The sequence below is a fragment of the Xiphophorus hellerii genome, chromosome 19, assembly GCF_003331165.1.
Source record: "Xiphophorus hellerii strain 12219 chromosome 19, Xiphophorus_hellerii-4.1, whole genome shotgun sequence".
In the NCBI taxonomy this organism is placed as follows: domain Eukaryota; kingdom Metazoa; phylum Chordata; class Actinopteri; order Cyprinodontiformes; family Poeciliidae; genus Xiphophorus; species Xiphophorus hellerii.
The window spans coordinates 12,683,637-12,812,208 of record NC_045690.1 but is presented as its reverse complement, the minus strand read 5'-3'; the positions used below and the strand labels follow the sequence as shown (position 1 = coordinate 12,812,208).

Sequence of the window (128,572 nt, the reverse complement as noted above, 5' to 3'; positions counted from 1 at the left end):
TCTTCATCAGCATGCCACATTCATTCAATTGGGAACCACGGTCTCAGACTGAGAGGACGTGTATATTATCCAGAGAGCAAACTGATCTGATGCAGGTCATGATTCTAAGATGCTAAATGAACTGTATTATTTGCAAGACAGCAAAGATGAGACCCTGAGATCCCTCCCATCCATGGCAAGCTTTTTGTGCTGAGGATAGTAACAAATCTTTGGATTTGCAAGGACAATGTCTAGTTCAGCATCAGTGGTACTTCATGTTCCTCAGTAACCCCCTGGTAACATGCCTCATGTATTACTTTCTTAAATGACTTTTTCCAATCACCTCTGTTGTTTACTGCTCCGTCATTGGGATTATTTTCCTCCTGTCATTCACCCGTATTGAAGAACTTTTTAAAGACTACAGGAAATTTTCATTAATGGTAGCCCAGTTGCACATATTAACACATGCATGTATTCTATTAAGAACTGCCTCTTAATGAGTGATCAGTTTAATTATTCTTTTTCTCTTCCACTTGTCCATTTTATATTGATTTCAAATCTTTTGGCTGAGATTTATAACAAGAAGATAGATGAAGAAAGACCTTTGGAAAGATTGTAAATTAAAATAGAAACAAATTAAACAAAATCGACTCACGTTTTACTTAAATCCAGTTAATTAAATTAAATTGGATCAATTTTGCATAATTCATGACAACCACAGAGCTTGATAAATAAAAAATACACAAATTATTTATAGACGACGTTCTTATATAAAAGTTTAAGTTTGTTTTCACTCAGAAGGAGGTCCTCCATGCTTTCTTCAAAGTTAGAGATTATGAAGTTTGTTCACTTTTCTGTGTGCCATGCAAAGTTATTCCTCACCATTTTTAAGCACCTATTATGAATTTTATTCTAAGGTAACCGCCAGAGCAATCTCTTTTCCTCAGCCGGCCACAGGTTTTTGTGCCAGGCTCGGGAAAAGCTCTTCCTGACTGGATCCCCCAGCTTGCATTGCTCCAAATCCAATAACACAAGATGCAGAATTTCAGTGTTTCTCTGATACGCCTCTTTCCAAGTCCTCCCCTCGCTGTGTGAAATCGATTCGTGGCGCGTGGAGAATTTGTGCCCCTCTTGGCTTTGTTGTGCAGAAGTATGCTGGGGTTTATGATGCCCTTGGACGTCAGAGACTCTTCCTCCGCCTGTCTTACTTACAAAACCAATCTCCACCTCGCGTTCTTTTGTTTCAGTTTGTTTTTGTGCTCCAAAGCACTTATCTCAAACATTCAGTTCAGCCACAGCTTTGTGGCTGCGACAATGAAGTGCCAATGCCCAGAAACTTTTCCCCATGCCTTTTGTGAGTTTATAATTGGACACTCTTTTTACAAGTGTGTGTGCAGCTACAGTCCAATAAAAAAAACTAAGTTTTGTTCATTTGTCTAACTTTGTCACAGTCTTGGTTCATACAATGGTTCATACAATGGAAGTCCTGAAAGTTTGGTTTGAGCTCAAAATTTTCTTTGAGCTTCCAAGGCAAGATAAAGAGTTTAGCTCAGAGAGTAAAATGCTCTCAATACAGGCCCACGTCCTCACACTTTCATGGATGAGGTGTTAAAAAACATGTTTTGGCTATTTTACATTTAAAATATGCTGAAGTGTTCACATTTTGTCACATTACAAAGTAACATTTTATGTATTTTAATGGGGTTACTGTATGATTTAGATCAACTAATTCTTGCTCATAATTGTGAAAACACACTTTCCAAACATTTCAAAAATATTGTGTCCCCCTTTACATTAATACCCCTAAATAAAATCCAACGTTCAAGCTAAGAAGAATGGGCAGAAGTGTCACTCTTCAGGTGTGTACAGCTGTTGTAGAAATACACCAAAAACTTGCAGCTGTAATTGAAGTTAAAGGTAGTTCCACAAAGTATTGACCCAGAGGACAGTTTATAGAAATGCACAAAACACTCAGATTTCTAGTTGTAAAATGTTTGGAAAACCTTGTTTTCCTTCCACTTCACAATTATGTTCTACTTGGTGTCGGTCTGTCACAAAAAATCTTATTAAAATACAGTGGATTTATTTGGGTTTAACAAAAGATGTGAAAAATTTTGGGGCTGTTAATACTTGTGCAAAGCATTGCTCAGCAACACAAATTGCTCAGTTGTGTTAATGCTTGATGCTATAACCTTTATTAGGTAAGGAAATGGATCTCTCTCTGAGTCTTCCATAATATTTTCTTATTATCCCATCAGTTAAGTTTTTGTCTACCTTGTAACACGTAATTATACTTCATGTTACATCTTCTTCCTATTTTTTTGTGCAATTTATATCAAAATCTTAATCTGCGCAATTCCCCGAATTTCTCAACCCATTCTTACCTTTGTTCTATCTGTGGTGCAGCCAGGTATTTTCCTCTTGCTCTTCAGCAGAGATAATTCCTTGCAGCATGAAGTGTGCATAGAATCAGGTTTCTATTTTTAGACACCCGATCTAATTTTTGATGCTGAGGGATGTATGCTGAGAATATTTTTGGACATTTATGTAACAGCAGTAGTATTACAGCAACATCCCTCTGACTCTCCTCCTCCTCACTTGTTATATACTTTATTACCCAGCACATTATCTTTTGTCTAAATGGAATAGAAGGACATGCCGAGGGGGAAATGCGTCCTCTGGGAAATCTGCAGACTGAACCCCAATTCAAGTGCCCCCCTCTGTGGCTCATTAAGTCACCTGAGAGAACAGTGACTGACTCTCCAGCCACAGACTGTATAAATATCCAATGTGCACTAAAGATAACCTGACCTGTGCAGTTTAGAGAGAAGGAAGGCTGTTTGGCACAGGGATGCCAAGTGTTTAGAAGGTAAAAAGTTGTGGTTTGCTTTGTGCTTCAGTAGGCAAAGGCCATGTCTGAAAGCTTAGTAAATGTTTAATGAATTAGATGGCCAGGTCTTTGTGATGATATAGGTATTTTAAAAGAAATTTACAAGCTCATAATTTGATTAAATAATCGTATTAGAACATACATATAACTCAAATGATCACTTCTTGGGCAGCGGATGTGAGATAAAGGCAATAAAATTGGATTTTCTCATCAAACTGCAATTCGTTTGAGTAGTTTTCTCTTTTTGCACAATTAAGCTGTGTTACTATAACAACCTTTCAAAAACAACTAAATGATGTTCTTCTTTCATATGGAGATCCAAACCACAATAATAAAAAAGCAAAAGTACTTCTTTATTTTTTAGAATTAAGATTTATTGACACCCTTACAGTACATTTACAACTATATGAAATAAACACAGTTAGGATTTGGTAATCGTAAACAAGAATACATTGTTATACTCACTGATTATTTAATCTGCTGTTCTCTCAGAGCAGCTTCAGAGCACAACATCTATATTTTCCAAATAATTCACTAAAGACAGAAAATGTTTTGTTGAAGCAAATTAACCCAGCTTTAAAAATCTATGCTAAGAATGTGTCACTGCTGCCACCAGCTGTTTTGGAGGGGAACTGCTTGTTCCTGTGGCGTGCTCTACTAGTGAGTTACCTCCCAATGAGAACAATTAATTACTTTGCAGGGGTGACCATAGCCACCATTTTCCACCCCCTGGCTCCTCCCCTGTCTACAGACAAGAAAAAAAAACACCACTATACACAAACAACTGAGCTCCCTTACACAAATTAGTTTTAAAGTGGCAGAATATGAAAACATTTGAGCAAGGTAGTCTACAAATCCAGTTTTACCAGTTCTGTCAGGAATTGAGCATAATTCAACTATTCTGACAAGCTTTTGGAAGAATACCCAAAACATTTGAACCAGTAATACGGTTCAAAATGCAGCTCTAGCTTCTACCAATTTCTAGTGAAATGTATGTAGACTGTATTAACTTAAAATGCATTAAAGATCATTCAGCAAATGAATGTTGATATTCCTAATTGAGCTTAACCTTGAAAAATTCAGTTTGATTTAATGGCAGACAGAGAGGAAATAGACTATATTTTTTATGCAATGTGTGTAAATATCTGGTCTCGACTGTAAATTGTGAGGCAATCAAATAAAATGTTATCGAAGCTTATTAATTACTGTCTATATTACAAAAACCTTAATATCTTCAATATTCCAGTAGGTCAGATTTGAGGAAGAGGGAATAACTTTGGCTAGACCTAAAAGACTGGCAAGATCATACTGAAGTGACCTGGAGAAAAACAGTAAAAGCAGATGAAATGTCAAAACTGAAGTGTCAGCTCCTTTGTTGTTCCTAAAATAATGCAATGACCCATGAAGATTCACATGACTTTTCTTTTATGTTACTGTTATATAAAAACACAGTACCTTGCTTATGATGTCTTACAAAACACTGAATCCTCTCCCTTCTCTTTTGATAGTTTATTTTGCCTGAAGAAAGTGAACAAGTCTCATGCTACAACTAAAGGAAAGCTGTCAACAGATGAATACATTATCCAATGATTAGACTGCATTTTTAAAAATAGAAAAGCTAATCCACTAAAGTGCTACATTTACAGACTACAAACTAGTGACTTCTGTCACTACTATTACATGGTCTCCAGCAGGCAATTTTCCTTCAGTGCTGCATGTGGGTGATGTTCAACCCCAGGCATGTTTGCACATGAAATTTTCATTAGCAAACCTCTGTCCACCACGCTGAAGGTTATTGCTCCATGTCCAGCCAGGCATAGTGAAGCAGACACAGGAGACATTTCCAGACAGGAAACTGTCACAACACAGTATGTCTTTAACATATGGTTTGAGGAGGAGAATACACTTAACTTTTAACCTTGTACTTGAACACAATCATCTCTCTGTAGCATATTTTTACATTAACTGTTGTACCAAATTATTTCAAATAGCAACCATGGATTATATTATGTTAGGTTGCAAACATTTTGGATTTTCCTGAATGATCTTAGGAGGAAATTAACAGTCACCTGAAAGAACATGTTTAATTCCCTCATCTGCATGCATTGTTCTGTCTGTAGTCAGGATGATGAATTAGTTGTTGGCCGTGAGAGGCCTGAAGAACATGGTCTGCATGCAGAGAGGACGCTGCATAGTGACTAATGTTCACAGGTGTTTTATTCCAAGACTTCCTCACTCTCACCTGCTCTGAACTGATTTAATTTCCAGATGTTTTCTTCTAATAATCTAGAGGCTCAAAAGATTGCAGACATTTCATGTTAGCTGCAACAGTAGCATGATCCATAATTCAAATGTTGTCCTCTGCCTTAGAGAAGAAGTGTCCTCTTGTCAAAGTTATAGTTTTATATAAATTCAAGTAAATAACTTATCAATGCTTTATGGGTTTGGCACTATACCACAGCCTTTGAGTGTCTCAAATGAGAAAAATGCTTTCCTTCCAGGTTGTGTCCTCTTGTATATAAATCGTTTCTATATTTGTTAAGTGGTGTTCCTGGTTTGATATATTTTCCAAACAAGCACCAGGCTTGTAAAACCTTAATTATAAAGATTATGATTCAGTAGAGAGGTCTTTAAAAAAATCACCACTACAATCACCCCTTTACTCTCAAGGAGCCACAATTTCTCTTTCTTTTAAATTCACTCTTGCTCTTGAAGGTCTTTCAATTTCATTTTTTTAATTCAAATTTTCCTAGGACTTTGTTTGCCTTATTGTTTACAGTTCTTTGCAAAGTACCATACATAGATTTTTGCAATTTTGGTCAGCAAAAAGTCACAAGTTTCTATATATTTTAAAGGGATTTTAGGTGATAGACTAATGTAAAGTAGTGCATAATTGTTAAGAAAAAAATCATGTGTGATTTAGACATCTTTACAAATAAAAATCTGAAAATTATGACCTACAATAGAATTCAGCCCTCCTGAGTTTAAACACTTTTCAAGCAACTGCAGCTGCAAGCCTTTTGCTCAACTTACTTTGCAGATCTATAGATTAAAAATTTAATGTTTTCAGTTGTAATTCATTAATGCTGCTTAAAAACAGCAACTTTTGAACTTTGAAAATGTCTTGTTTTTAACAGCATCACTTAATCCTGCAGTTTACCAAATAATTGGTTTACCTATTTCACCTCCATAATGTAAATACCAACCTAATGCTTTGCACTCTATGCCTTACTATCACTACTAGAGCGCCCCCGTGTGGTCAACCTGCTAATTTCAGAGCCAGCACTTCTCCCTGAGGCACCAACATCTCAAAGCAAAAAGGAGCATATTTGCACAAAGGTTTTGGGGCATGTTTATGTCTTATTGTGATTTGTTCACACAGATGCAGAAATTTTCAAATATTGCTCAGCAACTTTCATTTTCTCTGACACATGAATACAGTTAATGTTCAACTGACACTAAGTTTTATTCACTGTCTGATATTAAATGAAGCTAAACTTTTTCTGCATCATAGATCATTCACCATAGTGTGCTTCTCTGGAAAGTTGTCTGTTATTTCACCCCAAGCTCACCTGGACAGTGTGAAAATCTTTGTCTCACCCTCATCCAACCAGATGAGTTGCATCACATGGTTACATTTGTAATGGTTGTGTAGAGATGTACTTTCCTGACAGTTCTCCAAACAATCAGCAGGCATGTAGGTAGCTTCCAACTGTTGTTATTCAGACTTGGTGACATATAATGCCATTGTCTGCCGCTGCTCTGTAAATTTAAGTAAGGAAACTTTGTTTTACCACTGTTGCTATTCTCTTTGCTATCTGAGTGGCTAATCCTCTCGGCTTGGCTTCACTGGCTGGAAAATAGAAAAAAAAAATCATAAATGACTCATTTAAAGTTCTTAGTCACTATGATTAACTTAAAATGGAAAGGCATAAACAAGCTACAGGATATTGTATTTTTTTGTAAGTTGTTTATTTGGGGTTTTTTGACGTTATTTTATTTTATCTTTTCAAATGTCTACTAATGAATATAGAAGATAAGGTCAACAGTAATCTGATCAACAGTTATGACTTTTTTTTTTTTCTTTAAGCTTTATTTATAATCTTTATAAGAAATTTTTAGCAGGAAAAAGAGATTCAGGTGTTAAAAGGCACATTTTATTAGGAAACCTGGAAAGTGATGTCGATTTCTGTGATAATATTGATTTTAACCCACCTTTTCGTCACTCTTCTCTTTTTTCTGGTTGCATAATGTCCCCACCTTGTGTTGACATTGAGGCCAATCAAAGTTCAATCAAATGATCCTGTGAATTTGTCACTTGATGAATCACAGCCTATCAAATTTTACATCAGAAAAGTCCTTTTAAATATAGCAAAACTACACTACAGTTTCACCTGGTAAATATTACTGTGAACTATCTATTATTCCCCTAATTTGCTAACATTTTATCTTGCGCATAATCCAAGAAACTCATGGTTTCATTTTTGCTTCTAACTTCTCAGCCAGGTCACAGCAGACTGACCAGAGTCAGCAAAGTATGCCAAGTTATCGCATTGGCACCTCATGGCTTCTGTTATTTACTTGCTGAATGATTCAGATTACTCCAGGATTTCCCAACTGCTTTCTGGGAATCGAGATTAGCTGCAATTTCAGATGTATTGGCGATTGCCAACTCTCCCAGAGTTGAAGTCTGTTCAAACTCCAATTTATATGAAGATAAAATCTCCCTGTAAAGCAGGTCACATGGGTCAGAAGGATCAGAGTGTCACGATCAGTAAGGACTGCAGTAGTATCAAATGGTTTGCAGTAAAATCGTTCTCTGTGTAGTTTGAGACTTTAACAACTAAATTTGAAAGTAGATTGAGGATTTTATCTGTTTTGGCACAATTATTAGATTTCATCACATATTATGACCCTTATGACTCTGTCCAAGTTTGTTTTAGACATAAAATTGTCCTCCTCTCAAATCTAATCTCAAACTAGAAAACTAAACTGTATACAACATCTACTGGTTTTTATGTTGCTTTTAGATGCATTTTAATAGACAGCTCTGAGAAGCATTGCAAATGACAGTTTTATTTTTATTTTAATAGCAGCAGATGTATAATCATTTCTTTAATGGCCTCAAAACAGTTTGCAAGTCCGATAAACAATTTTACTCCTACTTGACTTCACAGCTGCTGAATTTATGAGGCTATTTATGTTAAGAAAAGATTCAGAAATATTTCCTGAAATATCTGTGAAGGTGGAAGCATTTTCTTTAAAAATAAAACTGAAAAATTGCACACTTTTTTTGTTCTTTCCTAATTTTTGAATTGCTGAAGCTCTTGTGTTTTTGCTCACCTCTTCTGTTTTTTTATTATTATAACAGTAAATTTACTGCTTTGTGTATTGTGCAATGTTTCTGGGGGTTTTTTGATCTCACTTTATTCCTCAAAAGAAACATGTTCAGAAGTTTGATTGCAAGTTTAGAAGCAGATCAAAGCATTCATCTAATTGCCTAATATTCTTGCTTCAATCATTTAGTTGTTTTGAACGACCTTTTTGTGTTTTGATCATTTCAGATTTTCCGGTTATTTTATAATTTTCAAAGGGTTCAGTCTTGGCTCTCTTTATCTCCATATTTTAATGCCAAGCCCATCTGTTTGGATAAGGCATTAACTGTGTTGTTTGTGTTGGAGTGTACTTTTATATAGCTCTTCACCCTACAATCACAAACTCACTGCTTTAATTAAAATTTGTGTTACAAACACAAGGTAGTGCCCAATTTAAGTTGAAGGAAATAGATACATCTCAACCAGTTTTGAACATCCAGAGTTATACAAATCAGATTAGATGAAAAGTTTGTGTGAATTTAAATGTTTAGGCCACAGTTGGCCTCTGACCTGGTACATTTGAACACAACAATATGCTTTGGTCTAATACATTTAATTGGACTTCTGGCTTTGTTTTTGAGGCTGTATCCTAAAAATATTGAACCTCTGCCCCAGATTCAAGTTTTCTGCAGAAGGATAGGTTTAGCGTCACAGTGACATCTCCCTGAATATTTGAGGGTGAATTTTTTCCCCTCATGTTTGATACAGTCAAGGCCAAAGTTATTCACGCCCATAGAAGATTTTAGATTAAATTAACCATGTCTTTCCTGACTGGTACCAATATTAACAATTTGGAGTGGCCCACCCAGAGCACCGACTTGAATCAGGGGGAAGCTGAAAATTAGGGTGATGACAAGGTCTTCTTGCTGTAAAGACTTACAGCTCGTCACCAAAGATAAATTCTCAAAATATCAGTGGAATGTAACGTAAAAATGTAAAAAAAAAATAAAAAAAGGTTTGAAATTTTATATTTTTTATTACAATGACATTTTTCACAAAATATTGAAAAAAGAAAATAAATAACTCTCAATACCGCATGTAAACAAGAATTAAACATTTGCTTTTTGTCAAGTTGTACTTTTTGACAAGGTTTTGTTTTGGATGTCTCTTTTCTTTTATTAAAAACACTTTTTGGTTGAAAAAGGTCATTTTAATCAAAAATCTGCCATGGTGTGAATAATTTCTGGATTAAATGTATGTCCCCTTCTAAGAATTTTATAAAATAAAATCTATAGAAGTCTTTAGCAGCAACATAACAAAATGTGAAAATGATTTACTTTTGTAATGGTCTGTATGTTGCAAAGTGGACTGCTTTCTTTGTTGTTTCTTTAGCATCTAGAAAGCACCTGAAGAAAAACAGTTAATTCTAGCGTTGTGTCTTTTCATGTTTCAGGTTAAAGATTATTTCACTACAAAGATCTACAAACATTCTCAATAAAACTTTCTTCGCAGTGGCTCTCCATTCACAAACTGTTTTATTTCACTCTGATTTATACAGTAGACATCAGTCTCACAAACCACTACATGTAAAACTCTGCAGTTTAAACTGAATACTATATTTCATAATCACTTATTCCCCATGCTGTAGGTTTTGATGTCTTGCAGCTGTTCTACAATAGTTTAAGCTTCCTGCCCAGAGTAAAAAACGTCCATGGATGCATAAGCACGTTTTCCAGGCTTGCACGGCTCAGCCTGTTCCTGTCGCTTCCAGGCCATGTCTGTGAGGTCTGTAACCCGATCCTGAACACAGGGGGAGTGCAAAGGTCACGTCTTGTAGCACACATCCACAATGCCACAAGGCATCCTGCCTAATGGTTACAAGACACGCACTGAAGGGATAGAGCCCTTGTTGTCAAAGACACGACATGAGTGTCATTGTGCGGGATCCTCCAGTTAAGCTGGCATTTCCTTTAGTGACTTCTTCACATAGATAAGAAGCCTCCCAGGAGGGACGGGGGTAGGGGGGACACATGTATAATGTCTTGTGAGTCTTGTGAGTGTGTAAACCCACTTCCAAGAACCCACGTCAGATCTTATCTTCGATACAGAGGACAGCATAGATCGGGGACAGTGGTGGGGGGGCTTTCCCTTGAGACGACAAGTCTTCTGTCCCTTAAGTTTCACCTCCCACCCTCTCAGCTCTCAGCAGAGCCATAAAACTGCCGGGTATCTCTGCGGTGAAAGTGGACAATGTCACGACAGACAAGATTAAGATTCTCCCTGGCCACACTGTGGGAATATGTCCCCTCAGGAAGAAGCAGGAGTAATAAGAGGAGGAAAGCTGCAGGGAGGACGTCAGGAGGAAGAAGGGGGTGGGGGACCGCTTGGAACTGCTCCACTGAAAACGACAGATGTGGGATTTCTTGCCACCCCCTCCACTTTAAGAAAAGGAGGAATCCCCCTTTGATTTGGATCCTAGCACTGAAAACCAAGCAGCGGCCAATTCAGCAGCATTTCTTCACGCTAACCCACACATTCACGTCTCCATGTTATGACCACAGTGTCACATAAATCACCAGCTTTCATCAGCCGTCTAAACAATCCCTCCCGCTGCTCTGTGGTGGATGTGCAGGTGCCTCTGGACTGGTGTTTCTTTACAGTCAGGTGGAGTGGAGAGGAAGAGAGAAGAGATCCCCCAGGTTACTGTGAAGTATGATAGCACAGTGGCAAATGTCCTGCCCCAAAATATGTCAATGTGATGGATGAGTGGATAAAGTGTTAACAAGAGACCGTAATTCTTTTTGGATTCCAATAAATGTCTGCCTGCTTTTAGCAGTCATAATCTAACTGTCAGGCTCTTTGATCACATAATGAAACATAAATGTTTTACTAATTATCCAGTTGTTAGAGTTTTATGTGATGAAACCATCTTTCAAGAAATGGAAGTTTTTTTAACTGTTGTCTTACCAGGAAGTCCCTTGAAATAAAATCTTGTTTTCAATGAAGACCTGGCCAAGACGCACCCTGGCCTAGAGTACACAAACCAATAATTAAAAGATGCAGGTGTGTGGGGGAAGGAATGTATCTAGGAACTGAAAGGTAGTGGCTCTAGAAGACTGGACACTTCTGGTTTAGATCAGTGCATTATTCCTTTCCATTGTTGCCACAAGCTTGCCTAAGTGATTTGAGACCTCAAGATGAGACTTGATCTAAATAAACTAAACTGAAATCAATTTTTTGTCGCAAATATTGGTTCTAAAAAAATCTTGATTTGGATAACCTTACTGCTAATACATACCACACATTTCATCAAGAATAGTTTTTCTTCCACTTCACAATCATTCACTACTTTGTGTTTGTCGATGATATAAAACGTCATTAAAATAAATTAAAGTTTGAGGTGGAAACATGACAGAAAGTAAAAATGTTTTAACAGGATTTTAGGATTTTGCAAGGCAATGTGCTATTTTCTGAATGCTAACATAACAGATAGCGATAAATAGAACTTTTTCTGTGCATAACATTTTGCAGAATTTGAAAGTTTTTTTTGTATTTGCTCAAAAATTTGTATAATTAATGACTTGCCTCAGACATGAATACCACTGATACAGATGCTCTCTGCACATCTTGACCAGCGCGGTCCAAACACTGCTGGCTCCAGTTTGACATTTGTGTATGTGTGTATTTATCAGTGTGTGTTCTCGTCTGCCATAAAACCTCCTTTTTAATCCAGGGTCATTCAGGTCTACTTAAACAGTGAAGCACAGAATATAAACACAGCCTTATTAGCCACGCCACACTCCGTAATCCTCCTCAATAACCTTCAACCACAGCCAGATCTTTTATCCTCAGATGAGCTTTGCTCATCATGGCATTCTAAGGCATAATTTGCATCAACAAGTTTCTTTTTCACATGTCCCAGATTCATGCTGTCATCAACTTCTTTTAAAATGGGATTTTCAAAAACAAAAAACGGTCTTGACGCAGTGGTGAGCACCTATTTGAAGTGTATTTACAATATGCAACTGTTACAGTGAGGACTGCAGTGAGTTTTAAAAGCCAGAATTATAGGTTGAAATGTGGATTTCCATGAATCAATACAGGGTCAAACACATACTGGCTCAAAAATGGAATTACAAACCCTCCAATGTTATGTTTAACAATATTGCAAGAAGCAGAAAAAGGTGATGGGGCGATATGCATCCATCAGCTAGCTTCTGGCATAATTCTGGCTGGATATTTGATCATTCTTCTTGGCATAATTAGTAGAGTTTATTTAGATTGATTAGTGTCTTATTAAAAATGCAACTTTTAAGCAAGATCCACACATTTCTATTAGGTCTTGGTGCAGACCTCTGGGGAGGCCGATGCAAAAGCTCAGCATTATCCTGCTATATTTTCCCATAAACGGTTTTGATGTCTGCTTTGGATGATTAGATCCAAATTCCACCCATCTGAATCAAATTGTTACTCTAAGATGAAAGAAAATTGGATAGGAAGTTCATAAACAAACCAGGACCAACAAGACCAGTGTTGCTGTCAAGCTCAGTGGTGTTGTCATTATGCCGAGGGTTTGTTTTGCTAAAATGGATAGAAGAATGAAGGAGGACTGGCTCTAAACTCTGATGTATTTTCTCAAATCAAAAAACTGGGTGGTTTTAATCCAGCAATGATCTCAAAAAATTAGATTAGTATTAACAAAATGCACACTGTGTCACATTTTGTACATTTTGCATGTACAATATATTTTATAAACCTACTTGAATCTTCCTCAGAGACACTAAGTGGCCTCCAAGAGGGGCCCCTGTAAATCTCTGAGATAATACTATAGGAGGAGCTTGATGCTGAAAGGGTGTGCAAAGAACAACAGCTGTTTCTCAGCAGTTTTTCTCTGTTAAAATGTGAAATGTTTAAGGAGTATTATGCACCATTTCTGTGAGCCTGCACAGAAATCAAAATAAGGTGGGATAAATGTTGTGAAGTGCTTTGAACACACGTTGATAACATCTGGCTATTTTCTGTTGTGGCTGTTGCAAGATCTGATTTACAGCCTGAAAGCCGCATTATTTTTTCTTTTGATGTTAACTACTCACAAATGAAAAATATTTGCAGTGCCAGTTTTAAGATCTTGTACTGTGCCTTGCTCAGAAATCAGATGTCTTTAGAGGTTGTTTATAGTTTGCCACAAGCCGTGAAGGGGACACAGCAATACATGTGAAAGAAGGTGATCTGGTCAAATGACACCAACTCTGGACCTTGCTGCAAGGGGACAGTCCTTTCAATTGCACCAATGTCCATCCTATCCTGGAAGAAAACCTAGTAGAGAATCCAAGATCTAAAACTGGAGAAGATGTTCTTTTTCCAGCAGGATAAAAACCCAAAACATAGAGCCAGAGTTACAATGGACTGATTTAACTCAAGACACGATGCTTGCAGATGCTCTACATTCAATCGGACTGGTTCTGAATTATTTCATGAAGAATGAGGGGCAAAAATCTGTCACTAGGTGCACATTTCCAATGAGAGGCTGACATACAAATGCATGCCACAGTTTCAGATTGTTTTTTCTGAAAAAAGAAAAACTGCATTATTTTTCTTCCTCTTAATGTCTGTGTTGGCGTATCACATGAATGCCTAATAAATTATTTGCAGTTTGAGGTTATACTTTGATAAAATGTTCAAAACTTCAGAGACGTAGTATATAGCTTCTCTCCTAAATAATACAAGTTGTGTAAATTTAATTTTGTGTCCGTTTCAGTCGTTCACACACCTCGTGGCTCTGTCGATTTTACATCTGATCGCTGTAAAGTATCTCTGTTACTGGTAAAGCAGCAGTCAGTACCGCTCTAGCTCTACTGCATTACAATTGGAGAGCTAGCCAGGAGGAAGTCACATGGACCGCTCCGGGAGCTTATAAAAAGTAGAGTGCAGCAGTTACAAGGTCACATGGGTTACAAAATGTTTGGATTTTCACATCTAAATTCAAACTGCTTAATTTGCTAATAGTCATAGTTTATTCTGATGGTAATTTTTCATCATTAAATGGCTGCACTTCAGTTAACACAATTTAGTTTAAGAAATGCCACACAAACAGATGCCTAGAAGGACTCCTCTCTGTGAAAAACAACCAGTACATTGTCACGTTTACAAGCTGGTGACTTAAATTTTAGTAGGTCTGTTCAAAGAGGGTATTTGACTATCAGGCAACCCAGATTCATTAAACCTTATCTTACAAGTCACAGCATGGCATTGCAAACATTTAACAGACAGCCATAAGCCTTGTATCTTGTCCTTTTGCCCCTTTTAGGATCATCATTCCTCCTGCTCCTCTTTTTTCCTAAACTGTTTACAGACCACAACCAAACACGCAGTGACCAGCCCTTCAGACCGTCTCTGTCTGTTTACTCTGTGAGCCACAGTATTCACGTCAGAGCTGGGCCTCAGGAGCCAAAGAGTAGGGCTCTGGGGAAGCTGCATTTAGGACCCGCCAGAACTGCAGGTGCATTTTGGCCCAGAGAGAATTTAATGCGAATGTATCAGCGATGAGAAGAGAGGGAGAAGACCGGTCTCTCCCATCTGATGTCCGTGATTCCTCTTCCTGGAAGAAGTCAAGGGTCATCCCCTGGATCAACACTGGGAACAAAATAGTAAATTCAAAGCAACTGCAGTCCGCCCAAAGAAAGCCAGCTTGCCAGCAGGAACCGTCAGTGCATGACGTTTTTATCAAATCTGCTTGTTTGCTTTTTTCCATGAGAAAGTTGGGAGCTCACAGCTCAGTACCTAAAGGCAGTGCCTCCCACAAAAAAAGGGTTCCTTCGTCATTTGTTCAAGGCTCAAGGACAACTAGCCTTCCCATGGTGCTCATGTTCCTCCCCCATTCCTCGGGGGAAGGAGGGCCAGGTTTGACTGTACGATCAAGAGACTCAGAAGCGGAGTCTGTGTGACAGAAAAAAGAAAGACATCTGCTTCTCATCTCTATGGGAAATTTCTTGGAGATTGGGATGGATTCCCCCAGACAGCGCCCACTGCGTCCTCTGCGGCCTTCAGTTTGTAAACAGACTCCCTTAGGCCTTGTTGGTTTCATACATAGTAGTTCATATTAGCAAGTGTGCCTCTCCCTCAATTGTTAAATCTAATCTAGGTGATAATTTGTCCTGCTGGGTCTATAGCATTTTCTTTTTTTCAGTGAGGATGCAGTGAACATTGTAAAGCTCAGGGAAACAAATGTGGAACGTATGCTGGATGATTGCGTCTGATGATGTCTGCGGTTCACCAGCTTGGACTCATTCTTCTTTGGGCTGCGATGCCCGGGGGCACAGCTCTGTTTCTTTTCACCTAATTAAGACTTCAAATTTTTACTCATTCAAGTATGGGGAGGCCATTATGCTTCTGCTCATTCAACGCCGCTTGTTTCAACCACTCACATCTTATCACAACACCTTCTGACTCCCAACAACTCTTTCCAAATCAGTTCTGGCACTCAAAGGGAAGACCAGAACTGTGTTGATTTTACTGCTAATTTTCTAAATGTTTTTTTAAAGATTTGAGTTGGGGAGATTAAAGCCTTTGCTGTCAGCTGAAAATTTTTCGTCAAGTCTGAAAGTAATCAAAATAGATTTTTCTGGAAAGATCTTGGAGACTTGGAGAAATTTCTGTTCTTCATCACACTAAACACTTTTAGGTAAACAGATCCAGTTTAAGTGTTCAATGGGGTACTGAAATCCTAAAAACATACATATAGACATTTGAAGGCTTTAAGCTTTCAGTATTAGTGCAAAATAGGAGTTACTCTAATTTTTTTTTTTTTTTTTACATTTGTCATCTTCGAACATCTATGTGTTATAGCCAAAAATGTGTAAGTCAAGTCAAGTGATATTTATTTGTATGACACATTTCAGTAACAAGTGTTCAAAGTGCTTTACATGATAAACAAAAACCAAACCATTGGATTACAGTATCAGACTAAGGAGAAGTACTAGAATGACTAGAATGTTTGACATTTAATATTAACAGAAGGCAAATGGGTTTTACCTTTGATTTAAAAGAACTCAGGGTTTCAGCTTTCTTTTTTTTTTTGGTTATAATTCTGGGGATGCAGATAGGACTTGAACCAGAAGACCTGAGAGGTCTGGAAGGTTGATATGACAACATTTAATGTATTTTGGTGCTAACTAGCTACTCAGAGATTTATAAACTAACCAAAGTATGTTAAAGTATATTAAAGGGAGCCTGTGTAAGGACTTCAGGTCTTGGGCGATGTCCTTTATCTTCCTGGTTTTAATGACAACACAAGCAGCAGCATATATCAGCTGACGCTGTCTGATTTTTAGACAGACCTGTGAAGATGCTGTTGCAGTAATCTTGTTGGGACATTAGTTCTTTAATGGTGGAGACATTCTTCAAGTGATAGAAGACCGACTTTATAATTGTTTTTATGTGTCTCTGAAGGTTCAGCTTTAAGTCCACCACTATCCGTAGGTTTTGACCCTGATCATTTATCATAGCTGTATCAACTGAACTTTATTGTTCCTGTTGTAAAAGGTAAACAATGAAAAACGTTTATTTCAAATTTATTCAGACCCTTTTTACTCAGGTAGCTTGATATAAAATATCACTTAGAAAGAGGTCATCTAATTAGTAACAACCTTGTGCAACCAACACATGGCTGGCTAGTGAGCTGGTAAATGAGCAGGTTTAAAAATCAGTCAACATCACAACTGTAAGTCTTTAAACTCCACAAATCTGGTATTTATGGAAAAGAGACAAAAAGAAAATGGAATGGTTAAGAGCAGAGAATGTCCCAGTCAAAGTCTTGATCAAATTCCAATAAAGATTTTGTGGTAGGACTTGAAAATCAATATTCACAGATAGGTGTCATTACAATCAGACTGAGAATTACCTATTTTGAAAGAAAGAAAGGGCAGATACTTCAGTCTGGGAATGGATCCTGAGACAACATCAGACACTGGCACATATAAAAACACTAAATTTATATTTAAATATCTGAATTCCTCACTACAAACTGCATGAGAGTAAAGATTTTATCCATGGATGTGTAACGATCTCCAAATGTTTTGTGAATTTCTGCACATTTGCTTCTGGCTTGTTCATTGATTTAAGAGTGAGAAAATTACTTGAAACTTTCTTTCTCACAGCCCTTTTTTACCATCCTGGAATTAGTTTATTTGTTTGCTTATTTTCTTTTGAGGCGTAATGGAAAATACTGTTCAACTGCTGAAAATCTTTCCTCCAGACTTTTCTTTCCATATTCAGCTTTGACTTATGCTAATATGAAGAACATGTTCTGCCTTTAGACTCCTTGCTAAAGTCGGGGTGTTTTTTCACACCACGGTGGTCCTCATTTATCTGTCCCCTGAGGGCATAGCAACATCTGAGATTGGTTGTCTCTGCCATCTTCCTGACAGCAGCACTTCAAGAGGAAGCACAGATATACACCTCATCTTGAGAAATTTAAGCCTCTGTTTTCAAAAAGTTCTGTGGAGCAACATCAACACCAAGGTGAACAACACATTTTCTGATTCAAAATGGATCTTTCGATGATGAAAACGCTCAACTGTGGCCAAATTCCCATCCGTCGGATGTTTTATTTGTTGTTTCAAGTTATTAACTTTCCCTTGCTCTTTGACCTCCACCCACCCTCTCCCTGCTCAGCTCTCATTTCCTTGTTTCTTGTTCTACAAGCTGAAACTATTTTAATAAATGTATTAAATAAATCTCTTTGGACAATTTTGAGTTTGCATGAACACTTACACACACATGAACTTCACCTTCACCTAGTACTTGTTCCCCACTTCTGTATCCTTCCTCTTTTTGTTATAACCCATATTCAACTATGAATGTTTTTTTTTCTAGGTTTATTTATCTTTTAGTCATTTTAATTTTCTAGTTTAATACTGATTTGAATTATGTTTAATAATCCACACACATTCAAGAAGTATGCCCATCCTTTTAAGATTATTTGCTTTATGTTTGTTTTTCTTGAACAGATACATTTTAGCACCTTTGGACAGATCAAGAAGCGTTTGTGTTCTTCTTAAATGCTTCCTGATTATTAAAGATAGTTGGCAACTTCATGCTGCCGTTTATATACACAAAGTCGTTATTTATTGTCTTATCTTATTATAACAAGTCATCTAAGCCTATTTAGCCAAAATGTTGATGTATAAAAATATCCAAAGAGGCAAAAAAGAAAGTCTAAGTGGTGAAAGTTTCTGATCTACAAATCATCTTCTCTTAGCTGTTCTGAATTTTTTTGTTTTGTTTTGTTTTAACAACCATAAACTGCATGCTGTTTGGAAACTTTGAGTGTTACTCTTTTAATTAAAATGGGAGGCAACCTTTGAAAATGTCACAGCAGCAAAGTGATGAAGACCATGTGCACAAGAAGAAATTCGTGAGTTTTCAAAAGCAAAGCTTAGTTTAGAAAGTCTAGATGAGATTAGTGGTGGATTCTGATTTATGAAAGTTTTATAATCTCTGTATTTAAGGTAAATATTATTTCCTATATGTACAGCTGTACTGAAGCTAACATTTGAACTTTTTCAGCTTTTGTCACATTAGTCTCTTTTAATAAGATGATTATTATGTGATACAACAACACAAAGTAATGTATAAAAATTGGGAAAAGGAAAACGGAAAAATTATTTTAAATAAAAGCCTCAAAAGTGTGGCAAGCATTTGTACTTTTACTCCATTTACAGTCTTTTAGGGTGTGTTTCTACCTGCTTTACACCTCAAAAGGACTTACATTTTTGTTAATTCTTCTTTAAAAATAGTTCAAACTCAGTCAGACTGGATGAGAGCATTTATGAACATCAATTTTCAAATCCCTTCACAGATTCTTAGTTGTATTTTAGGGCTGCATTTTGCTTTTTTTCAGGTTGACAGGCAGTGTGAACCTATCTTCTTACCGCACATCATAGTACACAAAGTTCAACGTTAGTCTTATTTGATCAAAGAACTATTCTTTCTGTCTGCTGTGTTCATTGGTCTTCACGAAGCTGCTTGTTCACTAATGTTTAAAAAAAATCTCTGAGGTTTTTCAGAACATTTGTATTTACTCAGAGATTAACACAGTTGACTCCATTTACTAATTAGTTGATACAGTTGTGATGCATTTTATGTAGCTTAAAAGAGTAAAAGTGGCTGAATACAAATGTAGGCCACTTTAATTTATTCACTACTTTGTGTTGCTTGTTACATTAGTTTCCAATAAAACATTGGTTGTAACATGACAAAATGTGGAAATGGTGGGAATACTTTTACAAGGCGTTGTGTTTATGGGGGATCTCCAAATAATCCACAGCTACTGACTGTGGGTTACTTTTTAAATGTAACAGATGTGTTTGTTTTCTGAGGCAGCCTTTTAAATCTTCTGCCTCGACCCTAAGGGGGATAAACTAATTTGAGGTTTTGTAAAAACATCATGTTCTCTAACAAAATAAACCGCTGCACTCAAGTGTGATTTTAGTTCTGTAAATCTCCCCGGCTGATTGAATTTATGTTTACACAAGAGTCTCCGTCTTCTGCGAATGAATGCAATCTCCCTGCTTATCAATCTTGACTGGCTATCAAAATGTATATTCCATTAGCCTCTGCTTTCTTTATCTCTTTTAATAACATGTCAGATTGCCAAAATATTGTGTAAGTTCACAGAAAATCATGTTGGAGCTTTCAGGGGTGCACCTGTTTGAGTTTGAAGCTTTGAACATTGTGTTTACATTCAACCTAAATTTTGGATTCATTATGTAGAGAGGGAATTTTAGCAGGGGAAAGATGTTTAAAACATCTCATTAAGAGCCCAGAGCTCCATCCATGAACTCAGGAACGTGCTCCACATGTGGGACCTCTTAATGGAGTTTAGAGTATCACTGCAGGCCTGAGTTATAACCTGCTTTCTGACTGCAAGACTTCTTGTGCACCGTTTGCACAGCTTGCTCTTCATTTATAAACCCAACAGCTTTTATCACCAGCACAGACAGAAACCATGATAACTCACTCTGCATTGTTTTCCCCCTCTTTTCTATATTGCCACAGACTTTTTTCTCTCTCCTGCTACTTCTGAAGGTGATGAAATTTTATCTTAGACAAACACCCTGTTTCCTTTCAGAACTGACCGCCGGCTGCTGCTGCTGTTTTTTGTCCACTTAGCACGGATAATAAGCTAGGTTCTCTTTTCTGAGCAGAGAAAATAAACTCATTTTAAAAGGGTTCATACAACTTGAGCATTTTCACATTTGTTCACATTACATCTACAAGCTTCAGTTTAGACACCATTTTCTGTGACACACCAACACAAACGTGTACATAATTGTGAACTGAAAAAAAAAAACGAAAACATGACCTTCAAAGCTTTTGGCTAATTAAAATCTGAAAAGCGTGCTATGCTTTTCTGTTTAGCCACCCTGAGTCATTACTTTGTAGAACCACCTTTCATTGCTATTACAGCTGCACCCTTTCTGAGTAAGTCTCAACAAGCTTTGCACATCTGGAAACTCTCATTTTTGCCCATTCTTATTCAGAAAGTGGCACATATTAGTCAGATGGAAGAGAAGACAAAATTTCAAGTGTTGCTACAGTTTCTCAAATAGATTTAGACATAATCTTTGAATAGGACATGATAAAAAATGGATATGCTTTGATCGAAACCATTCCCTTGTAGTTCTGTCTGTATGTTTATGATTGTGGGTGTGATGCGAGTTAACCTTCACCCGAGTATCAAGTATTTTGCTAACTTTAATAGGTTTTCTTTAAGGATTCTCCTATTATTTTCAGGCAAGTAGGTACTTTGTATAAATTTAACAAGCTGTTACTAATTCTGTGTTTTCTAAAAACAGGATATCCTTTGTAATTCAAGCCAAAGATACTGAAAAAATGATGCATACTTTTCAGTTTTTATTTCTGTAACATTTGAAAATCTTTTATGTCTGCAGTCTCATGTTTTCAGTCAGGAGGGGTTTCTGAATTGATTTGCAAAATATTTATTTCCATGAAATAATTTAAAACTCTTCATAAAAACTCTAACTTAAGAGTGTAAATGCTATTTTTTATAACCTTTTAAATTATTTCATGAAGTCTTAATTCCATATTCTGGTGTTGATAGCTTATATTTTGTGTGTTTTTAAGTATGATATTTTAATTGTCCTTACCTTTAAATGATTATTTTGTATACTGAACACCTGTGGGCTTCATGGTCAGGTGTCTATTGAAAAGGAGATTTTATTCTAAGGGACTTCCTGGGAAAATAATGTTTAAATAAAAAGATAAAAAATGTTCTTCTTCCATATAGCAATTATGCACTATGTGTTAGTGTGCCACATAGAGTCTGAATAAAATACCTTGAAGACAAAACAGTGCTAATAATTTGAATACTTTTGCAAAGCACAATAAATTTCATTAAGACTTTTTAAATAAGAATATTTAAGGCATTTAGCACCACAATGCTAAACTTCTTTCCTCCATCTGCTTCATGTGGAGTCTTCTCAAAGCATTAACCAAATCTCTGAATGTAATTAAATGCTACATTAGTAGCTCCTATTATATTGGAGGTTTTCCCACTGGAAGCTGTTGCTCATGGTTCCCTGAATACGTCAGTCTGTGCTATAATTGTCCCTCAAATAGTCATATTTTCTTTTCTTTCTTTTTCTCAGCCTGTGGTTAACATTGTCCAATACACAGCTGCATAAAAACAGTGTCTGGAAATGACTGATTTATGACACGTTCAGCCTGAAATAACTTCCATTTGCCTGTTAACATATTGACTGACTTCCTTAGAAGTATGAAACAATGCCAACATGAAAGAAAACAGGATGACACCTGACAGCCTTGGAACAAAAGTGTGTCTGAGATAAAAATACAGAATAAACAGGATTCCACCTGTCTGTAATGCAACACAATGTTCCGATATAATACTAATCACCTTATAAGGTAAGCAGCTTTCTGCTTAAAGCACAAGTAGTTCCTATTTGTCAGGTCTTCTGTATTAGCTTTAGATGTTTGAGGCTCTTGTGGGACGTCAGCGCTAATTAATGACAGGAAGGCAGCGTTTAGGTGTCAAATACTGCCTTATCCTGTTTGGGCTGTCCAGGTGGTCCATCCTGATTTGTATCATATTATATAATTTCCCTGAGTCTTCCTGGCCTTGGCCATTAGAATCAACATGAGCTGATTCATACAATTTGTTTGTGACATCGTGACTGAACACTTGAGCTGTTAATGACATCCTTCAAAGTCTCCGCGCTCCCCTTAAAGATCTCACTGGGAAGAAACCAAAGTTGCCCAGGCAGTGATGAATGAACATCATTAATGTTGTTCATCTGTTTACCTTTACACTGCAGTCCTGAAAGATTAGGGGTCAACAGCAAAAGGGAAATGTTGCTTACAATTGGACTCCAATTTCTGAGAGCCTCCCTAGACTTGGAGACTCTGCGCACTCTGGTCTGCCTTATTTGTTCATCCTGCTGGTCTTTCCTTAAAACATTTTGTTGTTGTTCTTTAAATCTTTAATCAATCAATCAATCAATCAAATTTTATTTGTATAGCACATTTCAGCAGCAAGGCATTTCAAAGTGCTTTACATCATTACAAACACAGAAACACAATGCAACATAGAATCAACAACCAAAACACAGCATTAAGTCAAGTTCCATCAATAAATTTGTAATTGATCACGTTTCAAATACAATTCTAAACAGGTGGGTTTTTAGTCAAGATTTAAAAGAAGTCAGTGTTTCAGCTGTTTTACAGTTTTATGGAAGTTTGTTCCAAATTTGTGGTGCATAGATGCTGAAAGCTGCCTCTCCTCGTTTGGTTCTGATTCTGGGGATGCAGAGCAGACCAGAACCGGAAGACCTGAGAGGTCTGGAAGGTTGATACAACAACAGCAGATCTTTAATGTATTGTGGTGCTAAGCCGTTCAGTGATTTGTAAACTAACAACAGTATTTTAAAGTCTATTCTTTGAGCTACAGGGAGCCAGTGGAGGGACTTTAAAACTGGTGTTATGTGCTCTATCTTCCTGGTTTTAGTGAGAACGCGAGCAGCAGCATTCTGGATCAGCTGCAGCTGTTTAATTGATTTGTTGGACAGACCTGTGAAGACGCTGTTGCAATAATCAATACGACTGAAGATGAACGCATGGATGAGTTTCTCTAGATCTGGCTGAGACATTAGTCCTTTAATCCTGGAAATGTTCTTCAGGTGATAAAAGGCCGACTTTGTAACTGTCTTTATGTGGCTCTGTAGGTTCAGGTCAGAGTCCATTACTACTCCCAGGTTTCGGGCCTGATCGCTGGTTTTTAGTTGTAATAACTGAAGCTGTGCATTGACTCTAGATCGTTCCTCTTTAGGTCCAAAAATAATAACTTCAGTTTTGTTTCTGTTCAGCTGAGGGTGCATAATAAATTTCATAAGGAATTTCAGTTTTTCTTCCCTTCTGACACCAAACAAGGAGTCATGTGACCAATACCGTCAAGCTTCCTGATCTTAGGTACTTCATTGGTCTAATGAAGTTCCTCTAAATTGTCTCGCAATCTGACAACATGGAGATCCATTTATTCTCCTCCCCCACCAACGTAGGATGAGCCCACATTATTGCTAGGCCCATGTTTGTTTGTCTTATCTGCATGTATTTATAGAGCAAACAGTTTGGGTGATCTTATTAGACCCTATCAGCTGGAGCAGCTTTAAAAACACAGATAGATCGTGGTGCAGATGGTGAGTCTGTCTTTGTGCTGTGGGCAAACAGCATGTGTGTTTCCTGCAGGAGGGAGAATTCACAGCTTTTTGCTGTATTATTTCAAATATCTTTAAAATAACTTAATTCATTACAGACACATCTAAATTATTCCAGTAATTTAATAGAAAAGATGACACATAGATATAGATTTTAATGATTAGCTCACAACTGATGTGAATCAAAAGTTTTGTATTATACAAAATCAAGAGAGAAAATTTGCTTAAGTTGGTTATTCAGGCAGCTCTATCCCACCATGTTAATGGAAGGTTGAGTGGAAAGAAAAAGTTTGATAGACAAAGGTTGCACAAGTAACAACAATAACTGGAGCTTTGACCGGACTGTGAAGCAAAGCTCTTTCAAGAATCTGGGCATATTCACATAGTCTTGGACTGCAGTTGAAGTCAGAGCCTCCACATACAAACACATCCAAAACAAGAGATTCAACTGTCTCTCTCCCTGTGGTAAGCCACTTCTGAACCAGAAAGGTGCCCAAAACATCAGGAGCATCTTACCTGGGCTAAAGTGAACCAAAGTTCACTTTAGTGACTAGTGAACCAAAGTTCTCTAATCACATAAACTTACATTTTGTATTAATTAAAAAGTCAAGATCACAGAGTCCGGGGTGAGTGGAGAGACACAGAATCAAAGTTGCATAAGATCCAGTGTGAAATCAGAGAAGGTTTAGGGAGCCATGTTGTCTTCTGCCTTTGGTTCACTGTGATTTATCAAGTTCATAGTCAGGGCAGCAGTCTTCTAGGAACTATTAGAGCACTTTGTGCTTCCTTCTGCTGATAAGCTTTATAGAGACACTAATTTCATTTTCCAACAGAACTTGGCACCTAGTCATCCTGCCAAAAGTATGAATACCTTCACTAATAACCATGAAATTGCTGTGTTTTTCTTTGGTCAACAAACTCATCTAACCTAATGGAGAATATTGCCAAAAGATGAGAAACTCCAAACCCAACAATGCAGGTGCAATAAAAGCAACCTGAGCTTCTTTAGCATCTCAGCAGAGCCACAGGCCAATCATCTCCATAACGCACTGCATTTACGCAAATAAGAATGATAAAAACAAGGGCGTGCCGTGGTGGCGTAGCGGATAGCTCGACCCGTATTTGGAGGCCTTGAGTCCTCGACGCAGCCGTCGTGGGTTCGACTCCCGGACCCGACGACATTTGTCGCATGTCTTCCCCCCTCTCCTTCCCCGTTTCCTGTCAGCCTACTATCATATAAGGGACACTAGAGCCCACAAAAAGACCCCCTGGAGGGGTAAAAAAAAGAATGATAAAAACAACTCACAGTTTAGAAATAAACATTTCTAATGGGAAAGAAATATGTGACCACCCTTATTTTCTATAAAAGTCACAGTTCAATTCAATTCAACACAATTCTGTTTATTTATACAGTGCCATTTGACAAAGTGGAGAAACTCTCCTTTAACAACAAGAAACATCCAGTAGAAACTGTCCTGACCAACTGGAGCTCTGGGAAAACAGAGCAGATACACAAAAAGAAACAGAAGAACTGATACAGTTAAAATGTAAAGTGAAAGTAAAAAGTTAATAGCAGGAGGACATACTGGGCAGCAGTATCTCAGCCGATGCCCTCCTCCAGGGAGGCGCCACCGCTACACAGAACGCCAGATCATAAAGTTAACAGTGGAAAGAACAGCAAACAATGAAAGTTGGAGAGTAGTAGAAGAAGAAAGTGAGGAAAAGAGTCACTTTGTCCTTCAGCAGCCTAAGCCTATAGCAGCATTACATAGATAGCACAGGATAAACCAAAACCCTTACAATGAGACATGAAGGAAGCAACTCGTTCATTCATGGAGTCTGTTGGTTGCACCTGCAGAACTGTTGTAGCAATTACACAGACAAAAGACTGTTTGGAAACTTTCTTTAGTGACACACACCGAGGAATGCACAGCAGGGAAAATCTTAAATGAGATAGTCACACTTTCTTCAATAATCAGTTTTTTCTGCTCCTTGAATTGTGTGGCCAGTAGAGATACAATTTAGACAGATTGAACTGTGAAATCACAGCATACCTGAAATCTCTTAGATGATCTTTAACTCCCAGTAAGGACTAAAGCTCTGGCAAAACTGAGAAAGGAGTGGGGGTGTTCCAGTGTCTGAGATGTTTAGAAACGGCACGCTCCTGACTGTGGTCTGTTCAATAGCAAAGGGCCGTGCAGCTATTCGGAGCTGCTGAAGGAATGTGTGGAAGCCCACAAGGAATCCTCTGCTTGCAGGGTTTCTGCAAACACAGAAAGTCTCAAACAGAAGAGCAACGGGATGTGTGAACAGTATGAAATCTACCCCTTTTTCTTAGCTAACCTGACTAAACACTATAGCCACAGAGGGAAGTCTCCTTTCACCCTGGAGCTCAATGAGTATACCACACTTGTTAGCAGTGGACAAAGATCTCTGAATGTTTACCCTCCCTTAATAGCTCTTACAGAACATCTAAAGGACTCAAAGGTTGGCTCTCAAACAGACTAAGTGTGCACTAAAAAAAACTGCACTTATGTCTTTTACCCAACTTGTGGGTTTATGCTGTTGCACCATGAATTGAACGTTTTTAGCCAAACATTGTGACCGAGAAGAGACTATAAGGAATGCCATCATTGTTCACAGACCACCATTTTGAACAATAGTCTTTCTGATTCTGGATTAATGCACAACCAAATTTATTAAAGTGATCTGCTGATATTTTGGCTGCACAGTGGCACAGTAGGTAGCACTGTTGCCTTGCAGCAAGAAGATCCTGAGTTTGATTCCTGGCCCAGGATCTTTCTGCAAGGAGTTTGTATGTTCTCCCTGTGCATGGGTGGGTTCTCTCCGGGTTCTCCGCCATCCTCCCACAGTCCAAAAATATGACTGTTAGCTAAATTAGTTTCTCAAAATTCAGAGAGAGACTAGGTGTGCATGGTTGTTTGTCCTGTCTGTCTCTGTGTTGTCCTGTGACAGACTGGTGACCTGTCCAGGGTGTACCACACCTCTCGCCCAGAACGTTAGCTGGAGATAGGCACCAGCATCCCTCCCAACCCCAGTAGGGACAAGGATGTTAGAAGATGGATGGATGGATGGATGGATGGATGGATGGATGGATGGATGGATGGATGGATGGATGGATGGATGGATGGATGGATGGATGGATGGATGGATGGATGGATGGATGGATGGATGGATGGATGGATGGATGGATGGATGGATGGATGGATGGATGGATGGATGGATGGATGGATGCTGATATTTTGGAGAAACTTTTTAAGATGTTTTTGGTTAAAAATTTTTTTTTTAAAAACTCAGCCAGAGACCTTCCAATACAAAGACAGTTTGTAGAAAAAAGAGGCGTGTTATGAAAAAATAACAACTGTCTAAAAAAACTGCTGATTCTAATGATGATCCAGACCTTCTCTTGGGCATTTGATACACAGATATAAAAAAAAATTTCACACAAACTCTGTTACACCCCAGAAGATTTGAAAATATCTTGTTGAAGACTTGGAACACTGACAATTTTCAAATAAATATATAAATTTGAACTGCACAGCACAAAAGTCTGTTTTTGCCTTTGGATAAGAGCTTTGATTATATGAGAAGCTCACATACAGAGAAGCAAGATTCAAGAGCCCACTATCCTGCATGAATTTGATGTAGCCTGACTTCAGCACACAGATTTCAAGGTGACTGAAATGGTTCTTGGCTCCAATATGGCCACTCTCTGATTATGAAACCTGAAAACTGCACAAGGATCTGATCAGATGGTGGTGCAGTTGTAAGCAAGAAGGCGATCGATTGAATTTCTCCAGGTATTCCTGCTTCTTCCATACTCCAAAAACCAAACTTTTATGTTATAGTTGACCACTCTAAAGTCAACTATATATGGCTCCATGAATGAGTGAAGTGGATAGAAAAATGTATCAAAATGTTAATTTTTAAGTAACCTTTTTCATAATCAAAGTAATGAGATGTTTGTTTCAACACTTTTTTGAAAGCTATAATCACTTTAGCCCATTTTTTGTGGTTGAAAACATAATCAAATATGTTGAATCAAATTCATAATTCAGCCCTATTGTGTTCAATCAACCCAACTAACTCGTCAAGATATTTGAGACAGGTTAGCAAAAATAACCCAGACTACGCAGTTATTGGTGAGCAGTCTGTACAATAAATCCCATGCGCATCACTACACGTTAAAAAATGCTGCACTGATGGTATAAATGAGCAGGCTGTGGCTGAAAGATGCTGTGAAGTCTCAGTTGATTCTCAGGAGGACACAGAGGGCGGACAGGGAAGGGGAGGAGATTTAAATGTCCAATAAAAAGGTGGTGCGGGGAAATTAGACTGAAGTGTTTCTTTTAGCCGGCTGGAGCTCAGGGCGAGACCATAAACTGAAACTTTCAGTCTACAACTTACTATTTGCTACTGGAGCGGCTCTTCTTTTAAAAAGACGTTGGACTGAACCATATTATTTTTTCCACTTTGCTCGGGGATTTTTTGCCTGTTTTATCGTCAGGCAATTTTGACTCGCAGCTTGAACCACTTTATAGATATGTTTTATTTCTTTAAGCTCTGGCTTTAAGTGCAGATCCTAAGGGATTGGATCGCTTTTAACTCTAGCACTTTCTCCGGGTCCCTGGGGCCTTTTTCATTAGTGAGCGCAAACTTCATCAGGTTACACGCCGGCAGAAGCGGAGCTACGTGACTTCTCTCACTCTCACCGCTCGGACTGGGAGCAGATGACTCGGGAAATCCCGTTCAGCATCGTTTTTCTAACCTGACTGCCCACTCCTTTATATTAATATTATTCCGTTCAGTTTATTAATTTCTAAAACTGAGTGAAAGTTAGCGCCTGGGCACGTCAATCTCTCTCTGTGCGCAAACACCGCGAAATGACACCGAGTTTTGTTCTTGGGTGTGTGGTGGCGCTTTACCTGCTCCTCTCACCTGTACAGGTATGCTGTTTCACACTTCACACACAGACATTTTTTTTTTTTGCCTTTTAAGTGCAAAATTTGTGAAACATATGTTTTCTTTTGCTCGTAATTTGTGAATTGACTCTGCTTTCACATTCATATAAACAAAAACAGGAAATTATTCATATTTCTTTTATATTTTGTAGAATATTATAGTCATTGTTTGATATTTTAGTCTAGTTTCGCTTAAAATATGAATATGAAATGATTAAGTTAGTGATGACCAGAGCCGGTCCAAGGTTTTATGAGGCCCTTAGCAGAACATTTTGGTGTCCACTTTAAATTAAGCATACCAGCACATCACTGACCTTCTTTTTTTATTAGATCTGCTACTATTCTGCTTGATTTTTCAGTTGTTGATTATATCGCCTAATTGGTAATTACAGTCAGGGCTGAGCCATCCCCTCTCACGTTGTTTTTTTTATCTTTCCTTGCTATCACTGGCTACAGTTTAGAAAATTTGCAATAAGGTAAAGTAAACCTACCAAGGAGAGCCATTTTTTTCATTCCTGTTACCAAAAGCCTGGGGCTTATTGTTGAAATTTTGTTCTGAGAATACCATGTTTAAATTACAGTGGCACCAGAAAGCATTCATAATCCTTAATTATTCCCATATTATATTATATTATATTATATTATATTATATTATATTATATTATATTATATTATATTATATTATATTATATTATATCTACACAAAACTGCCAATATGACACTTAGCATAGCATCCTGGATTCTGCAACTTGATTTTAACTTGCTTGTGGTGAGCTAAATTCACTGACTATTGTTTTGGAATCAAACTCTGTAGAGTTTCACAGTTGATACCAACCAGTAAAGTCGAAACAATTGTCTGTAGGCCTCTGTCAAAATAGAAATCTGGAAGAGGAGACAAAAAACTTCTGACAGTGTTGAACATCCTTACAAACACTCTGATTTCTGTTATTTGGAAATAGAAAAGGCTTAATAGCACCAAGAGCCTCCTGAGATCTGTCTTCCCAATCAAACTGAGCAATCAGGGAAAAGGGGCTTTTGTCAGAAGGACGACCAATAATATATTGGTTAATAAGGTGAAGCTCCAATGTTCCCTTGTGGAGATGGAAGAACTGCTTAGAAGGTCAACAATTGCTATCCCTTCGACCAATCAGGCCTTTATGGTAGCCACCTTAGAGATTGCCAGATCAGGAGAAATAAAATTGTCTGGCAAACCCCACCCTCACTGTGAAGCATGGTGGTAGCAGCAACATGCTGCGGGGACTGGCAGCCAGATATAGAGATATTCTTAAAGAAAAGATCTTATACTTGGGTGCTATAAACCTCAGATGAAGGTGACCACTTATCTTCCAACACGACAAAAACTCAAATCACACAATCATGACAACAAAGAGTTGCCTTTAGAGAATGCTGCCAGAACTAAAACTCAAATCCAACTGAACATATCTGGAAAGGCCTAAAAAATGCTTTGCTCCACATCAAACCTGACTCAACTTGAGAGGATTTGTAGAGAAGAATGACTCTTCAATCACTTCAATGGCAGACTTTTAACTGCCATTGCTGCCAAAGATGCTACAATAAAGTATTAGCCCAATATTGTGATTACTTAATCTTGAAACAGGCATTTTTTTCCTAAAAACCTGTTTTTGTGTAGATTATTGAAAAGAAAATCTATTAAATCCTAAATCTAGTTTAGAATATTGTCTGTAACATAAAATAAGAAAAAATGAAGAAGTACAATGTCACCAGATGAATACCATCTGGTGACATTGTACCTGAAGATGAGAAGATTGTTTTAAGTTAGGCAAATGTTATGTTCTATGTCTATTTTCCAACTCCTTACCTGAAATGATATGTTAGCACATGTTCTATAGGATTTTTAGGCTACATAAAAAGATTATTTCAGGTTACTTTACTGACCTTGTAGCTCTTATTTTGACACCATACACATAATCAAGGTTCACATTAAATGCGCGTTTGTAACTTGTTTGCAAACATACCTACTTTTATGCTGTGTTATTTATGTTATCCTTTTGTGCCTGTTTAATCACTTTGTTGTTTGCTTTATTGCATTCTGTCTTGATCTGATTTGGGTGAGTTGGGGAGGATGGGCGATGAATACCTCCCCTATAAAATTGCTGCCCCTCACCCACCATCACTCTTTTTGGGCTTGTGGTTTTGGTGTGCCACCCCAGGAGTATCAATGACCTCCATCTGGCTGCCCTCCCTTTAAAAACATTTTGGAGGCGCCCTTTGGAAGAAGGCAGGGAAGTTCGATGTTGGGTTCAAAAGCAACCATGGAAAAAAGTTGGTTGCTGATTTTTGTGCAATTTCCTAACTCAGATAGAAGCAGTTTTCATTCTTTAACTACTTGAAATTGTGTCTGTTAACATGACTTTTAAATTTAGAAAGGCTTTTCTTACAAATGGACCATTCAGATTGTTTAATAGTCTACGCTAATTTCCAGTTTTATAAGACAAATGATCTGAGGATCATTAAAAGGAGGATCAGATAAAACAGGAAATTGCTCCAAATTCTTTAGTAAAAATGGCAGTCCTGAATCAAACAGTAATGAAGGAATATGAAGATGATCCCCATTTATGCACCAAAGCTTAAAACAAGTCCATTCAACATGCTGTTGATTGATGCATTTACAATAAGGAGTTTTTGGAAGCTTTCAATGAATGGAAGAAAAAAAAAATCTGCTCTGATAAATCAATGTTGTCATTCCTGATGACAAGGTACAGTAACTTGTGGTTTGAGTAACTTTTAAATGAGTGTCATTCAGCTCATTCATTCACAATGTAAAACATGACAAACTACATAATCATTCATCTGCAGCAGCACATGATGCAAAGTGACTCACTGTTACGTGTACATTTGGGAAAGCTCTAAGCTCATAATTACAGACGCTTTCTTCAAACACTAGTTTCACTGACATGGATTGTTCTCATTCTGTGTGATTTATTTTAGTGTGGAGAGATATTGGTTTCTATTTCTTTTGGAATGCATTTTAATGGTATGTTCTATTGTAGTTGGATAATACGAGATCCTGCTGAGCTGTCTCAAAGTGTGAGGCACTTCACTGCCCATGTTCATGTTTCTGTAGATTTTAATAGTAAAAGATAGTATTAAGTACAGCATCTAGATGAGAAGTGTTTGAGGTATTTCTGTCAGGCAGTACAAAGCTTATCTGTCTTCTGTTTCCTGGCATTGCCTGGTGGTCTCTTAATGAAAATCTGCCTGAGCAGAGCGAACCCGACACTAGAGTGGGCACTCTTTAACAAGCCTGCGTTGTGTCACAGATACTTGAGAGACGACGTGTCATTGGACAGTGGGACTTGTGCCACATAGAGCTCCAGCTCTTGAACCTTTTCAGTCTCTGATTTCCATCCAGCGTGGCAGCTGTCTCTGATGCGTCTCATGTTTAATGCAAATCCAGGTCCTTTTCTCATCCATTTACTCCCACTGTCACACTTCACACACCGCTGAAGCCTGTTGAATCAGCAGACTTTACCACTCTGCAGTCTGCATTCTGAAGTATTGACTCAGAGAGGCCTTAAAGGTCTGTGAAAGATTCATGTCCTAACAGTTTTCCAGACTGGACACTTTGCAGCTGTTGTTAAGTTGAAACTTGGTAGAAAACATGTGGTATTCCTGCATTTCCTCTAATCCGTATAATCAGCTCATGGCTTGCTTAGTCAAAACACGAATGACAAAGCACAGGGGCCCCACTGTGAAGCAGGTTAAATGCCCCCTGCTGCCTACAAGACTGATGGCAAGTGTAAACAATGCAATCTCTGAGATTCAACATCCAATCTGTCAGATCACACAGAGCCAGTCCTAAATCTGGATACTCCTTTAACCCTACAGATGTGTTTTACTGCTCATTAGTGAAAGAGCATTTCCTCACTTCTCTTCCTTTGCTGCAAACAACTTCTATAAAACCCTAAAAAGTTAGAAATTCAACATCTTTCATGAATTTCCCACGCTTAAAAATGCGTCACTAATAAATAATATCCTTTTATTTTCATGACATTCACAGCTGGAGTGTCTATCAGCAGCCCTGCGAATAAAGAGATCACTTGTTTCCGCTCTGAAACACAGAGTGGCCAAAAGAGGGTGGGGTTTTTGCTGTTTCATAATTCTTTAGTCCAACGGATTAATTGCTTACATATTTCAGTGTTTCTGAATGTGTGTTCTTGCTTTTCTATTCTGAACCTTGGGACTCATTTTTACTTTATGGAGCTTTTTTAGAGATCAGATTTTTTACTACAACCAAATGAATTTTTTAAATTCTTTTTACAAAATCAGATTATCAGGGATTACGTCCTGGAAGGGATGTGGTTTTTACTAGGTGTAACTCTTAATTTTTTGTGTGCAGTTTTATTGTGCAGGCACTAAACATTTTCTTCTGGTTACTCTGATTGTAATTCAGCTTTTCTCAGTTATCTTTTGCATTTACTTTAATAGATCTTTTTGTTTTTATTTTTGTATGTTTTTGATGTTTTATGAAGTTGGTTATTTTAAGAGAAATAACCAAAGAAAAGGAGGGCAGTTGTGATTTAGGCATCTGGTTGTGATGCCTGCTTATTTCTTTCCCATTGATGTGTTTCATGCTGTAATGAGGTAATGGATGGATGGATGTACTGAGGCATCCATCCGTCCATTTTCTGTACACCTTTGTCCCTACTGGGGTCGGGAGGGGTGCTGGTGCCTATCTCCAGCGAATGTTCCGGGCGAGAGGCGGGGTTCACCCTGGACAGGTCGCCAGTCTGGGCAGGGCAACACAGAGACAGACAGGACAAACAACCATGCACACACACACTCACACCTAGGGAGAATTTAGAGACACCAATTAACCTAACAGTCATGTTTTTGGACTGTGGGAGGAAGCCGGAGTACCCGGAGAGAACCCACACATGCACAGGGAGAACATGCAAACTCCATATAGAAAGAGCTTCCCGGGACAAGAATCAAACCCAGGACCTTCTTGCTTCAAGGCAACAGTGCTACCTACTCTGCTGCTGTGCAGTCTGCTGTACTGAGCTTATATACAAAATAGACTGAGAATTGTTTTTGGATCCTCTAGGAAAGCTTTTGCCAGAAAGGGTTTACCAAACCCTCCCTTCAGTGAAGTTCTTTTTTTTTCAGTTCAATTTACTTACATTCAATCCAACTCAAATTCATTTATATGGATTCAAATCACAATAGATCCCATTAATATTCAGTCATATAGGCCTTGTTTCAATTCATATCAAGCCAGTAATACAATCCATCCATATAAAAAATACTCAGAAAGTGCATAGAATCTGATATAATCTGATATTAGATAGTCATTGTACCATCAGGGTCAGTTTATAAAATTAATTAATTTATTTAATTATTATTTTTATTGGATTTCCATTGTGATGAAATATCTACTTTTGGAGTGAGACCTGGCCAAGAGGCACACTGGTGTATAGATACCAGTGACTAAAAATTTGTCAATCTAAGCATGCTTTGGTCATTGAGTTCACAGCAATAAACATGAAAGCACTAGTCCAAAATTAAGCATCAATACAATACATGTAGCTCTTAAATCTAGGTCAGATTTTCATTGATAGCTACACTCTGTGAACACGCTTGCTGATTTATTATGGTATTACTACCTCAGACTGAGGGTGGAGGCACCTGGGTTTCCTATCTGAACAATAGTAACCTCTTGCTCACCCTTTTACATGAGCTGTCCAAAGAATTAGTGTGTATTTGTGCATTCTAACTGCTTGTTTTATTCCTGATTCCTTGGCTGTGTAAACCACATGCTGTATGAACACCTGTATATGTGCTAAATCGCAGGTGTATAGATAGAAGATACAGACCAGATCATGTCTCTATTGCAAATTGAATACAGGAGAGTTTTTTTAAAAATCTTCAGTGTCTGTTGCTTCTGATGAATTTTCATTAGTTTGCAGTTAATCTACAGTATAGTGTTTGGTGTAAGCTACCTCCTTCATTTTATGGTTGTGTGCAAGAGGGCTAAGAAAATGCTGCATCAGCAGTTCCAAACCTGACTTCCTTTAGCCCATTGGGTTTGGCACTGATGATAACCTGCTTTGGTGTGATAGGAATTTTAGCTGAGGATAGAGCTTGTAAGCATCTCTGGTATGTATTTCTGCCACTCCTACATGACAAAACCACAAGTACCAAAAGCTATTTGGTTTTGCCTAACCATTAGATTAACCTCATTATAAAGAAAGCTTGTTCTAAATGTCTCTGACCAAAAATGGGGGCAATTATTTTTTTCTATGATAAAACCATACAAACCAGATAACATTAGATTGTTTCTGAGCACTACATTCATCATTGCACCCACAACGCCTGTTCCATATCTAACCAACAGATAGGAGGGATAGGCTTAAAAGGATGGTTTAAATGTTTTTTGCAGTGGGAGTTGAAAGGTTATGACTACCCGGTATCTTTTCAGAAGTAGATACCTGTCTGGTGTATTCACTTTGTTGAAACAGAGATTAGTTTTCTAGCTAATGGCTAATCAGAGTGGTGCCAAGACAAAGTGGGCTAGACCAACTCCATTCTCAAGTGTTTTAACATGTTTCATGCATTATTTCTCCATCTATAGGAATAAACTCCTATTTTAAATTTTAACAAGTCCAGCAGGATAGCTACTTGACATACATGTTCTACATCAGAAGTTTCAATTCAATAATTGTGAGTTACCAGGCAAAAGCCTTTATAGGAATTGTAAGATTGATGTTGATTTAGACAGACAAAAATGCACATTTTGGGCTCCAACATTTGTCTGAAATGTCTTCTTGTTGTCTAGGTGGAATTTTTAAAAGAACTAAGACGGCATTAAGAGGTTGTAGTCAACCCTCAATTGTTATGCCTCTGAGCTGACATGCTAGGTAGGGAGACATCTGAAAGGAAAGTTAGTTTCATGTCTGCATGTCAAGTCATTCCACAACGACTTCACAACACCTTCTTTGATTCCACAAAGATGCTAGAGCCAACCATGTCTGCTGCAGATAAGATACTGACTGGCCATAACCTCTGAGGGGAATAGTTCAGATTTTTTGAAGTTTTGTGAAGCTATTATCAGTACTAGTTCCCTTATCTGTAGTAGAGAGATGTCATTACTTTATTAAAAAGTGGTGATCAGTTAATTGACCACAAAACCTGCAAAAGTACAAGAATGTACCATCTTCAATGCCTCTGTCAAATTAGACAGGTTGAAAACCTTTAGAAAAACCTTTAGAAATCCAAAGGTTTTTTCTCTTGGAGAGACGTAGTTGCCTCTGATCAGACACCTAATTATTATATCAGTTAATAAAACATTTTACACTGGTTTATATGTGGAAAAAGCAATTCCAGAAATAACATTTTGTTGAAAAACCAAACACGAAAATAGTTTTGTAAAAGACTGTCCTCATGTGGACAAGGCCTGACAAGTTTGATGTTGACGTTAACCTAACTTTCAGTGTGTATGGCACCAAAATTGTCTCTAGGCCAGAGATCCACAAACTCTTGATTTCGGCCCTGGATGAGGGAACCATTACTGATAAGGTGTGGCTTTTGTGTCTGCAAGTACATGATGTTACACAGGTGTTTCCTTGACAATAGAAGAAAATCAATACTGGACACTAATCTTTTATATTGCACAAGTACAATTGTTACCATTCATATTTTTTCCACATATGTTCATGTTTATCCTGTCTGTTGTAGCTCTGGATGTTATAAAAATCAAAATTTCAGGTGTGTCTATGACGACTTTGAACAGATTAAAATACTTAAACCTTTTTTTCTGCCTGTCAAACATTTAAAATTTATGAACTCCTTGTGTTTTTTCCTCTTTCCCATCTTTCTCAGTCAAAGTGTGCTCACAAAGTTGTAGTGACTCGCTGACTGACGGTGCTTTTATTTGCGTTGTTGGGGTATTTCTCTCCAGTTGTAATTTCCCGGCCCAGGGGAGAGTTGCAATTGCAATCAGGAAATATGGATTTCTCCTTCCTTCTGCTTTGGAGGAGGAAGAGGAGTGGTGATGCTCGGGGCAGCCGTCTACTCAGCAAGCTTTAATCTCCCATCTGGATGTAATTTACTGTGGTTTACAGAAAAGCGTTTTACTGTAATAGGGACCACAATTACCACCGGTCAGTCTTATCTTAGGACCTGTGTAGTGCGTGAGTGTGTGTGTGTCTGTGTATGAGTGCATCATTTACACAGTGGTTGTGTCTGTTTGTGTCTATGTCTTTGGCGAGACATCTGTGCATTCATTAATGAACTTACACTAAGGAAGCTGTATTTATCTAAATCAACATCTATATGGACCTTTACCTCCTCCATGTCTGTTGACCCTACTTGCAGCGCAGCGTGTGTTATTTTGAAAAGCAGAAAAGCAGAGAAAGCATACCTGCCCTTATAGTGAGAAAACTCCCTGTTGAAGATAAAATTATTTTTAAAGAGTGTAGGAAACTCTCTTAGATAATCAGTCTTCAATCAATTAGGCTACCTTGCAAAGGTACCCATACTCCTCCAATTTTTTTACTAAGTCATTGTGATTTTGTGTTTTAGATCAACACAAAGTAATTAATATTTCAAAATCAAATTTCAAAATACTAAGTTAAATAAATTTGTGAATTAAAATCTACAAAGTGTGGCATGCATGGATATTTACTCTGTTAGCCATAAATAAAATCTCAAATCACATAACTAGAAAATAAGTTCGTAAGCTGACAGGCCCATAATAATCATAGAGGAGCTACAGAAATCCAGAGCATAGCGGGAAAGTCTTACCCAGTACAACTGTTGCCACTGTCCTCCATTTTTTGGAGAAGTTGCAGGAAGAATTTCAACTACAGGATTGCCATTGTCCAAATAGAGGAAGCATGTGGAAGAAGATTTTCTGGTCAGAAGAGACCAAAATTGAACTTTATGGCCTGTGGGCCCAAAAAGAACTAACCCTGCACTAACCCTGAACACACTGTTCCCACTTTAAAAAACTAGCCTGTGAGAGTTAATGAGAAGATGGATGGGGCTAAATACAGATAAATCTTGGAAGAGGATCTGTTGAAAGTCTTGAAGTCTTGAGACTGGGGTAGAGATTCTACACATTGATTTACGTAATGCAAGGTTTTTCATTTAAGTTCAATTTAGTGTATTTTTATTGTGCATAACAAATATTCCCCTAAGCCCCTTTTAAAATTAGTTACTATACATTTCAATTTGATCATTTTAAAATAATACAGTCAAGTTATATTTGTTATTCAAATTGGTTGGAAGTTTTCTTCCTAAGAAAATCCAACTGAATGCATTAAGTCACTGACTTGCCGCAAACACTCCTCCTGATGCATTATGTGGATCTCCAAATTACTGCTTTAGGATTTGGGAATCTGCCTCATAACACATCAATGTGCCTTTTTTATAGCGTGTGAAACAAGTCCAGATTCAGTAATGCTCTCCTCACCATGATTTCTGGGGTGATTGTTGTAAACGTTCACCATGTGTTCTGGTATGAAGTTTGTTGGTAATTTGAAAGTGGCCCCCGATCATGAGCTCTGACCTGACCACTTTGCAGACCCGACTGGGTAATGTCACTCCTGATGTTTTAGGTTCACCTGCCTCGTGTATACAAAACAGTGCCTGTTTTTCCTTAGTAGGGGTGGAAAATATGTTTTGTTTTCTTCAAGCTGCATGTGAGGTCTGAGAAATGCTGCTGTGGATTTTGTTGTTGATGTAATGAACCTGGATCGCGGTGGCAGATGGAAGAGTAGCATTAGAGTGGTGTTGCATCCACTGTTTTAGTTTCTCTGTGGTTTTACGGGTTAAGTTTCATCGTATTATGAAACTAAGAACATGTTCCTGTGTGCCACATTTATTCTTTTTAAGAATAATTAATTAAAATGACAGAGATTTCTGAACAACGAGCCACTTTGTCTGAGTCAGTGATGGTCCTTGATATGAATGATTTGTCAATGTGCTAGCCAGGGCAATAGTTGCAAGAAGGAACCAATAATCAATTTGCAAAAATAACTTCAGGACGCTGCTTTGTAGCACAAAAATAAATTCCTTAAATCTATTTGTCTGTGATTAATCAACCGCTAACTATATATCAATATTACAAATAAAATTTTATATTCAAAAAATCTTTCTGCTGCTAAATTATTGAATAAACAGACATATGAGATCAACTACAAACATATTTATTGTCTATAATCTGTTATTTAGGTAATTTAACTATCAGACTGGTGCAACGTGCTGTTATTCCAATTCAACTTTCAGATGTTTCAGGAATCCCTCATCATTCATGATACTTCGTTAAAAAAATTCTTTGGAAATCTGCAAACTGACATTAACGTTGGGGACACTTGTGCTACTGCAACATGTCTGGCATTGAGAAGTTATTTTAGCCTTGAATAGTTAACTGATAGGCCAACACAGCCAGGGCTCAAGGGTAGGAGCTTTGTCGTCCATTGCTCTTGTTGCGGATGTCTCTTGTGCGTAAGAGTATGGGTGTACCAAAACAATTTGCAAATCCAGAAGTTCTGAAACCTTTATTTTTAAAAAAAATTGATTAACTGCGATAAAATTGTAATAAAAGCTCTGTAATTAAATAATTTAAATTAACATGCTGAAGTTCTATATGTATGGTACATATATTTCTCTCTCTCTCTCCCTGTGTGTGTGTGTATATACTGTATATATATACAGAAATATATATGCATACAGAAATACACACATAGAAATGCAGAATCTATTATTTACTTGAGTCATTATTAGCCCAAGTCTTGAGAACTGAGGAGGGGATTTTCCCAAATCTCTGCCAGTCTGCTTTTCCTCATTATTAAAGTAAACAGTTCTGCTGACGTGAACCTTGTTTTGGTTTAACTCTGATAAAAAGTATACTGCAAAGCCCACTCAGCCTGGTGACCTGACATCTCTGAAGTAATTTATTTAAAAGTCAGAGCAATCAAATAATAAGGCAGGAGCTTGGGCCACTGTAGTTGTTGTACTACAAGAACATGTATGGTGCGTTTTGTAGCTAAAAGTCGGAATATGTAAGGGTTTGTGGCTTGACCATATCGCATTTACACTGTAAAACCCATAAAAACTGAACCCTTATTATGGCAGCACTGTTAAATCAGTAGGATTCAACCACACTGATAATGAAAACCGAGTTCTTGCAGAATGATTTGTGTTGATAATTGTAAGATGCTGTTGGCTTCTCTGTGGAGAAACTCTCATATTTTGTCAACCACCAAATAAGTGTGTTGAGAGGAATTGTCCTTAGTTTCAAGTTGGTGTCCTTATGATACCTTTTAACTTTTTGAGGGAATACCAGCAATATTCAGTATTTTCAATGATTTTCTTTCTTGTTGGTAGTTTTTACTTTCAATATGTAATAGGTTAGATATTTGAACTATGTATACAAGTGAAATAAAAAGTATCTAACACTCCACTTGTTGTCAACTTGTTATTAAACAAAACATCCCTCATGCTTACAGTCACTGTTTTGTAATCCAGTGGAAAGAACAGAAAGACCTGTAATATTGGCGTATTGCACTATGTTCTTCATTCTTTGCTATCTTAAAAAATGCGATGCTAATTATTTTAGCTTGGACCCAGATCTTGTTCAGCAAATTGCCATTGTACCTGCTGTTGAATTGACTTCCTCTGCTTGACCCTCTAAACTGGTATATCCTTGAAGCATTAAGCAGAATCTCTGTCATGTTAAGTTGTGCTCCCTACGCACGCTGCCCTCTCCCTGACAGATGGAGTAAGCAAGGAGGTTAAAGATGACGCAGTTCAGCTGTGTGGGACTAGAGAGTGATGATGTTCTGGGCCTCTGTGGCCTGATGGCAGGAGCTCAGGGACTAAGTGAGTCCTCTAGTAACACATGAGTACAGCAGAAACAGTTTGGGGAACTCCTTTAGCTGCTGTACAATTTAACAGCCAATTTATTACATTTTCTGTTGTAATTTCTCCTTTCATTGAACTTTTTCTATTTTTTTTCTTGTGAGAACCATAAACTTGGGATTTTTTTATAAGTCAGATAAACAAAAAGTAGTGCATACTTGTTTTACAAATATATCTAGGCCTTCCAAGTCAAAACTTTGCAGAAACATTTTTGCAGTTGCGCTTATGAAGCCCATGTCTCATCTTCCCTTTACTGAACAAGTATGTGTTACTATATTTTGTTCTTTTGTAATAATTGAAATTTGTGGTGTAGTTTAATAAAATATGGAAATATTCAATGGGCGTAATTACTTTTTCAAGATATTGTAAGTGAACATATTGTGGAATGTGAATAGAAGATTTCTAATGTTAAAAATAAACAACTATCCATTTGTATGATTATACTGTGGATTAGGGATAGCGTTAAGCCTAATTTTAATTTGTTTTGTTCCGTTGATTTTATTTTATCTGCTTGTTTACCTGCTTCTGAACAAGAAACCTTTCCTTGGATTTTATGGTATTTTTTGTAGAAAATGTACAAGAAATGTATGTTGTACAAAGTATTTAGTGTCTTCAGCATAATTGTGTTTTCCAGTCGTTTGTTCCGTTGCAGATTCTGTTGCAATGAGCCAAAGTTTTACACATGCTCATAAATAGCAAGACAAACCTAGACAACATAATCTGCCAGGTTTAATATTTGTTTAGTTGTGTAGCCTTTACTTCATCAAACAATTCCTGAAAATGACACAAGACCATGTTAAACCTAATTAATTAGAAGTGAATCTCCTTGAAAAAAAGCCTAATTAGGGGAATGAGGTGAACGAGATACTAAAGTGAAGTCAGAAATTGATCTAGCTTGTGGGATTTGTTTGTCGAGATCATTCATAATTTACTGATATAAAACCCTGCTTTTTCCACAAGAGCTAAACTACCTCTAGTCACCATTGATCGCAAAGTTAATACTGCTAAGTGCAGGAGGTGAAGGAAGTAGCTACCTGAGATGTCTCAGGCAACTTTTTTTTTACATCATAGCAGCAGCTTCTCTCATACTTCTCTATTCTCAAACCCAACAGGCACCAGTGATATTTTCTTGTTATGACAAGGTTTAACCCTTGACTTCTTGAAGAGCAAGTGAGTCAAAGCCAAGAAGCTTTTGTAATGTGTAGCAAGCTCATAAAACGGAAAAGAGACAGAAAAAGTGAAAAGATCTTAGGACGGCTGGTGGTGGAGAGAGTTTTGTTTTATTCTGATGTTGCTATAGAGAGTGGGAAATAATCAGTGCTTGACTGAGTGAAAGTGACATTGAACAATAGCTTAAACTGCAGTATGACGTTCCCATGCTGAGCATTAAAATATATTCACAGACCAGAGCTCGTGTCCTGCTGTGTTTTTGTGCAGCAGCAGACACAGTTCGTTGGGCGCTGCTCCATGGAACAACTCTGCTGTCAGAGGAACAGCTGTACATGTTGGCCAGATGATGAGCTGCTCTGAGAAAAAGAGCGAGAAGCTTCATCTGTTCCCAAAATGCAGAGAGGAGAAATCCTGAGTGACTGTGGGGAATCCTCCTGCAGGAGGTGCATATTCTACTCATCTCACTAAAAGTTTAAAATGTGTCCCTTGAATATTTGTGCGAAGTGAAATTCATCATCGTCAAATCAGGACATTCCTCCTAAATCACGTTGCTGACTGTGGCGGTGTGCTGACAGATACCATCCTCATCCACAAGCTAATTTTGGTTCAAAACAGGAAGAGGATGCATTTTATGCTGTGAACAGATGGTGTGAAAACAACTGTCTGATGTTGCATAACACTTTTCCACGTATCAGAGTCTGCAGTGACTGTTGCGTTTTATCAGGTCTGTGTTGAAGAGAAAAGAAAATGAAATTCAATTTTATTACGAAGGATTGCGGAAGCAGGTTGTCTGCCGCCTGTCCTGCACTTCTGCCGGAGGGTGTTTTATCAAACCTAGATTTCCCTTCCTGAGATGGAGTCAAGCAGAGGTTTTGTGTTTTCCCAGGCGAATGAGAAATTCACTCTGTTTATCAGGGGATGATGGGAAAAAATCAAGACGGAGGGGGAAGCCATCAATGGGAAAATAAATAGAGAACTGAATCTTACACCACAGGAAGCAGGTTTTTGAACCTAAACAGTTGGGCACACTGTGGAACATGTCAGCAAGGATGTGCTGCTTGTCAAAAAGATTCAACCAATCCAGAGTAGGAAAAGAAGATCCACTGTCAACCCATTTTAGGCCCGTGTAGTACCAGCTGTCACCACTGGAGGACAAAATCTTTTAACCTTTTCAATACTTAGCTACATAATTATGCTGTGTTAATTAAAATTGAAGAATTTGATAATCTTAGGTGAATTTGTGCTACTTTTATCATTTTTGGCTCACCTTCCAAGTAGAAGTTTCAAAAGTTAATGATTTTATTGCCACGGCTGGTGGCCTCCCCTGCAGGGTACCACAGGACTCCATGATTAGATCTTTTCATTTTTCTCTGTCTTCTGCCAGTTATTACAGTTTTTTTTCTCATAAATATAATTATTTTTCTTTCATTTTATACAGATAGCTGATTTGTTTATTGTCCACTTTAAAGTTTTGCTGACTGCTTTCTACAGCCTATCCTTGGCTACATTCACAGCAGATCTTGATACTACAGTCTAAATTTTGACTGAAATCTCATTTTTTATCTTTTTAGTGTGGTCATTCATACTACTAATTAAATGCGACCACAGTCAGGTATCTGTGTGAACAGTTTATGACCCCAAAGTGACCCGCATGTGGAGAAGAACGTAGCAAGTAGTCAAACATTATAACGGATGCCAGTGTATATAGATCAATAAAGCTGTTGAGAAATGGGAGCCAACAGCATTGTTACAAGATTATAACAAGATAAAGAAAGCTGTTGATATAGAAAGCATAACTAATATCAATAGCCTTTTGTGGACCATTAACCAAAACCTGTGTAGAGAAGTCTTTTTGGACACATAGTTAAAAGACAAATGTCATATAAAATGTGACGTGTAACACTGTTAAATCGTTGCCTTTTCCAGTTGATTTGACCACTGCAACACACTTTATTTTGCTTATTAACATTTTCCATTTCTATCTAGAAATCTGCACTGCTTCATTTGTCAGTAGACTCTTAATAGCTATGTTTCATTTTACCAGTCTGAACTGCTGCCCCCCCTTTATATACTGCCTCACTTCCTCAGGTCAGTAGACCAGATGCTTTTAAAGTGCTCCATAGACACGACGCAAATGTAGAGATGTTTTTTTGGGGGGGAGGGAGGGTTTGCAGCATCTCTAAAACTGTGGTGGGCTCTTTCATTACTGTTTTTAAAACAAACTTCATATTCTCACATTTGGTTGAATATGACTTTTTTATCAATTCTCAGTAACACTGGTTTTATTTGTTGTTATCTCGATTGTAAAGGTTTTTGTCCAATCTTGTTTTTTATGATATGGTAAATATACTGTATGTTTTCTGAGAGGTTCCTACTATTACATTCTTTTAGATGTATTTTTCTCTTTTCAGAATTTACCCACGGCAGAGACAAATAGCACCGTGGAAGGTAAGTATTTGTTGTTGTTTTATTTAAAAATGTATCAAAGTGCTGGAAATTAATCATGTTAATTGCATGAGCTTTAATTAAAAAATTAAAACTAATCAGTGTAGTTGAAAACAGTGTATTGGCAAAATAAATATTTTCTAAATTATTGAATAAATTGTTATATTTACACACACCCACACACACACACATTCACAAAGGATTATTTTATCCATATTTTGTTTATTCACAGCAGAGGTTAGAGGTCAGAGAATGAAACTGATTTCAAACTCAGTTGTATTTTCCATACATTATTGGGATGTGAAATTAATGACAAAGCTCAGGAATGTTGGCTACCAGTCAGCAAGCTTGAACTGAATCTACACAATAACAGGGCTTGTCTCAGCCAAAAGGGATTACCCAACTTTTGACCTTCTCTCCTCACATCCTTTCCCTCCCTCACATCACTATAAATTAATGCTGCCAAAGGAGAAATAAACTACAACTTAAAGGCTTGCACAGCTCCCAGGCCGGGATCTGGAATACATGCAGCAGAGGAAAGTTTAGAAAAGTGGAAGACATACAGTTGAGTTTAGCCATAGTAAGTGGCCAGCAAAATGTCCCTTAATGTTGTATTACAACATTACAGTTCACGGCCTCATCTCCTGATCATGGATGCTTCCCCAACCATCTCCTCCCAGCCCGTCTGCGTTTATAAACAGCTGTTGTGGTGTCAGGCTCCAGTTGGTGACCTCTGGGGGTCAGTGCAGTCCCAGAGGTGCCTGCGGGGCAACTCAGCTCCAGTTCCAGCAGGGTTCTGTTCATGGCCATGTTCCCAGTGTTTGTTTTCTCTTCCTTCTGTGTTTGGCTATAGTCGTCCCTGTTCTTCTCTTCCCCCCGCAGCAAGTAGGACACTTTCACACATGTACTCCCACAGGAAAGTGTACTGCACATTGTACAAATGTCTCTTTCTGTTATAAGAAAACAGGATACACTGTATATCACATCTGGCTTTACGTCTCTGTATACATCACATGAGCATGTCATTATTATCCTGTTTAACTAATTAATCATACTATTTGTGAACAAATAAATAGAAACTAATAGTATAGTTTGTTTACAATCCATGTAGTGATTTTCTCTCTCATTAGAGAGCTTGGGAATTTGCTCTGAGTGGTCAGACTTTGCATCTTTATGAGAACCAAAGGTTTTTCCAAAGTCAAGAAAACTGGCATAGGGTGTGAGATCTTTCCGGGTGCATGCAGAAAAGGTGCATAGAGGCCTGAGAGAGAATACGTAATCTTGTAGTTGATTAAAAGTTAATTAAGTTGAATATGAATGAATATAATTAGTATCATACTATTTGTGAACAAATAAATAGAAACTAATAGTATAGTTTGTTTACAATCCATGTAGTGATTTTCTCTCTCATTAGAGAGCTTGGGAATTTGCTCTGAGTGGTCAGACTTTGCATCTTTATGAGAACCAAAGGTTTTTCCAAAGTCAAGAAAACTGGCATAGGGTGTGAGATCTTTCCGGGTGCATGCAGAAAAGGTGCATAGAGGCCTGAGAGAGAATACGTAATCTTGTAGTTGATTAAAAGTTAATTAAGTTGAATATGAATGAATATAATTAGTAAAATGACTACCAATAATCACATAATAACCTTCTGAAATGTGCTTTTTCTGAAATATGATCTGTAATGATTTCTGTAATGATTTAACTTGATTTCTGTAATGATTTAACTATGAAACGATTATGGTTGATGAATTATAATAAGTGAGAGGATCAAACTTGTGATAATTTGAAGTCAATGTTCAAATGGGTTTAATGCAGGTTAAATGTGTTTAATGATTGTAACAGATGGAAAAGTGAGTTAGAGAAAGAAGAGGAATGTATGGGTGAGGTCCTGATAACAGGAAATGTCGCAAGCAGTTCTGAACAGATGGCCAGAGCGCACAGGATGGGCAGGGCGGTGAGTTTGGCTGAGGCAACGGAAAAAAGGGGAAGTACGGGAACTTCCACTCCGGTCAGCAAAAACAGGTTGGGAAATGTAGGGACTTTTTCATGAGAGACAGCAGATGTGAAGAACGTCACGTAGACCAAACCCTCCCATACACACACAGGGTGGGGAAATGCATAAAAACGGGGCGAAAAGAGGAACCAGTTGTTCCCAGTCCGGCGGCGCAGAAGGAGAAACAACTCACAGAGGAGCAGATTGAGCCACGGACCGCACTTCAGAACCACGGGGAAGCTCGGACTTCACACCGCTACGAAAAGGACTGGGTCCCATCGCCCCATCTCTGGTTCTTCATTCGACCGTCGGTCTCGTCTCAACCCAGCAATTTCAAACTCTGCAACAAGACTTGGAGGAAGGACAAAGGTCCCTCAGGGATGAAGAACTGGGTTTTGCAAAAGGATTCAGACCCTTTCTGCTTTGTTTCCTTTCTGAGGAGGGTTTTTCCACACCAGGCAAAGACCTCAACCAAGGACGCAAGAAATTCCTGTTGCCAAAAGATCCACCATCAACGGGGTATGAGTTGAATCTGCTCATTGAAATTCCATTTCAGAACGTGCGACTTAAATTAGGGAACGGAGATAGCGTAGAATGATTGTACATGTAAATCTTATTACCCTGTCTTTGAATTATATACGATTGATTATTGATTTGTATGTCGCATATCCCTGCTTAAGCTTGCTTAATAAATTTATATTATAAAATTCTAATGAGGTTGGTGGACATTGGAATTAATAGAGTCATTTAATCTTTGTCCAGTTCTTTTAATTGAGGTAAAACTAATGTACATGATTCCAGTAAATAGGAGGCTTCATAATTTCCTTTGGTGAGAGTAAATAATGACCCTGGGACTTACATCTAAGTCACTAAACATAATCTAGCCGGTTCCAAGTGCAAGTTATGATTTAGAAAGTGGGCTACCGTTAACAGAAGTGGTTATTGGAATTATGCAGCTGCGAGGGCTACTCAGCTGATTGTTTCTTAACTGTAAAGGGTCATAACTTCTGGATTGGAGGTAGTTAGAGCTAGACGAATCACTTTCGCCACCAGTTTAAATAGATTATCTCTTATAGAGTACTCTTAGGGTAATACCCAGGACTCAGAGATTTTCCGGACCTGTTAGACGGAGAACTGGTCAGTAGGCAGCCCTGGGGAGTAGTGAGGAGTGGGCGGGGCTGACTATTGCAGGATAACTAGCATGGCGCCCAACGTGGGGCGGCGCACAACTGAGTAGGCGGGCCCCAAAGACACCAAGTTAGTAAAAACAGATGCGAGACTCTGAATAGCTCACTTGGGTTACTAACTCTTAGGGAAGAGAGTTAGTAGTGACTGATAAGGCCATCAGTCACAACCCTCGCAGTAACTGTATAGCATACAGGTGAGGGAAAGCTTCTACTGAGGATAGGATGACCAGATCCAGACAGTGAAGCCAGTAGCCAACACAGCCTGGACCCATCCCTACTCGAAAGCGCAAAGAGAGGCTTTGGGGGATAGGCGACTCGAAGACAAAGACAACTATGAGTGAGGAAGAAGAAGGAGGGGAACTGAATCCCCTGCAAAAGCCGGCAATGGGGAAAGAGGCAGGCAACATCAGCCGAGACGAGGGGAGTCATCGACCTAGTCTTTCCCAATCCACGATATCGCAAATTCCTGCGAAGCTGATATTGCTCGGTGATGGATTGGATTCCTGGACTGAGATAAACAAGAAAGCTTTCTATGAATCCCACTACACCCTCGACAAGGAGGTGGCCCAGAGAATGATGAAGCACTTAGTGCAAACTCGGATATACTTTTGCACCCAGCTTCAACACGGTCACCGTCTGGGGGTCGTCAAATGCCCGGTGAAGGTTGCTAAGAAGACGGAGGTTAAAGAATGGCTGGAATGGTTCGCTAAGCTCCTTGAAGAGTGGGAAGCTGGTGAGCTGCGGACTGTCTACAGTCCCTCCGAAAAGTATGACAGCGTAGTAAAAACCGCTACATTGGCAGCGGGCATTGACGGGATTCTAGTAGACCATCTTGCCAAGGGAGTGCGCAAGTTTCAAGAATATAACGAAGCCCTGCAGAGACTTAAGTTATACAAGGAGATTAAGGAAAAAGAGCGAGCCTTCGAAGAGGCAGGGTCGGAGGTGGCCGAGGCTCCGTCCCGACTGCCCAGCAGAGCCACGACACCGACTCACCAGCGGGAGCAACCTTCGAGGGTTCTGATAGACCTGACGGGCGGCAGCGACGACAACGACGGCGGTGACAGCAGCGACAGCGGCAGCGACGACAACGATGAGGGTCCCTCAGCTCCACCGGGTCCATCGCGGAACGAGGACATCCCACCTGCACCGGCCAATGAGGACGACCCCGAGGGAGCGCTCGTCGGCGGTCTCACAGAGGAGCAGTGGAAGGATGCAGTCACGGAATGGTCCCCTCAACGGGACCCGGAGCTCGGTTTTCATCCCCGAGTCCACAGCACGGAGAGGAGGCCTCCACTGCCATCTACGGAGACTCCGGCGGATAACAGCTCCAACGAAGACGAAGAGGAATCGGACGAGGAGCTGCGGGAGCCCGACCGCCCCAAGAAGAAGACTCAGAAATCGGACACCTGGAGGATGGCCCGAGAATTAGCCAAAATACCGCCGGGGGCCAGCAACTTTGGACTGCAGACCGGACTCCGGATTTATCAGGTTATTGGAAGAATATGGGATCTTGAAGGTGACGGACTGATTGTGTTCGCCAGTGACCGATACAAGATCCACAATCGAAAATTCAGACACAGCCTCGCGGACCAAGCAGGGCAATGTTACAAAACAGATTTAAGATTGCTGGAAGCTAGTTGTAGCCCAAAAACAAGGGGGGAAGTAGTCTTGATGAACGGCTATAGTCTCCCTTATGGTGCTGTAATCCTGGTCCCGATTGACATCTACCGAAAAGGAGAGAGTTTAGATGAGTACCGGAAGAAAATGTGGCACGGACTCGAGCGGGGCCTGACGGCAGCCAGCAACGAATGCATGAGAAGAGTGGTAGTGAGTGTGCAGGGACTGAGATCACCGGATCTGCCAAGGGACACCGCCAGATCGATTGCGGAGAACGGGGTGGTGAATATAGCTAAGAACAACAGCCATTTCTTTGTGTTCAAAGAAGTGGTGGTGGTGGTTGACCCCCGTCTGCATCGACTCCGCACTGAGCAAGGGGTGAAAATGGCAGCTGAGATGGAGGAGCAATGCCGCATTAGCCATCCATCACAAGAAGTCAAGAAATATCCCTTAAAAATTCCCCAGAGAGAGGTTTCAAACACCACCCAGAAAGGTAAAGCCAAGGCCGTGCAGCCACCCAGGATAAAGATAAAGGAGGCACCTGTTGAACCAGGGCCCTCCGCAGCAAGGTACGTTAAGGAGTTCTCGTTTGAAGAGAGCCGCAGTGAACTGAAAAAACCCAATGTGGGAAGAGTCAAGAATGAGCAACCGACGGTCCCGAAAGAAGAAGGGCCGATGAAACCAGCTAAGATTCGACCGCTGAACTCCCCTGGGAGAGAACCCCTTCGACAACAGCAGTATGAGGACATCAGCGACTCGGAGGACGGAGAAGAGCAACCGGGGATCGAACAGCCCAGCGAAGAGGAAGAGGAAAGTGATCACGGCAGCGTCTTCTCCGACCCGAAGCAACCACCGACAGAGCACAAGACACTCCGAATAGGACAGCACCGGGGTAAGAAGAAAGAAATGGAAACCTTTGACATCGAGAAATCTTCGGAAAGACTGGCGAGAGACGTGACCTGGGGTCCAGTGCAGGCTAAGGACGGACGGCGTACGTATGTACCCGAGGTCGGCCAAACTGAGTACCAGATCCCGGCAGGATGGGCCAGCAGATTGGGAGACCGGGTGCAGCTCGAGGTGGAAGCGACAATCGGAGAATGGGCCAACATCCTGATGACACCATCCTGCTCCACCCTTACAGCACACTATTCCCTGACTACCAACTTCAGGAACGCATACATTGGAATTATGTATGATGTGATGCTGCGACGACTGAAGAAAGCCGCCTACAAGTACTCCAGGGAAACTCAACAGCAGCTGGACGAAGTGTCGGCTGATGAAGAGGAACCTCAGGCGACGTCTTCGGAGCCAGGACCGCGAATCCCGGTGAGACAACCAGAGGTGTCAGCTCAGCCACCGGCCGCTAATACAGGACAAGATGCTTACGCCGAGTTGAAGAATCTAAGGCTGGTGATTAGGAGTAAAAACGCAGACGAAAACAATGAGGAGTATCTGAAAGATGTTTGGCCAACTGTGCTGTCTACCACCAACCACGAGGGAGCCAAAAAGTTGTGGCTGACCAGCGTGACCTCGGACCCGATGGTTGGAACAGATTCAGCGCAGAGCAACTATGAAAGGCTGGTGTTGGAGGACATGGATGATGAAGAGTCCCAGGTGAAGAGAGCCAGAGGACGGCTGGACAAGGGAAGCCGGTTGGAACCGCTGTGGCACACACTTAAGCAGACCGTTTCCCCTGCGAGATATGTGAAGGTACTGCGTGAGGTGACAAAAGGACGCAGAGGAGAGATCGTGTTCGTCAAGTTGCCAGTGAAAAGCACAACAATCGCTCAGATGGATGTAGCAGTGCAAGGATTCGACCTGGAACAGCAGTACTACGAGGACAAAAGGAAGAAGGAGGCTAGCCAACCGGCAAAGCCACCGGGAAGGGGTAACATCAGACAACCATCTAACTTCCAGGGTAGACCGTTCCAGCAAGGAGCACCGCCATCCAACTTCCAGAGCAGACCGTTTCAACAAGGAGCACCGCCATCCAACTTCCGGAACCGGCCGTTCCAGCAGAAACCACCAGGACCACAAGGGAAACCGACCAACCCGCCGGCTTCATCAAACCAGCCGGGAAAAGGTCAGTTCTTGACAGATGAGGAGTATAGGAAATTGAGCCCAGAAGAGAGGACGGCCCTCCGTGAGTCCCGTAAAGCCGGGGCCGGAGGGTCATCAAAGTAATGGCGTCCAGGTCGCGGGTCATTCTAGAAAATGCCTACTGGGAGGGGGACGAAATCTACGCTAGAGTGGAGGGAGTACCCTACCTGGTAGACACAGGAGCGGAGGTGTCTATGACCCGCAAAGACCTAAAAACAGCAGGACACCTGAAGGTTCAGTTTGCTAATGGAAAAATAGAAGAAATGCCGTATGGGACCTGGAAAGGAGTAGTGTGGGTGAAAGGTCCCTACAATCTCCTCACAGTTAAAGACTTAGACGAACTCAGTAAAAAGAAAGGCACACATCGCCGACTGGAGCGAAGACTAACAAGCTTGAAAGCAAGATTGGTGAAAGTCGGCCCGACCCAAACAGGATCAGAGAAGCAAGACTGGTACAAACCGGTCGACATACCAACGGTGACAGAACAGAAACTTGAAGAGAGTGACTTCTCCCCGGCTGGGAAAGAGAAGCTGCGTGAGATCATCGTTACGGCGCAGGTGGCACGGTTCAAGAACGATTGTGGAGATTTGGGCCCAAAGTTCGTTCATCACATCGAAGGTGGGGTTCATCCACCTGTTCGGCAGTACCCGTTGAACCCAGGAGCAGTCGAGGAGATGGACAAGATCGTGAAGGAACTGGGTGCCCTAGAGATCATCAGAGAGGAACTCAACCCGATCACCAACAGCCCCATCCAGGCGGTGAAGAAACCTGAATCGGCTGGAGGGGGTTGGAGGCCAGTTATCAACTTCAAGGCCCTGAATCGGAGAACAATAGCAAACCGAGCCAGTCTAATCAATCCACAAGGAGCGCTGAAAACTCTTCGAGTCAAGAAGTTCAAGTCTTGCATCGACCTAGCTAATGGATTTTTCTCCCTACGCCTCGCCAGACAATCGCAAGGTAAAACTGCATTCACCCACAAAGGCAAAAGCTATGTGTGGCAAAGGTTACCCCAGGGCTACAAGAACTCCCCAAATGTGTTCCAGTCAGCAGTAATGGAAGTACTGGGGGACGTAGGAGCAACTGTGTACATTGATGATGTTTTCATTGCTGATGACACAGAAGAAGAACACTTAGAAAGGCTACAAAAAGTAGTTGAAAACCTCACCAAGGCAGGGTTAAAGTTAAACCTCAAAAAATGTCAATTTGGACAGTTCCAAGTGAATTATCTGGGTTTCCAAGTCACGTCGGACTTGGGACTCTCTGATGGGTACAGAGAAAAACTGACGAACATTCAACCACCTCAGTCAGAAAATGACTTACAGAAAATATTGGGACTGTGCAACTATGTCAGAGACCATGTGCCCAACTATCAGAAATATGCCAAACCCTTGTACCACTGCCTGAGGAAAAGTGAGGACGATGAGAAAGACGGAAAAAGACCCTGGGTTTGGACAGCAGCCAATCAACAGAACCTAGAAGAACTGAGAAGGGCCATTCAAGCAGCTGTGAGACTAGAGCCAAGGAGTTTGTCAGAAAGACTAGTGGCAGAAATCAGCTGCGAGAATGACGATGCCATGATCAAAGTGAGTAACGAAAATGGAGGCTTGGTTACCCTATGGAGTTACACCCTAACTTCTGTTGAAAAGAAATACCCGCAGGAGGAGAAGGAGCTAGCGGTGTTAGCTCGATATTGGGGCGTGCTGAAGGATTTAGCACAAGGACAACCAGTTAAAGTCATCACACAAAGTCAAGTTCACAAGTACCTAAGAAAAGGGACTGTGGAAAGTACTAAAGCAACCAATACTCGGTGGGGAAGATGGGAGGACATCTTGCTGGACCCGGAGCTTGAAATTGGGCCGGCACAACCCACCAGTAAGAAAAAACCACAAGAAACACCTGAGAAGCCAGGACAACCGGAATGGACAATCTACACCGATGGATCCAGAAAGGGGTCCGACCAGTCAGCATACTGGGGATTTATTCTGAAGCAGGATGGCAAAGAGAAATGCCGTCAGAAAGGAAAGGCCCCCGGTAGTGCTCAGGCCGGAGAAGTGACGGCAGTACTGGAAGGATTGCTGGAGCTGGTGAAAAGGAAAATCAAAAGTGCCAGGTTAGTAACCGACAGTTACTACTGTGCTCAGGCCCTTAGAGAGGACTTGGCCATTTGGGAAGAAAATGGTTTCGAGACAGCAAAGGGCAAGCCAGTGGCACACAAAGACTTGTGGAAAAAGATTGCTGAGCTAAAACTACAGTTGGAAATAGATGTTGAGCATCAAAGAGCACACACGCATGAGGGAGCTCATTGGCGTGGGAATGATGAAGTGGACTGTTATGTCCAACAAAGAAAGATCGTCTTTGTCGGTACCGAGAAGTGGGACAGTACTCCCAGAGGACGGGAGGTCCCAGAAGAATACGTGGTCGAGGTCGTGCGGAGCGTGCATGAGGCCCTTGGACATGCAGGCGTGCGACCTACCCGTAAGGAACTGGAGGAGCAAGACCTTTGGATCCCAGTAAAACAAGTCCAACGCGTGCTAAGGGACTGTGAAGTGTGTGGTCAATACAACGCAGGTCGCCGAGGGCAGCGGATGGATGGGTTGTCCATCAAAAGCACGGTCCCCTGGGGCTCAGTCTGCATGGATGTTGCAGGTCCCATGGGGATAACAGGAAGGAGAGGTGAGAAGTACCTCTTAGTGCTGGTGGATTCTATGTCGGGGTTTGTAACTACAAAAGCAGCCAGGAAAGCAAACGGCAATAGCGTTGTCGGCATGCTGGAACAAGTATGCAGTGCCCTGGGAATCCCGAAAGAGCTGCGCACGGACAATGGGACTCATTTCCGTAATTCACAGGTTGACCAGTGGTGTCAGAAGTATGGAGTGATGCGAGTTTACTCGCCACCCTACACCCCACAAGCCAACGGAGTGGTGGAACGAGCCATTGGGTTAGTAAAAAGCTGGATAGCTAAAAATGCTAACACCAACAGTTGGAGCACCCAAGCGGTGGAAATAGGGCAGGCCCTGAACGACAGAAGCAGAGCCGAAAGACCCGCCCCTGCGATGGAACTCAACCAACGGCCGTTCACCACGAAGGAAGTGGGGCGGGGCTCCAGCGACAAAAAGGAGAAGCTGACGCCCAGAGTGCCATTCCGAGAGGGACAGCGCGTATGGGTCAAAGCAAGAGAGCAACCTGTACATGCAGCAGTAAAACCCAAGTTTGAGACAACTGACATCGTCAAGCAAGTACTGGACAGGAACACAGTATTGCTGGAAAGAAAAGGGATCCAAGGAGTTGAGCAGCTCAAGCCAGTTCCTGACTAAAGCGAAACAGAAGCCGGTGAAATGGCCAGTGAATCATGTACCATTCCACCCTATCTCGGACTGGCCACCGTGAAAGGGGTGGTTGTAATTAGAAGAACACCTTCAGGGATTTGGGCAGGACGAGCCCTGAAGAAATTGGATTGGGCTAAAAATGGAGTCCTGTCGGAGGAGAGAGAAATGCTGATTTGGGGAAAAGCTAAGGGTCGCTGTCCAGTTTGTTTGGCAGGCAACCAACTCCCCATCATCTGGGAAGGACCGGGCCGTGAAAAACCCGTGCGACAAGGAGCTACTGCGGAGGCACTACAACATCTTCGTGTCTCCCCGGTCACGATTTTGAGCAACCTGATCTGCGGGAAGTGCCGTGTGGGTTACCTACCCCGGATTAAGTTGGAGACCCACTGGACCTGGCAGGAGGACGAACCAAGTGGTTGTTTTTGCATGTGGGATGGAGACGATCTAAGCCACTGTTCTGTATGCCGGGACCAGCTGCGAGGGGGAGAAGTTACCCTAACAGGTGAAGCTGAAGGATGGCAGGTGGCACGATTTTATAGCTCACTGCGATACTACAGAACGTATGGACAAGTACAGCCAAACTATGGGAGCCCCATACCCATAGGATTACTAGGGCCTTCAGCTCCCCCGAACACCCCAGAGGAAGCAGACCAATGGGTATGGAGAAGGGACGAGGGGCCCCATGATATCCTGTGGGAATCTATCAACGCCGCCTGGCCGTACGATCCCGCTAGAGCGTCCCTGTCATTCCCACCACTGAACACCATCCATTACCCCATGGTCTTCCGTGTCTTACGCCAGCAGGAGTACCAACCGTCGGCTGGGGGGCTTAATGCACTTCCAGATGACACAAAAGAACAAGCCATTGAGGGAGGTTGGACAGGCCCCTGGGAGCTGACTACGTGGGCACATCTGATCCTGGAGGTCATCAATGACTGCACCATTCCTGTGACGGATCTACCGGACGTACCGAGAGAAAGTGGAGTACGCAGCTCGGATCTGTATTATTGCACCACTGAAATAGACGGGTGGGGCAGTAGTACGGTGAGACCGAAGGAGAAGTCCCGCCTATACAGAGTGACGGCGGAGTCCCGGTTTCGGGATGGGATTTTGCAACACCCAGGAGGCGTGGCCCAGAGAGTGGGAACGCCCTCTGATCCCAGCACCACCTGTCAAGTTCAGCTGTCAGTGCGCATGGTCACCGTCCCCTATAAAGGGATCTACTCGGTCGGAGCAACCATTACAACGGTGCCGGACGACCAAACTTTTGCCACCGCGTCCTGCACGGAACCAGAGCCTCCTAAGAAGAAACCAAAGACGCACGCCTGGCAAAAACTCACTTCAGCATTTCCATGGAGGAAGACAAACCAAGACTAACGGACAAACCGGACGGAGGAAAACGAGTCGTCAAGACTAGAGGTCAGCAAAAGCCCAAAAAAGGCAGCGGAAAACTGTTTTTCATGACTAAATTGTTCAAGGTGGGAACAGGAGTCTTATCGGGACTGTCCGACAAAGGCCCTTTTCTGAAACTACCTACTACTTCCATCCTACTAGATAAGCCAAGAGAAGATTTCACGGTCCCCTATCCGCTTACCGAGGCCTACTTTCTCCAATACTTCATATACCTCCGACCCACTGATTTTCAAAAAACAAAGGAGGTGAGGGAAAGTGAAGAGTCCACATCACCCCCTGTACATAAGCCATTTTTGTTCGTTCCCTCATTGCCGGCCACGTGGCAAGGACGAGGATCCCCTAACACGGTTAATTATGCATCGATTTCACCGATGTGTCCGAGACCCCTGCCATGGACTTTTAACACAGTGTACCTGAGAATACGGGGAATCGAAGTGCGGATCAGATGGGGTCCCCATTACCTTGAACCATTGCAAGGACTGTATTGTGAAATTTCGATTAACGGTATGATCATCTGGACTACCTCACCAGGTATGGCGAAAGCTATAGTAAAGAAAGAAATGCACCCAGAAGGTTATGTATTTAACAATACCAGACTTCCATTGTTGTTGCAAATAGATAGGGTTTACCCCAATCCACCACACCAGAGGATTTTTACTCCGTCAACCTGGGGGTACCGCACCAGACTGACTTTGGATGGGCAATCATTGTACACCTACATCACAGTACCCGCCCCGATTGGGTACAACCACGACCTCTGGAACGATCCAGCATTGAAAAACGGCACCGCCCAAGGCCCGTTTCCTCGGCCAGACTATTGGAGAGTCTTCCTCTGGAAGTGGGTGTGGAGGGGGTTGGAGCCTGATTTACCCTACCCCTCTCCAATATATAAGACATTGCTGCAGGGACGAGCCACCAGACGGGTTGCGAAGAACCCTACCACACAAAGCCGCCTCAAGGTTTTGGAAAGAATTTGTGCAACACCTGATGCAGCTGATCCCAGAGAATCACTGATCTGGCCCTTGTACTAACCAGGATGGAAGAAATCTACCTGCGGCGCAAGCCTGCAGACCCGAGTTTGCTGGATGTCACCTCGGATTCGGACAGCTCTACTGACACTGACGACGACTCGGAAACCTCTAACGAACCTTTGCTACGGAAAACGACTACGATAACCGGAAAATCCCTATGCCTGAAAGGGCTGCTAACGCTCCTTGCCCTGCTGTTTGCTGCTGCTGTTCTTGCTACTATCTTCTACTTCATCGGAGTTGGACCGTGGTATCTCACGCATACAAGAGTCACCTACGGACATTCCAAGTACGCCAACTTCAATTGTTGGAACACAAACACCACAGCTATTTTTGTACCATGGGACAACCAAACTTCTGTCCAGAATCGAACCGGACTGTTCGCCAAAGACAACGGTAAAAAGTACGTGGAACGCCGAGCTTTCGGATTGAACGACTCCACTCTGGACGACCTTCTGAATCGCACCTGGGAGATCTACAACTATGACTTCCTCGACACCGGAGTGCTCTGCTGGATACGGGTTCTGCAAAACAAAGAACGACGGACCGTCAGATGCAACTGGATTCACCCGGACCGAGGTATGCCAGAATGGCATTGCAACATGGCCTGTAGGTCGCTGCTACTGTTGCCGAATCAAGGGTACTGGGATACAGAAGTAGTATACCCAGCCCCACACAGGTCCTCAGGCTGTCGAGCCTGGCTTCCCCGAGAGGAGTTTTGGGGAGATTATCACCTGAACTGCAGGGTGGATGACGCCATCCCAACCGCACCGCCGGGGAACTGGACCTTTCGAAATGCCTCCCGAGGTACTGTTCCAGTCAACACAATGACGCCGCCTACACCTGATACTTTGACTAACATGACGGCTTTTCTGATCAGGCAAGGACCTAGACGGTTTATGTATGACAACGATCAAAAACACTGCTATAAACACCACTTTAGTTGGTTAAATCCTTGCCTCTGGAATAAGTTTGTGAAATGTGTAGGACAGAATTATATAGTATCAGCCATAGAAGAGTATTGGGCTGATTTTTGGCACTCTACACGTCCACACCGTACGGAAATTGAACCCTGGCTGAACAACACGTTCCCGTGGACATACATAGCCAAAGACCAAACGTTCTTTATGGGAGACTTCCCAGAGGGGACAGTTCGTTCTCACACTGGATTAACGGATCTATACATTGCCAACTTGCGTACGCAGCGCCTTCCGACTCCTGATGACCTTCTCACCGTTCCTAAAACGGACTTTGCAAAAATAGACAAGTGTGTCGCAAAAAGAATTTTTGAGAGCCTAAATGACACCTGCTGGAAGAAAACCCTCTCATCGCCACGGTGCGACCTCTGGCAGGTCGGCAACGCTTTGCACTCTACCTGGAGGTATAACTGCCCTGATCCTGATAAAGCTCCTACGGCTAAGTGGGCCCTACGAGCCTGGTACGAGGATTACTATCGAAAATGGGACTATGAATGGTGGGGACTCCAACAACATGAGTTTGAAGCCTGGGTAACACCATGCCTTACAGAATCAACAAACTACTGGGTAAAGTACCAGTACATTGCTACGGTCTACTCTAAGGAACGCATGATTTGGCCTACGATTTTTTGGAGACCGGACAGTTACGTCAGCCCAAGACCTTGGCGCATGACTTGTAAAAACAACACCAGAAATATCCTTGAATGTGTAATAGGTTTGGCCAGACGACCCTGCGGAGAGCTCCGAGGTTGGGAAAGTTACTGCAAGGACCACTATGCAGATGAGTATGACACTCACTCTTCTGAGGTCACTTGGCGAAAGTTCAATGGAACATGGCGAAGGGCGATAGTGAGCGGACGGACCTGCACCGATGCAATTCTAGGATATCATCTCCAGAAGCGCAAGAGTATACTTGGTCTTCCTGTTCCGTTCATCCCAGACTCCCTTATAGCCATCGCAGAAGGACATGCTTTCCGTAAAAGTCTGTGTGATGGCAACATAGATTCAGGGTTTGACTGGGTAGGACCTAACCTTTTGTATTCCAATCTCACCTGCTCAACCACTACAGAGAACTGGCAAAAATGTGGCGAAGGCCCTGATCAACATGATTGTTACTGGTACGAGACTATGGGGGCAACATTGGTGGCCGCTATTTCTGAAGTTGCGGAAGAAGTTGCTCATGTGGTGGAAGAAGGCCTCAACATTGTTGAACAATGGTTGATGAGTGCTTTGAGTCTGCTGTGGCCATACCTCTTGGCCCTCCTGGGCGTAGCCGTGGCGTTAATCATCGGCAAAATTGTCCTGGAGGCGTGGCTGAAAGCACTGTGTCGTTGCAAAAGGAGGGACTACCAGCCCCTGCCCCCGAAGGAGGAGCCTACTTCTGCATAAGAGAGAACTGCCGTGTGCCTGCGAGCCATTCAACCTTCACCGCAGCTGCCGAGAAGACCTGATCCAGAGCGACTATCATCTCACATCATGGAATCCAACTCTTCAACTAACTCTTCAACCAACTCGTCGAATCCCAACTCACTTTTTGCACCGATTCAAGTGAGTACCCTTGAGCATCTAGGGATTACCCTGGCCTGGGTAGTCTTCTGCCACACCGGTCCTTGGCCCAGGGGACATCCTATGAGGATCTTCGTAGCGCTACAAGGATATGCCAAGCTTATCCTCCGTCCCATCGTACTCCACAAATGGGGGTTGGCTTCATCCCTCTTCGCTTGTTACCTGATGGGCCGTACCCGTGTCAATTGGCGCAGGGGTGTTGTGGTCTGCCTGTGGCTCATCACCGATACCGCAGCCCTGATATTGGAATTGGTCCTTGGGGGCGCACAAGCCGCACGAACCGCCCCATTTAAGATCCTCACAGCTATTCTAGAAGGGCTTTTCGCAGTATCCCTCCTCATCTACTTAGCGCGCCAGGCCTTGTCTATCAAGGGTCGGGGACGGCGAATCTGGATGCAAAAGTGGATAATTCTGGCTCTTTGGGCAACGGTTTGGGGGATCCTGGTGGTCCTCTACTGGCTCCATGAGACCTCGGACCTGGCCATTGTTGTATGGCTGATGACCTACGCGGCAATATTCCATGATTCAGCTCACGTCTATGATCGAGGCGAACCAGCTCCAGATCATGACATTCCGGCTCCTGTGATTAACTCACCTTGGCTCGCAAAACAAGCCGGCACACGGGCTTAGACCAGCCTATTCTCTCAGCTTTCGCTTTTGCATTTTCGTCGTTGTAAGTAAATGTAGTTAATCAATAACCACTGATCATGAAGTTACCTGGGTTGCTGTTTCTCCTCAGGCATCAACCTGCTGTGTGGGGTGTGGAATAGCTGCAGAATCTTATGGATTCATTTGGGTTGCATCGTCTTCCCGCTGGTGTCACAACTGCGTGAGCAGTCATTTCACCGATGTAACGGCAATTCTCTGCGCCACTGGGCGAGAGGATTTGCCCTACATTGCGGCTTCCACATCTAGATCCCTGGAACGGGTGCACAAAATCGTGTGGACCTCTGCGTTTGGCCAAGAAGACGAAGAGCTTACAACATCTCCGCTGTACAGGGGACTACAGCTGCCCATAATTCAGAAGTTATGGGAACACCAGCTTACTCGGCAATGCCTCCCAACTTTACATCTTCTGGATGGACGAGTTGTGGCAGTGGGCAACTACCTGCCGCCTACATGTCCCATGTCTCCGGATTTGTTTATTGACGTCGGATGCCAAGCCTGCAGTGCAACTAACGTGAAAAGTACCCAAACTGAGACCCTCAGTTCATCTCACCAAGCCTGCCAGACTGAGGACACCCTTTCCCCATCGTCTCCATCACCAAGTGATATGGATTTCCAGGAGCTGCTGGCAGAGTTGGACAGCTACTGCAACAACCCATCAACGACGCCAGACTTCGGGATGGAACTGCCCTCGCCTCTGCAGCCCCCGCCGGAACGAACCACCCTTTCCGTCTCAGGTGGATCTACACTTGACAACGGTTTGGGCGCAGAAATCTGGCTTTCTCCGCCGTCCAATCTGACGGAGTATGAGGTTGTGGATTCCTGGACACCTTCATCATCTCCGGTTACCTGCTACGAGCGGGACATCCTGACTGCCGACTGTGGTGATGGGCTTGACCTCTTTTGACTTTGGACTGTGCGGTTTCTGCGAAGCACCGTCCGATCTCAAGGAGGGGGTGTCAAGAAAACTGGCATAGGGTGTGAGATCTTTCCGGGTGCATGCAGAAAAGGTGCATAGAGGCCTGAGAGAGAATACGTAATCTTGTAGTTGATTAAAAGTTAATTAAGTTGAATATGAATGAATATAATTAGTAAAATGACTACCAATAATCACATAATAACCTTCTGAAATGTGCTTTTTCTGAAATATGATCTGTAATGATTTCTGTAATGATTTAACTTGATTTCTGTAATGATTTAACTATGAAACGATTATGGTTGATGAATTATAATAAGTGAGAGGATCAAACTTGTGATAATTTGAAGTCAATGTTCAAATGGGTTTAATGCAGGTTAAATGTGTTTAATGATTGTAACAGATGGAAAAGTGAGTTAGAGAAAGAAGAGGAATGTATGGGTGAGGTCCTGATAACAGGAAATGTCGCAAGCAGTTCTGAACAGATGGCCAGAGCGCACAGGATGGGCAGGGCGGTGAGTTTGGCTGAGGCAACGGAAAAAAGGGGAAGTACGGGAACTTCCACTCCGGTCAGCAAAAACAGGTTGGGAAATGTAGGGACTTTTTCATGAGAGACAGCAGATGTGAAGAACGTCACGTAGACCAAACCCTCCCATACACACACAGGGTGGGGAAATGCATAAAAACGGGGCGAAAAGAGGAACCAGTTGTTCCCAGTCCGGCGGCGCAGAAGGAGAAACAACTCACAGAGGAGCAGATTGAGCCACGGACCGCACTTCAGAACCACGGGGAAGCTCGGACTTCACACCGCTACGAAAAGGACTGGGTCCCATCGCCCCATCTCTGGTTCTTCATTCGACCGTCGGTCTCGTCTCAACCCAGCAATTTCAAACTCTGCAACAAGACTTGGAGGAAGGACAAAGGTCCCTCAGGGATGAAGAACTGGGTTTTGCAAAAGGATTCAGACCCTTTCTGCTTTGTTTCCTTTCTGAGGAGGGTTTTTCCACACCAGGCAAAGACCTCAACCAAGGACGCAAGAAATTCCTGTTGCCAAAAGATCCACCATCAACGGGGTATGAGTTGAATCTGCTCATTGAAATTCCATTTCAGAACGTGCGACTTAAATTAGGGAACGGAGATAGCGTAGAATGATTGTACATGTAAATCTTATTACCCTGTCTTTGAATTATATACGATTGATTATTGATTTGTATGTCGCATATCCCTGCTTAAGCTTGCTTAATAAATTTATATTATAAAATTCTAATGAGGTTGGTGGACATTGGAATTAATAGAGTCATTTAATCTTTGTCCAGTTCTTTTAATTGAGGTAAAACTAATGTACATGATTCCAGTAAATAGGAGGCTTCATAATTTCCTTTGGTGAGAGTAAATAATGACCCTGGGACTTACATCTAAGTCACTAAACATAATCTAGCCGGTTCCAAGTGCAAGTTATGATTTAGAAAGTGGGCTACCGTTAACAGAAGTGGTTATTGGAATTATGCAGCTGCGAGGGCTACTCAGCTGATTGTTTCTTAACTGTAAAGGGTCATAACTTCTGGATTGGAGGTAGTTAGAGCTAGACGAATCACTTTCGCCACCAGTTTAAATAGATTATCTCTTATAGAGTACTCTTAGGGTAATACCCAGGACTCAGAGATTTTCCGGACCTGTTAGACGGAGAACTGGTCAGTAGGCAGCCCTGGGGAGTAGTGAGGAGTGGGCGGGGCTGACTATTGCAGGATAACTAGCAATACATCACATGAGCATGTCATTATTATCCTGTTTAACTAATTAATCATACTATTTGTGAACAAATAAATAGAAACTAATAGTATAGTTTGTTTACAATCCATGTAGTGATTTTCTCTCTCATTAGAGAGCTTGGGAATTTGCTCTGAGTGGTCAGACTTTGCATCTTTATGAGAACCAAAGGTTTTTCCAAAGTGGCTCATCCTCCTATTCTTCCTAACAGTGCTGATGTTTCAAGAGGTGTGGGGTCGCAGCTTCTGTCGGACCATGGAGAAACTGGTAGAGGTTGTCCAGGAATACCCAACGGAGGTGGAACACATCTACAGCCCCTCTTGTGTGCCACTGGTGAGATGTGCCGGCTGCTGTGGAGATGAGAATTTAGAGTGTCATCCCACTGAAACTTCAAATGTCACAATGCAGGTAAGAAAACAGCATTAATGTTAATACTCCTGGATTTTTTTTTTACACAATTTTACACAACTTCTTATGTTCAATGTATTTTAGGGGATTTAGGTTGTAGATCAACACAAAGTTGAGAATTACTTTTGCAGGGTAATGAAATGATGCATGGTTTTCAATTTTTTTGTTTTGCCAATAAAAATGTGATAAATGTAATAATCAAATCCTGTTAAACCAGAAAGCACATTATTAGTAAACAGAGTCCAAATGAGTGTAATTTAATCATAGTTTAAATTCAGCTGTCCTGTGAAGACCTCAGAGGTTTGAACATTAGTGAATATCCAGCATCAGGAAGACATAAAAACACACACAAGTACATAGTTGTAGAGAAATTTAAATAATATCCCAAGGTTCATAGAGCTCACATAGATGAATCCATGAACAGAAAATGTAAAGAACATTCCCAGACTGCAGTCTTACTAATACATGTCCTTCCTCATAAACTCACAGGCCAGAGCATTAATCAGAGAAGCAATCCAAAGGCCTATGGTAGCTCCCGGGTGGATGAACCTTCAAATAGGACAACCACTAGTTGTTCACCTTGCAGATTTTGTCTTTCTTGAGGAATGTATAGAGGAGCGCCATTGTTAAATGAAAGCTAGGATTAGAAAGTTCACCAGACTTAACCTGTTTAAAATATATGATATGTCATGCTGGGGACACAGAAGCATGTCGATGAAGGAACTCTGGTAAAATGAAACCAAATCTGAACCTTTGGGTTGATATTCAAAACTTCTACACCTTAAAACATAAAGGTGGCTCCATCATGCTGTGGTCAGAGCTGATGGGAAAATGAATAGAGCTAAAAACAGGGCAAAGTTAAAAACTGTTAAAGGCTACAATGACATGATAATGGGGTTGATGGTCACCTTAGAGCATGGCAACAACTGCAACCAAACAGCCAGAGCTAAAATGTATTGATTTACGTTGCAGCATAGTTATGTGCTGGAAGGGCCTATTCAAAGTCCACACCAAAATCCAACTGAATTCAGTGCTGAGTCATGTTGAAAACCATGTATTATTTTTCAATTACATTCATTTCATTTCATTGATGTTTCTCCTTGTAGCATAATAAAATATTTCAAAGTTTAAGGACTTTTGAAAGGTACTATCCCATTATAACCCTGTCTTCTGACTGTGCTAAACAGCTGTTGAAAATCCGGCCATCTGAACCAGGTGAAGAATATGTTGAGATGACCTTTGTGGAGCATAAGACATGTGAATGTAGGTAAGAGAACAGAAAAATATGTTTCCCTAATTTATGACGTAAAACACAGATGTACAAAAATAAAAACTTTCTCCTATTATTTACTTGTATTTAGTTAAAACTGCAGTTATCAATGATGTTTCCATACAGGCCTCAAACAAAGAATCGAGCCCTATTATCTTTCACATTTGAACTAACAATATTGGTATCTAATTGAAAACAAGGCATAATAATAGTGTAAAACTCAACGTATCTATCTAAAGTGAAGTACTTAAAGATGCCGAAGTGATTATTATGTATATCACTGCTAAAAAATACCCTCTCAAACTCTAGCTTTACAGATTCACAAAATGAAATAGTGCCACGCTGTGAGCAGATAAACAAAGTAACAGAGCAAGAACAAACCCAAGAAGAGGCTCTTATTGTAGCTTAACCACAGATTATAGGGAACAAACCTACATTGCCACGTTGTACACAATGTAGCCATGTTCTAATTGCAACTTGCAAAACTACTGTGGTCGTTGATCAGGCTAACTGCTTCTACCTATACAAGCTTTTAACACTCAATTCCTCTGAGTGTGAAACTTGAATGATTTTCTGGTATGTTTGGAGTTTTTAGGTGTAGTTCTACAATTTTTACTAATGTTGAGTTTCCAGGCCGTTCCAGAAACTTAATGTTACCTTGCATATACATTTAAAACCCAGTTTACAGTAGATGTCTGTTTAAGATTTATTGTCCTGTTGGAGCACCTGTTTAAGTTTCCTCAATCTAGCTGATGATTTGAGGTGAAGTGAAAGAATTTTGAAATTGTCTTGCTTATTTATTTTTCTACCTATCATTTGTAATGTTTTGGGTTAGGATTGGGTTAGATTATTCTGCAGTCAGTATCTTCTCAGCACTTGGCAATGTTGAACTTGCTCGACTTTGTACAGTGACACTCATGTTATAGCAGTTTCCAGTTTATGATAAGCTTGAGTCTTGAAGAGACACTTTGTGTCAAAAATTTGTGGCAAAATTTGAGCTAAAACATAGCTCTTATGGGATAAGAGAACACTTGCAATAAATTTTTACTTGTGCACCCAAACCTTGTTTGTAACAATAATTTAAGTTGTAAGCATTATTGTACAACTCTTGGAAAATGAATAGATCAGAAGTATCACTGAGAACTCAAATCAATATGACATTCAGTCTGATGGTAAGAGAAGGTAAACCAAGGTTCCAGAGCCAGGTTCCCTGTGAAATATATGTAATAACGCTGCAAATATAAATTTTAAGGGACCAGTTTGGTGATTACATTCACTACATATGTATTTAACTAAAATCGCACTTTGATTTGTTCTCCAGTAATTTATTGAAACTTTCTTCTCAGAGTGCGGAAATCTTTGATGAAAGTTGGAAGGTAAGAATTTTATTCTTTATTCTAAATTTTTGCAATTAATAGTAAAAATTTTCAAAGAATCTGGAAAACTTGGATAATTTTTTCTTTATTGTGTAGGAGAAGGCAACGAGGAAGAGGAAGGAGGAGAAAGGAGAGACAAAAAACAAAAGACTGTGACAGGTAATGATGCACTTTTTTGCTGAGGAAAAAGGTAAAGTACCAGCTAGTTGTCGAAATCATGTTAATAAAGGTGCAATATTTTACTCTCGTTAACCTGCAGGTGCCAGATTCCTCGCAGGTAACTTAGCAGCAACCCAACTACTGTTGCAGCGTGGCTGACTATTTATCTCCAGCCTGGTGACAGCATGAAGAGTCTCCTCCACTCATCTATCAAAACCTGTGTGTCCGCTGCCAGAGACTCCAACAGCTGGGTTGGTTTGCTGACACGTTGTCCTGATGACGGACAGGGTGTCTGCAATAACGAGATTCAACAGGACGTGCATATTGATTGGTGGAAACACTCTCTGTTACACACCTGACACAATGGACATCCATGGGAGCCAGTGCAATGAAGAAAAGAACAGACTCAACTTTTAAACTTCCACTTGATATTATTGTGTCAGTTATTTTAAGTTGTCAGGTTTTTTTCTGTATTTAAAGGTGGTAATACGTGTTAAATCTCTATATTTATTACTAAAATAGTTGGACCAGCAATCTTTAAAAAGTTTGTTATCCTTTGTCGAAACATTATTATAAACACTTTGACTTGTATTGGTGGTTTTATTTTGACTGATTGTACAGCTGCTGCTTTGTACATGCAACAATGATAGGTCTCCCTCTAGTGTTTAAAATGTAATAATGCTCAATATTAAAATATTTTATTTGACAACGTTGTTGTTAATCTTAGACATGAAACTGTGTGGTTAGTTACAGATCTACCCTATCGTCACAGTTTCTTAATCTATTGCTAAAGGTTTGTAAGATATATTAACTCCATTGTGACATGTTATGATCCGATTCTTTACATTCAATTCTCTACAGGACTGTTTCAGCACCCTCCATTAATTATTTCTTTTTTTAAGAGGCATGCTGAAAAAGACACTGGAAAAGCAAATCCACCACATGTGATCAAATTAAATACGGGACCCAAACTCTGGAGGAGGCCTGGAAAAACTGGTCAGCCAGAAAAATTTATTCTTTTTTATAGTTTTTTCTGTATCGCATTCATTGTCATGTGGTATTCATGCACCTTTATCAAAATCACAAGGTTGAAAAGTGTCTCCTTCATGCATTTTCCCCCTCTGGTTACACAACACTCACTTAATCTTGCTCCACAGGTGACTTCCTGAGTCTGTTCTCAGAAGCAGAGTCTTATTGGAATGATCAGTCAAGTTAATTATGTAAGACCTTTTTCTTTCTCATATATCAAAGAAAATCTATGAGAATGCAGAAATATTTCACCCATTCTAATATTTTTATTTCATTTAAATATTTATTTTGTAATAAAATTCTTATGACTGTCAGACAATATCTTGTGTGAGTTGTGTTCATTTGCTGATATATACTTAATTATGCAACTTCCAACAATGTGTGTTTGTGATAGATGGGTAGAATGCAAATTCATGTATAAGTATGTATATTTGTGTGTGTGTGTATATATATATATAGGTAGGATTTATTTATTTATTTATCTATTTATTTATTTATTTTCCTGGATTTATATATATATATATATAGATAGACCATCACGAACCACACTCCATACCAGTAAGTGGCGGTAATGCTACTAAGTTTGTTGCCAACCTCCAGTAAATCCAACAAGAAGAAGAAGAAGCAGCAGCAGCAGCTGAAGTAGCAACTTGAATGTCACTATCAAATATCAGTTTTAAAGAAAACGAATAATTGGTAAGTTTTTCTTAAAATGCTATTAGTCGAATAGATAGTTGTTTTTTCGTAAAGACGTCGTAGTTAGCTTAAATTCAACCTGGTTAGCATTGCCCAGCTATTCGTGCTAACAGCAACGGAAAGCACACTGTAAACACGGAGACGTGTTGTCGCTATTCGGTCAACACAAACAGCAGCCAATGTTTTTTGTTTGTTTGTTTATTTTTGTTTTTTGTTTTTGCTTCTGTTGAACCGTTGTTGCATTAAGATGAAGTTAACCATTGTAAAGCTAGTGGCAGTTGATTAAAAAAATGTACGTTGCTCGTCTAAACAACGGTACTTGACAAGCTACGCGTTTTATGCACACTAAAAATTATTTATTTAATTTGCTTCATGCTTCATTGTGAAGAAGTGAAACTATAACTCATCCTACTAAGTAGTACTTTAACAGTACAGGCTGCGGGACCGTGGCAGGCCATTGAGCCGAACGCTGAATTCAGTAACAGGGCCAAATTTGTAATGTTTCACCTAATCAAGTCCTGGATAGTAAACAATTTACCTCAAAAATATATGTTCAAAGCATAACATGACGTCAAATTAGTGGATTAAAAATGTAAAAGATTAATAAAAAGCGTTAGGCAAGATAAGATGCATTTACACTTGGTAAATAATACATTGGAATTGTATTATTCGTACGTATAATTTGTGTGTACAGCTAGATGGGTAGGTGATTGGAAAAATAAGATAAAAATATCAAATAAGTGAAAAACAGACCCAGAAACTTCAAAATTTTGCGCTTCAAAAATGAAAAAAAGAGAATAACAAATTCTGTAAATCATAAGGAAGATGCATTTCATCTGAGGTCAATTCACTTATGTCTGAAGAGTTTGAAGTAAACTAATCTCAGAAATCGACCAGACTTATTGACGTGATGACAATTGTAACAGTGATTATACTGCTTGGTTCCTAGAGATGAGTAGGTATCACAGAAAGGGGTCAGGCGACCCCTTGTGGTGATACCTACTTATCTCTAGGAACCAAGCAGCATAATGCACCGTCACACAATGTACGTGAGAAAAGTCAGGAAAGTGACTAAATTCTGCAAATGTTTTGTATGACTTAAATAAGCTGCCTGGGCTGTCTCAGTGAAATTAGAGTTTATTAATTAATAGCCAAAGTTTAAACAGCCGTGTTTCATATTATATGGATTTAATGTCAGTTGAAATCTGTTTTTAATTTTTATTAGATACCACTATTTTTGTATGAAATGTCACTATTCTTTGCAAATGCATCATTAAGCCATTGCTTAAATGGTTCAGTACTGTTAAAAATGACAAACCAATGCAAAATAATATGTAAAATATATATTTTAATAAATGTGGCTCTAATATTTGTTGTTGAAATAGCATTCATACATATTCTATTGTATTTTATTGTTTTAAGGATGTATTTTTGAAGTACATCCAGATTTTATTATATCTGTCTACCTTCAGATAAAGTTTGTAGATGGACCTATTACTTAATTTTTCAAGACAATTAATCTGTAGAGGACCTTGATGTTATGGACCTTACCACAGGGGCCGCTTTTTATTGGCTGATGCCAATTCTACGTGGTCACGTGCGTGGCCGTCTCACAAACACACTTAGCTTCCCGTTAGCTAAGTACAGCATAATGGCAGTACTGATACAACTTCTACACCTTGTAGCCTGTCTGCTACATAGTCTTACGTTAGCTAAACAGCAATGTGTACTGTATCTGACATACACTAAAGATTTTATTTTAGCAGAAAAGGCTTTGGACTAAACTGTTACTTGTGTTAGCCACTCTAGCACCAAGTACAGCTAGTCAATCAACCATCGCTGTGTTCAGGGGGAGCGCTGGTTAATAATCGAGAAATAAGTATCAAGCCTGGAAACTTGATATCGCAACGGACTGAATGTTATGTTTTTAACGTAATCTTTGCTCGTCTTGCGGGGAGCTTGCAGTTGCCACTGTAACAGGTAACAGGTGTGCTTAAACTACAAGGAGAGAGAGAGTAAAAAGGTACGAGTGGTTTTGAGTTGATCACCTGTTCGGGTTATTTTACCTTTGTTTACCTTTGCTGTGGCGCATTACAGCCGCTGTAGTTTCTAAACGTTGGACTAATTACCTCGTTCGTTTGTGAGTATACATCATTCACAACAAACATCAAATAGAACAAATATATTTCATAAAATTTTAACAAACAAATGGCTTCTATCGTGGTAATTATGTGAAATTAAATTAATTATATCCCAGCTTGAGAAGATTTGCCTTTACCTTTACAGAGCTCTTTGGTTCCTCCTGTCAGTCTGTAGCTTCTCATATTGACGTCATCACACCAAATTTCAGATCTACCATAACTGACTGACACCTGCTGGCCTCAGGTTTACAACCAGCTTGTGACTGAAAAACCAGTAACCTCCTCCCAGATGATGACATGAACTTGTTAGTTCTTCTGTCCATTGTAGTAGCTGATATATTGTGAAAATCCAGTAGAAATGATGCGCTAATCGAGTCATGTTCACATAGAAACAACGGCCGTGAGGCTTTGTTTGTGAGACTTGCGGTCACGTGGGTCGGTTGTGGGCGGAGCTTGGTAAGGTCCATTAACTAGTCAGATTTTAATGCCTCTCTGATGAGCTACAATGTGCATTTAAATATGTTTAAGGGTACTGTTACAAAGAAGCATCAAAATAACGAATTACATGTTAAAATGAGCTCCATGTCTTAATTTAATTATTTACTAAATTTGTCATTTGAAATATGTAATTAATTCATTCATATTTACTGTTTAATTTAGTGATACTTATTTTTGCAAAGAATAATATTTGTCACTGTGATACTTTACACCCTCTAAAGCTTATTATTTAGTGTTTTTGCTATCTTTATACTACTCACATATAACCATATTTAAGGCATGCCTTGACTAGCCCAAGACACTTAACTACTTGGAGTAGGTTAGGAATAAACGTTCCTTATGTTTTGTGAGTCAAATTAAAGCCCTCCGGTTTTGTCTTTAATCTTTCAAACCCTAAATTCAAGATATAACTTGCAACACCTTTCCTGATTGAGGGGGAAAATATTGGTACTATTTAACTTCCCATTGTGTTTCTTTCCAGTGGATTCCAAAATGAGCAGTTTTAACAAACTAAACACCCAAAGACTGCCACCATTTACAACGACAGCACAGATGAGAATGTCCAAACAAGACCTGGAAAGAGATTCAGGCTTCTCAGGTTTGTCTGGATTACATGATCTGATGTTATTGCCTCTGTCCACACTGAAGTATCCAAAAGAAATTTGCAACACCTGTGAAATATCACTTGGATTAAAAATGGTTCAGAGCTGCATTGCTTTTTAGGTATACACTTAGTTTGCTACTGTGTCTCTTTTAGATTCCTGCATTGTAAATACTCAACAAATTTATCAGTAAATAATCATGATCAATTATTATCAAATGACTTGTTGCTGAGTTTTCAAAAACTAGATGTCAGTCTTGGTAACAAAGGGTATTTAAATATTTGTAATAAACTGTTCAAGTTTGTGAGTCTGTGTTTTCATTTAAGATTTTTTATTATTTTAGTTTAGTTTACACAAGAGCAAAAATCCTCTTGTAAAATGTAAGAAATATTTTTAAGAATTAGATACTTTAATTCAGAATACCTACTTATGTTGCTAAAGCCAGTAATCCATTTTATTGACTTGTGTCAATAAAAGGGAGAAAAGTAGTCAACCCAAATCAAATGTGGAGATCTAGCTCACACTCGGAATGTGCACTGAGCTCTGCAGGCGATGACCTTTATTTATATGATCAAGGCTGACCTGAATTTGATTCAGCCTCCATCATTAGGTTCGTTCTGTCCTGTTCTTCATGGTGAAGAGATACTTATATGTGTCTGAGTTGTTTATAGTTCTAATGATCTGCCTGTCTGAACACAGCACAAATCTCAAACCTGTTGACTTTAGAACATGATCAGACCCATATGCCAGCCTTCTCATTGTCAGATGCCAGCTCAGAGTACCTCAGTGCAGTGGAGGTCACAGACTCGGAAGATACTGGAAGGATTGGGTCAATAATCGGGCAGGAACCAGCTGGTCAGCAGGTGGCCTTGGTAGGAGGTTCATATCCTGGACTGTCTCCAATGATCATTATGAACAACTTTGTCCTAAAGCAGGTAAAATAGAACAACATGCACCATATCTCACTGTACAATCCAATGTTTGTAACTCCTTTACTGACAGTTTTATGTATGTAAGCATCGCAGCTTATTTTTTTAATAAATTCTTAATTTTATAAATAAATTCTAGAGTAGTAATCTTTATGAAGTTTTGTTTGAGTAGTGTATGTTGGCTTTGTCCAAAATTTCAGTTGCACAACAGTCAGATTTAATAGCATTTGTTGGTTTTTGTATAAAACAAAATAATTGCAACAGAAGAATTTTTCTTGCAATTTTGAATCTTTATCCTGCCAATCATAATTATGTTTTGCAGCAAGGCTTTTATTTATTTATTAGGCATTGAAACAATGGAGCTAGTGGAGGAACTGCTTCCCCACATCTCATTTTGGCAAAAAATCTAAACACTTCTTGTAAAGAGATTCTATTAGTCAGTTTTAGTCCTCTTCTCATTCACCTCTGATTTTGTTCCGTCCAACTCATGTACCATTGTCTGTCTGGTAAATAAATGTCATTTGACTTCAGCATAATCTGTCCGACTGAAAGTCATTGGAGGGAAAAAAGTGAATTTAAATCCTCTTTTTAAGTGTCATTTATTTCTGACACACACAACAAATTGTGTAAAATACAGCTTGGTCTTGTACTATTCAAATGGCAGATGTTCAGACCTGCCAGCATGCTGCAGCTACATGTAAACACGCACAGTTGTCCTGGAGTCTGTTGCTCCTGTTATCTCCTAACTGTAAACTCTTAAGATCAGGCTTATTAAATCAGCTTATATGGCAGAAACAATGAAAAAATTATCTTCTGCTGGGGATCAAATTCAGGATCTCCCACAAGGATAGTGTTACACACTATGCTAATAGACCAATTGACCAGACAGGGATTTGTGTTGATTGTTCAAATTGGCAGCATTTTCGTGTGTCTTAGGTTTTACATCTGGTTAGTTCAATCTTTCCTCCACTTCATTTTATAATATCACCAAGGAACCTTGAGAAGAAGCCATTTAAATTGTGCCGTAGCAGCAAGAGTGTTGTTGTTAGCAACTTTTTAGCATTTAGGTAATACTGATTGGTGAAAAGCAAAAAAAAAAAATCAAATGATTGCAATCATCAAAATGTAGTAAAATGTGATTTCTGTTGTATCATTATGACAACCAAGGAAGTTAAGTCATAGAACGTTTTTGTATTGTTGACCATTTCTGAATGATTAAACAGTTTTTTTATGTTTATTACCTACTAAACTGGTGTTACAAAGTAAATTTAAAGTGATTTTTATTTTCTGTCTCCAGCCATCACCAATGGCTCCACCAGAGAAACAGTGGGGCTTTCCTTCATCAATGGAAGTGATGCCCCAATCTCAGGTGGTTCTTCTTCAGCCGATGGTATCGAATGGCACAAACTTCTCTCCGAAAGCTGGCTCTGACGGTATGCGACAATCAAAAAGTTACACTCCTATCCTCAAGTCATACCCCAGAATTGCCCCCTACCCAGTGGATTCGCCCTCTAAGACAGTGGAAACATCAAGGCTGATTGCAAGCGGAACGGCGGGATATGAGCAGCAACAGAGAAGACACCATGACCCCCCGAGACCTGATATCTCCCCCAGCCCACTGTCAGATCTGCAGATGCAAGCTCAAGCTGTCTGCAGCTTTGAAGCATCAAGCAACAAATCCCACGCTGAGAGTCAGGAGCAAGATTCTGACAAATCTCTGACCGCAGAAACAGAAACCTGCTCATTAGCCAACTTCACATATGAGGAGCTGAGGAGTATATCTGATGATGGCAGCATGCCTGCAGAGAAATATCAGGATCCCATCTCCACGGACAGCAACAAACTGAAGCGTTTCAGCAATACATACAACATCCTGAACAAGTCTGGCCTGCTAGGGATTACGCTGCGCACAAAGCAACTGATCAGAGAAAACAAGCGCACGCAGGGCCAGCTGCACCTGCTTCAGGAGCAAACAGCTCTGCTGCTCGAAGCGCTGAGCAGCAGGGATCCGCAGCTCTGGACTAAACTCCAGGCGTCTTTGCAGGACACAGAAAAGGAGCAGTCCCAGGTTAAAGCTCAGAGTGTCCTAGCGTAACTTGTTTGTGGACATAACCAGCAGTTCTGAATCTGGTTTCAGGAGGATTAATAAAGAGGTCATCAGATGCTGAATGTGTCACATTGTTATGACAAACACAGCTCAGCTTTCACCATTTTATCAGGTGGCTGTAGGTGGACAATGCCTTGCAGAAGTTCACAGTTGTCTGCAGAAGGAATAAAATGATTGCTCTTTAAAAATTACAACAAATTTTCTGTTGTAAATATTTATCAAAAAAAATGTCTCTCTTTTTCAAAAGGTCAGTTAATATTTGTGGCCCTAAACCTTTTTATTATGCTGGAATGAGAGCAAAATAAAGTGCTAGGCTAACATAAACACACAATTATAAAATATCTGAAGAGTGTGGTGTGGATATGTATTCATTAACCTCTATGAGTAAATTTTTGAACCAGCTTTTGCTGCAATTACAGCTTTGGGGAATGTTTGAAACAGCTTTGCCTGAAATGTTTCCCCATTCCTCTTTGAAAGCAGCTCAGGCTCTGTTAAATTAGGAAAACACCTGTGAACATTAGGTGTAAGACCTTTGCACAGATTCCCATTTGCATTTAGAACTGAACATCGCCACATCATGATGTTGCTCTGACCACTGCACCTTTGTTCACTAGCTTATGATGAATCGCAACGATGAATATACGTTAGCAGTCTTATTTTATCCCTTTTAATCCTGACCTGCCACTGAGTTTTACGTATGGATATAAAGCTAAAAGGTTTGAATTCATATGCACACCACACATATCTCAGAATTGTCTATTGTTGTTGCCATCCACAGTTATTTGCCACAAATGACAAAATGTTAGAAAGTTGAGGGGAAATGAATACTTGTGCAGAGCACAATGTAGAAACCAGGAATCCTGAAACATTTAGCACTGCTGGTTTGACATGAATACGAAGCACAGCCTCTGTAATCAACAGGAGTTTGGAAGCATGCTTACGTTTCAAACCCTTGCCTTTAACAAAAAATCTGCCTCTGATGATGCGAAATGGGTGAAAGTGATACTGGCAGCGGGGATTTCTGGCTGTCGTCAAATGCCTAAAAAAAACGCATGCCTTATAGCAGACTAGCCAGACGGATGTCTGATGTCTGTCATACATCTCTAACAAACAGGTCAACATGCTTTTTTGTTTCTACTATGACCTTTGCATTCTTGTTAAATGCATGAGCAAATGCCTTATGTATTAAAGTGTGAATAGTCATAGCAGTTGAATTACACTGGGAGAAAAGAGCTGAGTGAACTGGGTCACTACAAGCTAAAAAGACAGCACATCAAGTGCTGAAACCAGCTAAATGTAATTGTTTTTTGATAAATGTGTACATTTTCTAAAAACGCTTGGCTTCGTCTTGAAGCCATGCGCTTCAAAACGAGGACAGGCAAACAGATTGTGACTTATCTAGATCAGATTGGAGCTTTTCATCTCTTCACCCTGTCTGAAACAATCTGCAGAGTATTGTATTGCATTGGTGGATGCAGTAACAGACAGAGGTCACTAATGTTTTTCATCAAGGTTTCTGCGTCAATGCAGTCATTTTCAGGGATGATCTGGATGTTTTCTTTTTGTCCCTGATAACAGCAAGTCGGTACAATGCCTTGTACGTGGTGGAAGCCTTGGCAACTTCAATTGAGGGAAAATAACATGTAATCAGTATTATATGGGCTACAATAATATTGATTGTCTCCTGTTTAAGTTGCTGTGAAATAACTTGAGGTACACAGCTGTTTTACTTGACAGCAACAGATACTTTGTCCTAAAAATAGCTTAAGTAGGAAAACCTCAAATGGAGTCAATATGACTCCAGTTGCTCATATATTTTAGTTATTCAAATAACTAAAATTTTAATAACTTGTGATATTGTTTTTCAAGCTGTGCACTTTAAATAGACTGTGATTAAAAATAAAAAAAGGTACATAAAAACCACGTTTGGATGGCGGACTTGAAATCTGACAAGGTTATGAAGTGGTGGAAAATTCTCAAACTTTTCATGTGAATTTAAGCGATAACCTAATTTAAAAACTTGACAGTTTTCTGTCACATCATATCCAAATAGCATAGCATAAACATTTGGTTTTACCATTAACAGATAACAAATCCAATAAATTTTATAATTGCATAGCTTTACATTCTCAAGCAAAATATCTCATCAGGTTTCAATTGCTTTCATGGAACAATTATTTCATTAAACATCAAGCACATTTTTAAAAGCCTGCCCCTGCCTTTAAACGAGGTGAAATGACACCATACTCCAAAAATAATAAATATTATTATTGAGCATGGTATCCTTTTACTAATTGAAAGCATGGACAATAAAAATCTCCTTGCTCAGATTTTTCAGGCTGCATTTAGTCAGGCTCTGTCCTCTTCCTGGGCCGCCTCAAAATCTTCAATGAGAAATGTCAGCCGTCCAGGTTGTAGAATTCATTTGTGCATGTGATGGAGGAATGCAAAATGCATGTAGAGGGTGTGGTCGTTTTACCCTTTAATAAGCAGAGTATGTGACTGGAATAGCTTTGATATGTGTATATCTACTTGTATGAAATCTGTTTTTTTATTATTTTCCAAGCTACATCTGGAATCCATGAGCAGCACCAACTTTAAATATTTGAAATTGCTCGTTTCTTTTCATTTACTCCCAGGGAAAATTCCCCAACTTTAAAAATTCCTGGAATTTTGTTACTTTAAGCACATAACAATTTTATCCTTAAATATTGGAGGCTGAGTATAGTGAGGGATTCTGATGGTGATTGGTTACCAAGAGATTTTCCCTCAGCAGCTCATTGAAAACCAAAATTAAAGTTTCTTTATTCTTGGAAACCTTTGTAAGTTTGAACATGGTGACGCTGATCACCTTTGTTACAAAAACTATTCAGTCACTAATAATTTTAATTAGTGACTGCATTTATTTTTCTGATACTAAACTGGTTCATCAAGTTTCATCTTTATTAAGCATTAGATAACTTCATCGGGTTATTTCTGCCACTATTTTGGGTCTTTTCCCATTATGGTTTATTTACCAAGAAAACATCACTGGATTTTAGTAAAATGTTTTTTTTATTTTTTTATCATGTTTTAAATATATTATTTCCTGTTGGTATTATTTATTCCTCATAACTGTGTGACCAAAAATTTTAACGAAGAGGTGTGAATAATCTTAAGAAGTGACATGGAGATGTTTGCCAGTTTCCTGGTGAAATTTACTCCATCTTTTCTTTTTTGTTTGTTTGTTTTAAAAGAACTCTGTTAATACGGAACAGAAATGTAGCAATGAGAGTGTTGTAGCCATATGATTGTTTAGATTCTAGATCTTTTGTTGCTATCTCTATTCTTTCTGTAAATGTTTGATTTATAAATCTTGGTATAAAAGGTTTTCTGTCAAAAACATGACAGCTTTTAGACTTGCACTTTGGTCCCAGATTTATTCACTTGAGCATTGTGTATCGAAGAAATAATGTGAATCTAAATATTTATCTTAATGCCTGTGCCTTTTTAAGTCCATTCATGTTTGTGCTTCATATTCCTGTGCTTAGATTTTCAGCTTAGTTTTGTAATTCTTTTTTTCATGTGGAGGGAAGTTGAATGTACTCAAAGGACTCCAAAGATTTTTTTTTTTTTTTTTTTTGCTAATTTGGATGATCTACTGAGACGTTACTTTCTGAGTTGCTTTATATTGTAAAAACCTTCTGATCTACTGAGATGTTACTTTTTGAGTTGCTTTATATTGTAAAAACCTTCATATTTGAAATTTACTGTCTTTAAAATCCTTAGTTGTACTTCTGTTTAAATCTTTAATTAATCATTGGTTTTTGGCAAGATATTGATCATATTTAAAGTTAAGAGGATGGGATTTTCTTTTTTTTCAACTCTGCTGTTATTTGGTTTTGTGACTTGTGCATTCTGTCTTGTCTTTGTCAAGTCTTAAACTGTTTGAGATAATTTCCTCTTGTTATTTTTCTAACTAAGGATGTGTCATTAGTAAAAGTGAAAAAAGTAGCCGCTTGTTGTGGTTTTAAATCAGTTAAACCTTTATTGCAATACACAAATAGGTAACATATTCTCCAAAAGTATGCTTGAATACCAAAATGCCCACAACTTTTGACTAAGCAGCTGTAGATGCATCAGAAACGGGGAATAAAATCCTGTTCTAATGCTGCTTATCCTGTCATTAGCAGAGGAAGAAGATACCAAATCTTCGCCTATAAGCATGGCACATTGTGAATAATACCCTGGATATTATAATTTCCATTTCCGTTGTCAATTTTCATTCAGAAAAACAGTGTGAGTAGAAAATGTCCCCAAGTTCAACTCAAGCAGTCTGGCTGTTTATGCTGCCAATTCTTTCTTCATCTGTTAGCCCTTAATTTAACAGTGAAAACTGTCCCTGGTTTCCTGAATGTCAAACTGTAGAATCAAATTAGGGTTAGCAAAGATAATCTCAGAACACTGCATGGTACTGGCGGTTATATAACACAAAGCTTTAAAGGCAAACATATAATATTGCTAGGAAACTTGCTTGTTGTAAAACACAGCACCCACCTCGCTTATTTTAATGCCAAAAAGAGATGTGTAAAAGTGAGGCCTTGAGTCACAGCACATTGAAAATTTAGCAAAATGATTATTTGAAAGGAGATCATGTATCTAGAATGAATAAAATTACAGATGTGCTACTTTTCCCCTTTTTGGGAAAAATGTTTACGTACTATCACTTCTCTCATCTATTCAGAATAGGAAAGACAAAAAATATGCCATTCATGTAAGGCAGACGTGCTGATCTTCAGTCAGGAAGTGGCTACTTGAAAACTGTAAACAACACAAATACACTTGAAAAGTTTAACACGGAAATTTGCGATGTAATCTAGGAATTCACTTTTTCTGTTTTTACAGAAAAGGATCCACGTCCTTAAGATGGAGTCTTTTGTAACAAGCATGGGTTTGAAACAAAGTATATGTGGACAAGTGTCTGTTCCTCTGATTGTGCTGTAGGTTTGTATTTCTTCCAAAGACCCTGCTACCCTGTTAAGGTGAATGGCTTCATAGGAAAAGTTGCATAATCACTAACTGGACACAAAATCAATCTTATGGAGAGGAGCATTTTTCTTAAATATTCAATATAGGATTAAGCTATTGCAATAAAAGCTGTATTTATTTTAAGGCCTTTTTACACATCTTTACTAAGGCTATGGATATGTTGGGAGGATTCCATAAAGTCAGACTACTGATTGGATGAAAACCGATGATCTGTTTTCCAGACTCTGGAGGAAGGTACAGCATAACTTATTTTTCCTAATATTGCCTTTAGAAATGCCTTTTTAAGAATAAACATTTATACTAAGCACTTATTTCACATTGCTTATATGGTTCCTACCTGTAAGAGGATGAAACTATCAGCTATCTTGTAAATTTCAAACATCGTAAAGTATCCATACAGATTAAAAATTAATTTCCACCTACAGTAAATGCTGAAAACTATTTTTTTGCTAAATGAATCACTTGGTTGACCTAAGAGTGACTCTTACTGAGACAAATGAACAACTGTCAGTCTTGCTTGAGTCCATCTGTGTCTTCAGAGTACATCTCCACTGTTTGCACAGGCAGAATAAGACCAAGGATCCAGCGGGCGCCAAAAACATCCTTGAGGTTTGCTTTCCAGGGGCAGCGGTTATCCACCAGCTCCCCTCTCTGCATCTGACACCAGGTCTGCCCCCGGGCCACCAGCAGCACCTGCTGGCAACAGAAACCTGCACACACCAAGCCAATGCCCAGCCATACATAGAGCATCAGCACTAGGAACAGCTGCAAGCCAGAGATTGTGCCTACGAGAGAAAGGATACATAAATTCAGAATCAAAAAACAGCAAAAGTGGTTACTCAGCGTATTAAACTAGAAAACAAACCCATGAAGAAGTAGGCAGTGGAGAGAGGGAGAAGGGTCAGGAAGGTCAACGGGTTCTCAAAAGAGATGGAGTACTCGACTGTCAGGAAGGCCACGCCAAGGACCAAAGAATACATACATACGCATGATGTGTAGATGCAGAACATGATGAAGTAACGCATGTTCTTGTTGCCGATGCAGTTTCCAGTGAAAAAACAGTGGTGATCCCTCCTGAAAATGACCTTCCTGCACAGTTTGCAGAAATGACGGCCATTAAGTAGGTAGTGGGAATCCACTTTGTCCGAGCAACTTGGCGAACACACAGGAATCGCAATCTCGTTGTCACTCTCGGCCGGATATTTGATTGTCATTATGTAATTCCCCAAAGCGTTAAACATCAGGAAAAGGAAAACAGTTGTGTGAAAGGCTGTGGAGCTCTTCAGCGATGTGTCCGGGTTGGGGAAGATTGTCGGGATGAAGAGGCAAAAGTGTAAAATAAATGTGACTGTTGTAGCTACAAAGAAGTACGCAGGTGCTACGGCATTAAGCAGTCTCAGCTTTAACATCCGGGTGAACATATCTGTGTGAGAGCAAAGGAGACCATGTACAAATGAAATCAGAATAATATATCTAGTTAATAACAGAACAACTTAGTGAATAACTCAACTGGAAGAAAATATACACCTTTTAAAAAACAGAAAATTTTGATGCAAGTTGTTCTTAGTTGCTCCTTATACCACTAAATATAATCAAATGCTGCCAATTGCCAAGCAGGTCAAGGAGAGAAAGATGCTCTGCAGAGATGAAACCAAAATTGTACTTAGTTTTAATGCAAAAATGCCATGAAACACAGCCTCTACCATGAAACCTGGTAGACTAATGAAGCTAAATACAGAGCAAGCCTGAAAGAAAACTTGTTAGCAACTGCAGGACTGGAAACCAGTGTGGAAAATGGTCCAGTCAAAGTCCACACCTCCATTCACTTAAGAATCTGTGTCAAGACGTGAGAATTGGTGTTCAAAGCCACTTCCATCTAACTGGACTAAACCCATTTGGAAAAGAACTGGAGAACATATTTATGTCCGTAGACGTGCATAGCAGGTACATTCAAACTCCTAAAGACTTGCAGCTGGATGTGCACTGAAAGGAGGTTATATAAATACACTCATTCATAGGGCTGAATATTTTATCAGTGCAAAAATGCATATTTTAGTAAAGAAACAAGTTTTTAACATTATTGAGTGTATTCATTTTCCAGACAATAGTTCTATTTGGGTTAAAATGCTTGAGTTGAAATTACAGAGTTTACGTTTAAATGACACAGTTTTTTTTTTTTTTTTTTTCTTACAAAGATTGAGTGAAAAAAAACACAACTCTGCGGACGACAGGAACTAATTTCTGAGCAAATGAGGATCTAGGGACTATGAGGTGCCACTGAGAATACTAAGAATATCTCATCCTTGTTTCAGAGGTCTACTGACCTACAGCAGGAGCAAACTTTGGATATAAAAACCTTCAGACTAAAATTATAACACTTTAAACCTAAATCTGTCTTATACCTAAAGAGCGTGATATGATGATGTCAAACGCACATTTACGCCTCATCTATGTTTTCTAATTCCCTACAGAATGATGTGTAATGTTGCCGGTGATGACGACGATCACTTTACTTTGTCTAATTTATCTCCATGGCGACAGATGAGCCTACCTGCAGCTGTGAGAAAGCGGGGGAGCTGTCTTTTCAGCACCACGGAGCCTCGGCTCGGTGCTCTGCTGCCTCTTTCAAGCGCAGACAAGAAGATGTCTTTATTCAGCCACGTTAAGGACCGTCATCACTGATGTGTTTGCTTGTTTGTCTACCGCCCCCTGCTGGTTTGGGTACGTTTGTTATCCTAATATTTTCTTTATGAACTTGACTTGCTTTTTTACTTTTAAGAGGATCTAAATGAAAGATTACCAACATTTCCTGTTTCTGACAAACCAAATTTTGACTGCATGAAGTGCACAAAGCATATTTAAGACTTTTTAATAATGGTTTGATTACAATACAAACAATCTGAACAAGCTTCATGCTATCTCATGCTATCTCCTTATTAAAAATAACAAAAGTTTAAAAAAAAATTCTGAGAAATATGCTCTTAGCAGCGTTTATAAAAATTCTTTGAAAATCATTTAAACCTCTAATTTGGTGTTTTCAGACCCACAGAGGAATCTGGATCCCAAAGTTAAAAGATGAAATAAATGAAGTGTAATAATTTAGAAAAAATATAAAAAATATGTATTAATAGCAATATGTCATTGCTACCACTACTACTACTAATACTAATACTGTTAAGAATGATAATATTATTATCAAAATGCAAATAATAATGATAACCAATATTATCATGATTATTATTAATAAGAATATTGATTATAACATTACATAACTATTATATTAATATTATTAGAATATAATTATTTTATTTTTTCATTTGTTTCACATTCAACTTGCATGTTTCAAACTCTAAATATTATATATTATTATAATTAGGTGACATCTGGAAGTAAGTATTTGCTCTTCTTTTCACTTTGGAGGTGTCTGGGGGATCAGTAAGTAGAGTAATGGAATTGTAATCCAAAATTTAAGCATTCCAATTAAGCATTTTATTTAAGAGTAGGAGTATAGAGGTGGAGGGGATAAATATTAATGCACACACCACAAGTTCAAGGTTTTGAAAATCATGTTTCCACTTCACAACTAAGCTACTGAATGTTTGTGTAGCTCATCAAAGGTTATGAAGATGTTTGAAGGGTTTTAATATATCTACAAAGGGAAAGCACTGATTTAACTGATGCAGTGATAACAGTGCGACATGGTGGATGTTTGGATTATATCTGAAAGGTCTGGATACAAAAACACTCCAGTAGGTGGCAATCCAGCCTCAGTTATGTAGCCTCTTCACTGGAGCCGTCAGTTTAAAGGGGCCCTAAAAATGGAATATACAGTAGCGTCACCATCAAAACAAGATGATATCACCTTGGATACAAGACTGCTCTCTATTCTTACACACAAGAAACAAGTTCACACACCAGCTTTCTGTGAGTCTGGAGACTCACAGAAAGTGTATGCACAACATACATTAGTTCTTCACAGATAAGTGATTAAGACATGAACCGCCTCTACTTCCTGCTTTTTACGAACTATATTCTAAATAAATGAAATGTTATTTGTACAAACTCATATTTTATTGATATATGAATCACTAATCTACTACAATTTTCAAATAACTGAACAAATTTTAAAATATTAGGGAGGAAAGACTTATTATTTTGGCATTTCATATATGTACACATATTTTGGCTTCATCAGCAGTCATGTTCAGTCAAGACCTTTACTCTGTGTATGATTTTCTAACCTCACTGTTCTGTGGTAACAGCTCTGCTCTGACCCACCTGCCATTCTTCACCAGTGTTGTCCAACTGTGCATATATTACTCCACCATCCTCTGCATTCAGAAAAGGTTTACAGCAGAAATGGTGACTAGTGGGATATAAAATGTTAACAATGATTCTACACCAAGAATGGTTTGTGTATTAAAGGTATTTTGGGATGCAACCCGATAAAATCCATGATGCACCTATCGTTGCGTGTTGCAAGGTAATCTTTATTCTCACCGCTTTATTGATGAGTAAGCTCATTTGCAGATTATGTCCATCCAGTAGCACAACACCTGCAAAGCAGTGACAAATACAGTTAAACAGAATTAAACATAAACTGACTCAATAAGGGATTGTTTGCACTGATCCCACAAGCTTTTTACTCTGTGTTCTTGGGATGAGAGCTATTTTTCCAAAAGAGACATTCCCTCATGGAGTTAGCTGTAATGGTGAAGAAAGCTGCTTCACATGAAACAAAATCTTCTGCTCGTGTTGAGCACTGACATCTCACCCATTTCCGTCCTGATGGGATGCAACAGTTCACTATCTGGATCAATATGGATAAAAATGCTTCATCATAGGATTAAGAAGATCTCTTAGATCAACAATATATTGATTCACACTTGCCTCTCAGTTTACTGGCTGAGAAAGGTATAACCACGCTAATGGGCCCAGCTTAAAATGATGAGTTCTGGGACTGTCATGATTTGTTCCAGTCCACTTGTAAAACATGTAGAACGCTTATTGCAAAGTGTTCATATTCTTTGAACTTTTCTCATCCGTTTTACAACCACAAACTAAAATGCATCTCATTAGGATATAAAATGATGTCCCAACACAAATACATGCATGTTTAAACCATCAAAAAACTTACATTTTTGTCTTTTTGACTTTGAAAAGTGGCTCAAGCTCAATCAAGTTGGAGAATTTTCTAGAAACAGCAGTTTTCAAGTTTTGCCAGACTTTTCAGTTAGATGTAGGTCTGGACTTTGACTGGGAAAACTAAGATTTCAACTTTTCTTCGTAGGTCTGACTGGATTCAGTTTTAGGTCGATGTTCTGTTGGAGGGTGAACCTTTGTCACAGGTGAATGATATAAGAGAAAATATTCCAAAGTCAATCAATCAATCAAAAAAAAAAAAAAAGACAAAAAGCCTCCTATTTATTTTTGGTGAATCCCCAAACGCATTTGTATAAATAATTAATCATTATGATAACCAGCTTCTTTTCATTGTAAATTTCAATAACCAGCATCTATGATGCCTTTAAATTAGCCAATACACAGCACAGCATTTTTGTTTGTTTGTTTGTTTGTTTTTTTATGTGTTTAAGCGTTTTATGTTTCTGAGCATTTGGGTTGAATTATCCTTTGCTTACTTCCAGATTCATTTTTTGAACTGACACACACGCTGATACAACTACTGAAAATATACTCCCAATTTCTTAAAAGTAATCTGTATTAGGTTTATGTTTATGTCATGGCAAAACAGAATTAAACGGGTAGTGATTATTTACAGACGCTCCCTTTGCTGTAGGAATAATTGTCAGACGGTTCCTGAGTGGGTGGGAGTTTCTCTTCTTTCTTGGAGAAAAAAATCAGCATCCTTATCAGCAGCACCAAACGCCAGCGATCAGGAAGCTCCAAGAGGTGAGCAATGTGAAATTTAAACTATCCGTTCAGCGACTTAAATGCACACTGAAAGGGTTTAATGCGCTGTTTTTGGCGCAATCGTCTTTATTAACTCGCACAACAGGGAGAGGTGGGTGCGCTGGCAGATTGGTGTGCTGCAGCAAGCAGGGGGAACAGTGAGTCGCCGAAAAATGTTTGCTTGGTAAAGAAAACCTCGTTGTTTCCTAAATATAAAGAAGGCGTGACAATGAGGTGAACATGGAAAAGTTTATTGCGCGGGTTGATGTTGCCTCTGCCGTGGATGATGATGCTCCTGGCAACGTGTCAGATAGTGTTACACCCAAAGCAGGTGCATCGTTTCTTCTTCCCACTCGAACACCTATTGTTCCTCCTGTAGAGTCAGCTGGGTGGTAAACTCAGCGTTCAATGTTGTTCACGTTTATGATTTTAGGAAATTATACTTTGATTTGTGAGGCAGTTCATTCATTCATTCCCTGCATTCATTCATTCATTCTGCATTCCCCCTGCTGCTTGTCTGTCTGGACTCTGCTGGAATCACAGACACAAAGCCTTTCTTGGTCAGCTGAGCAGGCATGTTGACCTGTTGATTTATTTTATTAAGCTGCATACACTGCGTTTTGCAAAATTGTTCATATCCTTTCAACTTGTTCTCTCATTTTGCCACATTATAACTGCAAACTTAAATGTAATTTAGTGGGGGTTATGCGGTAGACCAACAGAAGGCAATGATTTATGGGTTTTACAACTTTTTGCAAATGGAAATCTGAAAACTGTGGTTGGCATTTGCATTCAGCCTCCCTGGGTGAAGACTCATTAGAGTCACCTTTTGCTGCAATTAAAACAAAGCTGGATTACATCTGCAGCTTTGCGGTTGTCAGACCGGATGGATAACATCTGTGAACATCACCTTTCAGTCCTTGCTGCAGATTGTCAGTCAGATTTGGGTCTGAATTCTAATTTTTCACACACTATGTCATTGAAGCTCTATATGGTTTCATGTTAACTTCTTCAAGTCTCAAGTCTTTGCTGCCTTATATCTTCTCAGATCACTCCGTGTTTAGGTACAGCCCCATCCCATCACCTTTAAAACTGTCTAATCTGAGTATTGTATCATCTGACCAGAGAAGCTTGTTTCAGATGTTTGCTGCTTTCCCTACGTGAGTAGAGTCAATCTGCAATTGAGGCTTTTTACTTCAACACTGTCTCTTTAGACCCGATTTGTCTTTGTAGTTCCTCCAAAGTTACGGTGGACCTTCTGGATTATTCTCTGATTATTGCTCTTTATTCAAAGCCTGTATGCTTAAGTGGACACCCATGTTTGTACTTGATTTGATCCCCTGGGATGGGAGCTGAATACAAATACATACCTCACTTTTTCTTCCAATAAGCCATTATGTATTACTTCATGTTGGTCTATCTCATGAATTTTCAATGAAACACATTGCTAATTGTCTGCTATTTCTAAAAGAAATAAATGCTGATGCCATTTTTACCCAATGGAGAAGGGAGATGACCTTAAGAAATGCCAGATTCACATTCACTTTTGACATTTTAACAGGTCAGAAAAATATGTCACACCATTATTGGGAGCTTTGAAAACCAATCTTTTAATGTTGCCAGATGTGTATTAGAAAGCTCACCACATCTGATAACGTCGGGTAAATGACCGTGATGATGGTAATTAGTGTTGTTCATTAGAGGAGAGGAAGTGGATCTTGTTTCCAGGCACCCATTTGTGCATCATTCTAAAATAAAAATATTTCTTCATGTTATTCAGAACCTTAGATTTATGAAAATAGACTGTTTCCTTGGAGCTTGTCAAACCTCGCTGCCTCTGAAAAACCATTAATCCAGTATCACTGGAGATGCTCTCAATGAAGGGGGAGAAGCCTAACATTTCCAAACTAACAAGGTAAAGGTTTGATTATTCCTGGCTGTGCATTCTTTAATGCACTGAGTTGGAATGAAGGCCATTCCAACTCAGTGCATGTCCATGTTTACTATGGACATGCAAGTGCAGACCATAGTAAACATATTCACACCACTTGAACTTCTCATTTTGTTATGTTGCAATCTTTACATAAAGTGGTGGATTATTCTGAAGTGTGTTGTTGTGCAACACCTCCCCCCCTTCTCTCTACTCTCCCACTCTCTACTTCCTCTTCTGAGAGGGGAGATGTGCTACCAGCTCTCTGTCTATCGGGTGAATTGAGTTTCCTAAATCTGCTGGGATTTACCCTGTCCAGAACTGAAGTAAACTCTGTTTAAGCTGACATCGAGAAAAGATTTGCCTGGTTTCTGACTGCCTACGTCTAGGTGTCCCACCCTTCTTCACCTGTGAATTAGCCAGACTGAGCAGCCTGCAGCCAACTAGTTTCACAGAGCACACCTGTTAACGGCCGCTCCTTCTCTATATTACAACGTGCACTTGGTACTGAACCAGGTTGGTTTTAGTGACTCGGGCGAGTCCCAAGGATGATATTTTACCTATGGGCTACCAGCAACCTATAAAACATTTTCCACCTCTTCCTCTCCAGAATCAAACATCATAGCTATTTTACAACCATCAAAGAACTTTAAGGTGACTCATTAATTGAATGTCCACAAAATCTTTTAGATTTTCTTTATGCTAAATATTTTATTAGTAAGGCAATTTTGCAAGGGTCAGTACAGCTTAATTCAGTAGCAGAAATAATCAAATAAGTAAAATCAATCATCTAGTCTATCTTTCCCTACTGCTGACACTGAGAACTAAAAAAGGAACCTTTGAGAGAGACGGACAGAGTTTGGCGTTTCGAACCCCAGACCTGGCCTGATGATGAAGAAGGTGTTGCAGCAGGAGGAGGAGGATTGACGAAGGCTGGGATCTCTGTAGATCTGATGAGCTTTCTTCGCCGCATGGATGGTGAGGTCACATAGGACTTGGGTGCTGGCATGGAAGGAAGGCACCAGTTCGTCTTTTTTGCCTTTGTTCTTTGTCTTTGCCTTTGTATTGGTCTTCATCTTTGTCTTTATCTTTATCTTTGTCTTTGGGGTCTGAACCCAGCTGATGAGAGAAGTGCGATTTGAAGCCACATGTTGCGGGGCTGACGGGTTGGTCCCCATGCGCAGGACAGTCTTCGCCTCTGTGGCCCGGCTCTTCTTCAGCTTCAGAGTTCTTTGTCCATCTCGATCTTGGCTCGAAGCTGCCTGGGGGATCCAACCAAAGATTCCTCTTTTGCACCCACCTTTTATAGGGTTTATCCACCTTTTTGGTGCGTTTACATTGACTAGCACAGTTGCTGTGCTTGTTTCATTGGCTGTCTGCTCAGACAGATGATCTCATATCCATCACTATCTTACAGACATTATGTCTTGATGTCTGTGCTAATGTCTCAGGATTGCCCAATGGTCCTCCTATGACCATGGCCTGCACAACTTTTTCTTTGAAACGTTTAAGTTGTTCAACAATCTGTTTCCAAATAAGGCGCTGATTATCTCTGCTCTCCTGTTAGTTCCTCTTTCTCCCTTAACCTTTCACCTTTCACCTACCATCTACCTTCAACATATCAGTGATGTTTAATTGCAGTTACACCTTTTTACACCATTTCAAGTTCAATGTCAAAATCACATATCTTCTTTAGCTTCTCTGATTTAGCATTCATTTATAATTTTATAACCATAACTTATTAATTACTCTTATTATAATCTTAATGTGAGTTATTACAGATGTTTTCTGAAAAGAAACCAAGAATAATGCATGATTCTAATTATTTGATACCAAAGTTACAGTTACATGTTTTTCTTGTAAGTGTACCCACAAGTGTAAGTATTATTATAAGTAAACCAATATTAATATAAGTATTTTACTTTGAATCTTATCCAATTACTCAAAATGTTTAGATTTCATTCTTTAAAATTTTCATGCTTTGAAATAAGGAATAGTCTCATCTATTCTTATACATCTGCAGGCTGGAAACCTTCTTCCTCTTTTTCAGGAAACCTGCTCTTCCTGTCTCATGACTCTCTCTGTCTGACTATGATTTCTTATGATTAGATAGAAAAAAGAAGTAGAATAAAAGCAAAGTTTGCAGGAGACAAAAACAACACACACACAACCAGATTTATTTTATTGATGTTTAAGTCTACTGTTGGGCCTAGATGTCACTTGTGTGATTAATTTTAAAGATAACTTTATTTATTATTACTGTTAAACTTAAATCTCCATGGGGAAGTGGGATGATCTCGGGTTTTCTTGACACCCCCTCCTCGAGGTCAGACCTTTAGCTTCTGACCTCGAGAAGCTAGAGGTGCTGGGAGTCCATCACCCTCCTGCAGCTCTGCGTCCTCATCCCCTGGAATGAGAACAGGTTCGTCTGGGTTGTGAAGATGCAGATTCTTCACCCTCAGTTGTCACAAAGGGCTCGGTGTAATCATCAAGACTCCACTTCTCTTGACAAGTGAAAGAAATCCTAAAAGTTTGGGATCCTCACAGAACAGCTGAAAAATTACCGCTCATAGTGGCACAATACTTCTCAATGTTTTTCCATCCATTATGCCAGACAGAAATTTAACCCTTCCAGTCTGAACATTTTGGAAACAGCCAAATCTGCAGTACTGTAATTCATCCACACTTTGCGCTATCTGAAAGATTCAAACCGTTTCTGAAAGGGGAGACATTTCGCTTCCCAGCCAATATTGGGTTATTATGGTAATTTCACTCCCATCGTAGCAAAGAGTGAAATTAATCTGAGATCTTTTAATAGACAGTAAATTGTGAAAATAGCCGCAAAATATTGAAGGTTCCGGTTGTTATGGATAATTGGGCAATATATATTTTCTCACAGGACATTTAAAGAACTTCGTACAATTATAATAAGCAAAAATATCCAGGCAGAGATTTGAAATGTAGGACTCAAAGGGTTAGAGAAGAGAAGCAAAAGCAAATGAGGTGGATTAGCAGTTTCTGCCAACCACTGATGGTGTCATCCAGGACTTGTTGCTGTGGAATATTATCTCTGCTGTCTAGAAATTAAACTCTTGACCTGTCATGGCAGGATCTCAGTCAGAGGCCTTTTCAGATTTATTATAAGACTGACTGCTACTGGAGATCCTTTGTGCCACAGCATTAACATCCACAAGCACTCTCTTCCCTTTGAGATAAATAAATATAGTATTTTTGAATTTAATTAAAAAGGGACTGGTGTACATTTGTAGTTTTTGTCACACAACAATTTTACATCTACTTTAAACTGGATCTCTACTTTGAAGACATCTATCAATAAAGTCTCAAAAAAAACAAACCCATGTTTGTGACTACAATAATACAAAATTTTATCTAAGTTCAATGTGTGTAAATATCTTTACAAAGAACTGACACAAGCACATGCACTATAGTAACCAATTGGTATTCTTGTAGTCATTCATGTGCTTGAATTTGTTTTTCCTCTGAGATTTTAATAATGCGATAATTTTGCAGCGTACTTTTGCTTTCAAAATTTGATCCCATACAGGAGATGGAAAAGTGCACTCTGAGGCCCCTAAGGGGGGACAAATGAATGCCGGTCATCTTCAAGTATCACACAGACATTAATAATTCAGGAGGTTTTAAGCGGAGATTCATAAAAGAATCTGGCAAACACAGAAAGACACACTGCCTTCAGAGTCATGATGAAATATATTTGGTTAAAGTTAAAGCTGATATCAGTATTTTTTTTTAAAATAACTTTTACTTCTGAGTTCTGTTCTAGTTTCTAGCTTGCACCAGTTAAATTAATTTAGGGTTAGGGTTGTAAAAATTGTAAAAAAAAATTGTAAAAGAATGTAATTAGTCAAGACAGAAAAAGGCAAGGAAACAACATCTGAGAACACAGCCGAAAGTTTAAGTAATTACAGAACAAAATGTCCACCCTAATCAAAGGTAATGATTGTAAAGTCTGCAGTTCAAATTTGAGTTTGTAAGGTGGGGGAAGTTGGTTGAAATCTGGCCCAGAAAGCAGGAACTTGAAGATGTAACAAACTGGCACTCTGGAATAATTTAAAAGCACTCTTTTGCCAATGACTCTTGTGACAAAAATTGTATTTTGAAACATTTTTGCAGGTTTCAAATATGTTGTAATTTCAAGTCTGGTTCAGATAAAAATGTTGTTACTGTGATATCTCCAGGATTGCATAAAACTCTGTGTCACCTGAAGAGCCAGCTTTATTTTAGCAAACACTGCAGTGGTTGTATCAGTTTTCTCTACTTTCACTCAGTGTTTTACTGCCAAGAGTCGTACTGTAATATTGTAATTTAGCTTTTAATACATTATGCTAACATATTGTGTCAAGCCACTCAAACTTTAAGTCCTTCTGCAGTTTATCCACAACTGCATGTGGCAAATGGAAGGGAAGTTACAATACTGACATAAAATCACACTCATTCATTTAGCTCACATACAGAGAAAACAACAGTGACAGCTGACTGTATTTATCTGGTAGAGAGTGAATTTCATCTGCTCTGTGAACATTAGTAGAAAATTTGTTCTGTTTGGGAATACATAAATGCTAAAGGCATTCTTTTACATGATAAACTTCATGCTCAATAGCTGCAGGCTTATTAGTGGTCTGGCTGTTGACTCCCTAATAATCAAGTTTCATTATTCTGGGGCGAAAATGTTTCCAACACCAAAACAGTTTTTATTCCCTATTCTTATTCATTTCAGCATAGTTCCTCATCTTTCCTGGGCAAACAATTTTGCAGTAGAATTGTTTAATCTATCCATTTTCCACTTTTCCATTAACCAGCTCTACATCTACTGAATGTATTTCTTTTGAAAAGCCATAGAGAATGACATGCTATATACTGTCCTGTTAGAAATGCAATGCTAGTATCCATATGTGGTATCATATTCCTGTTTTACTAGTCCAGATGAAACAGGCCCTTTACACAAAATGAAATTATTCTTTATTTTAATTTATTTATGTTTCATATTTTCAGTATTTTTAGTTTTTCCGGTGTTTTAGTCCATATTTGCTCTCTAAGCCTTTGTAAGAATAATTTAATATTTTTACTTAGTTCTGTTGGCTTGTTGCATCATGTTGAACAGGAAAGGGGCTCAGGCAAAGTGATCAAACCTTACAAATAGTGAAGCTGATGCAGAAAGATCCCTTTTTATAAGTCAGATGCATGCCATGCATATTGAGAGGGACTTCTTTGGTGAGAGAGGAATAAGGAGACCAGTGTGTTTGCAATAATTAAAACTGGAGCAAATGAGAGATGTAGAGGAATAGAAAGGTTTCACACTTTAGCAGAGACTCCATTCACGCCGCCAAACGGTTATCTTATAGACTTCCCTACGTGTTCCCTGTGGAGGTGATGATTGCAGTGCTGGCTATTATTGGGAGTGAGATGTGTAGTGCTGCACGTATTCAGGTCCTCTCTGTGTGAATATAAGGACAATTTGTCCCCAACATAATTAATGAGTGTGCCAGGATGATTGCATCATTTGTGAGTTGTATTCATGTGAGTCATCTCCCCAGCCGCATGTCTCAGGCTGTTGGGTATAAATGAAACAGTCAGATAGCACTTTGGTAAAACCCCCTTTTGACAGAAAATCGAACACAAACAGAGGCTTGATGATGCCACGGATAGCTGTGAAACCTCCATTTGTATTCCATCTGTCATTTAAGCGCAGCCGCTCTGCTCTTCAGGCTCTGCTTTGTTCTTTTTACGTCTCGTGGCGGAGTGTGGGCTCCCTGCTATTTAGGATTCAAGCTGTGAGTTTTCCTGTTCCACAGGGGTCCGTCGGATTGATGCCGATGCACGCAGCATCATCACTGATGTATACGGACTAACAAAGAGCTCTCAGTAATCTATCATCTATACATGGCATCAAATATTCATGGGTTTGTGCAGACATCATCATCTATTCTCATTTGTCACTTTTCACTCGCTCCTTTTTTTTACAAACTGTTTGTTTTCTTTCTTCTTAAATATGCAACCACCTGGCAGAAAGTGAGATTGAACTTTTCAGGATTAGTGTAAGAAATGAGTGTGTCTACAGCACTTTGAATTAAATGCACTCTAAAAGTCATTTGTAAGTTAAATCAGAAAGACAAGACGCAGCTGAGCAGGAAGATATGATGAGGCACTTTTTATGCAATGCATATTTTCAGCCTTGTAAAAGTATTCATACCCTGCATAGTGTCACATTTCAAACTCAGAAAAGATTCACTGTGATTTATATCATAAACAAAGACAGAGAAATAAATGATTCACTGTTTTAAATCTGAACAGTGTGATTTGTTCACATTTAGCCTAAAGGTGCTTTTAGGAAGCATTTGGCTGCACAAGAATTGAATTTAGGGATATTAGAGTTAAGGGGACTGATTCAGATTTTTATCTATAAAAAATTGACTTAATCTATTCAACTTTGATTTCATGTAATACACCAACCCAAACAAAACAATCAATTATGCTGAAGGGTCTTGTTGTGATCTGACAAAAGGCTAAATACTATTGAAAGTCTCTAACTCAGGTAGTTAGATGGCTACTAAGAGCATTTGTGGCACTAAGTAAACAGTCTTTTGTTAGGTTGTTTGCTCTTTCAAGTGATGTGTTCATTTGCAAATTGAAAAGCTATGCGTGGAATAATCCAGAATATCTAGACATGCAGAATGTGATTGTTGAACTGGTCAATTTCACATTCATCCTGCTGCATGTAGCTCCACAGAGCCCAGATGGGACCTAATGAGGAGCGGTTCAGTCTATGTAGCAACAGCTGGACAGCCCTCAAGGGGGAGGCTTATGTGAATCCAGACAGGAAGCAGGTGTTAAGTTGGATGAACACCGCCCCCTTTTGCAGCCATCGTTCCAGCCATGATATGGATAGTCCAGCTCCCTGAAACATCCTGCATAAAGGGGTTGCCAGACTGAGCAGTGTAGCAAACACAACTCACTGGTCTGTGTTTGGGAGAGTGAGCTGTGAGAGAGGCAAAGCCCCTTCCCTTCTCCTCTGCTGAGCAGGTGGTGAGCAGATTGTGTTAACGTCTCCGCCCATTTTCCCCCTTCAGACTGAACCTGATGAGGCTTGGCCATCCACTCCTCCAGGACCCCCAGCTCCAGTGTAACATCATCAAAACACACACCAGCTACTTCTGTGAAGTTCAGAAAAACATCCACTCACACCATAAATCTGCTTAGAAACTATGCTATAGGTCGGCAACTAAGGTTTATGCTTAATCAATTAATCAAATGAAAAAATTGCCAACCACTTAAGCCTTTTATAGAAATGCGTTATTTCAATAATTGATTCATCACAATTAATCCAATGAATCGTTTCTACCCTAATGTTATATTGATAGCTAACACTTATCAGATGCTTGATATTCTTTTGCTGATATCAAAAGATATCTGCAAAAGTGTAATTTGTAAATTCTGATGGAAATGTCCCTATTACTTTGTCAGTCATTAGACCAAATAACAGTTTCCTGTGTCCTAAATTTGGACACAGCTATGGACACATTTATGTATTGGAAACCCTGATTTAAATGGTTAAATAGCCATTTTTCATTGTATTTGCATAATCTGACAGAAAAAAAACTACTAAAAATACAGCCATTAAGTTGAGTAGATTTACAGAGTTGGGTAAGAAAGATATCATCTTAAGAACTAATTGTTTTAGCAAAATCACTGTGGCACAGTCCTTGGCACCCCTAACATCCCATTTAAATTTTTGTATCTGCTTGCTTTAATCCCATGAGACAAGGGCTGAGATTTCCGGCAACACACTTCCCATACCGCTCTGCAGTGGTCTGTGGAAAAGAGCCTCATGCTCAAAGTTAAGTATAGTGGAAGGTATGTGATGCTTTCTAAGTTACTTGGAGATGACATTTGGACCACAACGAGGAGGCATTGGAGCTTGATTTTTTTTCCATAGATTATTTGTCTCATGTTATAGTGTCAGGACATAGAGTTTTAACAAATATGTAAAAACAACCAATATGAAGTTCTCCTGTTTTCCCTGACATCCTAATGTGGAGTAAAAAAAACGTACTATGTTAACATATTCTATGCATGGCTCATTTAAAAATAACAGTAAGTCAGAGGCAGAGCACGTTTTGGAAAAAATAACACACACATTGCAGGAATTGAGGCAAAAATCAAGTGAAACTTTAACCATATAGCAGAGTCACGCTGAGTGAGCCGTTTTCTACTTCCAAAAGCAAAAAGCACCATAAGAGAAAACAGCCTTTTTAACAAGGCTGCAGTCAGTGCAGTTAAGAGGGAAAGTGCATCCCTGCAACCGTGTTTCTCATTTTCACTGAGACGGTGAAGCATCCTTGAGGTTGGCCTTTTTCTCTCACAGAGACGACCAGTTGATTAGTTGCCGAGGTTCATATGTCAACAGAGGCAAACGTTTATTTATGGCCCATTCCTCTGAGACTGCGGATCCGTCGCTCTCTCATTCCCCTCAAGCAGGCAATGTTTCTTTATCCAATTGAAAATTTGACAAAGGCATGAAAGCTTTATAGGTGCTGTCAGCCATTGCTGTGTGATAGTTATCAGACTGTCATACAGCTGGGAGCTTCAACTCAAACCGATTTTAAAATGGTAAATGTGAAATTGGATTACCAATCAGTTTCCAATTATAGCATGGCAAAAACAACTGTTATGAGATTTACAGTAGATGGACAGTTTCAGGTAGCTAGTAAATGTCTTAAGTTTCAGTCTTTAACTCAAGGCATTCCCTTAACCTTTGCAAAGTTCTTAAACTAGTATCTCTTGAGGACTGGACATTGGCACCCCTGACCTAAGTGTTTGATTTGGGTTTGCTGAAGCAGTGACACATTCAAAAGTTTACAAGACACCGACTGCCAATGACTGGAGTTTGACATCCCTATTCTATCTAATCTGACTAGATGGAGTATTTTGGAAGAAAATAATATTAATGCAAACTCAGAACCATAAACAAAATGAATTGTTCTCTTTAAGTAAAATTGTCCTTCAAAAAATACTAATCATCAGAATGGAAGTTATCAAGCTCATTTTATTTGATCATGAGATAAACTGCTTATTGTGACAGGTTTAGTCCCTTTTTTGCACAAGCTGCAGATTTACGGCTAAATAACTGTTCAGTTTGTCACTATGAGCTTGTTTCATTGCTAAAATTAAATTGTTCATTTGTATTTCTAATTATTTCTTCCTTGAACTCAAATATGCAGCTGGTAAAATAATGAAAAGTAAGCTTATTTAAAACAGCCTATTGTGAATGTAACTAAAGTGTTGCTGGGGAGGCTGATATATCTGGTTTCAATTAGTTTATTGCAACTTATTGATCCTCTGGCTGGCAGTCTATTTATTTTGCCTGAAACCGCCTGTGGCATGATATCTTCACTCTAACTCAAAGACAGAAACCTGACTTCTCCATAAATTCTCATCCTTCATTTAATGGAGACTGGATAAAGAGGACATGTCCCCATTAAGTGACTAAATAAACACGTTTAGATCTTCACAGTGTGAGTAGTGCCAACCCACGCACACACACACACACGTACACAGACGAGCCTCAGCTGTTTTCTTCTGCTGCAGTAAACAGATTAGCTGACATGAGTTTGCTTTTCTTACTGCTTGCCTCTTTTTTTCTAAATCAAACTCAGGTGTCTTTTCTAACCAGCTGTCAGCTCCCCTACTGACTTCAGCATCTGTGGTTATTAATTGTCTGAACTGGGTGTGGATGAGGGATTTCACTCCTCCTCCAAGAACTGGCCACAATCCTGCTTCACCAGCCAAATATCAGTTTGTAAATCTGCTGCGCTGGCCCTATTCAGAGGAGGAGGGCGACGAGCAGAGAGGAAGGATTAGAAAGACAACCACATTTGCAGAGTTGGGTAAGCTGGAAGAGAAATGGATCAGCATGAGCTTGTTGGAGTGTTCATACTGTACATGAGGGGATGAGATGGGGAGCAGTATCTTTGCATGGAAGTGCTGAGTCATGCTGTGGCATTTACACAGATGCTGTGTGAAGCGTGTATTGAGCTGGCTTGTATCGCTCAGCAGCCTGTCTATCTCTAAAGGAGGGGGATGAAGGAGTCCTCTGTTCTCATCACAGACAGCAGAAAGCAAAGCAAATATCAGCAGGAGCAGAAAACGTTCTGGATGACTCTGTTAAGGCTCAGCATGTTTCCAGGTTACAGCTACATAATTATGTTTATCCTCCTCAATAAGGCGCGATTTCTGTTTGATTTAGCTGCTGTCACTTCACGTTACTGTTCACACAGCTGCTCTGGGTTTTGTTTGCGCCCTTCTGGTTAACAGGAACATTGATAATATGAGAATAATTCTGTCTGAACCTGATATTTATAAAGATAAGACTCAATAAAATATATAAAATTAGGTTTAGCACTGTAAATAAAAGACTTGTTTTATAATTTCCTCAATCCTTTCTAATGCTTTGTGTCTGTTTTGCTGCATTGAGAAGCATTTTCAGATTCAATACTGTCATACATAAGATGCTACATAGTGAGATTTACGTTACTTACTATTTAACCCTTCAGTGTTTTGAAATCAAGGTTTTTGATCACCACCAACTCAAAGTGTTCATGGCCAAGCTCACCATAACATTAGCTGGTCAATAGGTGGCGCTGTTTACAAGCCTAAAAATTAACATTCAGTGAAAGTGTCAGAAAATCTAACAAAGTGGGGGGAGGGGGGGTTGCCAAGGAATGGTGGGGACTACAATCCAGAGTGGTCGACTTCCTGAAACGTTTTAAGTACATGACATTAGTGTAAAAATTATATAAAGTATGTCACTTTCTGTTTGTGGGTGGAGCTAAAGTGTTATAAAATTAGATGGTAAATTTTATTAACCTCAGTAAAAAATCTTCTAAGAGTTGCCGTGAATAGATTTTGACATAATTTAGCATGTTATGGGGGGCTATATTGAATGCCAATATAACTCAAAGAAATATTTATGTTTGTCTTGGAGGATTCTATACGTTTACCAATTTTTAAATCTCGTCTTGAAAGTGGTGGAAAGTTAAAATAAACACTTTTCCAACAGGCATTTGCACAGGCTTCAGTGATCAAGTTAAATTTATTAATGTATATGTGTAAACACTTGGAATTTCATATTTAGGTTAATTTAAAGTGTTTCTATGGAAACGACTCTATAGACTAGTTTGTTATAGATTTGCCTTCAGATGTGCCCACTGGGAATCTCCTTCCTGTCATCTCCACAGGGAGATTCAGTATCTGAATATTGACTGTTTGCAATCCCATTTCTCAATAGGAGATGCGAAGGAGCTCACAGTGGAGCAGAAGGAGCCTCTTATTCTCTACTGTGTTGTATTTTTGTTCTTCTCTCCTTGATAAGCTCTCCTCCTACATTGTTTCTTCTGCTGGGGCTTCAGTTGCACAACAAATGCCAAGTTATAGTTCATTCTCAAAAGTATGGCAAACGCCCTTAGGAAGCGACGTCATTGTTTTAGTGATGAAACACGCCAACAGTTTGTTCAATAATAGGAGGCAGGCTTGAAGACCTTGAGTCACAATGTGCTAACTTGCAGGATTGAGATAGTTTTAGCTGACATTTACTGCTCCAGGGTGACCTGCGAATTTACTATGAAGAGCAATCTATATTTTCATTGTGAAATCTGATCTGATCTAACTGATGTCATAACAGTCAAGTGAATTTGCTGTATTGATGCAGAGCTTTGTCTGAACTGTGCTGCTGCTCCATTGCCTCTGTTTATTCACTGAGGAAGGTACACAAGCCGGGCAGCTGTGGGTCGGTAATGTATTGATTGAAAGTGAGATTAGCATGTGCTGCTGGAGGACAGATGGTTCAGACCTCAGCTCTGTGGTCACGGCACTGACCAATGCATGTTCTGCAGGCTCTGACAACAATCTGTTAATACACTGAATATGTTTTCAGGCTTTCATAGCCTGAAATAGCTGACATAACGAGCTAATGAGGACACAGTGTTTCTAGATTTTTCACCCTTGAGAATAAATTTTACTTTTCACAATGGCTGATTCACTTTTAAGAAATCACTGATCTTAAATTTGGGACTTTTACTGGGATCTCTTTTGATAGACCAGCACATTATTTGTAAAGCATGTGGTTTGCAAAGTTTTTGACAAATGGGAATCTGCGAAATTGTGAAGGAGTCACAATGTAATTAGGATTACAGCTATAAGTTTATTAGGGTGTATCACACATATCTTTCTTTTACACTAGAAGCTCAATCAGACTGGATGGAGAAGCACTGTGAACTTGGACTTTATTTATGTCTGGACTTTGACTTGGCTGTTTTTGGATCTTTGAAGTACACCATTCCATTGTAACTCTGGCTGTTTGTTGAAGTCGATGTGCATTATTACTTCAGACCTCCTACATCCACAGCTCTGCATGTCCCCTACCCTGCTTTGAACCTCTAAATGCCTTACTCTCTAACCTGTCTGATGTGTCACATAGATTCAGATCAAATTGACTGAGGTTCCTTAAGTTTATTGTTACAAAATGTGGATAAACAGATTCTAACACCTGCTTGAGGTTAATAATCTGTTTTCTACTTTTAAATAACATCCTCTGTCTGTAACATGGGCTGCACAGTGGCGCAGTTGGTAGCACTGTTGCCTTGCAGCAAGAAGGTCCTGGGTTCGATTCCCGGCCGGGGTCTTTCTGCATGGGGTTTGCATGTTCTCCCTGTGCATGCGTGGGTTCTCTCCGGGTACTCCGGCTTCCTCCCACAGTCCAAAAACATGACTGTTAGGTTAATTGGTCTATCTAAATTCTCCCTGTGTGTGTGTGTGAATGGTTGTTTGTCCTGTATGTCTTTGTGTTGCCCTGCGACAGACTGGCGACCTGTCCAGGGTGTACCCCGCCTCCCGCCTGGAACGTAGCTGGAGATAGGCACCAGCAACCCTCCCGACCCCATTAGGGACAAGGGTGAACAGAAAATGGATGGATGATGGATGGATGGATGGATGTCTGTAACATTGTAACTGCTATATTTTTAGTAAGTGGTGCTTATTGGAGCATCTAGGTTTTACAATAGCCATCGTTGTATAAGTCAGCATTTTATGTACTTGAAGGAGCTCTAGTTTAATTTGTTAAATAAAACACCCAGCACAGCTCAATTGCTGCTAACGGACCATGACGCTTAATGCTCTGTTACTAACTCCACTTACATAAAGTGCCACTTGCTAATTAAAAAAATCATTCACACTTTCACCACTTGTTACTAAACATCCCTTTTCGCTGTGACTAATCTTTTGCATAAAAATGTCTATTGTGCAGTTTGGTGAATATGTCTTTTGTGAATGATGGATTTTAATACATTTTTGAGTAAAGAATTTATGCTTTATTTATTTTTGTTATGAAATATTCTCCTGCAATATAAATGCATATTCATAAACGTCTTCTTGTCATTGCCTCACCTAAGTTAACACAAAAAGAAGAATGTGCATTTATGTCTACCTGTTGTCTGTCTCCTCTGTCAGATATGATCCAGTCCTGATGGAGTCGTCAGAGCTGTTGGAGACCAGGGCGCCCCCTGTGGCGCTGCGGCATGTTGAGCTGGATGTCTTGAGATTCCTGCAACCGTCGGCGGAGGAAAACAGCACAGCAGAGCAATGCTTCCGCTCTCACTCTCGCAACAGCGTCCTTCAGGGCCTGCCATTTGGTGGGGTGCCCACGGTCCTCTTCATAAATGCGGTGCTTTGGATGGTACAGACTCTCACACACTCTCACCAAGAAGTCTGTTCTCTCATCTGTCCAATAGCAGCATTTCCTACTTTTCTGAAAACTGGTGCTTTATGTAATATAACAAGTGGAAAACACTAAGTTAATTCTACAGATGACTATTATGCTTCCGTAAACAGGTTAGGATAGATCTGTGTGATATTTGAAATATGCTCATTAAATTTTTTGAACCAAATCATTGTTAGATAAGAGATTTTGGTCTGCTCAGTTCTGCCCATTTTGAGCATCTTTCAGAATGAGCTGTTTTAGGGTCCCTTGTCACTTTAAATCTAAATAAACTGCTGCTGGCCACGCTCCCACCTCAACAGCTTGCATTTCACGTGAAAATGGCTTCATAATTATACAACAGCACATCTTCGAAAAGCAGAAGTAGAGCCACCTGCACAACCAACGAGAATGCATCAAGTGGTTTCTGAATAGTGAGTCAACAAAACACTTGTCTTTTCCAGCAGCCATTGTACAGCGCATACAGCGGTTAGATTAGCTGACCAAATGTGTTGGAGCTCTGCTTGGGTTGCTAGGTAACGGATCAGTGTCTGTCGAATGTGGCTTAACAGTTGTAAGGTCTTTGAAATGGCTCCTTTTCCAGACATCAAAAGTTATTAACTTATTGCCAAGAAACACAAGGGGGATTTTTTAGATGTTTGTGTTGTTTTTAGAAGCAGCTGAGACCCAAATGCAAGTGGAAAAATCTACATTTTCCATAATAGATCCCCTTTGATATATGCAGTGGTGATAAAAATGGACAGACTGATAATACAACAAACAACTTCATATGTATTTGGTTTGAATGCATTGTTTACAGTCTACCTAGTGTCAAAATTATACTTGTAGGGTCACATATATTCATACACCCCTACTAATATTTGGATAACTGACACTTATCAGGTTGCAGAGAGACAACTTAATTTTTGAAGAAATCAAAAAGCTTCTTGCATGAAGCTGGTTGGATATTTGACCAGTTACTCTATCAGAAATGGTGGAGCATTTTCAAATTGGATGGTCTCCTGGTATGGCTCACACTTTTAAGTATAATCCGTAGATTTTTAATAGGATCGAAGTTTGGGCATTTTCAGAAGTGCCTAAGTTTTAACCTTCCAGCCGTTGTCTTGGGGTACTTATTGAATTTGGAAGTACTTTTTGGTCTTAATTATACTACATGGAACTTGGTTGTCATCTTACTGTCACTGCCTTGTTCAAGAGTTGATACATAATTCTTTGATTTGGAAGCCTCGTCTTGACCCCTTCAAACATTTTTTATGTCAGTGTGACCAAATAACCCAATCTTTGCCTATTCTTACCATAAAACATTGCTCTTGATATTCTGGGAAGATATAAATTTTACAGGTTTTCTTTGTTGGCCTGTAACTCTGCTGAAAATTTATGGACTACCAACAAATAGTGTGCAGTCTCTTTGTTGTTTACTGAAGGCCCTTCATCCAAAGACTGATGTTTCCTGCTTGTAGATTTCCATTTGATGGACTTTGGGATGTTTGTATGTGAAAGGTGCTGGATAAATAAAATTGACCTACTCACTTTACTTTATAATCTTGAAATATTCATATTGGTTAGTAAAAAATTGCCATCAGGCTCTGATCTTAGAGCTACCTGAATTCCTAGGAAGTTTAGTTAGAGATCAGAAGCTACAGAACTGGTTATGGTGGCGTTAGAGTTAACAAACTGAGTTGAACAACATGAGGTTCCATCACAGCAGTGACCAAGTCAGTCTGCTGGGAGACTTGGGAGACAGATTTGAGTTTCTGGCCTTTTCGAGGACTTGTCAAATGACTTGAAGAGTTAACAGAAATCACAGTTTCTGTTAACTGAAAATTATTTTATTTTTTAAAACATGATCAGAAGTAGAATTAATCTCTTTAAAACTCTTTAAATAATTTTGCCTTTGTCCACCGCTGCACCTTAGACAGATTTGCTTTATAGCAATGTTTCTAAATATGTCTGAAGCTGCCATCACCTTGTTCAGATATCACAAACAGACCGATGCAAGCAAACAAGAAGAGTGTGATGGATGAGCATAGTTTTGTTTTTGAGAAACCGATTTAGACTTTCTAATAGAGATCATGTGTCATTCCTCTGAGAGCTTCGCTTCTCGTCATTACGGTGCTGCTATCACCACTCTCTGTGACCTTTAGCAACTTGGACGAAATCATGTCTGCATCGACTGCAGTGAGGCTCCACCCAACACATTTGGAATATAATAGAAAACAAATATTGCATTTCCTAACGGTCCCTTGCAGTTTTAATATTGTGCATATTTGCAATATAATTTATGTCTCTAGTTTCAAATACAGAAATACGATTTATGTCCCAGGGTAACAGTGATTCGAAAAGTATTCACACCCCCAGAACTTCAACATTTGATCATGTTACAATTAAAAGGTCAATATATATTTTATGTGACTGCAAAAAAGTAAAGTGGAAGGAAAGGTTTTCAACAGTTATTACAAATATGACTCTGAAAAGTGTGGCATGTTGTTTGTATTCAGCCCCTTTTACTCTGGTACCCCTAAATCAAATCTAATGCGATCTCCAACTAATTAATAAATGGAATCCATCTACGTGTAACGTGTATTTAGACTGTTTAGAGAACATGGTGAAAAAACAGAATCATTAAGACCAAGGAACACAAGTCAAAGGTAGAGCTTGGGAGGGAGATTCACAGCTTAGGTGAAAGAATCTGTTGACAGGGGAGATGTAAACTTTGCACTCTATAATTCTGACCATAATAGAAGAACAAGAACAAATGCTCTATTAAAAAATAATGTAAAAAGGTCTTGTTTGAAGTTTGCCAGAAAATATGGTGACATAGCAAACATGTGGGAAATTATTCTGCAAAAAGATTAGTGCAGAATTGATGCTCTTCTTTAGCAGAAACAGTGAAGTTAGTCAATTCTAAAGCTGGATGGATCTAAATGCAGGACAATCCAGGAAGAAAGAGCTTCATAGACTGCAAAAGAGATTGTAGCAGAAATTTATCTTCCAGCACAGCAGGATAACAACCTTAAATATACAGCTAGAGCTACAACAGAGTGGCTTTAAGTATGTTCACATGCTAGAATGGCCCAATCAAAGTCCAGTTGAGGATTGTGGCAAAACTATATGTCCAGACTCAACTACTTTGCAAAGACGAATGGGTCTCACATTTTTGTTTGAGTCTCTAGATATCCAAAACTGCAGAAACAAACCCCAAAAGATTAATTGTAATTGTATGAAAAAAGCTTTTTCTATAAAGTATTGATTCAGAGGGACTGAATGTAAATGCATGCCTCATATATGAGAAGCATGCATTTACATTCTGTAATCATGCACCCACTAGCCTTCCACCTTACAAATATGTCCTACTTTTTTGTTGGAATTTTGCATAAATCCCCCAAAATACACTTTAATATAACATCATGTGAGAAAGTTTAGGTTTATGACAAAAGAGTTTCTAATTTTAACCCAGCTCCACTCAATTTGATCTGAGATTTTGGTCCCCATAATCATGTCCATAAACAGAAATGCAAATACATCACATTCTTGTCACACATGTCAAGTTAAATATACTTTTGGGAATCGAGTTTGTGCATTATTTACAAACACGGGTGTGCTGTTTCTGTTGCAGCTTTCCAGATAATAATAGACTTCCACTTGGAGCTGTCAGCCGGCTCAGTTCCACTGTCAGGCCTCGTCAGTCTTGATCTCCGCTCTCGATCAGCAGCCTCCATCTTTTAATTGGCTCATTTTATGACTGCTGGGTTGTCAAGCCAACAGAGAGGGTTCGAACGCCGTCTCCTAATGACTGGCATGAGTCAAAGTGTGTTTCCCTCCAGGTGACATCAGGACGCCTCGGCATTAATCCCATCATCACACTGAATAAAATATGTGCGGGAGTTATAGAGGAGAACCACACTTCGAAACAGGAAAATGTTTAATGACGAGGGAGGAGAAAAGTACTAGGAGGATAAACGTTAGCCCATCATTCATCCAGGGGCCTCTGCCGTGCTTTCATTGCTTAAAGATTGAATCATTCAACATTTATGGGCGCTTTTCTCCATTAACACAGCTGTCTAAATAGGCTCAGAAGAGGAGATGATTTAATGCTGCCATTAAAATCAAAAGCTCATCAGCACGTTTACTCAATTTGCATTCATCATCGTTCATCCATGACCTTTCAGTTATGTCCGTGGATACCACTTAACTCCACTTTTCAACTGTACTGAGTGAATAGGTTTTGTTTTTTAAAAACTGCTTGAGACAAACTGTTTGACATCCATTTGAGGTTATCCAGGTTTATTTTTTGCAGCTGACCACTCTGATCTGACATAGCTGCATTGCATGTGTTCATGCGTTCACGCTGACCCGGTTCTGATAGTTTCCAAGACAACCATGCACGAGAAAGTACAGGGAAAAGGAGGATGGCTCTTTGTTGCTGCAACATGTCAAATGTTTGAATTTCCTGAATGCAAGACGGAGATTTTGGAGGCAGCGCCTTGGTAACACATTATGGAGACACTTGAGCCGGAGCTTATATGAACAAAGTGTTTGACTGAGGATATCTGATTTCCCAGAAGCTCTGAAATCATTTCCGTTTTTTGTGTTGCAGTTGTTATTGCTCATCTTTTCTTGTCTGAGGAAGGCTGCGTGGGACTACGGTCGTTTGGCTCTGGTTATGGAGAATGACAGGTAAATCCCTCATTCGCCGCCCTAATCAGAAAAATCTGATATACTCTACAGCCTGAGGCTCGTCCAAATGTTCAAGATGGGAGAAATTGTGCTCAGTGGAACGGCTCCCTCTGCTGCCAGACAAAGATGGCACATGCAGTCCTTTACTATACTGTATAATTTTAGAATAAGGTGCTTTGGAGTTTTCCAAATATGGGGGTACTGAAGTAGTATCTTTTAGCTGTATATTCATCTTTTGTGTTTCTTCACTGTAAGTGAAAATTAAATGCGTTTTTATATTTTATTTATTCTCTTTTAATTGGTAATATTAAACATGCCCAGGATTATTTTTACCAGAATGAGGTGATCGACATATGCAGTGTTCCCACTGTTCAGTCAGTATTTGGAGGATGATTTAAAGTTGTGGAGTGAGTCTGCTCTGTGGGTTTTCTTGCTCATTCAGCACCCTACATCGTGCTGAATGCACGTGCAGGATTAATCGTGGGTTTGATTAATCCTGCCTGACCTGTGGACGCTTCACAGTTCGAGCAGGCAGGCAGCATCTGTGCATTTTGCCAAGCGGCCCTTCTTTAATGTAATTGAATTGTGCTGCCTAATTTGACATTCAGCTGAATAGTCAGTGGTGAAGCCTAAGGATTGATATCCACTTACTTTGTCACATGCTTGTTTTTGATGTCCTCCAGACTCCAAAGCCCATGGCAATTAATGTTTGTTTATTTGGGGCAATGATAGGTCATAAGTGACAGTTAAACATGTTGTTTTGTTCCCTCTTGTCCCCCTTAGTCTTACATCCCTGTTTTATGGAGAACCGAGTGAAAAAGAAAAATCTCCCTCAGAGTCCAGCCCCTCCGACTCTGAGACAAAGGACATGGTAAGTTTTAGAACCATTGACCGTGATGAAGCTAAAACCAAATGGCCCATTTTATTTGAGAAAACATAACCTCAGAAGTCACTTAATTTATTAAAGATTATCGAAAAGCTTTTTCATGGTAACAAGAGAGGCCATAATTACCATCTAAAAAGTTATTGCTGGGTGGCTAAATGAAGGCTTTATTTTGTTTGTTTTACACTTTTCTTTGTTATAACAGGAACAATATAAAAACAGATTTAGTTCAGCAGCGCAACAAAAAGTGTGCGTGTGTATGTTTAAAGGTTTAAAGGGTTTCTATTTTAAATTATTTTTATGGCAAAAACCCTAAACTTAAATGTTTTTATGTGGATTTTATGAGAGACACCAACAATAAGAAGTGCATCATTTTGAAGCAATAAAAACTTTAATATTTTCCAAAGTGTGTTGCTTGTTAAAATAAGAAAAACTCCATAATCACACATTCCAGGATAATTAGGGATGCGGGTCACATGGAACCTGTCTCCATCAGCTTTTCACATCTAGATTTCTTTCAACATCAACTTTTACGTCTTCCCAAAAATTCTCAAATAACATTTTCTCTAAACCTTTTCCATCCTAACACATGAATGTGCTTTGATCTCATCGGTACATTATAGCTCTGACTGCATAGTTTAGGCTGTTGTCCAGCTGGATTTTAACTCCAGCACATTCCTGCATTTAGCACCATTTATCTTACAAATCAACCCCTATCGCCTTCCCTGTCACTGTTGAAGAAAAGTATCCACACAGCGGTATGGTACCTCCACCATGTTTAACAGTGGGGATGATATTCTAAGGCTGATTTTTATTGTTAGTTTTCACATACAGCATTTTGCATGTAGGTAAAAAGTTTAAGTTTGATCTTATCTAACAGGAAGTGGTTCCACATTTATGCCGGGTGCTGAAATGTATAAATCCTGGGATAACATTTTTAACCCAACCCGGCTTTAAACTTCTCCACAACTTTCTTCCTGTTCTGTCTGTTCCTTGATGTTTATGATTCTTTTTGTTCACTAATGAACAAAAACAACTGGTGTAATCTGGATTTAAAAAGCTTCCCTTAAACAGGAAGAAACTCCAGCAGAACCAGAACCTGGCTCAGTATGCGCAGCCATCTGCTACAACAAACTGGGAAGTCAAGAAAAAAAAGTTATTTTTTATAAATATAAGTTCTAGAGGTTTTTAATTGCTCAAATAAGCTTCTAATTGCTTTTTACCCAGCATGCATAGTGTTTTAAAACATGGAACCACAATTCTGGACAGTTTCCATCTTTGAATCACTGCACATTTGACCATCTATTTAGTGTTTTAAAATTTGAATTGTACAAATGCAGGTTAAAAATATATATGTTCTCACTCTTCCATGAACTTGTGTTAGTTGGCAGAAGGTCATGGACACCATCCAATGACAAATTGAACCCTATCAGACCATCACGAGTGTGAAAGTATAGCAGCAAGTTGATGCTTATAAGGTAGTAAAGGCCTGTTTTCCTACTGCACCACTATCTTTGAGTCAGTAAAACTATAATTAGGGTAAACAAATGTGATAGAATGAGGGGGAGACTAGTGGAGTCCAGCCATCATCACCCTGCACAATATTTTTAAGAAATACTATCATTACCAATACCAAAGATACTGCACAGACAACCAGTCTCACACAGGTTTATTTACAGTAAACCAATGTGTCACTGTTAATTTGCTGAATCTATTTTCAAGCCTAAAAACTGCTGCATGCTGAGTTTTTCATAATGAGGCCCGGTTTGCCCAAGATGGCGTGGCCCCAACTGTTTGGATCATGACTCAGCCGAACTGTCTATGACTCCCCATGACACCTGTGTGACAGACTGAAGTCACTCCCTGCCTGTTTATAACACTGTAAGTCGAAGAATCAGACAGGAGTCAGAGGCCTGTGCCCACACAGAGCCGAGGCGGCAGTAAACTGATTACAGCGCCAGCCTAGACCCATTAAATCTCCGTGTCACCCTGCAGTCCTCATGCAGAGTCCCCGCATGTTGCCACATGTAGCGTGTTGTTTATCATCTGTTTTGTTATTCTCTTCTCATTCCAGGGCTTCTGCTCGTGGCTTTCATCTCTTTACCATATGAAGTAAGTTAAGACACAGAAGTTTGTTCTGAAATTATTTTCATACCCTTCTAATCTCAGCTGATGTCACCATCCAACGTAAAGTCTAGGTTACAGCTCTTTTAGCAGCTCAGTAACCCTAGCTGGGTTTATGTGGCTTTCTGCTGGATGTTTGCATTAACTCAAGGCTGACTGCACATGGCTGTTTTAGCCTGTAAAATGGTTCTTTTAATGGTATCCATGGTTTCCATAGTATTGTGGTGGCGTTTGGGTGCTGCTGTTTTTAGCTCACATGTCAACGGCTCACCCAGGGATCTCCAGGGCAAAGCAAACCCACCCTGAAAGCTCACAATGTGTGGGCTGCATTCAAACCAGAACACACTGCTTACCTCTTCTTCCTGAACTTCCTGCCCAGGAATCTCTATGTTTTAGCTTTAATATTACAACCAATGTTTTACTCATATTGACTTTGAAGCTGCAGAGTTCAAGCACTAAACTTAGATTAAACTGTTGTTGTTTTTGTCCTGAGGGCCAAAACAGTCAAATAAAAAGCACTTGCAGGCTCTTTTTGTCTTATTAAATGCAAAACATTGTGTGACATTTATCGTATCTGCTCAAATAATAAGACTACAACATTCAAGATTTTATTGAAGCAAACAAAATAGCTGGATTTTTTTTTAAATGCAAACCATAAAACGGGTTTTTTTCTTGATTATTTTTATTTTTATGTTTTTAATGCGGGTTGATTGTTTTCTCAGCCCAAGTCTGAGTAAGAGTTGTTGGATGTTTGTGGTCTTATAATACCAAATTACGACAAATGCAAATACCTGGACGATGACAAAGAAACTTTTTTATTTTATTTGTCTGTGAAATTTGTCAATCTTAAAGAAATAAAAGAAATATTCTTCACCTGTGTTTATAGATCATATTTGCCTGTCAGACCAAAACCTTAGATTGAGCTGAAAAGCAATCCTTTACTCATTTGTCAAACCTGGACTGTAAACTAATTGTATTTTTTTTTTATCCTTAAAACATGAATTTGGCCATGTGAGAACTTCATCTTTGTTAACTCAGAAACAGTTTCAAGAACTTGCTTTCAGTTCTGAGGAGTGTATATTTTGGATAGGCGTTTCATCCATATATTTTATGTGTGCAGGGATGAGGAGATCCGCAGTAAATGCGGCATCGACGCAGTCACGTACCTGTCCTTCCAGCGCCACATAATGCTGCTCATGACGGTGGTTTCCCTGCTCTCCTTGGCTGTAATCCTGCCGGTCAACTTCTCCGGGAACCTCCAGGGTACGATGGGTTTTTAGGCAATTATGCAAGGAACGCTGTACATCACCCAAACGCACCATTCCCACCATAAAACATTGACGTAGCAGCTGTGGAAAATTCTTCAGCAGCTGGTCAGAATTAATGGGAAGGTGGATGAAGTTAAATGCAGGGCAACCCTAGAGGAAAACCTGATGGAGGATGAAAAAAGATTTGAGACTAAGGGTGGAGGGGTTTCTTTTTAACTGCAAAAGTACTCTAAACTAGAGTAGCAAAGGGCAGATTCTGATTAAAGCATATCCATGAATTAGAATGAGTCAAAAGCTCAAACCTAAATTCAACTTTCTTTGACAAAATTGTTGCTGAAAGGTTCTCTCTCCATCAAATTTCACTGAATGTTATCATTTTATTAGCATAAATTCCAGTTTCTACATGTGACTCACCCCTAAAACATAATTGCAGTGACATGGCTGACTCAGAAGACTGAAGGAAAATGCAAATCACCCTTCTCAGATTTTTATTTGTAAAATTTGATAACCATGTATCTACTTCCTTCGTCTTCAGAATTGGGGGGCTATTTTGTGTCTTATCACATAAAATCCCAGTAAAATACACGTAAGCTTGTGGTTGTAACAGGACAAAATGTGGAAAAGTTAAAGTGAGGATTAAAACTTAAAATAAAGATCCTGCTCTATATATATAATCTGAGGCTTTTGACATACTGGTGAGAAGGCAACCCAGGCTAGAATAGAAACGGCTTCATTTCCTATTGGTCCACACAGGCAGGTGTTAGGAGCAGGCTGAAGCGCATAACCAGCTGCTAAATAGCAACAGAAATCCTTTCTGGCAGCTGTGTGTTTATTTTGTAGGAAGCACAACAGGATGAAGGCAGGGACCTTTTATGGGTTCTGTGGGGAACTGAGCTGGTTTCTACTAGCTGTCGTCTTATGGACTGATGTGTCACCCTCTGTTAAATAAACTAACGCAGGCTGCCATAGCAATGGCAAACAAAGGTTGGCCCAAATTAAACCAGACATGGCTGACGTGAGGACATTGTGTAAAATTCATATAGCTGAACATGAGTTTGCTTTAATTGCATCTCTCCCTCTAGACAAGAGTGGTGGGATTTTCCTTTTAAGCTATGACAAAATTGAAATGTATGTCATGTGGCATTATTTCTACAGGAAACAGTCCTGAGGACTTTGGAAGAACAACACTTGCTAATGTTAGCGCAAAGTAAGTGAGAAACAACATGGATGACATCACACCTCATGAAACAAACCAGAGGTATTAAAAAAAGTATCTGTAACTGTTTTGTTATTTGTGTGCTTCAAAGGGACAGCTTTCTTTGGCTGCACAGCGTCTTTGCTCTGGTGTACTTTATCATCACTGTGCTGTCCATGGCTCACCACTCTGCAAGGCTGGAACACAGAGATGATGAAAAGGTCTGTCAGCATCACATCACATCAATCCCTACAAGAAAACCACTTCCCCTCTGTGCCTTCATTTGTATTTTACACTTACCTAAATGGAAGACATAGCCTTAGCTTGCTTTCAATGTAATCTGAGATATTAACTTATGTTATGTACCAGCAACCTTCATAAAACATTTAGTTTTATATTGCTTTAAAATTAGCCTAAAGTAGTTATTATGTATATTTCTCAGGATATATTTGGAATCGACATAAAATGTGCACTCAAATTAGAGATTACAAGAACAATCAATGTCAAGAAAAAACAAAATCAAGAATTAAAGTTATTTTTTACTTCAAATTTTCTTTTCTTACTTTCCCCATCATTCACTAATTAGTGGGCCATCTTGCCCTTTATCTAATGATGGCATGCAAACAGCTGTTGGTGTAATCACAAAAAGGCGGTCACTGCTTCTTGCAGGGTGACATTTTTTGTCTGAAGTTTACATGTTGCAGGTAGAGACATCTAGCTGTACATGTGTTATTGTGCATCTGTTTGCAGCCATTTTCATGTGCAAGTGTAGACATTGACTTTGCGGTCATGGCCAGCAACATCTTATTTGGGTGTAAAGGGACAAGAAGGCCCTAAACAGTTCATTGTGAAATGAGATCAAAATCAGCAGAACTGACCAGACTAAAATTTGATTATCTAGGAATGATTTTGTCCAAACCTGTTCAATATAGCAGAATAGGTCACCTTTAAGCTCTGAGAAAACTACAGAGGGGGTCAGATCTAGCTCTGGCCTGCTTCATGTTGGCCTATGAAGCAGGCCAACATAGGCCTGCTTCATAGATTTCTAAACCCTTTCAGAGTCTGATTTTACCAAGCACCTCCTGTTTATTTTTTTTATGTTACTCCATGGCGGGGAGTTCTTGTTGGTGACCAGGAAGGAGTGCGTATTGTGCTTGTCTACTCTTTTTAAGAAGATGTTTCTGTCTATTCCTTTTGATAGGAAGGTTACATTTGTGTTCCTGCTGAGTATTGATGATTGCTCCGTTTTTGTTCAGAGGCAGCTTTTGTTTGGTTTAATGGTTTCATTTACGTTCTATGAATATTGTTGAAACTGATTTTACTCTAGTTTGAGGAGTAAGGGTGTTGCTTGTTTCTCATTTCAAGAAGCTCAAGTCATTATTTTTATTACTAAACTCTTATTTTTGCTACATTCCTTCTGCCTTTTTATTCTTCCCAAAGCATTTTATTGTTACATTCCCTCATCTGCTGGACAGCATCTGGAGATGTAACAAGTGGGGGCTCGTCCGGGATCTTTTGAATGAAAAGTGTTTTAGAACCATTCATGTGGTGGGATGAGTAATCCAGTTTGCTTTGTGTCCTTTTTTGTTTTCTGAGTGATAGGTATTTTCTCAACCTATATAAAAAGAACCACAGACAACGTTATTTAGTTTTCAACTAAATTCTTTCAAGAATTGAGAAGGCACCTACAAGCTCCTACAAGCTGATCTCCTTGCGTTCTGCCATTCTGCTGCAGAACTTGTCTTTTTATTAGCAGAGAAAGAGAGTGATCTTAACAAAAAGGGTGGCTACCCTGATAACAAGGAAGGAAAACAGAAACTAAATTCTACACACAGACAATTAGAAGCAACTAAGGAGTATCTCAGGAAGTTCTCCTAAAGAAGCACCTGCAAAAACATGCTTGAGGTCAAGGAAAGGTTAGTTATGTCTTACACACAATCTAACAAGTTCTTCCTCTCTGGGGTGAGAACACTAAACCTTAAAATAAAAAACAACTAGTAATATAAAACTACTAATGTAAGAAAGATAACAAAACATAATAATTCTGTAAAACACTGAGGTAAGGTGGTTATTGATGTGGTAGGATAGAGGGGGCTCACTGGATCCAACAGTCCTATGTTCGGATTGGTCCATGTGGTTTCCTTTCTTTTTTTAATTTTGGCTGGCACATCATAATGAGCGTTAGTTATTGTGGCTCTGTAACACCATTGTTTTCTGGTTCAAGTAAACAAGGTATCATTTGACCTGAATGAGTTTGTGGCAAGCTGGATGAATGCATGAAAACAGATTTGAGCGTGAACTATTGTTGCTGAACATTTATTGTCACAAGGTGGTCTTTATTTACCCTGATGTTGATGAAAGATCTTGGGTTAATGCAGAGGATGGAGATCCATCTGTGCCTGCCTCGGAAAGGGCACATGAACCTGTGGTTGAGAGTAAAACTCCTGCCAGGAGTGTGAATGAGGAGGGTTAACCGGTCACTCTGTCACGTTACGATCTGTTCTCTGTGGAGTCATCAGTGGGTTCCCGTTTAAAGGCACAGTTAAAGCTAAGGTTGGCCCGATTTCACTTGGAGAAAGAAGAAAGAGAATGAGAGTTCCAGTTTTGAAGAAAGTTGGAGTTGACGCGGCTTGAAGCTAAAACAACTATTGAACTTTGTGAACCAGAACTAAGAAAATCCTCAGTTCCTCTTCCTTTAATGAAGGTTTGGCAACCTTAGAGGGAATGTTTGACATCAGTAAACACATCTCATTAGTTCCAGTGTTCCGTGAGATAGAAGTTGAAAGTTATTTTGAAGTTTTGAATGAATTGGACTTAAACTAGCCACAGGATGTGAGGGCTATACTTGAATCTAAACAAGTGTTGTCTCATTCATTTTCATTTCCACACCAGGATCACGGATGTCCTTAAATGCATTCTGCCAGTTGTGTGGATAAAACTACTTTGCAAATTGTTAAAATATTTTGGCTTTCTCTGCAATTAAATGAGTACAACCTAAAATGAAAGAATTACAATATTTTCACATCCATTTGATTAGTATGCAAATAAAAACTCTTTTGATTTTATGTAAAATAATATTTAAGCACGTACCTGCTGTCTTGAAGTTCTATTTATGTGGCCAGATTTACCCATGGGCCTGGAGTTTGACACATGATCTAAACCAACAGGCTCAATAAACTTGTGCTGCATTATTTGCTAAGGATAGTTTGTTATACAGCAAAATGAAAGTTGCCATTTTGAGAGCGTATGAATTAGTGCCAGAGGCTGTCAAGAAGCGTTTTCATCAAAGTTTTTCTACCGATGGTTGTCCTGTCAAGTGAAAGTTGTTGATTCTCTCCAGGAGTTAATGTTCAGATAGACTGATCGAATAGTGGTTCATCTAAATGAGCAAAAAGTAACCACTTTAAAAGAAGCAGTGATTCTTGCAGGTGAGTTTTTCTTGACTCATCAAATCGCCCTTAGTAGCTTTGATTTCATCCAGATAAAGCCAGAAGTGTGATGGTTTCTAATGGCATTGTTTTTTCTATTTTCCCTTTGACAAAGTCTGAGAATAAATGTTTCTTCTGTCTGAAACCACATAATCTCACAGCTGATTGTGATGCATATAAATGTAAACAACTAAGGTCCTGCTGTGAAGCATGGAACAGGAAGCAGGATCTGACCAGCTCACTATCACATACTTCACCTTGATCTCTACACGGTATCAGAGAGTGCTTGAGGAAAACTCAAGATCATCTCTAAACAACGAAATCAGCATGAAGTAGAACAGGACCATGCAAAATGACAATGACCCAAAATCCACCCACAACTGATTGAAATAATAATCATCAGTCAAAGCCCAGATACACCCACTGAGACGGGGAGCGACTTGAACTTGGCAAGAAATCTCTCAAGTTCAAGTTTATTTGTACAGAACATTTCTGCAACAAGAAATTTAAAAGTTCTATACACCATAAAAACATAATATAGTCACCAATGGGGAAACAAGCAATAAACACTACATTTTATCAAAATCATCAATACACATAAAATATGTTCATAAATTTTCCACCTACTCTAAACAGGTGGGGTTTTAGCCTTGATTTAAAGAAACTCAGTGTTTCTGCAGTTTTGCAGTTTTCTGGCAGTTTGTTCCAGATTTGTGGTGCATATAAGCTGAATGTTTAGTTCTGGTTCTGGGCATGCAGAGCAGAATAGAACCAAAAGACCGGAGAGGCCTGGAAGGTTGATACGACGACAACGTCTTGAATGTATTTTGGTGCTATGTTGTTCAGTAATTTATAAACTAACAAAAGTATTTTAAAGTCTATTCTCTGAGCTACAGGGAAGCAGTGTAAGAACTTTAGAACCTCAGACATCTCACATCTTAAACGGTCTTGATTTGGTAGCTGAGAGAGCAACTTTTCCTCAGATGCAATTCTTTTCAAAGACCTTCATAAACTAAACAGTTAAAGAAGTAAGGTAATAAAAATGTTTGAATTTCAATTAGAAAAGAATATATAAGTTTATGAATGCTATTTGGCAGTACAGCTCTATTTTTATAGTTTTCTTTAAATCTAAAAATGTACACTCTTAGAAGAATTTATGTATGGCAGCATTTTACTTCTCTGTACCAAATATAATTTTTATGGTACATGTTCACCAAAATAGCTAAACTGGGTGTGTGTTTCATGTTGCAGGGTTCCAGGACGCTGATGATCACCTCGATTCCCAGAGAGATCTCAGACCCAGGACTCATCACCAAGCACTTCCAGTACTCATTTTTCTTCTCTAGTTTCTTGTTAGGTCAATGTAAATCCTTTATTATGTTTATCAGTTAGCTCTCCAGGAGGAATAATCAATTTTAAACCTTCACCCACCAGCGAGGCCTACCCCAGCTGCACAGTCACCGACATCCGCTTCTGCTTTGATGTTCACAAACTGATGAAGCTGGACTTAGAGAGGTACAGTCAACTTTCCTCGACTCAGATGGCGTCTCTTGAAAGTGGAGTAACACGTTCTGTGTGTCCTGCAGGCGAAAAGCAATGAAAGGCAGGCTGTATTTTGCAACAAAGGCCCAAAAAGATGGGAAGGTCATGATCACAACCCATCCTTGTGCTCAGATATTCTGTTGCGACATATGTGGTTTTGAAAAGGTAGGTTGGATGAACATTAACTGTACTGTCTCCATTGCATAGGAAGAGTTTTACCACTGGATGGCACTGCAATGCAAAAGTATAAGCCTTAGCATTGCTAAACGTGGTAAAAAGCTTTCTGAAGTTTGAAGTATTATTTTCTGCAGGTGGATGCAGAACAGTACTACAGCGAATTGGAGGAGAAGTGCACAGATGAGTTTAATGCGGAGAAGCAGCGGATCACCATGAAGAGGCTGGGTATAGCCTTTGTGACTCTCAGAGACGAGAGGATGACGGCTGTGTGAGTAATCAGCAGTATGACCCAGAGCTCCTCTCATCAGCGGGGAGGGATTGCGATGTTCAGGCTCTCCTTACTGTTGTTGTAAATCATGAAGTCTTCATTTGTTTTCCAGCATTGTGAAGGACTACAGTCGCGTGCGTTGCCGCAGCAGACCCCAGCAGTCCAGCATCACAACTGTGGTGCAGTCACAGAGGTGGGGCATCAGCTATGCACCTGCTCCAAGTGACATCATCTGGTTTGTATCAGAAATACAAAACACAGTTTTTCACAAAGCCTCAAGTTGCAACCACAAACTTGTACTCTATGGAGATTTTATATGTGACAGCCCAACAAAACCTTTCCTTGAAGTTTTTATGTAAAAACGTCAATCAGAGGAAGATTTTTATAAAAACCTTGAAGAGTTGTTGTATATAAAAAAACTTCCCCTGGTTGGTAGTGTCCACCTGTGTGTGTAAATCAATCTTGGTATAAATACAGCTCTTCAGAAAAGAGTTCATATGTGTTTTAGTGAAGAAACAGCATCACGTGAATAAAGGAACACCACAGGCAAATCACAGAGAAAGCTGTGTAGAAAATTAAAGCAGAGTTGGGTAATAAAACTAAATCTGAAGCTTTAAACATCTGTTAGAGAATGCTGTTCAACCCATTATCTGAAAATTGCAACCTTACCACATGGATATCCACCTAAAATGGCTAAATTGAGCAGTAAATAGAGAAGTAACCAAAAATGCTTCAGTGATCCACAACTCGGGTAGAATAATCTCCTGACAACTCTATAAAACTGACTTTGAATCTAAAAGCCACAGTAGAAAGAAAGCTATAAGAAATCCCACTTGCACTAAATTTAAACTTTGTAGACCAACCTTTTTAGAGCCACAGACCGGTCAAGACTTCGCAAATTTGCTGCGTCCGGGAGGGTGGGGGACGTGCGTGACACCGATGCTGTTGCTGCTGTTTCTAAATCATTCTACTGCTTGTGGGCTCAATGTTGGCACTCGACGTAACCGACAGAATCTGGTTAAAGGAAAATAAAAGATCCTCAATACTCGATACATAAAACGGAAGTATTTAATTATTTCTTGCGCGGCCCGGTACCAATTGGTCCACGGACCGGTACGGGTCCGCAGCCCGGCGGTTGGGGACCACTGTTGTAGACTACATGCAAAATCATATGTGTAGCAGAAAACTAAGTCAGTACCTCAACTTGAACACACTATTCATATCATAAAAGATGTTGGTGGCAGCATCATGTGGTAATAGACTTCTTCAGCAAGGCTAGGCCGCTTGGTCAGGATTATTCAGTAGATGCATGGAGCTAAATGTATGGCAATCCTGTAAGAAAACCTGTTAGAGGTTGCAAGAGATTTAAGACTGCGGGTTGGAGGCTCATTTTCCACAAGGACAACTTGAAACGTCCAAATTCAATCCAACTGAGTGTGATCTACAGTATTTTCCAAAAACCGCAGTCTTTACTTAGTTGATACATTCCCACAAAAACATTTGTAGCTCTGAAGGGGCAAAAAAAAAAATTTCACGGAGTGACTGAAAGTGGCTGAGTATAAATGCACACCCCACTTTTTGTGTGGCCTTGTCAGTGTTGCTCTTACAAAACCAAAAAGAAAATGTTTTTGATTACAAACGCAATAAGAAATGGTCATTTTAGGAGTTTTTCTGTAAATTCTTATGCAAAATCTGCTTTTAATATCAAACTATGTTACCTATCTTTCTTAATCTTCAATATTTATATGAACGGCTCACCTCATTCTTCATTTTTTTCTTTTGTAATAGTTGATTCATTTTGTTCTAAATTTGAAACTAGAAATAAATGTGTGTTTCATTTTGATAAGAGTTCATAATAAAACATTTTGCATATAGAAAATCAGTTTTAGGCAAGTTTTATCTTCTAGCAGCAGGAGCAGTCGTGGCGTTTTGAATGGAAAACATGGCTGGCCCCTGGTCTGTGACATAAAATCCTAATCAAATGCACTGACATTTTTGATATTGTCATGTCAGATAAAATGCAAACAAAAAGGTAAACTGGAGGTCAAAAAGATTTAATTTCAGCTCTTGGTAGAACACAGAGCTGCCAGCATCCCACATCAATATTACCATAATCTGCACCACAAAGGTTTACAAATCACACTTTATCCTTTTATCTGCCTTCATCTGTTCTCTGTAACCTTTTTTTATTGTGTGTAACTCTCAGCGCATGGCAGTGTAGTCGTCATGCATCGTTCTTTTATATGGTTCTCACTGGGACAGTACGAACCGTATAAACCCTTCACGACATAAACTCAGTCGCAGCACAGCAGATGTCCAACCTGCATGTCTTCTCACTGTGGGAAGAAACTGGAGCACTCAAAGGAAAACCACAACAACACAGTTCTTAAGTCTAACACCTAATTTTCAGTGTCTCTCTCACGCAATTTGGAGACATTACCCCATAATCAGGCCTGACATTTTTGGCATATTTGGGACTCTGGGAAAGAAAAGTGAATCATCTGAAATGCGATCATCTCTGCTGCCAGTCTTTGGATTTGGAAAACTGTCTTTTTAGATGCACAGTCATGAAGATGATCTAAGGAGGTGGTAAATATAATGTCTGTGAATGTGACAGGACCAATGCTGAGCGGTGCTTCCAAAACATCTTTGAAATTAAGCTGGTTATTTAGGAACAGAGTTGACATTTCTGCTCTTTCTCTCAAACTAAAGCTCTACATCTTTACATCTCCAGGGAAAACCTGGCTGTCTGCGGCTCTCGCTGGTGGCTGCGATGCGTCCTCCTTAACATCCTCCTCTTTCTGCTGCTCTTCTTCTTCACCACTCCTGCCATCATCGTGAACACCATGGACAAGTTCAACGTCACACAGCCCGTGGAAAGTTTGAGGGTCGGTGTTTTAAAGTACTTCAGAGCTTTGCTTCAGACTTCTTGGATCATGTTGAATAACCACGCTCGTCTCCTTCACAGAGCCCGATCATCACCCAGTTCTTTCCAACCTTCCTGCTCTGGGTCTTCTCAGTACTCCTGCCTTTCATCGTCTATTACTCTGCCTTCTTCGAGTCCCACTGGACAAGGTACTCACCCTGCTCTCAACTTTCTTTTTCTCCTCTTCTAAATTGGACTTTCTGCTCCTTGTCTTCTTCCAACAGGCCCTTCATCTGTATCTGCTTGTTCTTTCAACTCCTTTCATTTATTATTTATCTTTCTTTTGCCCTCTTGGATTTTTTTTCTACTCTCTCCCTCCTTTTCACTGTCACTCTGCCTGCACTGTTATTCTGGGCAGGTTGTCATAGAGATCTTCATGAGAGAATAATGAGATGCACTGTAGTCGCCATGCGCCATTTTTTTTTTTTTTCTTTATTTTTCCGTGCACGGGGACTCGCTGAAAGAGGAGCAGAACGACCGCGTGTTGGAAGAAAACCTTCATGCTGCACCTATGAGCACCGTTTCTTTACATAACCGCCCACACAAACGTTTGTGTGCAGGCGTGATATGTGAAGGAGCGAATGCAAATCAACTGTTTACTGGAGGGAAAAGTGCAGAATGAATCTACCAGAATTATAACATGTAGACAGAGCTGAATGTACGTTTCTAAATGTATTCATCATTTATGCTTTTTATTTTTTTGACTCATTGTACACTGGTGTAATGTCTCAGATCGGTTGAGAACCAAGTGACGATGCACAAGTGTTTTTTGCTGCTGGTCTTCATGGTGATCATCCTCCCCTCACTTGGTCTGTCCAGGTAAAATTCCAACAAAAAGCACAAGATTATCTATTTGTTTTTTTTGTTTTGTTTTTTTAGAAGTCTTTCACTATATCACATGTTTTATGTCTGCTTATGTCCTGATTTTATACATTTCTTGCAGTCTTGACCTCTTCTTCACTTGGTTGTTTGACATCATCTTTCTGGATGAGAAAGAGATCAAATTCCAGTGAGGCTGCTTTTTTTAATTCAAATTTAAAGAATAAACTGAAGTGTCTTAAAAAAGTATTAACATTCACTGAACCTTTTTATATTTTGTCACATTGCATCCATAAACCTGAGAGTACATTCATGGGATTTTGCCTGACTAACTGGCACAAGGTAGTGGATAATTGTGAAATGGAGGGTAAAGATTGTCTGTTTTCAACATTATGGAATGCATTTATAATCAGTTCCCTGAGTCGATACTTTGTAAAGTCATAATTACCTTTAAGTGTTTTGGGGTATGACTGTCAGCTTTACACATTTAAAGTTGACAGTTTTTTGTTGTTTTTTTTTTCAAAATGGCTCAAATCAGTTTGAGCTATCAGTGCGATTGAATGGACAGCATCTCTGAACATCAATTTTTAATCCCAGTCATAAATGCTTAATTTAATTTAGCTCTGAACTTTGACTTGACCGTTTTAAAACATGAATATGCTTTTATCTGAATCATTCCAGTGCAGTTCTGGTTGTATGGTTAAGGCTGACGGCATGCTAGAAGGCACAGAGACCCTGGAAATATTTAGACTCCTACTCCTACCTATTTTACTATTACACACTCCCTTGTTGGTTTATCACATAAAAACCCAATAAAACCAGTGTGATGTAAGGTGGAAATGTTTTAGTGGTATTAATACTTTAGTAAGGCATTGTTTTAAAATAGCATTTGTCTTCTTTTTTTTTTTAATAGGTGTGTGTTTCTTCCTGACAACGGTGCGTTCTTTGTAAATTATGTCATCACATCAAGTCTTATCGGAACAGCTATGGAGTTGCTTCGAATCCCGGCGCTCACAGTGTACGCACTGCGCCTCTGCTTTGCCAAATCCCAGGCTGAGCGGATACACCTGAAGAGGGTTAGCGGAAGTATTTCTTTAGTTTTAGTGTAAACGTTTGTTTGTAAATATATCATATAAAATCTACTGAGTTCAGCTTTTTTATATTTGCAGAGTCAAGCGTACGAGTTCCAGTTTGGCCTGGAGTATGCCTGGACAATGTGTATCTTTGCTGTCAGCATGACCTACAGCATCACGTGTCCCATCATTACACCCTTTGGTGAGTGACATGCAATTACCCTCTTGTATCATCATCTAACCCTCTTTTCTCAGCAGTTTCAGTTCCTCCATCCTCCCTCTTAGCCAGTGTGTATATGCAGGCCTCCCCTAACACACCCTGTGTGAATATGCTGCTGTAGTCCCAGACACCCAGACACAGTGAGCTGCAAGCCAGACGCCCACTACACTCCTGTGTCAGCCCAGAACTCACCAAGCCTCTATTTACTTCTGCTGTCCGATCCAGCTACTTTTTTAGACTAAACTTTGCTTTTGCAGAAGCTATACATGCCGTTTTACAAAAACTGTTAAATGCACAGACGAAGCACTTGTGCAGAAATATTGGTTTTCCAGGAACCAGACATTTTTGGCTACCTTTTGTGCTAGTCTTGGCTTTCTAGATGTCTTTCTAAGCTCATCTGGAAAATTAAATTGTTTAATGAGCCATTTAACACAGAAATGTGAAAAATCTAGAGTTAGGAAGGTTCCTAAACTAACTGAACGAGTCATCTTCACAGAAACATCTTAAGTTGCAGTGTATGGTACTTTGTTGAAGTATTTATAGCCCTTGTTGTTTTTTTACATCTACAAATTTACTGACTTTACTGTATTTTATTGGGAGTTTATGTAACGGTTCACAAAACCTAAATAAAATGAATGAAACGCAGTATTCATACGCAGTATTCATACTTTACTCTGATCCGAAATAGAGAAAATCCAGTGCAACCAGCTTTCTTTACAAGTCACTAATAGTTCGAAATAAAATTATTCATAGAAAATATTATTTGTTTATTAAAAAAGTCAAAATTGTCATGCTTCAACAATCAACAAAGTAAGTCTGTATTGGTATTACAGCAATCAAACCCTTAATTAGTGATGAGCTCTTAGTCTTTGAGGTTGGCTTCTTTGCGATGACCCTAATCTGGCTGGGCTGGTATAAAATGTAAAATATCCAAGAAGTGAACTAGTTGCTGTCAGAAGCAACATAGTGGTGAAATCAAAGTTTACCTTGGATACTAAATGTGTCATGAGTATGAGTAAATCTGGACTTAACACGTGTGTAGCGTATTATTACTTTATTAACCTTTTTATATTTATTAAATGATATAGTTTTTAGTTATTTTAATATTGTTTTCAAATATTTGCTTTATATATTTTCTTTATTTATTTTTTATTATATCCTGCTCTTATCTGAATAGATTGTGGACAGGTTATATATGTTTTTTCCTATTTGCAGTTATTAGTTTTGATGCCTTGTTCAAGGATCTTTGTTTTAACAGTTTTTGTATAGTTTGTTTTGCTTTTCCTCAGTTTGTGAACCTGTGGATATGTAGTGTCAGCTGTGGATTGAGAATCTATATTTAGTTGGGCTCAAGTGAATAATGACAAAGAAATAAATATTGAGTCAGTTGATGTTGAAAGTATATTGTAACAAACTGTTCAAACTAATTTACTTCCTTATTCAAGCAACATTCAAGTTCAATATGCATGTTTCTTTCTTCATACAGGCCTTTTTTTACTTTGTCAAAATTTGTTCATATAAATTAATGTGAATCTTGTAAAATTTTAGCTAGCTATTCATTTCGTAATTCTCCTTTTTACAACAAGATGGAAGGACGACAGCCACTTTGTCTTTTGCAAAATGAGATAACCTGGTATAATTCCACCTCACTTGTCCTTCCAGGTCTGCTCTACGTGATTTTGAAGCACATGGTCGATCGGTACAACATCTACTACGCTTACGTTCCCACCAAGCTCAACCAGAAGATCCACAGAGCGGCGACCAGCCAGGTCATCGTGGCTCCAATCCTCGGCATGTTCTGGCTGCTCTTCTTCTCCGTGCTCAGATTAGGTGCTTTCTTTTTTAAGTTTAACCTTCTCTATCAAACAATTGTTAAGGTACATTGAAGTAATTCCTGTTTTTGTTCTGGACTTTCACAGGTCCAATACATCCCATCACCTTGTTTACATTAGCATCGCTCATCTGCTGTATTGCCTGCTGTCTTTTCCGTATATGGCTTCGCAAAACTCCAGACAAATCAACAAGCTACCAGGTCTGCCTTGATTTAGTGACTGCTATGTACTTCAGCATAAGAAGTATTTTTGAGCTCTTTATCTTTTTTTTTTTTCTTTTTTTTTCAGATGTCTGATCAGCCAGTTGCAGAGACGTTCCCTGATGCAGACCGGAGCACAGTGACGTCAACCACCACCTCCAGTGTAGAACACTTCATTTGTTTTTAATGTTACATGTTTTAAAATAATTATTACAGGAACAGATGTTAGACCTTAGATGTCAACACCCTGCAAAAAATAGTCATGGTCCATAAATATTTTCACAATTTATTACAACGAACATCAGTGTGTTTTATGGCACTAGTGGCACAAATATGGCACAGTTGTAAAGTTTTAACTTTTTTTTTAACAGCTAAAAGTGTGTATATTTGGAATTAAGTAGGAAGGTGGTTCTACTTAATTTGTAGAACCACCTTTTACTACAACTACATCTGCTATTCTGCTTTGTAAAATCAATTATATGAGACTCTGTGAACATTTTCAACTTTAACCATGTGTTAATTTTGTGTGGTGAAAATGTAGATGCACTGCAAATGAAATGAAGGCTAAGATCAGGTTGTGAAAACTTTTGAATCACCAATGAATTTGTGCACATATTCATAATCTTTGTGCTGTTTTTTTTTGTTTTGTTTTTTTTTTCTCCCTCAGCTGTTTGTTGCATCTGTGTTGCTGGAGCCGGAGCTGGCTTTAACTCCGATGCCTTCTCCAGCTCACCATGGCTACGGCGCCATGGCCAGCTCCCAGAGTTCAGGTCACGGACCGGTGGCGGAAGCAGAGGCCGAAGAGGAACACACCCAAAATCATGAGACTGAGCTCAGAGAACCTGCAGATCTCTGCTGCTCCAGCCCGCTCATGGACAGCCCCACAGGCTACCAGTGACTGCAGCTTCCACTTAAACTAATTCCCATGTGTCCTGTAGTGGTGGAGCGCAGATTATTCAACGCTGCATCTTCACCACTGACCTCGGACTCTAATTTAACCGCGTCAGACACTGAGATGAGATAGATCTTTTGTGAGGGCATGAAGAATCTAAAACAAAAGCAGAATTATTTAAAACAGAGCACTCAAAAAGAAAACAGCTAGCCAAAACTTTGTCCGAACCTGCTTTGTACACACGTTAAGATCAAGCTAATGTACAAATAACTTAAAAAAACAAACAACCTGATTCCGTCTCCTACAGTTCATTTGCAAGTTAAAAAGGTTGAAAGAAGCAGGCTTGGAGATAATATCAGGCAGACGCGCTCCTTGCTGTGCAACTGGAACACGAGTGGAGTTGAAAGTTCCCACCGCAGTGGGTGGTGTGAGCAGGCTTGCCCCGGCAGACTGACAGAGCGGTCCGGCCATGGGTGATATGTGCTTCCTCTGTGAGGCTGAGGCTGAGGGTAGCGAGTTGTGAAGCCATCTGTCGTGAGAGCGCAGACAGACGGAGGGCAGAGTGGCGCTCTCAGATGGACTGTAGTATATGTACAGTCTCGCCATAGAGGCAGAAACAGCCTAAGGCTTATTGTAATTTATCTCAACATGAGGTTGCTATTTTTGCTACTGTATTTTGGTGCTGTTCATGTAAAAGCTTTATCCTGAAAGGTGGTGGGTACCTGGCTTTCCCTTCTTGATTAAAAAAACACTTCTTCTGTTTAAACTGTGTACTTACTCAAGTAGTTTTTTATGCTTTCACTTTCTTGCAGAGAGTTTGGGGATCAAATTGTGACTTCCCAATTAATTTGAATATCATGAAAAAAGTTATTTGGCAAAACTTTATTTACCATAAAACTGACATTAGACAGTCATAAACATGACATAGCACCTGTCATGAACATGAGTGACTCTTCATAAATGTTTATGTAAATAATGACACTTTTAATGCAAAGCTCCATTAAAACTTGCATTTAAAAGTCAGCTTTGCATTAAAACTGGAACACAAAGTGTCATTATTTACCGAATGACACTTCATGACAACAGTCGTAAACATTTATGAAGTCATTCATGTTCTTTACAGGTGTTATATCATGTGTATGACAGTCTCTTGTCGGTCTTATGCACACCTTTTCCAGTAAAGAGTTATTGTTAATATTTCAGTAACACAAGTATATTGATACATTATACAAAAACCTTTACGTTTCAAGTGTTTAGGTTATTTTGATGAATAAAATTGTACTATTTAAGACATCTTTGTGTAGTGATTCATAAAGTACAAACTTTATGAGCTGCAGATTTCAATCAATGTTGTTTGTCCAGGTTTCTGCTTGCGACAGTTCATCCTTCCACAACACTTTCCACTGATATCTTTTTGTTTTTCATCCTATGTGAATTTTTGTGTATAGAATGAATGAGTTTCACTTTTTGGTACCAATAACGAAAAGCTAAATTTTTCAATGTTCTAATTTTAAGGAATGCACCTGGCATTTAAAGGGATAAATACAAATTGCATTTGGGTGAGATTAATCCAAAGGTTTATTTATTTATGTATTTTGCTTGTTTTTGTTGCCCCTTGCCCCTTTGTTGTCCTCATAATGCATTAATTCATTATGAGTGAGGAATGGTGGTTTAGTATATTTTACGCGGCCTTGTATGATAGACAATCAAGAAAACTAGACCAGCTCTTATCCACAAAAGAGGTGATGTTCTGCACAAGGCTATTTCCTGGAGGCGAAATGAGCAAAATACAGCAGCTTCTGCATTTATTGTCTCCCCAGGTAAAGCCTTTTACTGAAGTCAAACACTGAAAAATTACACTTAGTACACTTAGTCTGGTGAAAAAAATTCTACGTTAAGATTTTTTTTCTTCATTTTTTGTAAATAACATCAGTAATATCCCAACTTATCTCACCTAAAAATCCACCTAAAATAAATGAAACTGAAGCATTTTGTTATTCAGGGGATTTTGTATTTATTCTACCACCATACACATAGAATTATGTCCAAAACATGTTTGCAAGGCATTCCAGGAAAAAAAAAATTCTATCATCACAAACAAATGGGTAGAGTTTTGAGTGCAGGTGGTGAAATATTACCAATATCAAAAACATCAATTATTAAAAATAAATAAGTGTACTGAAAATTTTTCTAAAACATCTGAGTTCATACTACTGCATGTTTTATTTTGTTTGAGGTTTTTTCCACCTTTTAACCTGGGGTGACAGTAAATGTGAAGGGTGCTGAATTTCACAGAAAACATTTATAAACAAAATCAATCTGTTCTGCTACTAATTGCTTTATGTTGTATGAATATAAGCTAATGCAAGAACTGCAAAACTCAATAATTTCCATGAGAATTTATTCGTGTGAAATGTCTGAATTCTACCCATTTCTACAAATTGTGGTCACAAATGCCACATGCAAAGGTTTTCAGAAGAAATGGATTTCATCACCTCTGAAGCTCTCAGATCGGTTTGTTTGTCTAAACCTGTTTCTTCAATACCTCTGTGGTACAATTACTTTGTGTCATGCTCCAAATACAAGCAGTAAAATTTCAACCCATCCATGTTGTTCTATGCTTTCATTTGCACAGACTTTCTGGCAGACATCTACATTTTATTGCAGATGCCTGCAGTAAAATGCAGATTGGGATAGATGACACAATCTTAATACCTAAATTAATTTCCGCCCCCCCTTTTTTTGTGGGCCTTGTCTCACTTTTTTCTTTTGTTAATTCAAACCGTGTAAAAAGAAAAATAAGTCATTAAAAATACTTGGATAAACATCAGTCAAGGTCTGGTTAAGAGAGACTGCTATATTTTTTTTTCATCAAAGAATTGACCACTTATTGAAATATTTTTATGGAGTCTTGATTTTATTTATCTTTCCAGATAAAAAAAAAAAAAACTTGTTTATTTTTATCATAGAGATCCTAACATCTTAAGCCAAAGTCTTTTTCAGATACAGTACTCTCAAAGTATTTATACTCACTTAGTTTTTCATATTTTGTCACATGACAACCACAAAATTCAACATCTTTCAGTGAGAGTTTATGTGATAGATCAACTCAAGGTTGTGCATAGCTGTGGTTTTCAAACCTTTATGTGAGTTAAAAACTTGAAAACTTTGTCAAGCATTTGTATCAGTGCCTAATATTATGTAAAATCACCTTTTGGTGCAATTACAGCAGCAGCAAGTCTTGGGATCTCTTTACCAGGTCTAGAGACTAAAAAACTTGCCCAAAATAGGTGCAGCCCAGTCAGATTGGATGGAGAGCATCTGTGGACATCCACTTTCCAAGTCTTGCCATGAGATGTAAACTATGTCATTCTAGCTATTACTGTATATTTTACTTTACTTTCATTTTACTTTTTGTTTGTGAAAAATGTCAAAATTGTTTAGATTTTTGTGCTGATCTATCACATCAAATCCCAGATTTTGTCAAAAAATGTGACTATAAAGTGATGTAATGTAAAAAAAAAAAAAAAAAACTAAAGTTTAGCAATATGTTGGAAACTTCCTACATATTTGATTGATTTAGCAGAACTATTGTTTATCAATTTAACTCTTGTTGCTGAGTGATTTAGCTCAAAATCCATTTTGCCATCTGCTCAGTTGCATGACAACATAAGGCAATTTTAGGTGAAAACTACAGTAAAATCATAACGTATTATTAACATAAAATAAAATCTATTCCATTCTAGTTTATGAGTAGTCTACTTATGGCTCCTCAGTTGCTTAATGGGGGAACATAAGAGGTGGAAGTCGAATCAGTGCGGAGAGTGATGAAGAAGAAGCTGTCTGGAGAAAACATCAAAAGGCACATCTTTAAAATTTTTGTCTCCAGTCTTGTGGGTTTTCATGTAAAAGACAGTTTCACCGATCATTAAACTTCCTCTCCATCAGCAAAAACTAAATCATATAAATCAGGATATTCTTAGCTCTTATGCCGACTATTTTCATGCTTAACTAGCTTCATTAAATTCTTAAATGCCAGCTTATAGGAACTTTGCTCTTCAAGGTTTATTAGTTTTCCAGACATTCCTGCTCCGTTTTAGCATTACATATATCAAGAGTACATTATCTAAAATTTGTGTGAGCAAGCACTAAAAGATCTCTG

General features: G+C 39.4%; 4 protein-coding genes across 8 annotated transcripts; 3 read left to right on the top strand and 1 right to left on the bottom strand.

Moving 5' to 3' along the window:
- Positions 1-28,308: 28,308 nt before the first annotated feature.
- Positions 28,309-67,557, top strand: pgfb (placental growth factor b). The gene is made up of 7 exons (XM_032548268.1): positions 28,309-28,903; positions 44,407-44,443; positions 63,208-63,404; positions 64,592-64,671; positions 66,021-66,050; positions 66,147-66,209; positions 66,310-67,557. The coding sequence occupies exons 1-7, from the start codon at positions 28,841-28,843 to the stop codon at positions 66,329-66,331; spliced, it is 492 nt and encodes a 163-aa protein (XP_032404159.1). The 5' UTR covers positions 28,309-28,840; the 3' UTR covers positions 66,332-67,557.
- A 279-nt stretch (positions 67,558-67,836) lies between these two features.
- Positions 67,837-78,204, top strand: cipca (CLOCK-interacting pacemaker a). The gene is made up of 4 exons (XM_032547490.1): positions 67,837-67,934; positions 71,055-71,171; positions 71,941-72,110; positions 73,402-78,204. The coding sequence occupies exons 2-4, from the start codon at positions 71,066-71,068 to the stop codon at positions 74,197-74,199; spliced, it is 1,074 nt and encodes a 357-aa protein (XP_032403381.1). The 5' UTR covers positions 67,837-67,934; positions 71,055-71,065; the 3' UTR covers positions 74,200-78,204.
- An 8-nt stretch (positions 78,205-78,212) lies between these two features.
- Positions 78,213-81,935, bottom strand: zdhhc22 (zDHHC palmitoyltransferase 22). The gene is made up of 3 exons (XM_032547491.1): positions 81,791-81,935; positions 80,105-80,662; positions 78,213-80,024 (listed from the first exon to the last, which is right to left on the bottom strand). Exons 2-3 carry the CDS (start codon positions 80,658-80,660, stop codon positions 79,747-79,749), a joined length of 834 nt encoding a protein of 277 aa, XP_032403382.1. The 5' UTR covers positions 80,661-80,662; positions 81,791-81,935; the 3' UTR covers positions 78,213-79,746.
- Positions 81,936-85,062: 3,127 nt separating this feature from the next.
- tmem63c (transmembrane protein 63C) lies at positions 85,063-128,155 on the top strand. Of its 5 annotated transcripts, none has more exons than XM_032547688.1 (23): positions 85,063-85,149; positions 100,619-100,844; positions 105,484-105,563; positions 106,347-106,434; positions 108,521-108,558; positions 109,691-109,833; positions 110,994-111,045; positions 111,146-111,254; positions 115,713-115,786; positions 115,896-115,976; positions 116,048-116,168; positions 116,315-116,448; positions 116,561-116,683; positions 119,183-119,336; positions 119,417-119,523; positions 120,107-120,193; positions 120,318-120,383; positions 121,107-121,269; positions 121,363-121,468; positions 123,149-123,316; positions 123,406-123,518; positions 123,607-123,681; positions 124,186-128,155. In XM_032547688.1, exons 2-23 carry the CDS (start codon positions 100,635-100,637, stop codon positions 124,414-124,416), a joined length of 2,523 nt encoding a protein of 840 aa, XP_032403579.1. In that variant the 5' UTR covers positions 85,063-85,149; positions 100,619-100,634; the 3' UTR covers positions 124,417-128,155. The 5 variants fall into 5 exon arrangements, with proteins under 5 accessions (XP_032403579.1, XP_032403581.1, XP_032403578.1 ...); XM_032547687.1 differs by lacking the exon at positions 85,063-85,149 and adding an exon at positions 85,315-85,333 and having other exon boundaries at positions 124,186-124,416; XM_032547686.1 differs by lacking the exon at positions 85,063-85,149 and adding an exon at positions 96,924-97,002 and having other exon boundaries at positions 124,186-124,416.
- The last annotated feature ends 417 nt before the right edge of the window (positions 128,156-128,572 follow it).

Coding starts and splice junctions, on each gene's coding strand:
- pgfb (XM_032548268.1), top strand. CDS start 28,841: ATGACACCGAGTTTTGTTCTTGGGTGTGTGGTGGCGCTTTACCTGCTC. Junction 64,672..66,020: donor CATAAGACATGTGAATGTAG/GTAAGAGAACAG, acceptor CTTTCTTCTCAG/AGTGCGGAAATCTTTGATGA. Junction 66,051..66,146: donor TCTTTGATGAAAGTTGGAAG/GTAAGAATTTTA, acceptor TTTATTGTGTAG/GAGAAGGCAACGAGGAAGAG.
- cipca (XM_032547490.1), top strand. CDS start 71,066: ATGAGCAGTTTTAACAAACTAAACACCCAAAGACTGCCACCATTTACA. Junction 71,172..71,940: donor AAGAGATTCAGGCTTCTCAG/GTTTGTCTGGAT, acceptor TCTCATTGTCAG/ATGCCAGCTCAGAGTACCTC. Junction 72,111..73,401: donor ACAACTTTGTCCTAAAGCAG/GTAAAATAGAAC, acceptor TTCTGTCTCCAG/CCATCACCAATGGCTCCACC.
- zdhhc22 (XM_032547491.1), bottom strand. CDS start 80,660: ATGTTCACCCGGATGTTAAAGCTGAGACTGCTTAATGCCGTAGCACCT. Junction 80,025..80,104: donor CACTGCCTACTTCTTCATGG/GTTTGTTTTCTA, acceptor TTTCTCTCGTAG/GCACAATCTCTGGCTTGCAG.
- tmem63c (XM_032547688.1), top strand. CDS start 100,635: ATGGAGTCGTCAGAGCTGTTGGAGACCAGGGCGCCCCCTGTGGCGCTG. Junction 100,845..105,483: donor TAAATGCGGTGCTTTGGATG/GTACAGACTCTC, acceptor TTTGTGTTGCAG/TTGTTATTGCTCATCTTTTC. Junction 111,255..115,712: donor AACACAGAGATGATGAAAAG/GTCTGTCAGCAT, acceptor TTCATGTTGCAG/GGTTCCAGGACGCTGATGAT.